General features: G+C 41.0%; 1 protein-coding gene across 2 annotated transcripts; it reads right to left on the bottom strand.

The window, feature by feature from the left end:
* Window positions 1-49,680: 49,680 nt before the first annotated feature.
* Window positions 49,681-141,419, bottom strand: LOC122808684. 2 transcript variants are annotated; one of them, XM_044079664.1, is made up of 7 exons: window positions 141,149-141,418; window positions 121,224-121,507; window positions 116,334-116,426; window positions 105,261-105,390; window positions 82,353-82,549; window positions 63,598-63,684; window positions 49,681-51,552 (listed from the first exon to the last, which is right to left on the bottom strand). In XM_044079664.1, exons 1-7 carry the CDS (start codon window positions 141,300-141,302, stop codon window positions 51,223-51,225), a joined length of 1,275 nt encoding a protein of 424 aa, XP_043935599.1. In that variant the 5' UTR covers window positions 141,303-141,418; the 3' UTR covers window positions 49,681-51,222. The 2 variants fall into 2 exon arrangements, with proteins under 2 accessions (XP_043935599.1, XP_043935600.1); XM_044079665.1 differs by lacking the exon at window positions 63,598-63,684 and having other exon boundaries at window positions 141,149-141,419.
* Between the last annotated feature and the right edge of the window lie 2,760 nt (window positions 141,420-144,179).

Genomic DNA, 144,179 nt, shown 5'->3' with positions numbered 1-144,179 from the left:
TTGCCTAGGTGAGTGACATTGTTGAGTTTTTAGAATGTATTATTTGAGTTTTATCCTAAACGTGTCATTCCTGAGCTAAATTTCTTCCACCGTGTCTTCTGAACACTTTTTTCCTTGTAAATCTTGATAAACTTCACATTTTAAGCATATTAAGGTATCTCGATAAACTCACAACAACACACTTCCTGATCTTCTGTTGAAAACACTGGAGATATATATTTATTCAGTATAAAAAATGTAATCATCTTTAACCTATATTTTTAAACATAAATGGTTCCTTCAGCATCTGCCCCAAAGTGAGAAAAGTATTCCATAACCTGTTACTGTTTATTTACAGCAGGTTTGCATGTACTACAGTATTTCTGTAATCCCTTGGTCCACATCCTTAGAGGTGAGATATACAGACAAACTCTTCCTCATTCTGCTTTGTGCACCCAGAGGGATAATTAGATCTTAAAGGAGACCAATAGCAGAATGTTGAAGACACCCCAAGCCCCATCCTCACTGCTAAATTCACATTCAGGCACCAAGTTCTGTGCCATTCTGAGATGAATAACAAATCAAAAGCCATACATGGGAGCAGACCGGTCAATGGCCTGCATGTTCCCACTGCCTTTAAAACAGAAGTAATCAGTGAAAAAATATCCCCTCAGTGAGGTGATATATCGAACAGAAGGAGGGTTATATGGTCAGGCTAATGAGGGAACTTCTCTGGCCATTTTATAGGTACTCGGTAATGGTAGTGCATGTGTGTGTGTGTGTGTGTGTGTGTGTGTGTGTGTGTGTGTGTGTGTGTGTGTGTGTGTGTGTGTGTGTGTGTGTGTGTGTGTGTGTGTGTGTGTGTGTGTGTGTGTGTGTGTGTGTGTGTGTGTGTGTGTGTGTGTGTGTGTGTGTGTGTGTGTGTGTGTGTGTATGTGTCTGTGTGTGTCTGTGTATGTCTGTGTTTGTGTGTGCGCATGTTGGGGGTGCCTAGCTAAGTGTATATGTGAAGTGTACTGTGGTTTGTATGCTTTCTGCATGATACTCTGTGCTATATACACCTCAGCTTTGTGTTCCACTGGTGTGTGTGTGTGTGTGTGTGTGTGTGTGTGTGTGTGTGTGTGTGTGTGTGTGTGTGTGTGTGTGTGTGTGTGTGTGTGTGTGTGTGTGTGTGTGTGTGTGTGTGTGTGTGTTATAGAGGTGACTAGCCAAGCTTATACATGAGGTGTGCTGTAGTTTGTATGTTTTTCTGTGTGATACTCTGTTCTGTAAATGGCTTTTCTTTGTGTTCCCTGCACTGTGTGCCTTGACTTCAGAGAAGTTGATGCCAAAAAGGAGAGACCCCAGCAGCAATTCCTGTGGCACTCCACAAGTGACTGGTCTCTTTGTGGAGGTAAATTCCCCTATCCTAACTTCTTATGTCCTTTTATTGAACTGGCTATCCATCAGGTGACACACAGGTTTATGACTAATTTTGTAAGTTTATCTACAGTGCCTGAGTGAGGTATTGTATCAAATGCCTTAGCTAGGTCAAGATAGGCAGAGTGCACTGTTTTGCTCTTGTCCATAGTTTTAGTGACCTTCTAAAAGAACCCCACCATGTTAAATAGGCATGATCTGTTTTGGGCAAACCAAACTAGTTAGGGTCCAGTGTCTGTAGATTTCCTATGTCATTGTTCATCTGATCCATGATAATTCTTTCCATGACTTTATATGAGATTAGTCAGTCTTATGGGTCTGTAGTTCCACGGGTATGTGGAAGGTGGAGGGATAAATATTGCAGTCTTCCATTCATTAGGCATGAAGCCTATCATGGGACAATAGTTAAATAGAGATTCTCGCAGGCCTGAGAGGTCGTTTTTGATACTACACAGGAGGCATCCTTTGATATTATCAGGGCCTACTGAAGCAGTGTTCTTGGCCTTAGAGAGCGCAGTGAGAACCTGCTCCTTAGTGATAGTTGGTGAAGAAGTAATGGGGATATTTCCTGAGGGGTGACTGTGGGTTATAGGGGGTAAATTTGAAAATAAACTTATTGAGTAACAGGTTTTCTATATGCTCTGGCTCCGTACAGATGGCTCCATTCACCGCTGTGGACAAAAATGAAGAAAGTCATATGATTGTCCTTAGCCATGGAGGCCATTTTTATCTCAAATTTGGCTTTGCAGGACTTGATTAGTCCCCTGAGTTTCTTGTTCAGGCTGTTTTTACCTTGCAGGGCAATACTTCTCTTGGTTTTAGACATGTTTTTCTTTATTTTGTTATACAACCTATTTATACTGGAATTCAACTGGTGTGGTTTATTTTTGGAGATAGTCCTATGTTTATTTCAGGCAGGAGCAGCTGTCTCTATGCAGCAATTTACATGATTGTACAGGGTTTAAGAGAACAATTCCACATAGGCAGCTGTGTACTCAGGCTTGTTGCTTATTAGGAGGTAGTTAGCCTTTGAATAGTTTTAAATGTTTGGATGTTAGCCTGGTTCCTGGGCTTAATATTTCCTTTAAATGAGACAGCTTTGTGGTCTGAGCTGATCAATGAGGACTTTACATTAGGGGTACATCTTTCCCTCATGTTTGTGAAAATGAAACCAAGAATACTTGCACTGCCTATGGGCATACAGACTAGCTGTTCGATGGTGTTAGTGTTAATAAAGTCCAGGAATCTCTAGGTCTTCATGTTTGAGGTAATGTATTATTCCTAGTTAGTGATGGAATAGATAAAGTAATCCATTAATATTGTCTGTAGTACTTCCAAGTACATGGTATGGGCTTCCTCAATCATGTAGAGGGACCTATAGCTTGCAAGGATATTATATTGGACCTTGCTTGTGGTAAGTTGCATGAGAAGAAGCTCAAGTGTGTCATACTGTTCGACCAGCCCTGAGGTGTGTCCATGTTTGAGACACCTCCACCATTAGACCCTACCTGTGCAGTAGCTGGTTTAAATGTGTAGAAGGCAGTATAGCTTTGTACTGCCAGGGTGCCCTATGTGGCTTTAATCCAAGTCACAGTAACTGCACAGATGTCTATATTCTCCAGGATGTGGTGAGTTTGCAGGGAGTAGAATTTCTTGTTTGGATGACTGGCATTGAGCACTAACACCTTTAGATTATTCTGAGTTGGTTTAGCTACGTTGGTAGGTCTGTCAGTTTGGTACTGCCTAAAAATGAACGATGGGGTGGACAATGTTTTAGCCAATATTCAAAAACTTAGTGGGGGCAGGTCAAGATCATCCCTCTCAAAGCAGTGTGGGCTGTCTACCATATCCTCCCAGGAAGACAAATATTGTACCCGCTTGGAGAGACACCAAAACCTAAGTCAATTATTAAAGTCAATTATCCTTTGCTAGTCCTGCTGTATTATCCTTAGAGAAGGTAGAATGCTACTCAATGCTAGGCTGGGAAGCATAGTCTGAGATCTCTACTATGCCTCTGTTCATACAGTCCAAGTAGGTATATCTCCAGTCATTCGCACCCACACAAACTATAATGGAGTCATACTGGTATATGTACAATGAGTGGAGTGTATCAATGATCCTGTAAATCCTGGCCCCTGACATGCAGCAGACCTGGTATGTGGAACATCTATGAAAAAGTTATTCTGGAAATGCAGAGCGTAGTCTCTACAATCTACTTCCTGTGGACTGTCCTTCCCCCTGTCCTTCCTGTAAAGAATGGCACCTTTCATATGTCCCTGATCTGATCTTTTGTGCCAGTATTATGTTACCCTGTTTCCTTAGGTGTCAGGTGAGAATATTTCCATTTCCTCCAGCCTCTGGTCATATTTCTTTCCCTCTGATCACTTTTCTCTGGATTCTTCCAGCAGCCTGATAACTTTATCCTATATATGGCTTCCAAAATTGTACACAACACTCAAGGAACAGTCTGACCAAGGCCCTGTAGAGTGGAAGTATTGCTTCTTTGCTTCAGGATTCTTGTCCCATGAGGATACACCACAGCATATGGGCTGCTGTTTCCACTGTCCTCTCACTCTGCTGCTGGTGGTCCTGTCCAAGTATGATCACCACCCCCCAGACCCCATGCTACCATCAGTTTCACTTTTACCAGCTGATGCTTTCCCATGTTGATCTTAACCTAAGATTGATAATTTGCTTTTGTTTTCATTGAACCTCAACTGCCACCTATCTGGTCACTTATTCAGCCCCTCCTAAACTTTTGGTAGTCTTCCCCATTTTTTACCTCTGTACCTATCTTTTGGCCATCAGCAAAGACATTTATCCTGTTCTTTATTCCCCTAGATATGTATGATACCAAGACATTGAATAATACCAGGGCAGAGAAACTGTAGTACTCCATTAGTCAACTTTTCTAATTCCTGATGTTGTCCCATGTCACCACAACAGTTTGTGTCCTGCTATTGAACCATGCAGCTATCCAGTGTCTCAGTCTTGAGCCTACCCTTAATCTTGCTATTTCTTAATATTAAGTCCTCTGGTATGGAAGTGAGTCAATGGCCTTAGCGAATTTCATATAGACTGTCAGCTTCTAACTCCCTCAAAAAATCTGATCAGGTTTGATCCAGCTACTTCTAGCCGTGAACTCATGTCGGTTACTGCCCTGCAGCTCATTGTTTTCTAGGAATGCTGCCAGCTTTCTTCTCGGGATTCTCTCCACAACTTTCCATATCACTTTGTTAGAATAGCAGACCTATAATTTCTTGATTTTTTTTTCTGCTCCTCCTTATATAAGGGCACCATGTTGGCTGAACCTCTGCATTAGGCAGTGATCTGTTTAAGGTCTACATCAGGGGTCTGCCACATACTGGCTAGACTTCTGTGGATTCTGAGAAGTATCCCATCTGACCCCTGTGTGTTATCCTCCCTCAGAGTGATCAGTTTCTGCTATATATACTTCCTGGCAGTTTGTGCAGAGGATTAAAGTACTTCTAACGAACTGTTTCCTGTGGTCCAAGGTTTGATTTTCTTAGTCTTCATTGCCTAAGTCTGTGACTCTAACCAAATAATTTAACTGACAGTGCTCCTGGGCTGAATCTGAAATGGCCCATGGAGATTTGTATTCTATCCCAGTAAACAAATACAAATAAAAGTTACTAGGCTTACAGTCTAGGAGACCATTGAGAAGCCTAGCTCAAATTAATTCCCAGTTCCCCTCAGGTTCTGTCTGCTTAAGTGACTTCCTCAAGTGGACTAATGGCTAAGGAAATCAATCCCCATAAAACAGCAACTATAACTCACAGCCTTAGCCCTCTGTACCAACTACCAGTTTTATTATTCGTGTTACTTTATTCTATTTTATACAGGGCATTTCAGCGTTTTCCAAACTTCTGGATTGTCGAATAGCACTCTATCCCTTATTTAAAATGGCATACCTAAGCATGTTTACTTGCAGTATTCATTGCTTTTTGTTCCACAAATTTATCTTCCCTATGACACAACATGAGATGAAGCTATCACAAAACCAAGGTCAAATAATTTGGTTTACAGCAAAGCCAAAGTAAAATGAATCTCCACCAAAGTATCTTGCTGTATCTATAATCCTGGTAGGTCTTATCTATCACAACAGAAAGTTAGAAAATGGTGTGCTTAGTTGTGAAAAACAAGCCAGGGTTCCTCAGGGACAAAATAAAGGATATTCTGTATGGTAGGATATAAAAGACCTCTGCACAGTAATATTTATTGAAATGAGTTGTATAGATTTTGTAGCATCAGGATGCACTACATTACATTTGTTTGGCCTGCAGTAGACAGCAGAGAAAGACAGACATTAAAATGTTTTCCTATGTGCAGGTGTTGTTTTATCTCTGAACTGTGTGAAAGTGAAACTTACAGTACCAAAAGAAGTTTTCATACAGCTATATCTGATGGTTGCACTAGAAAACCTCCGTATCAAGACCTATTTTTACATGCCTTATTTGCAGTTGTTCATTTCTGAATGAAACTTACATCAGCAAACTGCTTCAGTTCTGCAGTAGAGTCAGACATTTGTATTTTGACACCAACTTTATCCCAGTCAAGCTTGTAAAAGGAGGGGAACGTTATCCTGGCAAGTAACAGGTGTAAGAAGTTAAAACTACAGTCCATAATTATACTAGATTGGACTCTGCCTGATGTTGTCCAGATTTGTGCAGGCAATGTACACAGCAAGATGACGTTTGTCAAAACATTTGTTTTGCACAGTCAACATAAAGCTTTTTTTTTCCAATTTTGCAAAAAAATTTTTTTTCTGCAAAAGACTGTTTCTGAGTCTAGCACATTCTAATATGAGACGTCTCACATTTCATTTTCTTCCAGACTAAAACTAATACTGTTTTTCCCAAAGGATGTGATTGTTGGAAACATTTGTCAACCAAATTAATATTACGGATCATATCATGATGACAAATTTAAAATGTGGGTCTTACTGTAAATGTAAAAGAACAAAACTGGCCTTACTCCAAGACTTTGTATTAGAGTATTTGTATTAGAGTCATAGCCGGCCTTAGGCATAGGTCAACTAGGTGGCCACCTGGGACATTGCTCTTGTAGGGGTGCTTTTCCAGTAATTTGGATGGTGTAGGTAGACCAGGATGGGGGCATACGGTGGTGTTGGGGGGCGATGTGGAGACATTTTGCCTAGGGCACCAGTTGACCAAAGGCCGGACCTGATTAGAGTATTTGATAACTGTATGCTAAGACTCACAGCTTTTCTTTATCTTCTTAGCTCTAGACGAGTCTGACTTAAGTAAAGTGTTTTGTTTTGTTTTTTTTTATCTAACTATTACTAGCCAGACACAGGTAAAGGTCATAGGTTCATAGGTGTGTACTAGGCTAATGGCCCAGGAGCCTTTACAAAACTAGCTCATAGAAGTGCCCTGGCATTGTGCCGCCCAACATTAGTGCCCAGTGCCTCTATCAAGTAGAGCCACTGGAGTGATCCCCGGGGTGAACTTTCTATTTCCCATCCATCTTGAAAAGGGCCAGTGAGGTGCTCTGCTTGACATGTATGGGAAGTCTATTCCACAGCATGGGCAGTCTCTGGGTTATGAACCTGTCCCTCCAGCATGTTCTGTTGATTGTGGTAATGAGGTTGAGGTATCTGGAGCGTGTGGTGCGGAGGAATTAGGATTTCTTTATATGTAGCATTTCTAACAGAGCTGGGTCAGACATGGCTTTGTAAGTCAAGCAGAGATTGCCTCTTAGTGGACGATATGAGACAGAGAATAGGTGGAGCTTTTTGAATCTGTCCACGTAGGACATGTGCTTAAGGCCTAAGATCCTCTTTGTGAGGTACTTTTGTGGCCGTTCCAGCTATTGCATGTGTCTAGTGAGGTATATGCTAAATGGGACATTATACTCAATGATTGGCCTAATGAGGGAAGAGTAGAGAGAGATGATGACCTCTTTCTTCCTGGATGCAAAACCCTTGGTAATGAGATGTGCCACATAGAAGGACCTTCTGACCACAGTGGCAATGTGGTGGTCGAAGGAGAGGTTGCTGTCAACCTGTGTCCCCAGATCTCTTATAATGCCTTCAGTGTTCAGTGGGCTCCCATCAATGTGGTAATTAGTGGGAACTGAGTTCTTCCCAAAGGGGATGGTGACACATTTTTTGCCATTAAGCTTAAGGCCATGGTTTCGACACCAGTCATTGGTCTCAGTGAGGCCTTTCTGTAGGATGTCTACATCACTTGAGGAGTTAATAATGGCTCCCAGCTTGCAGTTCTCTGCAAACATGGTCAGCCAGAGTCCCTCCGTGTTGGCCTGGACTTCTGAGAAGTAGATGCCAAATAGGAGAAGAACCAGGACCAATCCCTGTGGGATTCCACTCGTGAGTGGTTGGCAGTCTGACTTGGAGTCCGCTACTTTCACACTGTGGGTTCTATCTGTGAGCCAATGTGCAACCCACCTAGTGATACAGGGGTTGATGCCTAGTTTGGTGAGTAACTCCTGAGGGGGGAATGGTATCAAAGGCCTTGACCAGATTGAGGTAGGCTGTATGAACTGCCTTGCCCTCATCCACAGCTCTGGTGACTGACTCAAAAAAGTCAACCAGGTTGAGTAGACATGATCTACCTTTCACAAAACCAAATTGCGTGGGCTCTAGAGTTTGGAGATTCCCTATATCCTTGTTAATTAGGTCCATGATGATGCACTCCATAGCCTTACATATCAGACTCATCAGGCTAATGGGACTCGCAGGGTCTGTAGTCACTCCCCCTTTATGCAGAGGGATGACTGTAGCAGTGCACCATTCAGTAGGGACAAAGCCTGAGGTGAGTCTGTGATTGAACAGGGCATACAAATGTGGTGCCAGTTCACTTTGTAGTTCATGTAGAAATAAAATATCTCTACAAGATAGATGCCAATGTCATTGCTTTTTAAAAATCAAGCTCTCTATCAGCCCCATGGTGTTGAATGCAAAATCTTGACTGTGACTCAGACATCCTGAAATCGACAAAACACTCCAGGAGCATGTGGGGAAGATAAGAGAGAGCAGCATAGTTGTCTGGTCCAATGGACTGGTGACACCTGCTGGCAGGACCCATACATTACATCAACATGTGAGTCAATGAAGTGTTCTTATCTAAGCCAGACTGATAACTTAGTAAACCTCAATGTACATGTGGAAACACACATGCACTTACAAAGGAACATATATAAAGACATTACAAGTTCTCCCTTTGGACACCATGCACATTAAACACAAGGGGATGAAGTCAAGAAATTATAAATATGAATGACTGCCTTCCAGTACCTGACTTGTACCCACCTCCATTGCCTTTGTGAAAAAGCCGGTTGATAAAAGTAATTTTCATTTTTCTTGTGATGATGTGTAATGGCAGCACCAGGTGGCAGGATGGGAGAAAACATTGAATTCATAAGGTGCAGGGTCTGGCTTGACTGTCACTGTTCGGGAGGACTAAACATTATTTAAAAACAACCGAACTCTGAAAGTCTCAATAAAATGTGAGCCGTGTTTTCCATAAATAGATTTGTTTGAAAATACACACACACACATGTGTGTGTGTGTGTGTGTGTGTGTGTGTGTGTGTGTGTGTGTGTGTGTGTGTGTGTGTGTATGTTAATGTTTTTTATTTTTACTAGGAATGAAATAATATATTATATACTTGTATATTCCCACAACTCAGAACTTGTACATTTTATATCAGTTTTAATGCATTACATTAATAGGTGCATACTTAGACCTTAAGATGGCAGATCCCATTTTTTTTAACATCCTTCTTTTGTCACTTCTCCTTCATTTATTTATTTAACATTTGTTTACTGGGAAAGTCCAACTTGGAACATAGCCAATTTTCAGCGGAGGCCCAGGGAGAAATGCTCCAGATGCATGTCTTTGAATTGTCTTGCATGTCTTATGATTCATAACCAGCATCATTCATGTTATAATATTTTATATAGCTAGATCATGTTATATTTGTTTCACAAGACATTTCCATCCTTTTGTAAATAGCATTTATCATAGGATCATAGGAACATAGGAGGTTACTGGGCTAATGGCCCTGGGTCCCTCACAAGCCTAGCCAAGAGTTTATTCCCAAAAGGAAACCTCAGTCAGCACCTGTCACCCCTGTCAATGAGGGACACAGGTGGAACACCTGGGACAAATTAGTGTTTTCCCAGCCACTCATCAATGATGCGCTTGAAGAGTGTCAGCAAGGTACTCTGATTGACGTGTATGGGGAGACTGGGCAGCCTCTGGGAGACAGACATGTCTCTCCAGCAGGTTTTGTTGATGTTGCATATTAGATTCAGGTCTTTTGAGTGGGTAATGCGTGAGGAGTTAGACTTATGGATATGGAGAATCTCTAGTACGGCAGGGTCCAAGACTGTCTTGTAGGCAAGACAAAGATCACCTCTGAGCAATCTATATGATACCGAGTAGAGTGATAGTGATTTGAGCCTGTCTGCACAGGACAGGTTTTGGAGGCCATGGATTCTCTTTGTGAGGTATTTCTGTGTCCTTTCCAGTTGGTGCAGATGTTTGGAGAGGTACATACCAAACAGGGCATTATAATCAATTATTGGTCTAATGAGGGAGGATTATAGAAAGGTAATAACCTCCTTTTTCCTTGATGCAATCCCTTTACTTATGAGATAAACCAATTAAAAGGCTTTTTTGACCACTGCTGCTATATGATTATCAAATGTGAGATTGTTATCAACCTGAGTACTCAGGTCTCTTACCACAGGTTGTGTGCTTAGGGGGTTGCCGTTGATGTGGTAATCAGTAGGGGCCATGTTTTTGCCAAATGGTATCATGATACATTTTTTTGTATTCAGCTTGAGGTCATGACTTTGGCACCAGTTAGTTGCTGTGAGACCCTCTTGCAGTAAGTTAACATAATTTGGGGAGTCAATGACAGCACCCAACTTACAGTAGTCTGCAAACTTGGTCAGCCACAGGTCTTTTGTCTTTGCCTGGGCCTCTGAGAAGTAGATGCCAAACAGTAGAGGTCCCAGGACAGATCCCTGCGGAACTCCACTAGTGACAGGTCTGCTATCGGAGGTGGAGGTGCCTATTTTGACCTTAAGGGTCCTGTCCATGAGCCAGTTGGCCACCCACCTGATGACATAGGGATTTATGCCAAGTTGTGTTATCTTCTCGAAGATGCCTGAATAGGGGATTGTATCAAAGGCCTTGGCCAGGTCAAGGTAAGCTGTATGTACTGACTTTCTCTCATCCAGCTTCTAAACAATAAAGTTGATTTTCTTAGTATAAAATCCTACCTCATACACTTCCTCCACCTTACTAAAAGGATGGCAAAATTACAACACTTCAGTGTTTGATGTTGCATATCTCTTCCAATGTTCCTACTGATTTTTTCATAATTACTTGGTATTTCTACAATCCTAAAACATATGCAACATTCCTAGCTCCACTTAACCACACCTCCAGCATCTGCCATTGTTCTCTTGTGGTCAAACCTCCAGCATCTCCCTGTGTCATCTCCCGATCACACCTCCTACATCTCACTGTTCCTCTCCTGACCACACCTCCAACATCTCCCTGTTTTGACTTTTGGTCATACCTTTAGCATCTCTTTGTGCCCACCACTGCTTATACAAGTACAGTAGCTAGGGTGGAATGAAGGGGGCAGTCACCCTACTAGGAAAGTGTTACAGCCATGATCATCTGATCCTAATCACTCTTCGGTGCATACTGACAACTAGATGCCAGTATTGCATTTGCAGCAAAACTGAAGCACTGTGACACTCTCTATGTGGTATGAATGGTAGAGCCTGTGTGAAACACAGCAAGCAGTTTGCTAGAGTTTAAAGTAAAGAAAGAGCTTTTTTTTACTTGCTCTTTCAGTGCCGAGAATATTTTTTTTTCTTAATTATGGAAGAGCTTTTCTTTGAAGGGGCACTAGATTGAGGATGGCACCAGGTGCAAATACAGCTAATTACACCTCAGGGTCATACTTCCAATATCTCCTCCTGGCCACACCTCCAGCATCTCCCTGTAACCCTCCTGATCACAACTCCAACATCTCTCTGTGCTGTCTGCTGGTCACACCTCCAACACTACCATGACCCTTCTGTGTATCAGCTTCATCTCTTTGCCTCAGACCATCACAACAGGACTTAATTAATTCTTCCTATACCTGCTTCATTTCTTCACTTGTCTGTTGCAATCTCTCAGTGTTTAGCCTACTTGGGCAACAATCCCTTAAAGTCTCCTTTTGAGTTCAACTCCAAAATGTCCTTGCATATATCTCCAATGTATCCTGCATTCATCATCTGCCAGTTATCTGTTGAGGTTTCGCTTTATGTTGTATTCCATTTCAGTTTTATTTACAGGCCTATCCCTTTTGTTCCTTCACTAATGACAAATGTGGGTTGTTTTTTCAGCAGCCATTCCACAGGCTCCAGATTGAATTTCATTTTTACGAAACCTAACTGCTTAGCGTTCCCATTGTCCTCTTCATTTAGTCTTCTTGATATGCCTCACACACCTTATCCAGGTTTTCTTCCAGACCTTTAGTAAGAAATATCTCGTTCTGCCTGGATCTTCCTTATACTCATATCTCCTTTTCAGGAGATATGTCTACAAACTTTCCTGCCCTTTTATGAATCTTTGTTAATCTAGCAAATGCAGGCATTGCTATGCATAAAATAACTGAGAAATACTCTTGCAATTTTACATTTTAGAACAACACAAAGGCACTGCCGAGTACCAGTTAAAAAGAGAGTGGCAAGTCTCAATACAAGGCTTATTAAAATAAAACAAAAATCACATAAAATGCGTAAACTTTCTCACCGTGTTTTTCATCCTACAATCACAGACTTCATCACATGAACAACATAAGTGAACAAATACCAACATAAATACCCCTCCCTCCAACAGATAACCCATTGGTCAACCAATCAGATTACAAAATTAATTAGACAAATAATTGAAATGCTAAAACATAAATTTTGTTAAAATCATCAACATGTTGAATAAAATTTACTAGGAAGTGTGTGTTGTATCTAAAACGTACAAACCCCTTCAGTACAGAACAGCAGGTAGCCACCGTACAGAGAAAAATAATGGATGTGTAACTAATCTCCCCAAACTGTAATATATTGTAAAAAACTACCTATAAATCTTAAAATGCCAGTGCAATAATAATCATAAAAAGATAAAAAAAATAAATAACACTTGAATTGTTAACTATATGAATATATAAACACCTATTTTTATGTTTAGGATCTGTTCACTTGTGTTGTTCATCTGATGAAGTCCGTGACTGTAGGACAAAAAACGCAGTGAGATAGTTAAAGCGTTTTATGCATTTTTTTGTTTTACTTCAATAAGCTTTGTATTAAGATTGGGTGCTCTATTTTTTCCTGGCACTCAGCAGAGGCTTTATGTTGTTCTTCATTGGTTGCTGCAGCTTCACTGTCGTGCTTTCTGGGCACTGTGGTTTTCCTGTTCATGGTTATTAATTTTGCATTTTAATTGTTTAATGATGGATAGCTGTGGCATAACTTTAAATGTCATTGTTCTTGGAGTTCTCTGAGTCTTGATTGATACAAAGCTGAAAAGCTGTGTTTAACCACACACAGGACATCTGGACATATGATTAAATTAGACAAATAATCGGTACAAGTACCAGCTCCTTAGTTGGGTGGTCAAGATCTTCTCCTCTTGAACATTTTTATTATTCATCTTCATACCTCCACAAAACAAGCAACCCTTATCCAATATGCCGATGACTATACTTTAATCTGCTCCTCTAACAATCTCACCTGTCTGCAAAATATAACTCGAGATGCTTTCAATTCCATAGAGTCCTGGCTCACCAACAACTGTCTCCTACTCAATCTGAAAAAAGCAAACTTCTTCTATCCTTACCCAAACAATTCCCCCTGACAACTCTAACTTTACTATTACTTCTCTGAACAATACTACAATTGATGTTGTTTCACACACTAAGCTGTTAGGAGTAAAATTTGATAATCTTAAATATGACCTGCACATCAATAACAACATAAAAAAGGCAAATCAAAAACTGGGCATGTTATATATGGTTAAAGAATTCATCAATAACTCCACTAAAATAACTCTAGCCACCACTTATCTCTTACCATCCCTTCTATACGATCCCCTATTCTAACTAACTTTCACCCTTTTCTTAAAGATAAACTAAGTCAATGCTATAACAAAACAACTAAATTTTCCACTGGTCAGTCCCCCTAGTCTCATCAATGTTCTGCTCTCAGAACCCTTAATTGGCTTGAACCACCCCACCTACTGACCTTTAATCAACTAATGTTAACTCACAAAATGCTGTACAACTCTCTTTTTCACAAACAACCTCTGAAAGACCAGCACTGGCAGAATTGTCACATTTTGGAATATTAATGGGGGGGGGTCATTGTATAATGAGAGATAATCTATGCCTGGCGTACAAGGTATCCTTCTATCCGACTCTGATGGACCTTTTGCACAACCACAAAATTAATAGCATCAGAATTACATGATCTCATCAAGAGTGTGTCAGTTTAACTTATGATTAGGCAGCTTATAACCCTATTACTTGCAATGTTTTTTCTCCTGCATTTTTTTAGCTGTTGCCTCCTGTACTGTGTTCTCACTCATTCTTTTTCCCATATTCTTCACAAGTTCATCCATTTTATTTCTAGCTTGCCTTTCAAGAAATAGCATGTGTGCTGAGGACTGGTGCTAGCCTGCTACGTTTGCCCTCACGTCACTCAGACTTACTTTGTTCCCTTACCCTGCTCCCATTCCCAACCACCCTCCTTCATTACATTTATACATTCTGACCACTCCCACCACTTCACGTAGGCAAATCAGCACTCAGCAACAATAAAACAACTTTCAGCCACTCCCACTTATCTCCTCAACACATATTCTACAATGCCTGCATCTAACACAACAGTGTGTAACCAAATGCATATTAGGCCTAACTATCATTACTCATAATCCCCATTCTTCCTTCTTACTACCAAAGAAGTTATCTTACACACTATCACTAACTAACACCACCATAAACATCTCAAAACACCCACCTTAGTTTCACTATACAAACTCAGTTTAATTTCACTTAACTATGACCCTATTTAACATCTCATCATCCTTAACCCTTACACTGCTTGTACATATCACCTCATACTACCACAGTAATCCCATGCCACCACCTCATCACGCCACTACTAACACTAACATTACTGATGCAACACCTTTAAACCACCACATTTACTCCTCCATCTTTCACATAGCTCTTTTTCACCATATCTATTCACCCCATTGCCAACACACCAAACTAAAAAAGCATTCATAACATATTATTTATGTATTACTAACATCTTCCACACCATAGTGTGAATCGCCTCCAAACTAGCATTTTTGTGGAGATGTCCACCCAAACCCTGGCCCTAACAACTACATCAACCACTCAACAATGTAAAACTCAACTCACACCCTTGTGCACCTTCCCAAAACAACCCATGACCTGCTTCTCCTTAACATAAACATTAGAAGCATCACAAACAAGTTCTCAGAACTACATGCACACCTTTTCCTTTACTTCCCTGATATTGCTGTGTTCACAGAAACATGGCTAAAACCTAATACAACAAACTACGAAATAATTCCTCCTGGCTATAACTTACTGTGTAAAGATAAAGCTAACAAAAAAGGTGGAGGTGTTGCTATTTTATTTAAGGACCAATTAAACATTGAAACAGTGGACCTTCCATTACCTACATTAGCAGCATCAGAAGGCGTAATTACTAAACTACATCTGAATACCAAAAAAAAGCCATAAACCTAATTGGCTGCTACCTTCCACCAGGTAACAATATAGATACTATAGAAAATCTGCTTCACTGGGCCTCTAACTCACTACCCCAAGAAACCATTATGCGAGAAGATTTCAATATTGATTGGCTAACCTGCAACTCCTCCAGCCCTACAAACGTCATCAACCTTCATGGGTTTCACAACTTATCCAATCCCCAACTAGAATCGATAAAACAAAAAGAGAATCAATATTTGATTGGACATTGCCAAATAGACCAGACAAAATTAGTATCTCAGGCTGTCTCCCAGACAGCCTGAGTGACCACATACCAACCTATAGGTGCATGGTGGTCTAGTATGTCAAGGAATGTTGAGTTAAAGTAGGATACAACATCATCTAGATTAAGTGTTTTCAAGGGGTGCCAGTTGCAACTTGCTAGAGCAGCAATAAAATTGTTGGGATTAAAGGATTTTTTATGATGTATTTGTTGATAAGTGGTGGATTTTGCAAGATAGGTTTGACTTCTGATTAGATAGGTTCATAGGTTCATATGTAGGTACTATGCTATCGGCCCTGGGGCCTATACAAGCCCAGCCAAAAAGGTAACCTGGCGTTTGCCACCCAAGAAAATTATTTTCCTGTGCCACTGTCGAGCAGAGCCACAGAGGTGATCCCCGGGGTGAATTTCCTATTACCCATCCAATCATTAAGATTTTTCTTGAAGAGTGCTAATGAGGAGCTTTGTTTGATATAGATAGGTAGTTTATTCCAAAGTATGGGAAGTCTCTGGGACAGGAATCTATCCCTCTGGCATGTTCTGTTTATTGTGGTGACAAGGTTTAGGTCCTTAGAGTGTGTAGCTCGAAGGGACTGGGATTTCTTTAAGTGGAGCATGTCCAACAGCTCTGGGTTTGACATAGCTTTGTATGTTAGGCAGAGATCACCTCTGAGTAGGCGATATGCAATGGAGTAAAGCTGGAGTTTTTTGAGACAGTCTGCATAGGGCATCTCTTTGAGGCTGGTAATCCTCTTTGTGAGGTATTTCTGGGGCCTTTCCAGTTGTTGTAGATGTCTTGTGAGGTACATACCAAAAGGGGCATTGCACTCTATAATGGGTCTAATGAGTGATGAGTAGAGGGGAACAATGACCTCTTTTTTTCTGGATGAGAAACCTTTTGTGATGAGGTGTGCCATGTAGAAGGATTTCCTGACTACTGTGGTGATGTGATTATCAAAGGAGAGACACCTGTGTCCCAAGGTCTCTTATCACACTTTCAGTGTTAAGTATACTACCGCCTATGTTGTAGTTCATGGGACAGAGTTTTTACCAAAGGGGATGACAATGCACTTTTTGGCATTGAGCTTGAGGCCATGGCTTTGACACGAGGCATCTGTCTCAGTGAGGCCCTTTTGTAGGATGTTCACATTGTTAGGAGTTTTGATTATGGCTCCTAGTTTGCAGTCATCTGCGAACTTCGTTAGCCAAAGACCTTCTGTGTTAGCCTGTACTTCAGAGAAGTAGATACCAAACAAGAGAGGACTGAACCCTGTGGTACTCCACTTGTCACTGGTCCGAAGTCGGTTTTGGAGTCTGCTACTTTCAAAGAGTGGGTTCTGTCAGTGAGTCAGTTGGCAACCCATCTTGTGACATAGGGATTTATACCTAGTTTAGTGAGTTTATCTATAATTCCAGAGTGCCAGAGTGGGGGATGGTGTCAAAAGCCTTGGCAAGATCTAGATAGGCTGTGTGAACCACCTTACCCTTGTCTAAGACTTTAGTGACTGCTTCAAAGAAGTCTATCGGGTTTAGGAGACATGATCTTCCTTTTACAAACCCGAACTTGATGGGGTCCAGCGTTTGGAGATTGCCAATATCTTTGGTAATAAGTTCCATGATGATACGTTCCATGGTCTTGCAGACCAGGCTCGTCAGGCTAATGGGGTGGTAGTTCCCGGGGTCCATGGTGGCTCCTCCCTTGTGGAGTGGGATAACCATTGCTGTGCACCATTCAGCAGGCACAAAGCCTGAGGTGAGGCTATGATTGAACATGGTACTTAGGTGGGGTGCCAGTTCGTTCTGTAGTCCATATAGAATGCAGCCTGGGATGTTGTCTGGTCCCATGGATGCTGTGTTCTTGGCTTTGGAGAGTGTGGTTTTTACCTGTGCAGCCATGATTACAGGAACTTTGCATTCTTCCGGTATAGAGATGGGCTCTTTAGGGGGTGAGAGGGGGTAAAGTTAGTACTGAACCTATCTGCCAGGATGTTGGCAATATCAATGGGGTCTGTATATTTAGTGCCATTGTGCTGTAACTTAGAGCAGATCTGAGTGTTGCCATTGAGATTCTTGACATAGCTATAGAATGCTTTGTGGTTGTCTTTAGAATCAGTGGCAATTTTGTTTTCGGAACTAGCTTTGGAGGATTTTATCAGGGATCACAGCTTCTTACTGAGGCTGACCAGGGAGCTCCTCCACTCGTAGGATTTTACTCTCTTTTGCAACAATTTCTTCCTTCTGTTGTACAGTTTGTTTATGGCAGGGGACCCCCAGATTGGCTTCCTTTTTTTGGAGAATAGCGTCTTGGTTCTGTTTGGGATAGCACGATCCATGTACTCATGTAAGTGCTTATAAAGTGCAATTGTGTAGGATTCAGTAGTTGTAACTGTATTGTCCATCTGCATGGGTGTCATGAAGTTCACCACTTCTGTCTTAAGAAGCATGAAGTTGGCTTTGGAGAAATTTTTTACCATGGTTTCCTTAATGGGGGGTGGGGGCAGGATGTGGATATTGAGGGTAATTAGCTTATGGTCTGATCGGACTAATGAGGCATTGACTTCAGGTGTGGAACACCAGTCACTCATGCTGGTAATGACTAGATCTAGGATATTGTTGCCCCTGGTAGGGGTGTGGATAAGTTCATCCAGGGCATTGGAGTTTATGAATTCCAGAAAGCGTTGAGTTAAGGAGTTGGTACATGAGTAGTTTTCCCAGTTAATGGTGGGGTAGTTGAAATTGACCATTATATTTTCCAGTACATCAAGAAAAGAGGAGTGGGAATCCTGGGGCATGGTGGGTGATCTGTAGCAAGCTACAATTTGGATTGCAGTTTTGCCCAGAGTTAGTTGCACTTGGATAACCTTGGCTGCAGTATGCTGAGCAACTAGCCTGGAGGTGTGGATATCCTTAATAAATATGGACACACCTCCACCTTTGGTGTTCCGGTCCAGGTTACATGGCCGAAAAGTGTGGTATGAGTTATAACCTGGTAGTGCAGGGGTACTCTCTGGAGCCTGGAACCAGCTCTCAGTCACTGCACAGATATCAATGTTCTCCATATTAAGGAGTGCCTCGAGTGAGTGCATTTTGAGATTTATACTTCTAGCCTTGAGTAGCATCACCCTCAGTTTTTGCTTGCCTGTTCCTGTTACGGTGGTGAATTTGTCATTTGAACCTTGCCTGAAAAAGGCACTATAGGGTGGCAAGAACCTTAGCCAGTATCCGGAATCCCAGGGGTGACAGGTGCAGGTCATCTTTGGCAAAGCATCGTGGTCTGTCGACCATGTCATCCCAGGACCACATACCATCCCAGAATTAAAGCTAACTATGCCCCTGGTTATCCAATGAGAATAGATACTACATAACAGGGGCAAAGCCTAGGTTAACTGGAAGAAAACAGGTACTCCTACTGACAAACAAAAATATCTTGAGCTTAGAAGTAAGGCAAAGAAAATGATTAAAGGAGACAAAACAAGCTACTACCACAACATTAAAAATAGATATCAAACCAATCCTAAAAAAATTCTGTGCAACCATCAACAAAGTACTTCACCCAGGCAAAGCTGACACCCCTGCCCCTGCGACCACTGACAGCTCACCAAACATAGCAACCCAGTTCAACAAGTTCTTTACAGATTCCATCCTAACTCTAGCTAACTCTCAAAAGCCTTCTACTACTATTAAGTCACCCAAAAATAATACTACTGAACAGACCTTTTTGCTGCAACCTGTCCCCACCTCCACTATTAAAAATATGCTTAATAAACAAAAATCAACAACTTGCTCTGTAGACAGACTACCAGCTGAATTCTTAAAGATTGCTGCCAATGCAATTGCATATCCTGTAACAATTCTTATTAATTGCTCTATAGCTGAAAACCTAGTTCCTCACCTCTGGAAAATTTCCTACATCACTCAACTCCACAAAGGAGGCAACTCCAAAGAACTAACCAACTACCGACCAATCGCCACACTCTCCCCCTCTCCAAAATCCTTGAAAGGTGTGTACACACAGAAATCATGACATTCTTGAACTCTCATAATCTACTCACAAATGCACAACATGGTTTTAGACCTTCACATAGCACTTCTACAGCCCTTATGTCTTTGACATAGACAGTCAACAAACACTGGAACAATGTAAAACATGTCTCACCTACATTCTTAGACCTTTCCAAGGCCTTTGACATGGGTAATCATGATAATCTCATCAACACTCTCTCAGAATTAAATCTAGGCTCACCCATCATTTCCTGGTTTACAAATTACCTAACAGGCGGCAGGCAGTCAGATGGCACCAGGACCTCACCCCATTACTACCAGTCTCACTAGGAGTCCCACAGGATTCCATTCTTGGAACACTGCTGTTTTCTATTTGCACTAATAACCTTCACACTGCCACACTTCATGCTTCTGTCATCCACACTAATCTGTGCTTTTTCATCCCCCCAAGCACTGCTACAACAAACACAGTCCTCTTTTCTTATTGTTGAAAGATGGCTCTCTGAATCACAATTAATATTAAATTCCAATAAAACTCATCTTCTTATCTTTCCACCCACACAGCATTCTACTCATAACATTATATTTAACATCACCTCAAGTAATAACACAGTCATATCTCCTGTCAATCACACCAAACTGCTAGGGGGAGTAATCTACAGCACCATGCAATATCACAGCAAGAGGTTCTCCCTTTTGATTCTTGGCTGGAGCGCCTTCTGTGTGGAGTCTGCATGTCCTCCCCACGGTCGAGTGACGTTTAAAGACATGTAGGTAGGTGTGTGCATGAATGGGTGTGCCTTCTTTAAAGGTTGGGGGTCGGGCTGGAAACTCAGCACTGTACTCCACTGCCAATCATTAGCGGACCAGAGTTCCGCTGTGGCGACCCCTAAAAGCCAAAAGACATCCATCCATAATTCCAATACCATAAAGTGCATAAAAACATTTGCCATGCTATACAGAAACAAACAGTTCCTAACTGACTCTACCAGAGCCACTATTGCATGCACACATCCCATCTCCACTCTCTTGTATGCCTCACCAATTTTCACCAACCTCAAGAAATCTGACCTTTCCAAGCTGCAAGCATATTATAATAAAATTGCCAAATTTGCAACCAATACTTCTCACAGAATACACCACTGAACTCCCCTTAAAACACTTGGCTGGCTGGAACTCCCCCATCTCATTCTTTGCAATCATCCTATACTAACCCACAAACTACTTCACTGCCCTGAAAAAAAAACCTGCACTACAAATCATACTACACCCAACCACCAAAACTAGAGTCCTATGCTCCAATCAAAAACTCCTATTAGATGTGATCAAAGTTAATAATTTTTCAGGCATATCCCTCTATAGCAAGACTATTGGCAAACATTGGAACAACCTTCCCCCCAACATCTTAGCCACAACTTCCATTGCTTGCTTCAAAAAGGACTTGGAATCCCACTTACAGCAATCATGGCTCTGTAACTGCGACAACCATGACTAATCTTTTATACTTCCAACTGCTCTGTTACCAACTCCCTCTCAGCCAGCACTTTACTACTCCCACTAATGTATCTCTTCCCTTCTCTCTCCTGCTTTTATTAACCTCTCATCCTACCTTCCTATGCCAACTTGTATTACATCCTTAAAATCCACCTACTGCAATCTTGGCTCTGTACTTGTGACAACCCTGATTAATTTTTTATATTACCTATAACTACCCCCACTAATTTACCCTTTCTCTTCTCTCTTCTACTTTCAATAACCTGTTACCCCACCTTTTATGTCAATTTACATAAGCTTTAGCATTAGCTTTGAGATCCTGTGAATCTGAACGGTGTACCAAAGATGTATCTAATCACAATTTAGAACATATATAAGCTGTTATAAGCCAGAAATTAAATACTTCACATAAATGAATATAGCTTTTATGCTATTAATAGTATCATATTACTGTGAAGTGTTACTATGTATATCAAAATGTCTCATGTAGTCAAAACTGTCAGCTGTAAAAGCTATATTATGAATTAGGAGCTATTCTTCATGGGCCTCCACTGAAAAGGACCAGTGTCCAGTCAAACTTTCCCAGCAAACAAATGTAAATAAATATATATATATAAATGAATACATACATACATACATACATACATAAAGACCATCTCAAGGATTACTGGCTATGCTCATCCTTTTTCTCTTTCACAAGACTAATTCTAACACAAATGACCCTTTCCATTACCACTACTTTCCCACATTTTTCTCACTCAGCACAACAGTGAAGGCCCAATTATAAATAACAGATATATATATATATATATATATATATATATATATATATATATATATAGTGCATGGAGAGTGCTGATTTCACACTGATAGTCAGAAAACGACAAACCAGTTAAGAACCAGAATGCCGAGCAACCCGACCTTAACAAATGTTAAGTACCCCCTGCTTATGCTGTTAAGGTCAGGTCCCATGCTAGGCACTAAAATCTGCCTGCGCTGACTAACAAATGACAGCGGCAGAACAAAACATTTGTTTCTGCCTGCCGTCCAGACCCTTAACATGTCCCTAACTTCCTGTAAAGAAAAAAACTTAAAGGAGTTAATAACAGAATGTGTGTTTGCCTGTATACTCTGCAGAACGAGAATGCTGAAACTCAAATGTATGCCATTATTTAGTGACTTCATGCCTCAGTGGTTTGTCTGAAAACCACATATTTTATGTCAACCCACAAATGTGAAGCAATGATCTGGCCATTCTATGGAAATCTAGACAGTTGAGAGGTATGAAAGATGAGTGTAAATTTAAAGGACTACATTCCATAACCCCCCTGACAGTGCTCTTTAAGTGTTCTATAGGTTTGAAAGTTGGGGAAATACTTAGCTATTTTTCTCCCTTTAACTAGCAGTACAGGGAGCAGATAAAGTTCCATGCACTACAAATTATGATCATCTCACCTATCATAACCCCTTATTATGTGATCTCGACATAGATGCCAAGATTCACCTTGAGACAGAAATTTCTTGGCATTCATGCCTCAAACACAAAATAAATGTTTTGTGTAGTGTTAGCCTCTTGTATGCCTACAACCTCTATTTTCTAAAGGGTGTATTATCCAAATGCAACCTGAAAAACTTTAAATCCCACTTTCATATGGTTACTCCTATGTTTATTCATACACATATATTCCATTTCAACATAATATTGTGATTATACCAGTGTGAATACATACTTTTACTCAATATGCTTTATGTAATGTGAACCAATTCAATATTCTACTGTGTAACATTATCTAATACTGTGCTGTCAAAGACAAAAGTAATGTTTAATTTGCTGGTGTTAATTTATGTTGTATCTTCTGTTGTATTTTACCAATGTAACTTTTCTCCCAGGGCCTGCGTGACACCCCACCACTGGACTGGTAATCAAGGATCCTCAATCCTCACCACTGGCACCAGTGGGAGATATACATTGGGGGATGGTAAAGTCACACAAAGTATTTCCAGATGCAGCTCTCTGCATCAAGTGCAATTTCCCTTAAGAGTGCACAGAGACCACAGTCAGTCTGGGGCTGGTTTCTCCCTCTTTCTTCAGATCCCCAATAATACTCCCCACTGGCACAGCTGTAGAGTTGAGATCTCAGCTGAGTGACCAAGCCAAGACCTCTAGCACCCTCTCTATCCCACCAGTGCTTCATGTCCCTGCCCATGTAGCTGACACACACACACACACACACATTCTTTGAAGCTTGAATTACATGCACGCACGCACACACACACACACACACATGGAAAAGGCTGGCACAGGTTTATTAGCTATGTCCCTTTCTGCCCAGACTATAAGGTAGTTTTCACTTACACCAGAATCCTTTATCAGCTGCTTTAAGACCCTTAACAAAGGGTGTCCAATCTTACTGTGTAATGTTACTGTTAATATAAAAGGTAGTTTGACCAACAGCAAGGCTATTAGGAGTGGCCCGCAGTGTCACCAAATAAATATGCAAGTGCTCTCAGAACTTAAATGTCTCTAGACAGATCAGCCACAATGAAAGGTTTAAATATGTTTAATAATAAATAATAAAAGACCAAGAAAATACTCAGTATATAATTACAGTGACACCAGAGTTCAAAATCATTTAAACCCACATTTCCCTGTTATATTACCGAGTACTTGTAACGTTCTTTGTCACATTCATTTTATCAGTCGTTGAAGTAGATGACGGAGAGCAGTACTAGGCAGCTAACACAACTGTTGTGTTAAAGGACCGTTAAGCCTAATAGTAAACACACCTAGGAACAAGTGTTCAGAACAGACGTGCACATATATATAGGCCTGCTTTGTAGTAGGATGTTGCTGCAAACCATTTCTCTGTTGAAAAGCTCATAACTCTAGTACATGTGCAAGTGTTTTTACCTATGAGAGACAGCACTCATGTCCCTGTGTTAACTGAAAATCTTAAGGTTTGTGACATGAGAAAGGCATTTTTTACAGTAGTACTATGAGCCTTCTGCTGGTATACACTGTCTTGATAGACGTATGACTATTAGCCACATCAGAAACATTCTGTATGGGCAAGCGGGAAGACAGAAGGCAGTAGGGGCTGCCTGTGTCAGTCATTATCTAAGTGCTAATAGCACTGTTTTTCTTGTCTAGAAAGCAATGGCTAAGGATGAGAGAAAGAAGAACAGTGGCTTTGCTGAGCAAGTCCTAAAGAAAACCAAGTTTTTGGCATTAGAGAATGATGCATTACTCCTTCTATTTTTATGGACAATATGTTGCTGACTGTGCCTTTTGGGACAATGTTTAAAAAGAACTTGTGAACCTAAATGATGTAGGTGGCCAGAACCATGCATATGAAATGGTCTATAGCAGGGCTGCTGACATTACATGTGCTGTGGAAAGAAATTTGTCCAGCTGTATGAAAATGAAGATTAACATGAGCTAGGTCATTGATTGAGCCACCTCTGACTGAGATGAAGAAGTTTCTGGAACCTGTCAGGAGCAGTGACACTTCCTCATGGTCCCACAGTGTGGTGCTGAACATTGGAGATGAGCTTCATCATTCACCAGTAATATCCACTGTAGGTGCCCCAGGCATGTAGCAGTATTCCTGTATTACAGTATACCTAATTATCATCTGCCCTGTACATACTGGTAAAATTAATAAAGCTGTCTTCTTTGGAATATGCTGGAAATTTGCATAGTCAAAATGCATGTCAACTTGCATGGTATTGTATACAAAAATAACTACTACTGCATCTGAACTTGAGATATACTTCTGGTGCTGAGATTATAGTTACACAAGGGGTTTAATCTTTGTTGTGTTCCCGTGTGATTGACTATATAACGCCACATCTTGGGAACTACCTCTGTATGATGTTGGAGAATATTAATCCTCTGATGTAGTCAGGGAGCACTGCTTGTGTATTATACATGAGGAATTTGACCACTGGATCTATATAAACCATGAATACAGCCTCAGAGCCTGTGGACACTGGGAATGCACACCATGCAAGGAGGACAGGTTAGTTGGGATACTCACAATCAAGGAAGTGTGGTACCCTCAAAAGAATAATTGTCAACATATGCCACAAGCTCCATAAGGCAGAGGGGGTGCACTTGTGGAGGGGTGGATACTGGTGTTCATTGGAAAGATGGTTACTGCTGTCCTCCTGAAGTAGCTGTGTTAATGACTGTAAACAAAAATATATGCAGGTATATCAAGCAGGCATAGTTTAGTGCTACCACATCCATTTCAAAGTTCATATGGCTGATGCAAGTTGAGTGAAATAACCTCCAGGAGTGCATGTCCTATAGACTGAGCCACATACTAGCCCATGCAATATCCTCTAATGTTCACTTGCCATGCATCAAGCACAGTCCATGAAACCGATCTGTGATTACCTCCATGAATGAAGTCTGTCGTGGCCATGAATGGCCTAGATCATGGCCACGCAGCACTATCACTTCCACATCTACATTTGTTGTAGAGATGACTATCATGAGGAGAGGACATCCGTGGGTTCATGGCATTAGTGGCAGCAGCATGTTTGGTAACAGATGCAGACCAGAGTACCACAGCATGCAGACATCTAGAAAGGGCCATGGAACAACCAATGCACCTCCTGGCAGAGGTGGCTCTTATGGAAGAGGGTTGTGGACAAGATGCCCAGCCTTCTACCTTGCATGCCTTGGACCTGTCCAGCTAATATAGCTGCAGTGCTGCTACTATTGCTGAGTCCTTGTCCTGGCACACACACTCCTACCACCACAGCCCCCAATGCTGCACACACTCAGATATCCAGTGACACCAGCCTTTTTCAAAGTCTTTTATAATAATGCCACCCCAACAACCCTCCCCCATCACAGCACTACATACAGGTAAAGTCTTTCTTTTCATTGTCCTCAGCATTCACACATTTCGCAGTGAAAAGACAGTCTCATCTGTTATCCCACCCCTCCTGTGCAAATAATGTTAACTGAGTCCTGCCCTTTGTACATAGTTACTTGGGTTGCCTATGTCTGATGCACAGTGTGGCCAGCCTATGCATGGGTAAACACATTCTGCTGGGTTTGCATTCATCAGTTTTACTTTGGTGCATATGTTTTGCTATAGGCCAAAGTTATGTGAAAGCTGTTGCCTCAATGCTGGTGTCATGGCATACTGCCCCCACCTCAATCTAGAATTTTAAATATTGTGTAACATTGTACATATTCCAGATAACTTTGCAGAAGTGCCAGGATTGTACTGTAGTACACTGGCAGATCCATCCAGACAGAAAAAGCATGCCTTCAACAGCACAAACACACAAACTTCACAATGACTCTAGTTTGTGATAGGGCTATGTTGTATCCCTAGTCTGCTTCATTCTGTGGATTTCTGATAATAGTAATCCACCAGGGTTCCACAGCATATCTGACAATGCCAATAAGATGCCCCTGGGGGAGGTTTTCCTTAGCAAACCATTGGTACTGGTCACATGTATGCCATATGTGGGAGTTTTGATAACTGCTTGGATGGCCTGCTAACATTATAAATGATACCCTGAGCATTTCATACCACATGGCAGTTAACTGAATGATAAACTTTGCAGTTCATGTACCTTGTTTTTCTTTATGTCAGTGTGGGTGCAGTATATTGCTCCCAGTACCTCAAGGAAATGAGTTATATCATAGAAGTCCTGCACGGTGCTGCCTTTCTTTGCTTTGATGCATGGAAGCCACATATCCTCCCATACATGCTGCAGTATGTCATTAAGGAACTGATTGAGAATTCTCTGGGCAGGTGCTTGAGATACCATTACTGTGTCCCCTGTTGGTCACTGAAAAATTCCAGTACAATCCCACACAAACTTTATTAGCAACTGAGATAGGTACTTCATGAATCTCTATAGGTGAGATAGACATATGTCCACTAGGAATTTCATGGAATCCCTGTAGACATGGTACCAGTCCACAAGGTTAATGTCATGGTGTCCATGCAGCATTAAGTGTGGCTGGATGACACAGTGCCTCTGTTAGTGATGACATGCACCACTATGGCTTACAGTGGTAATTAAAGCTTCTTACAGATATATATATATATATATATATATATAAACTAATGTTTTGGCAACTTCTAAAATGTTTCTGTTGTTCATGTGCATGAACACAGGGATTTAGCTGCTTGCATTAAACACTGGTGTTAGAACACTATGTCACTGTCTTCACACATTTCTGAATCACTTCACCAACTTGATTTATCTCATTTGCATATATGACACTACTCATTTACTAATTTGCTCATTAACATTTATTTATATAGCCATCAGCATATACAGTGCCAGCTCTGTTGCTCAGCATGCAATGCATGTAGTGGGTGCATCTCTCAATCACACTTACCTTGCAGGTGGCCACTCAAGCAAAATCGTTTACCAGGATGCAGCTAAGTTTCTGAATCACACCCTCAGTCTTAATGCAAAGCATAAAATGTTTCCTACAGGCAGCTATTCTTCCGGGTTCTACAAGGGTCATTGTGCAGTGGGATCACCCCAAACCCTACCACTAGAATGAGAAAGTAGAGAGGTTGCTGCTACCCACTTGCTCCAACCATTCTTGCCCTGATTATTTATCGTAGGACCCATCTAGTCTGATGAGTTTGAAGACGCAAATCATTTAAAGGGTCGCATCCTTTATCCTCACTCCACCCACTTCTGTTTTGAAAACTCCAAGAAGGCAACCAGTGAAGCTTGAAACTAGTGTTAATTTATTGGGAGATTTTGTGTGATTTTTTTATGAGGTAATGAAAGAATTTAATCTGGCAAAAGATGGTCCACTAAGGAGAAAGACTAGTTGTTTAGAACTGACAGATTTAACTTCTCAATAGTAGATATTTAACTGTTGTGTTCTATTTAAAAAACATGACAGCATCTTCATTTAGCAAAGAGGCAATCTCAATGTATCAAGGTTAATGTCATGTTGTACTCTTCCATGTAGCAAGAGTACAACTTCTTTTGAGCATAAATTATTGACTATTATGTCACTGAGGCACAGTCTCACTAACTGGTTTGTAACTGATGTGTAAATAACTGTTGTCTATGTAATTAATAAAGTGGAGCTTTTCTCCCCGGGCCTCCGCTGAAAATGGACCTCGTCCAGTTGGACCATCCCAGTTAACAAATGTAAAATAAATAAAGAGAAAAGGAGATTGCAATACATGAATGGGTTATTCTGAAAAATGCTGGGGAGTTGCAGAAAAGGTTGTCTATAAATAAATAAATAAAAATAAAAACGGTGGATTTCTGATCACTTATAAGTGCTTACAAGTGCTTACCAAATGTGGGAAATAGCATTCTACTTCCTGCTACATGGAAGCTTCTGAGCTTCTGGAAGAAAGATGGGTGCAAAACAGTTTTGATCTCTACAGGCACCTGTAATGTGGAAGGCTTTTGAGGAATAGCAGGTGACACTGATAAGGTGTTAAAGGGGCTCCAATGAGAAAATTTTACTCATAAATGTAAATCACAATGTCACCCATCACATGACAGCAGTTACTGTAATATATTCATCCCAAAAGTTATAATACACACAAAAACTAGAATCTACTTTTAGGTACAACCTCCATCAACTTGTCACAACCTTTTCAAAGACTAGAAAAATGATACAGTGTGCTACATTTGCAGTATTCCACCATCACCTTTATGAGTTCTTTTTTTGGAATGTAAATCATGTTTGACTATCCAGGGATCAGTTATGGTCCATGCAAGGAGGAGGAGGACCACTGAATCCACTAATGTTGGGCCTGGAAGTCTTAAGAATCTAGAGACAAGATCATCCTGAAATGATTGTTTCTACTTCACAGCCCAAGAAAAAGCCTTGGAATCATGTTCTTTGGAATCTTTTTAAACTTAGGATGGATGTATTCTCCAATGGTGTAGGGATGGCTATCATTGTGCAACAGAAGATAGAGACATGCGCATAAGGTTGCCACCCATCCCATTATCAGAGGGACACTCATGGATTGAGCTACCTTATCCCACTGCATGGTGTTGAAAGCAGTGGGACTTGAAATGTCTCACTTTCCAATCACACTGAATCACTGTGGAAAAGCTGCATTACTTACGGCTTTTCTATTGCAATTCAGTTACATCATTGCCGCTCGTCCTTTAACATTGATGACAAGCAGGTGAGGGGGTTTGGTTAGATGCTTTAATACATAGAAACACATCAGGATGGATAGCAGTATCTTAAAGTACAAATGAACTAGTTAACAGAAAGACCTTACATACATACATACTTACATCTCAACGGCAAACTACAAAATGGTAGTCTAGCTTGCACGTGCTTAGTATTTATACACTTGTGCAAGCCCTCAGATAGCTTCTTAAAGGCATATACACACATATTGATCTACAATCACCAACCCAGACCTGCAGGCCAAACTATTTCCTGTTAGGTCCGGGTGCAATTAGCTGCAATTTAAAATGGGGTGGAGATTGGGTCAGGAAGAGCCCTACAAAGAATGCGGCTGTAGAGTGGTTTGTTATTAGCACTTCTACAGCCGCTAACCAAAGACTGAGATTTGTCTTTTTGTTTCCTCCCTAGCCAGTCTATCCAGCCAGCCAGTCAGTCGGCCATCTATCTATCCAGTCAGTCAGCCATCTATTTATCCAGTCAGTCAGCCATCTATTTATCCAGACAGTCAGCCATCCTGTGTAGCCAGCCATCTATCCAACCATCCATTTATCAATCCAACCAGCCATCTATCTAGCTAGACAGCCAGCCAACCATCTATCCAGCCAGCCATCTATCTATCCAGCCAGATAGCTATCCATCTGGCCAGCTATCCATCTATCCATCCAGTCAGGTATCTATCCAGCCAGTCAGCCATCTATCCATCCAGCCAGCCATCTATCCATCCAGCCAGCTATCTATCCATCCAACCAGACAGACACAGATCCAGCCTGCAAGACATCTATCCAGCCACAAAGCCAGCCATCTATCCAGCCAGCCAGCCAGCCAGAGTCAGCTAGCCACAGAGCCAGCCCTCTATCCAGCCAAAGTCAGCTATCCACAGAGATAGCCATCTATGCAGTTAGCCACTCCAGCAGCCAGCTAGCCACTCCAGCAGCCAGCTAACTAGCTAGCCACTCCAGCAGCCAGCTAACTAGCTAGCCACTCCAGCAGCCAGCCACTCCAGCAGCCAGCCAGCTAGTCACTCCAGCAGTCAGCCAGCTACCCACTCCAGCAGCCAGCTAGCCACTCCATTAGCCAGCCATTCACTCCAGCAGCCAGCCAGCCAGCTAGCCACTCCAGCAGCTAGCCAGCCATCCAGCCACTCCAGCAGACAGACAGCCACTCCAGCAACCAGCCAAACCAACAGCCAGACAGCTAGCCACTCTAGCAGCCTGCCAAACAGCTGGCCACTCCAGCAGCCAGCCAGCCAGCTAGCCCCTCCAGCAGCCATTCAGCCAGCTAGCTAGCCACTCCAGCAGACAGCCAGCCCAGCAAAGACTGTGATTGTAGCAGTAAGTACAAACAGTATTTTATGGCTCTAGTATATATATATATATATATATATATATATATATATATATATATGGATCTACTTTTTTTGTCGAAATTTCATTACTTCAAAAAAGAAAAGTAGATGTCCACTTCAGTGAAAGTGCACTTCAACAAAAGTGCACTTTCGCTGATGTCTAGTCACTGTATTGGCTAACTACAAAAAAAACACACAAAAAAATCTTTTTCAGGGGGAAAGCCCCCCTGCACCCCCATGTGGGGGGCAAATGCACCAATTCCAAGACTGCAGTACAGCGAGGAAAAGGGAATATTCCCATTCCACGCTGTATTGTGATCTCCACACTCAGTTTTCAAAGTTTCAGTATTTCGAACAAGTGGTCTTGCACAAGTGGGTTTCAAAGTACCGAAACTTCGACCAACCAAAGTAGACCCATATATATATATATATATATATACATATATAAAATTTAATCTATATTTTTGTGGCAAGTGGTCTTGCACAAGTGGTTTTCGAAGTACTGAAACTTCGACCAACCAAAGTAGACCCATATATATATATATATAATTTAATCTATATTTTTGTGGCTGTTTTAGAATGATTTAAAAGCAGTAGTTTTTTAAAGGTTAAAATGTGTGCATAGATTTTTTTTTTTATTTCGGGTAGGGGCAATCTTCATTGGTAAATGTTGTGTACTTGATATATTTCTAATGTTATTGTAGCTGTTTTAGGGTACTTTGCTTTTACAGATAGAAATCTTTGGGACAGTTTGCACTTTTTGGATGGAAATGCTTGCAATTTATTTTTTTAAATGCTGTCTTCAAGAAGTTAAGATGTACTGCTTTGGGCATTTTTATAGTGGTTGTTTAGTGATGACTTCCAAGAACTGTTTTAAAAATGAAAATGTGTGTATAGTAGTTTTGGGAACATGTTCATAGGTAAACGTAGTACATCTGGTGTTCGACTAGGTACCATGGCTGTTTCTGGATTGTTTGCTTTTTTTAAGTGAAAATGTCTGTATTTTATTTTTAATGTTGTCTTTAATACGTTTAAAGTGTACTGCTTTGAGAATAGTGTGAATATGGTCATGCTGCTGTTGGGCCTGTCCTTTATTGAATCATTGTGCTCGGTAAATTAGTGCTATAGGTTTGTTTCTGTCAGAATAATCATGGTTAGTGTAATATGTACAATTTAAGAGCTTTTTTTTTTGCATGTCTAAATAAATATAACTGTCTATTTAATATGAGTAATGTTTTTTTGTAAAGTTTACTTACTATTACACTATACAACTGAGTAATGTGTGTGTTTTTGCAATAATGCTTCACTTTTACTGTTAAAGGTGCATAATTTAAATAGTTTATGAGATTTCAGCATGCTGTAATAACGTCACACTGTTGTAGCCATAACCGCATCTCCTTCAATACTCCTGTGGTGATGTCATGGTAGAGGGTGTGGCCAGTGTAATGTTGGCCACATCCCCATGTCCCACTATGACCCGCTTAAAAGGTGGCAACCCTACATGAGTAGCAAGTGTGTAAAACAGTTCTTAAGTATTCTGGACTATACATTTAGCAAAACTGCATTGAATGTAGAAATAAATATGAAATGCTGTATAGATCCACTAGCAGAAAACATGAAAATACTGAAACGCAGAGGTAATATAATCTTTTTTATTGGACCAGCATAGGTGTTCCAGTGTTTTCATGTGCACTGAATGTATCATTGTAACTGCCAGACTGTCCTACTACTCTGATTTTTATATGTGATACTTTCTATATAGAATATTACCTTCTCATGAAGGGGATGGAGGATGCCTTTCCCTTATCAGTACAGCGTAATAAGTAGTCCTTATCTCACCTCACCTCATCCCTGGGTCACCAGCATTGTGATAGAAACACTGTGTAGTATTCTACCAGCCTAGCTTCAACAACATTTAAATGTCAGATCTTGCTAGCTTCACAGGGTAACATGGGGTCATTTTGACCCAAACTTTTCTTGAACTGGTCCTAACATTTGTGACTTTACAGCTACATTTGCAAACTTGATAAATTGGATGGCCCATGGACCACTGAGCCATGTCAGGTAACCACACCAAGGATAAATATAATAAGTAATTTAATCTAGCCTATTAGCTGGAAGTTGTTTGGAAAATGTAAAGACATCAACTTGTCCAGAAAAAAATCTACTCAGATATGAGGAAAATATGTTATCTTCATAGAGACAATATCCATAAGTTAGAGCTGAACTTTTGACGTGCGAGACAGAAATCTTACTACTGTCTTTCATGCACTGATCAAAATAAATGTGGAACCTAGTACAATAAAATGTATTTTATGAAATGACTGCTTCTACTTCCAATCACAGCAATAACGTTTCAGTGAATACGGTGAACTGAAGTTATACACTCGGGCTGAATAAAAATTGTAAATGCAGTACAGATGCAAGAAGTTTATTTTTCAGAATGGTGGTCCGCACTTTCTAGCTATTCTAGGGAATCAGAAGTGCAGAATGACAAAATGAGTAGGAGACGTTTAAACCTGAAGAGCTATGCAAGGTGTGGGTCATATTACCTGCTAATCTTTGTCCCACTCTGCTGGGGTAAAATGCTGGTCAACTCATCTCCGAATCTAATGGTTCAAGTGCAGGGTTTTGTTCAATGAATTAATGAAAAATGAAATTCATATTACTTCACCAAGATCTGGCAAATTTATACTTTGTTATTTTAAAATGGTGGTACTTGTTAGGGTCTCATCCTTCACATGGGTGTAGAAGTTCACATGGGTGTAGAAGTAACCCCCTACACTAAAATAGTTTACATTTGTAAAGCCTTATTTTTTACTAACTGCAGTTTGTTCAGACAGTCATGACGAACAGGCTTGGACAGGCAGGTAGTGCCAAGACAACAAATACACTGTTACGATTACCTCATAGAAACCCTACAGACAGCTGTTTCTGTCTTTCTTTAGCAAGGATACATGGTCAGCCTCGGGTTAACTGGTGCTCTAGGCAAAAGGGCTCGACAGCACCACCGCACACTACCTGGTGCCCCAGTTCTGATCTACCTACACCATCCAGATTACTTCATTTTTCTCGCAGCTCTTCTTACTCTTCAGGTTTTCCTGTTTTCATTCAACACATTTTAAAGAAACCATTTCTTTACTACAAAAAATAAACAAATACTGCCAGAGTGGCACCCTAGGCAGCCGCCTAACTGGCCTATGCCTAAGGCTGGCTATGCAAGGACACATGTATGATTTTAGGCAATCCACTTGCTAACGAGTTACCAGCTCAGCCAAAGTCTGTGGTCATCTGCAGTGACCAACTAAATGCAATGTCCTAACATTCTGATGGGCAGTCATACAGAGTTTAAAAAATCATCAGTGAAATTATATACAAAATGAGGTAAAACCTGAAATATAGCGTGTTGTATCGATGGATCCTCCCCCATCTCAGGCATTTCAGTTTATTTTATTTAACATTTGTTAACCGGGAAAGTCGGACTTGGAACGAAGCCAATTTTTAGCGGAGGCCCAGGGAGAAACACTCTAGATGCATGTCTTTAGTCACCACTACAAAAATGCAGTGTAGGTGACTATGTAGCACAAATGCCCCAGGAAATGGTTTATACACCAGGTGGCGTAGCACCTGCAGTGTAGTAGGGGCTGGGACCATTTCAGGGTAACTGGTTTGAGGCTGTGGAAGAGAGCAAAATGCAAACTTAGTACAGCACACAGCGTTCAGATTTGAATCACTTATGCAAATTGACAGTGTTTGCTAACAACCCTATATATTCCCTGTGGTGATCTTTGAAACACAAGTCCATTAGTGGAGTTTGAAAACACTTTGTTCCTGCGTAATTGTATAAAATGTAGCAAGTGTACAGATAGTGCCTCTTTACATTTCACTGGTGTAAAGTGACAAATAAGATAATATTTTGTTAACCTGGTAGGCCCACTAGACACATATTCCTTTTTCAGGGGGTGACTCAGGAACAATGCCTGGTTAAGTGACTTGCTCAAGGTCCTATAGTAGGGAAATGTGGGCTGAGGGAATCAAACCCTGTACCACAGGAACTACACCTCACAGTCTTAACCATCCTGTACCAGTTGCCAGAGACAGCTATGACAAAATCCATATTAGCAAATCTACAAAGTTCCATTTCTTGTGTATCTAGTTAGCAGTGTGGTATCTCATTGGTTAAGGTTTTAGCATCCAGCTCAGCCCTGGTCTATGTGCAATGAGCGTGTATGCTCTTCCTGTCTGCATGCAATCTTACAGCAGCTACACTGGTTTTCTCTTACCTCCTAAAAGCAAGCATGGTCGATAGGCTCTAAGCTGATTATATACATCTAATTAGATATATCTATGCTGAATGTACCCTTATGGCTTATTTCATTATAGGAATGGATCTGCAATGCATCAGTTTACTTACCCAGCTAATGAATTAGATTAATGCACTTTTAAGGAAAGAATAATTTGTTCTTTTAAGACTGCTTGACTACAAAAGCTATAATTTACCCTGAGGTGATTAGATTAATTATTTTAGGAATTTAGAGCATTGTGTGACTCCCCTACATGAAGGGATGAGGGCTGGTACAAACTACCAGCAAAGCAATGTTTCCTTACTGCTCATTCATTTGGCTGGATTCAATAGAATACATTCAGGAACAAAGCTACAATTAAGCAATCCAGTTCAAGCAACCCATATTGACAAACGATATCTTCACACATTTTTAAATATTCATTTCTCTCCTTACAGGTCCCATTTTGATGTGCCAAAACACAGAGTGAAAAGAGGCAATTGATTGCTTTTCAAGGCCCCATAACAAGGCTGCTCAGTGATCTGCTCTTGGGGTAAATGTTACTAGTAATGTTCTTTTTTACATCATTCTTGAAGTAGCCACAACTCTATTCTGCCAAAAGATTGTACATCTGATCAGTCTACAAAACCCTAGGCTCTTCTCACACCCAGTATCCCCTCCCTTAGTATACAGGGACATACAGGTTTAAAAAAAATAAAACGGAACCTTGTTGTTGTTTATTACTGTTTAGCAGACTCCTCTCAATCAGCTCAGGGTTTTTTGAGATTGATGCTTAGCTTCAGCTACAAAACTGGGCAAATAACTTTCTCCAATGTGGAATCTTTTTTTCCATCTTTCAGGAAAGGTACATGTTTGTGTGGTAGGCAGATTCCCTTCAAAGACACCCATTCCTCTTTCACTTTTGTTTAAGGTATCAGCACAAATATAGGTCCTGTTAAACTGGCCTTTCATTTACTCCCAAAACCTTAATGACTAGGCAAAAATCTTTAAAGTAATTTCTAGAGTATAAGTCATGTAATACCATGGCTACTAACTCTCCTTTGGCTGACCTTCCCAGATGAAAAAGGCATTGAAAGATTCATCTGAGAAATTACAGACATTACTTTCTGTTCTGCAGTCTGGCCCCGATGTCTCTGCTGAGGTGTTTTTGCAGTCCCTGGACCATCAGTTCATTTTTCCTAATCCCTCTAGTCTGTCCCCTCAGGAAGCATCTATGGCTCAGGATTTAAGCATGCCCCATTCAGATTGTATATTAGGTTTCAGTTGAGAAGAGAGAGCATAGGATCATAAACAGTGAGAGGTGTTTACCATGTAATGATGAGTGAGGCCATGAAAGGATCTTTGGTGGAGGTTAGACACCCCTCCTAAGACCTTAGGGCTAGGGCAAAAAACCTATAGAAATAGGGCTCAAAAGACAAAACATTTGTTACATTCATCTACCCCCTTTACCCAGAAAACTTCTCAAGAAGATTGGTAGAATTTTGCCTATTTAAGGCAATCCAGTGTCTTCAGCCTTCACTTCCAGTTTCTACACCATTTAATTGTTTGTAGTGCTGTTTTAGCTGCCTATCTGTATAAAAAAAAATTCTAAGCTTGTTTCCTGCTTTTTCTGTAACTAGTCTAGTCCAGATACAGATTTGCTGTATCCAGGATTGTTTGTAAGCTTCTGAGCCCCCCAAGCCTTTCTGGGTTAGAAGGAAGCCTTCTAGCTTATCAGTGGGAGTGTAAGCACTAGGTAGCCTATCTACCATAAAAGGAGTGGTTTCTCACCCAGAAATTGTAGTTATTGGCCATTTGGACAGTTTTTCCATCTCTTTCAACTTTTCAGGTTTAAAAGGCCACGTTTGAGCTGGTTTCCCACTTTTCCTGTAACTAATCTAGTCCAGATACAGATTTGCTGTATCCAAGACTGTTTGCAAGCTTCTGAGCCCCCCCCACCAACGTCTTTCTGTATTAGAGGGAAGCATTCTAGCTTATCAGTGGGAGTGGTAAGCATTAGGAAGCCTATCTACCACAGGAGGAGTGGTTTCTGGCCCAGAAATTGTAGTTTATTGGCCGTTTGGGCAGTTTTTCCATATCTCTCAACTTTCTGGTTTAAAAGCCCACATTTGCGCTTGTTCCCCACCTTTCCTATAACTAGTCTAGTCCAGATACAGACTTGCTGTATCCAGGACTGTTAGTAAGCATCTGAGAGGTGCCAAAGTCTGCTCTTCAATTTTTCCCTTAAATCTACTAGTTCTCTCCTCTCCTGCACTTTTACTAGCTTATTAGTCAAGTACTTTACCAGACTTCTTGTAGCAATTATTGTAGCACACAAAAGTGCTACCAGCACTAAACGTTCTACAAGGAAACAGATCCAGTACTTTTTGGCATGTCTAAAGGTCAGTTCCCTGTGCTTTCTCTTATTAACCTGGTGAACTTGGGTATCCTGAGGCAATGTAGCAACTGTGTTATGTACACAGACAACCCTCTCCTCTTACCTCCCAACACTCAGACTTGCGAGAGATGCAATTATATATCCAAATTGGAAGCCATGCACTCTCCAGCAAAGACCGGAATAGCCGGTAAAGAGAAGGTCAACACTTGCACCACACCACATGGAACATAAAAACACAAACCACACACACACTTTCGTGGAGGCTGTCAAAAATATGCCCAAACAGCAGAGACCTCCAAGGCAGAAATCCACTTGACCACAACACAACACTAATCACAAGACATATATCTCTCCTAAACAGTGTGCCACTCAACCAAAGCCCCCAAGGCAAAACAGCATGCCCAACACACTTGCCATAGGTGACTCAGTAGCGAGGTACACTGATGTCCCACTCACTAGGTTGAATTGAATAAGGAGAAAGTAACAGTCAGCTGCCTGTCAGGTGCTAGGATCCACCACATAACACATGCACTCAGATCCCTCAACAACAGGTGCAAATATGACTCTGTCATTGTACATGTGGGTGTGAATGACCAGAGATGTACCGCCCTGGACTACATGAAGAGAGACATGGAGGAGCTCTAGGATTATGTAGCCAAGGTGAGTATGACCCTAGCCCTGAGCAGCATCTAATCAATCATCACCCAGAATGATACCACAGTACAAGCAGAAAATTATTGATTTCAACAATTTGCTAAGTTTCTGGTGTCATTCTAAGGGGATCCAGTATCTGTCTGCCTGGGAAGACACGATTGACAGACCTCGATGTTTTGCCAGAGATGACCTGCATCTGTCAACCCTGGGCATCTTGATACTGGCCAAGTCTCTTGCCACCCCTATAATGCCTTTTTTAGGCGGTGCTCCAAAGACCAAATTACCACCGTAACAACTACAGACAAATGCAATCTGAGGGTCATGCTGTTCAACACTAGAAGTCTAAATCTTGCTGTAAGCACTCCTTAAAATGGAGTGCATCGACAATTGTGCTGTAACAGAGACCTGGTTCAAGGCAGCAGAAAGTACCCCTACACTATCAGGCTATAACTCTTTCCACACCTTTTGGCCCCAGAACTTGGAACGAAGCTCCAAAGGCGGTGGTGTTTCCATATTCATAAAGGATGTGCACGCCTCCAGACTGGCAGTCCAACATAATGCATCAGACACACTTCAGGTGCAGCTAACATTGGGTTAGACAGTGATTCAGGTTGTAGCCTGCTATAGGTCCCCAAGCATGCCCCAAGACTCACACTCCATGTTCCTAAGCACCCTGGAGAATATTAGGGTCCAACCCAACACACTCATACTAGGCGACTTCAACTACCTCTTCATTAATTGGGAAAACTACTCATGTACCAATACACTTGCCCAATGTTTCCTAGAATTCATTAATTCCAATTCTCTGGACCAGCTCATTCTTACCCCCACTAGAGGTAGCAATATCTTTGACCTGGTCATTACTAACATGGGTGACCATTGCTCTACACCAATAGTCAGCTCGTCCCCGGTTAGATCCGACCACAAACTAATCACCTTGGAAATCCACATCCCTTCCACCCCCCCGCAAAGGTAACCACCATGAAAAACTTCTCCAAAGCTAATTTTGGGCTCCTAAAAACAGAAGTGGCTAACTTCACAGCCCCCATGCAAATGGCAAATAGTTGCATGACCATACACCAATGCACTGTACAAACACATACACAAATGCATGGATCTCGCCACACCCACTAGAACCAAGATGCTCTCCTCCAAAAAAAGGAAGCCAATCTGGTGGTCCCCTGCCATAAACAAACTCTACAACAGAAGGAGGAAACTAATGCGGAATAAGGTGAAGTCCCAAGACTGGAAAAACTCCCTTATCAGCCTTAACATAAAGTAGAGATCCCTCATCAAATCTTCTAAAGCTAGCTATGAAAACAGAATTGCAGCAGATAGTAGAGACAATGACAAGGCCTTCTATAGTTATGTAAAGAATCTCCACGGCAATACCAAGATTTGCTCTGAGCTACTGCACAATGGTACCTCCTATACTGAGCCAACAGATATTGCCAATATACTGGCCGACAGATTTAGTGCCAACTTTACCCCCCCCCCCCCAAAGGGCCAATCACAATAACAGTAGACTGCCAGGCACCCAGTATTACTGCTGCACAGGTTAAAACAGCATGGTCCAAGGCCAAGAATACAGCTTCTATGGGACTTGACAATATCCCTGGCTGTGTTCTACATGAACTACAGAGCGAACAGACACCTCACCTGTGTGCCGTGTTCAATCACAGCCTCACCTCAGGCTTTGTCCCTACTGAATGGTGCACTGCTACCATCATCCCTCTCTACAAAGGAGGAGCAGCTACAGATCCTGGGAACTATCGCCTCAAGTCTGATATGCAAAGCTATGGAACGTATCATCGTGGACCTAGTAAACAAGGATATAGGGAATCTGCAAACTCTGGATCCCACACAGTTTGGTTTTGTGAGGAGTACATCATGCCTGCTCAACTTAGTCGACTTCATTCACCAGAGCTGTGGATGAAGGCAAGGTGGTTCACTCAGCCTACCTTGATCTGGCCAAGGCCTTTGATACCATTCCCCACTCAGGAATCATAGAAAAAAACTCACTAAACTAGGCATCAACCCCTATATCATTAGGTAGGTTGCAAACTGGCTCACAGATAGAACCCACAGTGTGAAAGTAGCTGACTCCAAGTCAGTCTGCAGACTAGTCACGAGTGGAGTCCCACAGGTTTTGGTCCTGGGTCCTCTCCTGTTTGGTATCTACTTCTCTGAAGTCCAGGCCAACAAGAAGGGACTCTGGCTGACAAAGTTTGCAGATGATTGCAAGTTGGGAGTCATTAACTCCCCATGTGATGTTGACATCCTACAAAATGGCCTCACTGAGACCAATGACTAGTGTCAGAACCATGGCCTTAAGCTCAATGCCAAAATATGTGTAGTCATCCCCTTTGGGAAAAACCCAGTTCCCATGAATTACCACATTGATGGCAGTCTACTGCACACAGAAGGCATTACAAGAGATCTGGGAACACAGGTTGACAATCTCTCTTTTGATCACCATCTTCTATGTGGCACATCTCATTACTAAGGGTTTTGCATCCAGAAAGAAAGAGGTCATTGCCTCCCTCTACTCTTCTCTCATTAGGCCAATCATGGAGTACAATGCCCTATTTGGCAAGTACCTCACTAGACACCTGCAATAACTGAAGAGGCCACAAAGTACCTCACAAAGAGGATCATAGGCATTAAACACTTCTCCTATATGGACAGACTCAAAAAAACTCCCAACTATTCTGTCTCATATCGCCTACTTAGAGGCGATCTCTGCTGGACTTGCAAAGCCACGTCTGACCCAGCTCTATTAGAAATGTTACATCTAAAGAAATCGCACTCCCTCCGCACCACATGTTCCAGAGACCTCAACACCACAATCAACAGAACGTACTGGAGGGACAGGTTCATAACCCAGAGACTGCCTATGCTATGGGATAGACTTCCCATACATGCCAAGCAGAACACCTTGCTGACCCTCTTCAAGAGAAATCTTGATGAGTGGATGGGAAATAGAAAATTTAGCTCAGGGATAACTCCAGTGGCTCTTGGGTACCAAGGTCAGGTGGCACAATGCGAGGTTAATCCTACAGCTAGGCTGGCAAAGGCCCCAGGGCCTTCAACCTAGTACACTCCTATGAACCTATAATAGAAAGGGAAACACCTCTTACTTGGATGTTGTTTCTCAATCAGATATCGAGGGAAAGGACTACCCCCTAATTATCTTCCTGTATTCCTTGCGAGTCTGAATAAAAAAAAATATGCTGTCCTTGGTCTACAGGAAATTTATTTTGAGAGTACAATTTCAAAAATGAAGGAATATTTTGGATGCGAGGGTACACTAAGTGATACCAAGTGTGCTTATGATGCAGTAGATGCTGTGTCCAGTGCTGTTGTAGCTGGCACTTCAATGCATAGAATTGCATGGATAAGACTATATAGTTTTCCTGATGATGTTAAAGCAAAGACGTTAAATGCCTCAGCTTTTTTTTTTTTTGGCAGGTCTTCAACAGAAGTATTAAAAAAACTGGGAGGATGGAGAAGTTGATGGAAGCAGTCAAAACACCTGTCTCTTATTCCTAGATATCAAAGGAATCATCCCTCCTCTTCTGCTATTTTAATTTTTTGAAAGCCTTTTAAAGCCCGACAGCAATATGGCAATAAATGGCAAGGAGATTCTAAAAGGAAAGGAGATGGACTTAAGGATCCACCTTTAAAAGAAAGCCCCATGACCACCTATGCCTCTTCGCCCATTCCATCCCCCCTCCTCATTTCAGGCATCCTTCCTAAATTAGTGTCTCTCTCTCCACTGTCTTCATTCAAATATCTGGGTTCTAAAAAGAGTGAGGCATAGTTACAGACTTCAGTGGGCATCCCTTCCACCTCAATCAGGGATCCCTCACCTTCTAAAAAAATCAAATACATTTCCCCCCATGTTCTGTCAGATTTGAGGTCACAGGATGTAATAGAAATATTGACCCCATCTCAAATGGGCAACTGTTTCTATTCCAAAAATATTTGGGAGGTGCAATGGCACAGCAAGAGGTTCTCTGGTTTGATTCGTGGCTGGGGTTCCTTCTGTGCAAAGTTTACATGTCCTCTGGATTCACATGGGTTTCTCTTCTGCATACCCCGGTCTCCTCCCATATTCCAAAGGCATACATTTGGAGAATTCTCCCTGTGCATCTGCTGAAAATAGGCTCGGTCCTAGTCGCTTTCCTGGTCAACAAATGTTAAATAAATAATGCTTTTGGTTCCAGAAAGGAAGGCACATGGTAACCAGTTTTGGACCTTTCAAAGCTAATTTCTTTTAGTTCCAAAATTGAAAATGCTCACTTAATAAGCTCTTTGTCTCCTCCTTTCTTTCCCCATAGCTTGCCTAGTTAACCTTTGACTTAAACATTGCCTATTTGCACATCCTAATACACAAAATGCACAGGTAGTTCCTAAAAATTTCTTGAAGCAAAACACTTGTATCTCAAGACAAAAATGTTTTGAATTTTTTCACATATGCAAAAGACCTTGAAAGAATAATGAAACAATAAATTCACCAAATAAATAATATAACGGAATATCATATTCCCAGTAAGCACAAATCATCTTAGAAAAAATAAAGAAATGTATACTATTAAACCTTATTAAATGTATTGCATAAAATACAATTAATGGATAAAAATTAAGTTAAATCAGGCTGTTTGGCAGACTCAAGAAACTGCTGCCAATACAGTCTCTTAGTTAATAAAATTTTGCAGTCACCTCAAATGTTATAATACAGAAACTTTCTAAAGTAAAAAAGGTAAACATCAATATTAAAACCTACACTCTTGTGCTTAGTCAAAGCATTACTAAAACCTAATGGCATATTAGTGTTGATAGATCCTGGTTTTTAATTTATTCAAGGTCTTGCGTGCATAAAAAACTTGGATATGAAGTATATACAACTAAAGTACATCTGTGGTACTGCAGTTAAGTAGGTAAATTATATATTTAAAAGCCTTTTGTATATGTGGAGTGCTTAATTAAATACATGCTCTTCCTGGTTTATTAGTTTTTGGCTGTGTTGGGATATGTGCATTTTAAAAAATCCTTGACTTGGGATTGCACTTTCCATTTGACATTTGGTCTTTCCACTGCTCCAAGAGCTTTCAGGAAGTGACTGGCCCCTGTCATAACTTTTTAGACTTCAAACCATCCATATATGGATAACTGCCACATAGCTACATCATTCCAAGGGGCGGTCATGGTGGTGCAGCAGTTAGTGTTGCTGCCTCACAGCAAGAGGTTCTCCAGTTCAATTCTCAGCTGGGGTGCCTTCTGTGTGGAGTCTGCATGTTCTCCCTGTAGTCGTGTGGGTTTCCTCCCACATCCCAAAGACATGCAGTAGGTGGATTGGACACTCTAAATTGGCCCTAGGTGTGAGTGTGTGCATGTGTGAGGCTTCTGTGGAAGGTTGGGCATTGGACTGGCAACTCTACACTGTAAAACTCCTCTGCCAGTCATGAGCAGACAGATGATCCGCTGTGGCGACCCCAAACTGGAAAAAGCTAAAAGAAGCAGCAGCTCTGTCATTCCAAGACAACTTTGCTGCTGTTCAGTTCACCATAAATATTTTCAGTAGTTTGGGTTTGAAGATAAATTAGAAAAAAATAGTTTAATACTCTGACAAGTTTGTGTTTTAGGGTGCATGCTTGACAACTAACCATTGGATATCTTCCTCCAGACAATGTGTCTTCCTATCAAGCTAAGCATGCCCAGTGTAAGAGTTTCAGAATCCTGGGCTTTGTGGTTTCCTCCATCCTAATGGTTCCATTTACCAGACTACACAATGAAAATACAATAATTTCTCAAATCAGTTTGGATCCAGCATCTTTGTCCATAATCTTACCAGATTTCAGTGCTTAGTTTCATTGAGAACTCCTATGGTGGGCCATTGAGGTCTTATTAAATCTAGCCTTCTCATTTCTCCCCTCTTTCTGCTGTCACTACAGCAGTTTCAGACTTTTGCACTGGGGGAAGTACCCAAAGGTATCATTTTTTGATTTTACCTTCAGTTGGTTGACTAACATGAATGTTGACATCCTGAAGGTAAAGCATTCTATGCTTAAAATAGAAGTCACAACGTCCTAGTATGCATCCACTGAAAAAGAACCTTTGTGTATTAAAACGTTAAAATATTGTTTTTTTGCAGGATGACAACCCCTGTGTCCTCATACCCCCAACTGATTTTATATATACCAACTCAGCACAATCAAAAGAAAATATTCCCCAACCTGGGACTGTCAATCTCACAGCAGGTTTGGTATAAAGCGGCAATATGCAACCATACTGCAGTAGATTAAACAGATGTCGACCAAACCAATGGAACCCCAAGTTGTGAGCATTTCTGGAGCAAGCATATAAATATCAAGGATGCATTGATCTAGAACAGCTAAGTCAGCTGTAGAACTCTGGACGCTTGTTGGCGATAACACCATAGTGCTGCAGTATATCAACAAAGAGAGTGAAAAAGTCATATCCTTTGTGCAGAATAGTTATGATCATCTGGGAACCGGCAATGCAGAACAACCTCAGTCTGCAGACCACATACATTCTGCCATAGCAGAGCATAATAGTAGAGACTGAGCAGATACAGGAAAGATCCTCATGAGTGGATGCTACATCCAGTAGTCTGACAGGACACTGTCCTTCTTGGGAACTCTCTCCAAGAAGATCCGTTTGCCTCCTTTAGCAGAAAGCTAAATCAGCTCTGTTCCAGGACATCTTCACAAAAGGAGTGGAAAATGGATGCATTTTCCCCATAGATGGGAACGTTCCTCCATGCCACCACCACCACCCCCCCCCCAAAAGCCCACATTCTTCTAAACATCAATATGGACTTGACAAAGATGCTTCTGGTAACTTCTTTTTGGCCCAGACAGAAGTGGTTTTTCTCACACAGGGCAAGGGAGCCTTATTCTACCCCAGCATTCAAAATCTCCACCTAACAGTTTTAATAAAATTTTGATCCCATTTAGACAGTTTTTCCACAGAACATATAGCAAGTATTAAAGGAGGCCAAGAAACCTACTGCTTGAAAAATCATATATAGCAAAATGGAAAAAATATCATCTAGCTGGTGCTGTAAAGAACCATCCAAAGTTAGGGCTTCTCTGGTTCTTCAATATCTGTGCAAATTAGTTAATTTTGCTTGTATGCTATTGCAATTCCTTTTCTTTGTCTCAAGATAAAGAAATGTTGAAAGGGGTTTTGCATACTAGCCTCCCTAGAAAAGAAGGGGTACCTCTTTAGGATCTCAGTTTTGTTCTGCAGAAGTTTACTCTCTCCTGAACCTGCAGACAGCGGTTCTTTAAAAAATGTTTTATCATGGACAACTGCTATGCTTATTAGTCAGACTACATTAAGACGGGTATTTAAAATTACAGAACCTTATGTCTGTTTATCCTTTTTTGATTTTCCTCAAGGACAGACCATCTCTGTCAAAGTTTGAGCGTGCTGTTTGACTCACTTCATAAGGAGCTTCAAGTTTCATCCTTCCCTTTGGCCAATAAAGCTCAGAGTTTCACACTCAAGACACTCCTCATACCTGCATATACTCTTTTCTAAGGGTGGGTGGGGCTCGAGGAAGGAGTCACAAGCTTTGTTGACAGTGATCTGAACATCTACAGTTATAAGTTATACACAACAGTATTTTTCCATAGTATCTATAAAATAATGTCTCCGTTCTGTGCTGATGCTGGTCATACACTCCTGGGTCTCACTCCTTATGTAGAAATGTCTACAGAGCTTTTGTCTTACTCTGTTAAAGGCATTTCTCTCAACAGCCCCCACACACATTTTGCATATTGCTGCATTATACCAAACCTGCTGTGCAACCAGCAACTGTAACATATGCAATGTGATGTCTGGACAGAGTGAATCTGCTCATTCTGATATAGCACTCTTGTTAAATTATTTAATTCCAGCTGTTTTGTTAAACAGGTCATTTGTAGCTAAATAGGTTTTGCTCAACTACTCTTCTCAGAACAAGGAGATGGATTAAATGACCACTACCAGTCTCTCCAAAGCAGACAGCCAATGCTGGATTAGGGATCTTCTGGGCTAAGACCTGAAGAGTACAATGAAACTATTTATTTGGTGCAACAATATGCTGCCCGATTATATATTTATTTTTTTAACATTTGTAGTGCATAAATGGACTGGATGTTAGTGTGCGTGGGAGTTTACACAATAGGATAGCTGTAACATTGCAAGCACATTTATGAGCCCAAAACCTACTGTAACTGCTTTACAACAAATCATGCAGAAATGAAACTGGCATAACACTGGATCAGTTGCTAATTTTCTTAGAGCTTCTTAGGCCACACTTCAAACCTAGCCTGTGGTCACTATTTGTGCAGTGTTTACAGACCTTGCAGGATCTGCGTAGAATTTCTTTACTCATTTTTTTCTTCAACCTTCAAAGGTACTCCAACTAAAAGTCTTATATATTTAAAGTCAGTACTATAGCTAGGGTGCAGCAAAAGGGGCAATTGCCACAGATACAAGGTATTGGGGGGATGATCAGGAGATTCCAATCAGTAGTGTAGTAGCATTTCTGAATGCGGATACAGAAATGAGTTTTGATACGGATAGTCTCGTCAGGACTGCAGTACTGAAATGCTTCATTGCTTCCTGTGTAGTATATAAATTGCTGCAAAACATGCAGCAGAAGTCTTGTTTTTGTGTGTGCCTGCTCCTCAACAGCTGCCCCCACCCATTCCTTACATTCTTTGGCCATTCATGAACAAAAGCTTTGTCACCTTAAAACAGAGACACACACACAGATACACAAAATCCACTTCATCCCTTGCTGTTGTCAGCACAGGTGTAACGTGGATGCATCCATAGCTTTTAATAGCTTCACCACTGCCCATGTATGGGATTGCATCCATTAAAAGCAGTGAACACCTTCCTATTATAGCCCTGCACTGATATCAGCAAGGATAAGTGAAGTGTGGCTAATGTCAATATACTCAAGAAGTGATTTTACCAAGGATTTTAATTTTTAAAAAGAACATGGAGTTTGGATGGGGAAGAGAGAAGAACCTAGTAAAATGTTTTGGGCAATGTAATGAGTTTGTAGATTTTAAAAATCCCATTTAGAGAACTTTGAAAGCAATGTTACGGGTGCAAATGGTAGAGAAATTATTCTTTTGAGCTGGAGTGTGGATCCGAATGGTCTAGGCATAGTAAGGACTACATTTAATGCTATTAAAGTAATTACCACAGAGATGGCCGCTGCGGTGCAGTGGTTAGTGTGGTCGCCTCACAGCAAGAGGTTCTCCCGTTCGATTCTCGGCTGGAGCACCTTCTGTGTAGTCTACATGTCCGCCCCACAGTCAGTGATGTTAGAGAGAAGCTGGTAGGTGCGAGCGTGAATGGGTGTGCCTTCTTCGAAGGTTTGGGCATCAGGCTGGCAACTCGGCACCGTAAAAATCCACTGCCAATCATTAGTGGACCAGAGTTCCACTGTGGCGACCCCTAACCGGGAAAAGCCAAAAAAGACTTATTTTAATGGAAGTATTAAATATTAAAAAAAAAGGAGATAAAAGACCAGATGCGAGAGCTTTAGGAAAGAGAAGGAGCAAATTTCATATAAATAAATGAAATGTGCGAATAATGCATGCAGAATACTGCTGAGGAGGAAGAGGAGTGAAACTTAAGGGAAGGCAGGAATTTAATTTACATCAAGTCTGAATGAATGAAAATCCTTAGAAAGGAAATGTGTATCTATAATGAATGACAATAACAATGGACATGCTTAATAAGGTTTGTTGTATGCGAATTCATGTTGCAACTTAAAAAATGGGATAATTTAATGAAATGTTCAAAAAACATGAATGTATATTTGGAAGGATATGGCAGAAAAAGTATTATGGTATTTTATGCACCACATGCAAAAGCTTAGTCCCAAACTTGTCAAGTACATTTTAATTTACATTTATTTTCTGCACCTTGGGCAATGACTGAAAATGTCCACAAACAAGTTTGCTTACCCAATTAACAAATAATTGAAACCTCCACAGAAAAATAAAGACAGAAGTAGAGAATTCCTTAGTATGATGATAGGGGATGTGCCATTATGTGCAATGTTTTTGAAAGGATGCAAACCCCAGTGGCCCTCCAGAAAAAAAAAATACAAGAATAAATAATTGTATGCACAATCTGATGTGTACAAATCATTGCTGCAGTATTAGGTTGCGATACAGTTGTGAATGTATCATATCAGTAATGTACTAGTAGTACACGACTGCACACGTAAAAGGTAAAATCACGTGTATGATAGAGGAGTTAAAATACAGTAGAGGCGAACAGTGACCCACAAATATCTTGGGTGAGCTTTATTTTTATTTAGAGTTCCAAAGCAATTCTCCGCTGCATAGGATGAGTCACAGCACGTGGCCAACACAACATCCATGCATTCCGTGTCTGGAATGTTTCCTGTTGTGATGAGTACCTGTCAAATAGTGAACTGCACACAGGTAATGATAGCAGCAGATTCTGTTCTGTATGCAAGTATGGCTAACAGAAGACGTGGCTTTACATTGAGTTACTCTGCACCTTTCAAATCCCAACTCAGACATAAAATTTGTGTTAACTTGGAGACTACCAAAGTAAAGGTGCAAGGTTTCCTGCAGAAACACTTAGCAAGTCTTGTGATTTTTCTTTGACAGGTTTATTTTGATAGGTCAGACAAAAAGCTATGGACCTGTGCGACAGTTATGATAGCCAGGGCCAGGAATTCTAAAATGTGACATTTTCATGGGCTGTTTCATCAACCACCCTCATTTTTGTGCAAACCGGCAGCGTGTCATGCTTTTGCAAAGTACAAGCTTTGCCGAGTGTACTGGTTATTGTATGAAGGAAGTACCAGTAACAATCCATTGGAGACAAACTCTCCTTAAACAGTACCAAATTATGCAGTTTTTGTTTCAAAATGTTTTTTTCTCATACTATTTTTGTTAAAGATAGGTACTGGATTTTTTTCTTGGATCCAAAAACTCTTGCATCGACATGATGAAAAAGATCGAATCCACTCTTGCCTTGACATGATGAAAAGACCGAACCCACAATGTCTCACTATCTACATTAATGTAATGTCTCACTGCCTACATTAAATGTAAATGCTACTGCAGTTCTGTGCTACATACAGTACATCAGCATGAGATTACTTCTTAGAAACATGTCAGTAAATCTTGTTGGTGGAACACCTTACACTGAAAATTAGAATGTGAAAATATAATACTTAAACTACAATGCAGGCAAGAAAATAGTTTTTCTAAAGTCATTTTTTGCTTACCCAGAATGTTTGCAGTTGTATATAATCATTGTCTAATACCTACCATCACATAATTATAGAGAAAAATATGGGAAAATCTGAGCAAACCATGAAACTTAAAAAAAATCCACAGATCTTATTTTACAAAATCACTTGCAGCCCTATTTTGCAAAATTACTTGCAGCCTTAGCATCATGAATACAACTGGAAATTAAATTAATTTTAATAAAACAATGATGCTTCAGAACGGGAGAAGCATTAAGAACATCTGCTTAATCTGCTTTTACATTTCAATATTATCCAAGATGCTGATGGTGAGCTGCTTATTCTGAACTCCCAGTAGCAAAACCCATTTGAACTTTGTTCTGACATCCATGTACATGGTCCCAAATGCACTGCAAAGTGACAAGGTGGACATTTTGCACCAGTAATTATTCTGAATGCTCCGATCATATGGAGTCAGGGAACACAAGGTAAGATTTGCCTCAGTAACAAGCAATGATAGATTAAGGAATGCTTGCATACAAAAGGGAGTATTGATAGAGAATGTCATCTTTGTGGGAACATTTATTCATGGAATATCAAAATTATTAATGCAGATCAAAATACATAATCATCTAAAACAACATACAAAGTAGGGCAGTCAAGCTCCTGTTTTCATCTGCTTTCTTTTGTCAGCATAAAACTTTACAATCCTACAATAACCACCAACATTCACAAATAGTTACAATATCATACATCATTTTCCATATCTCCTGGAAAAGGCCACCATTTTGTTTTCAAAAAGCCTAGCAAGCTTGAGACTTAGTTTCACAATGTATGGAAGTCATGTTGCTAAACAAATGTATTGCACTCTCAAGTACTACGAAGATGCCACTGGCGAGATTTTCAAATGTATACCAGATGGGTCTAGCTATTACAGTTTTTAACAAAAGCACGGTGTTGCCAGTACTTTGGTTACCAAGGGCATTACCATGGCCATCTAGAATACCCACTACAATCACAGAATAAAAATGAAGGCCTTCTGTCTATACTGTGCCATTGTAGTACAGTACAAACTGATTAACCAAATATCATACGAAACCCTTATATGTCTATGTGTTAGGAGACGCTAAGATAGCTCTGTGTTTTGTGCTGCCACTGTCTCTTAGTTAAAGGTTCAGGATGCTGTCCAAACTTACTCTGCAAGTTAAGCTCATATCCATCAAGGTCTTCCCTAGGCACTGTTTTCCCCAGCTTACCAGAATGCATTTTTGCCAGCTTACCAAAAAAGTTCTTTAGGAAGCTGACTGGCTAAAATAAAGTTCATTGTTTCTATTTTTAAAGTTAGGTTGGTCTTAAATGGGGCTACTTCTAGGCATTAAAATGAAATAATGATAGCAATAAATAAGAAGCGATCATTACCAGCATTGTAAAACCAAATATGATGGTGCACTTCTTTGAAGTAATGTTATGCATAGTCCTATGGTCAGTGGTACTTAGATGAGCTTCTGTAATTTTGGTTAGAAATGTCACAAAGTAGTAATGATTTATCTGGTATAAAAATCAAAGTACAGATCAGCGATTATGGAATAATCATGATATAAACTAAGAACACATATACCTCATCGGACCCAGGAATCATTGTCATTATCGCTGGCATTCTTATACAAGTATATATCAATATAAATGTTTTTATTTTTAAATGTTTGACTGAATAATTATTTAACAATTTTATAGAATCAAAGATTCATCTGGGTTGTCTGTTCTCCTTGTAACATAGAAAATCTTCATTATGATATTTTATCAGTCAGACTGTATATTCCAAACTGGAGTTAATTAATCCTATTGTGAGGCACTTGACATCCCCCCCCCCCATCTATGAACCAGCATCTTACATGCCAGCAGCCCAGTCCACAAATATATACATACTAAAAAGACATGAAACATGTAGTGAGCCCTGGTGAGGGATGATGGATCCTGAAGTAAAACCAAGGGGATAATCTTGTCAAATGTAATACTAACATTGTATGTGCATTCAAAGCTGTAAATATAACAAAACTAACAAATCGACAAGTAAAGCATGCAGTAATTAAAGAAAAGAATCATCCCCTAAAATGAAAAATGGTCCATCAAATGCCCTCCATCATTGTAGGGATGAACTGATGAAGGCTGGAGGTAGGCCACAGACTTCTGCTCATGATAAATGCTGAAATGGTAAAGAGCAAAGTCATCATTTTCTCCAAGGAGCTGGGTTTTGCAGGCGGTGTTCACCTCTGCTTGGTATACTTTGCAGTCCAGTTCTGCCATGCAGTGACCCGGAATGTCTTGGGGTGTGGGCTCATTGTCCCTTAGCACTTGTGTTCTGGGAGTATAAGCCGGCTGACTTGTTCCATCAGACAGAGTCATATTTTCAAAGAAGATAGGCAAAGTCTGGAAAGCCTACGTGCACCAAAAGAAAAAAAAAATAAATTGAAATGTTACTTATCATGATTGTTTTTTTGCATTGTTTTTTTTTTACTAAAACAACAAGACTTTGCTGTACAATTGCTAAACACATATATACACCATCTCTCCCTCTTTTTTCCTTTACATCCATTCATGCTTACAAAGTCACAACTGACTCCTTTGGCTACCTTGTGAATGGCGACCATTTGTTTTACTTATTTTATTCTGAATTTGTTAACCAGGGTAAAGCACCGATTGCATTGGACGCTTTTTGGTCTCACAGAGTTAACTAGATAAAGTGGAAATGCAAGTAGATTGCCAGGCCTTTCTTCCATACTGCATGCAGACACACACACACAACCACAGGCAGGCAGGCAGACACACACAACCACAGCCAGGCAGGCAGACACACATGCACAACCACAGGCAGGCAGGCAGACACACACGCACAACCACATACACAAAACCACAGGCAGGCGGGCAGACACACACAACCACAGGCAGGCGGGCAGACACACACCCAAAACCACAGGCAGGCAGACAAACACAGCCACAGGCAGACTCACACAGCCAAAAGCAGGCAGACACACAACCACACACAGCCACAGGCAGGCGGGCAGACACACACACAGCCACAGGCAGGCGGGCAGACACACACACAGCCACAGGCAGGCGGGCAGACACACACACAGCCACAGGCAGGCAGACAGGCACACAACCACAGGCAGGCAGACACACACACAATCACAGGCAGGCAGACACACACACAATCACAGGCAGGCAGGCACACACACACACACAATCACAGGCAGGCAGGCACACACACAATCACAGGCAGGCAGACACACACACAATCACAGGCAGGCAGACACACACACAATCACAGGCAGGCAGACACACACACAACCACACACACACACCCACAGGCAGGCAGACACAACCACAAGCAGGCAGACACACACACAACCACAGGCAGGCAGGCAGACACACAACCACAGGCACACACACACACACACACACACACACACACACAGTCCGGCAGGCAGACACAAGCAGACAGACTCATGCACATGGGCAGGCAGATACAAGCAGGCAAACACAAGGCAGGCACACAGGCAGGCAGGCAAGCAGACACACACAGGCAAGCAGATGTTACCAAATGACCTACCAGGTCTTTGGAATGCAGAAGGAAACTGGAGCACAGTTACTACCTCTTGGCATCTTTTCCATTACACCAAAGTACATTTATTACACCCTAAGCTCCCCACACCCCACCTAATGTCCACCAAAGGTGCTGGTAGAGAAAGGGTACCACCACTGCACTCTGGCTTCTTACCAACTCCACCCTTAACAGTGATCAAGGAAAGCCACCTATACTGTTTATTTAGAGCTTACAAAAGCCTTTAGACAGGGCCTAGCATAGGGATGCCAGAGCCTATTTCAGGGTCGTCAAGGCATTTGTTTCCATGACTGACTACTGCTTTGCCATTAGCAGTGTCTTTCATAGAACTTACAGTAAGATTTGATAAAACCCTTCCTGTTTTATATCAGTGCTGCATTGTCTGTCCTTGAACCCCTCTAAATCACTGTTTTACAAACCTAATTCCAGTATGTTCAATATATGCAAATCTAAGGAGCCTCTTCAGAGGCTTTAAAACAGTTTGTACCCAATTAGTAGTTGATCAAAAACCCTCTTACCAAACCATTTGTCAGTACTGGTTTTAATGGACTCTGAAGAATCTACCTTTTTTTACTTTTGAGTAGCATATTACCCAATCAACCCGCTCTGCTATAAAAGCCTTTCAGAATCAGGAATACTTTATTGATCCCACAGGAAATTGCTCATTACAACTTCACAGGCAAACCAACCACATATGTTACATAATTCGATAAGACTCCATTAGATAGGATCCCATCCAATCAGTGCCTTTGTATTGGAATACGTTCCTGCTTGTTTCTGGTGCCCAGGGTGTGATTTAGAAGTTTGATATCCAAAGTAGCTCCCATACCTAGAACATGTTTGCATTAATAAATTAAAATTAGATCTCCCACCAACAAATCCAGATAAAGGATGCAACCTCTAGAGCTAGGACTTAATTCAAGGATCTAACTTTAAAAACATTTGTTTGCAAAAGAGTTTCTCTTTCCCCATCTCTTAATTTGAGTAGCTGCAGGATACAACACAGTACTCTAACAGGCTGATGATAGCTATGAACGGCTATATTAACACTTTCACCTCTACTTAATAGTGGACGCAGAATATCCTGAATGACTGAGAATCAGCCTCTAATAAAATGATGGCATGCTGGCTTCAAACTTAAATAACTACTGCAAGATCCAGTCCCTAGCGGAATGGATTTTATCTAGGAATAGAGCACAGGGTTAACGGGGATTGTTTTCTTCAAAAATAATTTTTTGTTTTTGTTGCATTAAATACTATGTTCAAGATGGACATTCAGGTGCTCTTGCAATCTTACCTGGTCAGACGGTTTAGTTACAATTGTCCCCACTCTTGTCTCATCAGCAAACTTACTGGTCCAGATCTCTCTGGAAAAAGGAAAGTCTACTATAAATAGTAAAAGGCAGGCATAGTAGTAGGGCAGCACAGTGGTGCAGCGGTTAACGTTGTCGCCTCACAGCAAGAGGTTCTCCAGTTCGATTCTCGGCTGGGGTGCCTTCTGTGTGGAGTTTGCATGTTCTCCCTGTGTTCGCGTGGGTTTCCTCCCACATTCCAAAGACATGCATCTGGAGCATTTCTCCCCGGGCCTCCACTGAAAACAGGCTCTGTGGAACCTAGTTGGACATTCCCGGTCAACAAATGATAAATAAATAAATAAATTAAAAGCTCAGAAGTGAACTCTTTGGCATCCCCAATAACCATTAACTTCCATATCACCAGTTCATCTGTTTACCATCTGCCTCTCCAGTCCATGGACTATTTCAATATGTGGCAGAGAGGAATGCCCTTGCCAGGTCTAAGTAGATACTGTAGCGTCTAATGGTCCAATACTCCCCATGCATGCTTATAAACGTTTATCAAATTAATTTGTTAAACATGGCCAGACTTTAGTAAAACCATATAGATATTTTACAGCATGCCAGTGAAAATCTGTCACAGAGTACAATGCTACCAAGTTATAGCACATGCTTCACTTCACTAAAGTGATCTTAATTGGTAAATGCATTGATGAAGCCAGAAGCAACTCAATCGATACAAAAATGTAACACTTTTTGGTTTGCAAATAAAGTAAAAACGGAGTCAAGTTCTTTACATGCAGTACCTTCAGCTCTGCACAGTAGAGGAGCATAATGAGCCATTACAGTATCCCTCTACACCATAGGACTACCGATAGCCCTAGGTCATTTAATGTTTTCCAGGCTTCCTTCTCAATCACTCACATTATGCTCATACACCATAGGACTGCCGATAGCCCCATGTCATTTAATTTTTTCTAGGCTTCCTTCTCACTCACATTATGCTCATACTGTCAATGATGTCCTACCCCTGGCTACTGCTGCATCTAGGTGTCCTTCACTGTCCATTACATTTTACACCAGGTAGTGGACATTATATCCAGGAGTTTAGTCTTCATCTGCTTATTAATCCCTTGATGGTTTTTGCGCATCCTTCCATATTAGTGGGAATAAATCCTTCTCATTTCTCCTTAGTTGCCTTACTCTTACTGCTTCCTTTGTTTTTTTGCTATATCCACATCTACCCATGAGTCCTTGCAGCAGGGGTGGATAGAATTGTTCACTTTAGTATTCTCTCTCGTATACTTTCATTCTGACAGGACTGCACGATCTCAGAAGCCCATGCAGAATCTCACCCAGCCATGCCATGCTTATTGGGTGACACCAGATTTACGATTTACATTATAGTTAAGGCTGATAGACTTGGATTAATAGCGAATATAACACGTTACATTACACAGATTATGAATTAATACACTTGACTATTGCAAGCAGCAGTCTGCATCAAGACTGGGCTGCCCAGTGTTTCCTCAGTGCTTAGTCCATTGGAAATGATTTGGTCAGTTGTGTTGGATGGAAAAGAGTAGCTACCCAAGACGGCTGTGTACTGCTTTGTGGAGTTTCTCCCTTCTTCATTGTTGTGTGAAAATGTCATTGGTATATAAAAGTTCATGGGCTTTGGGTGTGCAGGGCTGCTTGCTCTCCCTGTAAAGCTCACCTCTTAATCCATGCCATTGAAGCATGGTTTATTTTAACATTATGATGAAGAGTTAGAGATGTTACAATGCATTTGCTAGCAGACCATAATATATGGAGAGGATTCCTGCATTAAAACATACTCTAAACGGGACACTCAAGTTAAGTAAACCTACTAATTTGCTCACTGTACAGCCCTAAAATGGAATAAATACACTTTTCTTTCATGTATCTGTGTACCTGATTACAATAGCTACTGTACAAGGCTATCAATTTACAAGCCTACTGTGACAAGCCTATTACAGTATATTATTCATCTAACAGAGAATTACATTTTGTATCATTGACTTGGAAAGTAAAGTAGGATTTATAAAGAGAAATGACATATGATAACAGGCATGCGAGGATGGTTGGATAATTCTAACATGCATGCAAGCATTGCAGTGCATAACCTCATAGTAAATAAATGCATTGAGCCACATCCAGGCTTCTGTTGCTATTTATTAGGCAATAGTAGTGTCACAGTATAGACACAACAAATCACAGCAATGTTATGGGTAGAAGTTTCAGGGCTACTCAGAAGAATGAAAAAAATATATGTTATTTGGCACCCCAAGCAGTCTCCTGCTCTGGCACCCCCTCAGTTCTGAGAACAAAAAATTGCTTCTGCTCTAAAACTGTAGCAAACTGCTCAACCGGCTATCTGCTGATGAAGTTGAAATGCCTAAGACAGGTGATGGGGTAAGATATGAAAACATCACAGCAGAAGCCCAAGTAGCACCCATTACAGAGAAGTTCAAGGTGATCAGACTATGGTGGTACAATCACATGTGCAGGAAAGAAGCTGACTTGGTAATACAGATTTGGAGGGAGTGAAGATAGAGAATTATGCTAAAAGTAATACCCAACCACTTTTGGATTATTTTTGGACATAAACAAAAGAGTAGAAATTCATAAAACTATCCTTCCTTGCCATCTAGTTTTATCTGCCTCAGTGTTTTTACTACCCAGGTTTATTTTTTGCTGCCAGACATGTACCCAACCTGGGAGGGATGACAATGTTCCTAAACGTCAGTTTCATGTGGAGCAATCACTCCTCCATTTCTTGGAGGAATTTAATGACCTCCATTAAAGTGAGAGGCTTGCACTGCCAAAGCTTAACTATGTCAAAACTGCAAATATGGCTCAGTATATCCATGACCGAAGTAACAGATTACATTTGAGCATATCCTAAACTGATAGTAATCTTCAGATTTCCCAAAATTTGGTCTACATGGACAGGAGTAGATAATTTCAAGATAGTTAAGATTATTGATCAATGTGGAATCAGAGCCCTCTCAGATGGATAGAATTTTGCTTAACAATGCTTATAAAGTTTGAGCAGTTTTTTCCATCTCTTTCAACTTTCTGGTTTGAAAGCTGCACTTGTGCCTTTCCAATAACTAGCCTAGTTTGGTTACAGACTTGCTGTATCCAGGATTGCTAGTAAGCTTCTGAGCCTCCCAAGCCTTTCTGTGTTGGAGGGAAGCCTTCTAGCTTATCAGTGGGAGTGGTAAGCACTAAATAGCCTGTCTACCACAAGAGGAGTGGTTCTTGGCCTAGAAATTGTAGTTTATTGACCATTTGGACAGTTTGTCCATCTCTTTCAACTTTCTGGTTTAAAAGACCACATCTGCGCTAGTTTCCCATCTTTCCTGTAACAAACCTACTGGGAAGCATTAGAAAGCCTTAAACTGATACAAGCCTTCTAGCCTAGAAGAGAGACTTTGGAATCAGTTTTCTGTACTTTCTTGCTGTACTTAACTGTTTTCCGCCTAAACGCCGATTTTCCAACATTTATTGTGATATAAAAGCTTGTTTTCTTTCACATATTGCACTTACGACTGCCTGCACTTTTAAAGTCAGTTTTTGTTTAAATAATTTAACTGTTGTAGGCTACACAATAAAGTGTGATGGCCTTTTCTGATCGTTTGTAGTCATTTAAAGCTGTTTTAAGTGTATTTTTTACTGTTTTGGCCTCATCTTTTCAAAAAAACACTCTCTCACCTTTCTAAGCTAGTATAGTCCAGTTTTCAGGCTAGAGCTGAATTCACAGCTGTGTTACAAGTTTCTGAGTTGCCCATACCTTACTTTGATAGAAGGAAGTTTCTCTGTTCACCTGTGAGAGAGGGGAGCTTTGAGCAGCCTATCTGTCCCTGGAGAATTGGTTCCAGCCCAGAAGTTAGTAGTTTATTGGCCATTAAACTCTCTCTCTCTCATTTCCCTGCTATAAAAACAGCATTTGCACAGTTTTGCATGCCAGGCAGTGCCAGTTAGCTAGGGTTAAATTACTCCTGGCTCCACCAAGTCTTATCTTCAGTTTTTCCCTTGAAAGTAGTCTAACTCTCAATCTAAGCACTCAAAAAAAGCATCCTACAGCCCAGCACTTGCTCAGACCTAATAGCAAGCACTAATATACCCTGACAGTTGATTGCCCAGCAGGGCAAGGCTCTTTATTTACCCCTCACCAACCAAACGACTAAGCAGCTCACCCTACTATTCAGGCATGACCAAAGTCAATTTCAGGTGTACTCTTCAGTCCAGCTGGTGAATCTGGATATCCTGAGGCAATGTTTCACCTGCCTCATGTACACAGACAACCCTCTCCTCCTACTTCAAAACACACTAACATATGCAAGAGATGCAATTATACAGCCAAACTGGAGGCTAAGCAGTCTCCACCAAAGACTGGAACAGACAGTCAAGAGGAGAAGGTTAATACTTACATCACACCTCCAGCCACACATAGACCTACTAAATCAGCAATGGCAAAAAATACACAAATACACAAAATCATACTCTGAGGCTCTAAATAAAAACCTGCAAAAGCATCAGAGACCACCAAAGCAGACACCCAAACAACCTGCACCTCCGGTCACAAACCAGACAACACAAAACACAAAATCAGTGTGCCTCACAATCACAGCCTTAAGGCGAAATGACAAACCTTACACACTAGTAATATAGTCAGGTACACTGACTCACTAGGCTGGACAAACGGAAGGTTACTGTTAGCTGCCTATCGGGAGCCAGAATCCACCACATAAGCACTCTGGTCATTCCAGAACAAGTACAAATATGACTGTCATTGTTCATGTTGGTGAGAGTGACCTGAGACATACCTTCCTGGACTACATGAAAAAAAGAGACATGGAAGAGCTCTCTGATCATGTAGCCCAGGCTGGTATGACCCTGACCCTGAGTTGCATCCTGCCCTCACCAAGAATAATACCTCAGTATAAAGAAAAAAATGATCAATTTCAACAACTGGCTAAGCTTCTGGTGTCAAAGGGGATCCAGTGTCTGTCAGCCTGAGACGATATGCTTGGCAAGCCGCATTGCTTCGCAAGAGACAGCTTGCACCCGTCACCCCTAGGCTTTTGAATACTGGCCAAGGCTCTTGCTACCCCCATAGTGACCATTTTTAACCCACCTCCGTAAACAGCACAATTATGCTACTCAACGCCAGGAGTTTAAATCTCAAAATGCACGTGCTTGAAACACTCCTCAGTATGGAGAACATAGACATCTGTACAGTAACTGAAACCTGGCTCAAGGCTCCAGAGAGCACCCCAGCACTACTGGACTACAACTCATACCACACGTTTCTGCCACAGAACACGGACTGAAACACAAAAGTAGGGGGTGTATCAATATTAAATCAAGGATACCTACATCTCCAGGTTAGTGGCGCAGCACGATATCTCCGAGATCATCTGTGTGCAACTAACATTGGGCAAATCTGCAATTCACATTGATCAGATCACCCTCCATGACCCAGGACCACCACTCCACCTTTCTGGAGACACTGTCCTACCAAACACTCCGATATTTGGTGACTTCAATTACCCTACCATTAACTGGGAAAACTACTCTGTTACAAACTCCTATGACCAGCGCTTCCTGGAATTCATCAGCTCAAATGCCCTGGATCAGCTGGTAAACTCCCCCTACCAGAGGTGAAAACCTATTGGAGCTAGTCATCACCAACATGGGAGACATGTTCCACACCGGAGGTCACCAGTCACTGGTTAGATCAGACCATAAACTAATCACTGTGGGTGGCCACACCCCACCACCACCACCCCCAACTAAGGAAAACACAGTAAAAAACTTTTCTAAAGCAAACTTCACCTTACTTAAGACAGAGGCGGCAAGTTTCACAGCCCCCACGCTAAAGGATAATGCCAGCAAGATGTAGAAACCTTTACAAATGCACTTTATGAGCACCTACAAGGATGCATGGATCATGCCATCCCTAGCAAAGAGCACCTACAAGGATGCATGGATTGTGCCATCCCTAGCAAAACCAAGACTCACTCCTCTAGAAGGAAACCAGTCTTGGTGGACTCCTGCCATAAACTGGCTATACAATAGAAGGAGGAAACTAGTTCAGAAAAAAAAGCAAATCCCAAGAAGAAAAGACATCCCCGATCAGTATCAGTAAGAAACTAAAGGTCCCTCATAAAATCATCCAATGTTAACCATAGCTAAAGGCTTTGTGGTTAAGAATCTAAGTGGCAACTCACAGATATGCACTGAACTAGTGCAAAATAGCACAAAATATACTGAACCTACTGATATTGCCAACATCCTGGCAGATTCACCACCCTCTCACCCCCAAAAGGGCCCACAACAATACCAGAAAGTGTAGTGTCCCAGAAATTACAGATGCACAGGTGAAAATAGCCCTTTCAAAAGCCAAAAACACACGGTCAGTGGGGCCATATGGTATCCCAGGCTGCGTCTTGCACGAACTACAAAACTAACCCCCCACCTAAACATGCTGTTCAACCTCAGCCTCTCCACAGGCTGCGTGCCATAGAATGGTGCACAGCAATGGGGCCACAACTAACCCTGGTAACCGCCCCATAAGCCTTGGCTATGAAGTGCATAATCATGGAACTATTAACAAAGACATTGGGAACCTCCAAACACTTGACCCAACCCAGTTTGGCTTTGTTAAGGGCAGATCATGCCTACTAAAATTTGGTTGACTTCGAGACAGTCATCAAGGCCATAGACGAGGGAAAGGTGGTTCACACAGCCTACCTTGACCTCGCCAAGGCTTTCAACACCATTCCCCACTCTGGTATTACAGAAAAAAAAAATCACCAGCCTGAACATAAACCCCTACATCACGAGATGGGTTGCCAACTGGCTTACAGACAGTATTTATGGTAGGAATAGCAGGCGCCAGGTCCAACTCTAAACCAGTCACAAGTGGTGTCCCGCAAGGCTCAGTATCCTGGGACCCCTACTGTTTGGCATATACTTCTCAGAAGTACAGGCAAACACAGGAGGACTATGGCTAACCAAGTTCACCGATGACTGCAAACTGGGAGCCATAACTGACTCTCCGGCTGACATGGACATCCTCCAAAAAGGCCTTACTGAGACGGACACCTGGTGTCAAAGTCATGGCCTCAAGCCAAATGCCAAAAAATGCATAGTCATCCCATTTGGGAAAAATGAAATACCACGAATTACCACATAGGTGGCAGCCACCTTAATACAGAAGAGGTAATAAGAAATTTGGGAACCCGGGTACATAGTAATCTCTCCTTTGACAATCATATTGCCAAAGTAGTTAGGAAATCCTTCTATGTGGCCCATCTAATTACTAAAGGATTTGCATCTTGAAATAAAGAAGTTATAGTGCCCCTCTACTAGTCACTAATCAGACCCATCAGAGTACAATGCCCCATTTGAGACCTCACAAGACACTTCCAACAGCTGGAAAGACCACAAAAGTACCTCACCAAGAGGATTACTGGCCTCAAAACATATGTCCTATGCAGCCGAACTGAAAAAAACTCTGGCTGTAATCAGTGCCATATCGTTTAATCAGAGGTGATCTCTGTGAATTACAAAGCCATGTCCAACTCAGAATTGCTGGACATGCTCCACCTAAAGAAATCCAAGTCACTGCGAGCCACACACTCTAGTGAGCTAAACCTTGCCACAACAATAAATAGAACATGCTGGTGGGATAGATTCCTGTCAGAGACTCCCCATGCTTTGTAACAAAATTTTGTAACAAAATTTCAAACTAGATTAGGCAGAGCCCTTCACTAACACTTCAAGAGAAACCTTGATGAGTGGATGGGCAACAGAAAATACACCCCTGGGATCACTTGATTGCCTCTGCTTGACAGATGATCAGTTAATTAATCAATCAATGGGGCAGCAAAAGCCAACACACTCTGGCTAGGCTTATAAATGCCCTTGGGAGATAACTTGGTACCTACCTATGAACCTAGAAGGTTAATAATAATCTTATCTTGTGATAAGAGTATATTAGTAACTCATTTGATTTATGCTCAGATTTGTACATGAATGGTCATCTCCGTCTGAACATTAGGATTTTGATGGTGGCAATATCTTCAACTAAAGAATATTAGGTGGACTTTGTGTAGCAAGAACATCTCCCTTACAAATCTGCTAATCTTTGAACTAGATATGCCCAGCTCCGTGAAGCACCCAGTCAGTCATAGGTTACAAAGCTACATATGTTTAAGATAAGGTTTTTAATGAAAACAGGTGTGAGAAGGAATAAATCTTAGGCACATATATTAGTAGGGAAAAGTGCCATAAGATATGTTGTCTCAGAAGGGAATAGAAGGTCACACCAAGTATAGTTTTTAAATATTTTTAATTATTTTTGGCAATTCTTGTGATCAAGAGGGTGGACAATTGGAGGGCTTAGCAAAAGAGAGCATATTATTTGCACAGCCTTTGGTCATGCTCCAATAGCCACTGTATATTGGTTAGGGTAATTACAGCAGTGCATTGGCAGTCAAAATCATTACTCCCTCCCCCAAAAGAAATTACGGTTGCTGGGCATTTACAATGGGGAAAGTCCTATTAGTAGTTCAGTAATATACTAGTTGGTAATATTATCAAATGCAGTTTCAACACTAATTTTGCACTTGAAATTTAATCTCAGTGGATATTACAAGGGATTTGTACTGTTATGTGAAGTGATAACCTCATATACGTGGTTGTCTAGCAGGATGAGCTTGGATCAAGCCTCTTGTTCATTTGAAACAATCTTTAAACCTGTATGCCAGGTTTTACAATGGCATTATGTCAGTTCATATTACATTCAAGTAAGACCCATCTATGCTATGGTTGCTACATGGTTCTTTGTACAATTGCTCTGCTTATTCAGTATTCATAATAAATAAATAAAAATAAAAAAACCTCATGTGCTGCTATTCCACTTTGTTTAGCAACTTCAATCATCTTCTTTCGGCTTTTGCCGGTTAGGGGTCACCACAGCAGATCACCTGTCCGCTCATGATTGGTAGTGGAGTTTTACAGTGTTGAGTTGCCAGCCCAGCGCCCAACCTTCCACAGAAGGCACATACACGCATGTGCTCAAGCCTAGGGCCAATTTAAAGGGTCCAGTCCACCTACAGCATGTCTTTGGGATGTGGGAGGAAACCGGAGCACCCAGGAGGAAACCCACATGACCACAGGGAGGACATGCAGACTCCACACAGAAGGCACCCCAGCCGAGAATCGAACTGGAGAACCTCTTGCTGTGAGATGGCAACGCTAATCGCTGCACCACTGTGGCTGCCCATAGCAACTTCAATCATCACTACGTTAAATTTATGGAAATGATTCATCATGTACACTGCAGTGCCAGACATATAAATTTACTGGGAAAAAGGACAAGAAAAGAATAAAATATTAATTATTATTAACCAATTAGCCTCTTCAATGCTGACAAATAGATGCATTCAGATACTGAATGAGTAGAAAAAAAGTGTCAACAATGAATAGAATTAGTTCAAATCCATTTAGTCCAGAAAGACTTGCCTGATTCGATGTATTCACCATTTCCATAGGTTGGCACATATGCTCTGCCTCCAGATTTTGCTGGCGATTTTGAAACCAGAGCCTCACCTAAAAGGAACACATTTTTATAACTAATGAAGGTTAAACAGCATCTACAGTATAAACTGAAGATACAAAAGGAAACGATTCAGTATTAGCTCGGATAAAAAATAAGTGAAATTAGCAAGAACAAGTCAATGAAAACTACAATACAAGTTAGCAAGAACCTTTAAACGTTGTTACTTCAGGGTGCATATGACTAGGCACCTTGTAGCTCCCATGACCACTTTCCTAGTTATTATCCCCATGTTCCTAGATCTGCTGTCAAGAATAGGAGAAGCCATTCATATGACCCAAGTTGTGTTAAGTTGCCTTGCTTTTCTGAGAGGCTCACACAGTTAGAAGGTCTGCATCCAGTTGGGAATTCTTTTAAAAAGAAAAATAAAACAGACAGCCACTCTGGTCTACCCTCAATAACAAACTTAACTAAGGTTAGTACTTTTTCTAAAGTCTTTCTGCTTAAACTGTTTAATTCAGCCATACTGTGTCAACAGCACCAAACTCCCCAGCCCTTAAATAAGGCTCCTAATGCTAAAAGTTCCAAATTGTACTGATAAACTTGCTGTATGCGTTTAAAAAACAGAACATAGATTAGAATTTAAAGCAAGTACTGTATACTGCTCATTTGGGTAAAGGCACCTTTTAGGCTGTCCCCCACAGTAATTTGGCTCCTTCCATATTGTTAAAGTTAGCTAGTTTGCCCCCAGTATCTTCTTTCTTACACCTAACATACCCTGGACACAGTAATTTCACACTGCGCTCCCTCACATAGCCCTGACAATTATACCCTGAAGCTATAAAATTAACCTGCAAGTGTATAAAATACAGCTTAAACATAATCCATAAATTGGTGCAAAGAAACAAATTAAAAATGCAGCCAAACATACAGCCATACATACCAAAAGCCTAAGGAAATACTTGAGTCCGTGTTTGCCCCTCTCTGCATCAGCGCCTCATACATCACTGAACAGCCCTCCCCCTTAACCCATTTCCTTCTCTTCCATTCTTCCACACCCCAAACCCCCCCAACAAAATGCAAAAAAAAAAAATATTTATATATATATATATATATATATATATATATATATATATATATATATATATATAAAAACTTGACCGTGGTATTCACTACCCACATGGTCAAACAGCCACCCACGACTTCACACAAACACTTTACCATTCCCAGCACACTGAATCTACCATTCCCAGCACACTGAATGTACCACCCTCAACAAAATATCACCCCTGTAAAGCCACAAAACATAATCCTAAAAAGACAGAGACTATATAAAACTTATAAACAAACTCCTAAAGCTTAGAGTATCCTGTCACTATAACCTTATAACACATGGGGACATCCATCCCAACCCTGGCCCACCCACACAAAATAACCTTCACTCCCCTACCACAACTCCCAAAGTCAATCTGCCCCTTTCTACTCCCACTAGTCCCCTCCTAGAATTTCACCTAAATATTAGAAGTATTAACAATAAGATTGCCAACCTACACACCCTCCTAGCAATGTGTGTGTGTGCGTGTTACAGAAACCTGGCTAAAACCTAGTACTACTGAGGAGATACTACCTCCAGGATATAATATTCACCGGTTAGACTGTACTACAAGGAAGGAGGTGGGATAGCAGTCTTTACAAAAATATGCTAATAGAGACACCATTCAACCACCCCAATTCAATAATGCAGAACTCGTAACCAAACTACAGATTAACCAGAACAAATGCTTGAACATTGTCTGTGCTTACATTCTGCCAGTCAACAACTTAAATACCCTAGAGGATATCCTATACTGGTTATCCACTACCTATCCCCAAGAAAACAGTTCTTGGTGACTTCAATATCAACTGGCACCCCTGCTCCTCTGAATCCCCCCACCCCTATAAACTTATCTGGGTTTTAAAACAGACCATAACCTCTCCCACTAGGATAAACAAACCGACCAACAGGGCAAGTTATCCTATTCTGGATCCTAGTTAACAACAAACCCCAACTGTACACAGCTGGCACTCTCCCAGATTACCTTAGTGACCATTTACTAACCTATATCATAAAACATAAGGCAGGAAACCCTCACCAGACCAAATATAAACACTTAGAAACAGGAAAAACTTGACACTGCTATATTCCTAAATGAACTAAAAGCAGTTGACTGGTCAAAACTAAAAAAGCTATTAGCAGATGCTATAGCTCACTAACACAAAATTTCTAAGTATCCATGGATTCCCAATACAATAAAATCTAGATCACAGCACCATGGCGTAGAAAAGATACCAAATCTAAAAATCAAAACTAGAAACAGAATCTGGGGCAACTGGAGAACTAAATATCGGAATGATACAAAAAAATCTATTTTATTAGATAAAAAAAAGACTTCTACCAAAATCTTCTACAAAAACACCAAAATCTCCTACAAAAACACCAAAACAACCCTGAAAAGTTCTGGGCAGGCTTAAAATAAACTACTTCATCCAGGTCATTCTACTACCCCAACCCCAGCTAACCACACCCATAGTTCCCCAGAGACCATACCTGGCGCTTATAACTTTCACTGAAATAATCCAGTCCCTAGCAAATCAACTAGTAATGTCTTTCGGCTTTTCCCTGTTAGGGGTCGCCACAGCGGAACTCTGGTCCGCTAATGATTGGCAGTGGATTTTTATGGTGCCGAGTTGCCAGCCTGACACTCAACCTTCAAAGAAGGTACACCGATTCATGCACGCACCTACCTGCACATCTTTAATGTCACTTGACCACGGGGAGGACATGCAGACTCCACACAGAAGGCACTCCAGCTGAGAATCAAATGGTAGAACCTCTTGCTGTGAGGTGACTACACTAACCACTGCACCACTGCGGCCAGCTAAAACCTCACAAAAACTTAAACCACACCTCTAATCTACTCACTAATCACCCCCAATTTAGCTTCCAACTGATATCCACTAGTTTTATCAAAACATTTATAAAACTAAAACCTACCACCCTCTCTGCTGCCCTCCTCCCTGCAGAGGACTTACAAACAGCTGCAGATGCCATTGAATATCCCATATCTATCCTTATCAACAGAACCTTACATGAAAAGCGCTATCCCCTCCCTCTAGGAAATATCCCACATCATCCCACTCCATAAAGGTGGTAGCTCCTCAGACATGTCCAACTATAGACTCACTGCCATTCTTTCCCCACTAGCCAAAATGGAGAAATGTGTACACAAGCAACTAATGCAATACCTTACACAGAATAACTTGCTATCCAACTCCCAGCATGGTTTCAGGCCATACCACAGCACTACCTCAGCCCTCCTTTCCAAATACCATAAACCAAAACCGGAATGACAATAGGCTATTCTCTGCCCCCTTTCTTGACCTATCAAAAGCCTTTGACATGGTCAACCATGAACTTCTCATTCTCTCCCTAAAATCTATTTCCCTCAATAAGCATGCAGTCCAGTGGTTCCAGTCCTACCTGACTGGTAGACAACAGGTGGTACTATGACAAGGCAAACTCTCCAGCCAGCTACCTCTCACACTTTGTGTCCCTCAAGGCTCCATACTAGGTTCACTTCTCTTCTCAAGGCTCCATACTAGGCTCTATATTTTTATCAACAACCTTACCACTGCTATCCCTAAAGCTACCTGTATTCAATGTGCAGATTAACACTATTGAGAACTGGCTCGCCAACCAAAGCCTACTGCTGAACCAAATAAAACAACTTCTACTCTTCAGCCCCACTAGTAGATATGCCACACTTTCATTCTTTGTCCCATCTAACAATGGTACCACCATCTCCCCAGATCAACACATCAAACTTGGTTATCATAGACCATCTCAAAATTTGACCTACAGGTCAACAAAACCATACAGACCATCAATAAGAAGCTTGGATCACTGTATAGAAACAACTTAACCCCACTGGCTAGGACTAAAATTGCGCAGTCACACCTACTATCTACTCTTTTATATGCCTCGCCTGTACTCTCAAACAGCAACAAATCCAAACTAGGTAAGCTTTCCCATAGCTATAATCATATTGCCAGATTCGCCACTGTCTCCACCTATAGAACCCACCATTGCTCGCCTGTACTTTTCAAACAGCAACAAATCCAAACTAGGTAAGCTTTCCCATAGCTATAATCATATTGCCAGATTTGCCACTGTCTCCACCTATAGAACCCACCACTGCCAGAACCTGAAACAACTAGAGTGGCTAGAACTGCCCAACTTAATTCAATCAGTTCAGCGCACAAAATTCTGTACCACTCTGAGGATACCCCCTCGCTTATAAATATTAAGCCATATAGGAACCAGAGATCCCTACGGTCAGCCAACCTACTGGTCCAAACCCACAAAGCTAATAACCCTGCTGATGAATCCCCATTTTCCAACTTTGTTGGCAAAACCTGGAATTCGTTGCCAAACTATATAACCCTACAATCCTCCAAAAGTCTCTTCAAAAAAACAGCATCTCAAAGTGAACTGGCTTTGCCCATGTAACAACCCTGATTAAGTTATAAACTGAAAGCATAATCCATACATATAACATGCAACTACATCACAAAGCTCTATATCCAATCTGACATCTCTTGCTTTTAATTGGTGTTTGTCCACGAGAATTGTGAGTCCCTATTTAGGGAGCACCACTAAGTCATTGTACATAAATCAATTTGTTTTATTTTCTAATCTTATCCAACTTCAGTGTGTAATCTATGTAAGTTTGTCTATTTGGAGATTTTCTCCCCGGGCCTCCGCTGAAGATGGACATGTATGCAGTTGGACAATCCTGGCAAACAAATGTAAAATAAACTATACAGAGACATGACATGCTCTCATTCAATCATGTTTCAAGCAGACAGGAAACCCTGTCTGGCTCAGTTAATTTTCAAGGGAATATCCTCAAGAGCCCAAGAAATCCTCCAACTACTATATTCTTCTATTTTCATACACACAACTGAATATAATGCCCCTTTTGGTGTGTACATATTCAGGTATATTACTCGTTTAAAAAGGCATCCGAGACTTCTAACCAAGAACAATAACTGTCTTAAATCCTTTCTAGGTTCATAGTTAAATACTAGGGTAGCTGCCTTTGTGGGCCATTTAAGCCAAGCCAATTTCACTTTGTGTTTGAAATAACCTACATTTGTTCTTATCCAGCCCATGCTCAATAATTATGTATTACATCAACGACAATATATACATTACACCGATGACAATAACTGGGATCATACTACAGATAATTTGAAGGGAGCTATGCATGGGATAAATCATTTAGCTTTAAAGATACAAGACAATTATCAAAACTTTTTTTCATACTCAATACCTTACTGAGTCGAGAGAGACCCTATCCTATCTGACCTCTTAATTCTACATTAAAGTCTACACCAACAAATAAAGAAGATGCTCTGAAAGGACAGATTCTAAGAAAACAGATTTCCAGCTGCAGAATAAGTTGCCATTCGAGATCAAACAGCTACCTTTACAGAAAGTCTTGATTGGGTGGGTAGACAAATTTATACCAGGGTTATCATATATAGCTCTGCTCAATTTGGGAGGAGAGCAGTATTAAGTGCTCAAAAACGGTGGCAACAACTTCACTGTATCCACTTAAATGAGAATGACACTAAATATCTTATGGTTTCTGTGATCACTCAACTATTGTTGCTGCTGTTTCCAAGTACATGGTCATTAAAAATGTTTAGAGAGAGAGCTTATGAAAATCTGCCCAATGCTGTTTAATAATAATAATTTGTGAAGGGCCGATATGGTCTCCTGAACCTGATTGACTTCTTCGAATCAGTCTCCAGAGCTGTGGACTGAGGGTAAGGCGGTCCACACAGCCTATCCGGACCTCACCAAGGCCTTCACCACCATCCCCCACTCTGGAATCATAGATAATCATAGATAAACTTAATAAGCCATGCCCCCATAAGACGTTCCCTAACTAGAGCCAAGCAATCCCCATGGCTACAAAAAAAATGAAGTCTGAAATAAAATACAGGGATAAAGCATGGGACAACTGGTGCAAAACCAAAACCCCCTCTACAAGGCAAAAATTCCTAGAACTACGCAATAGAACCAAAAAGCTTATAAAGCAGGACAAAATCCAATACTACCAGTCTGCCCTTACCTCCTCCCAACATAACCCCAAACAATTCTGGGCCTCAAACTCCATCCTCCACCCAGGTAAAGTAAGTACACCCACTCCTAACTTAACTCACTCCTCCGAAAATATTGCTTCCTCTTTCACTTCACACAAACCGTACTGTCACTAGCTAGGCAATACAACCTCCCCCCCCCCATAGACCCACACCATCAACTAGAACTAAATATCCCAACTAGCTTCTCTTTCTCTCCTGTTCCTACCTCCAAAATAAAACTACTAACTAAACTTAAAACCACCAGATTAGCAGCAGACAACCTCCCAGGTGAACACATTCAACTTGCAGTTGACGCTCTAGCCTACCCCGAACAGATCTCTGTCAGAAAGTAATGTTCCTACACTATGGAAAATCTCAATTCCCCTACACAAAGGAGGCCCCTCCACAGACCTAACCAATTACCGCCCCATAGCTATTCTCTCGCCACTCTCCAAAATACTAGAGAGATGCATTCATTCTCAAGTCTCAGATCACCTCCTTGCTAACAACCTCCTCTCCAACACACAACACGGTTTCTGACCTAACCATAGCACCACCACCGCCTTACTCTCTTTCTCTAACACTATCCTACAAAATAAAAATGCAGGTTCTCTCTCCTCAGCTACCTTCCTAGACCTCTCTAAAGCTTTTGACATGGTCCCACACAAACTCCGCCTCTCAATAACCTATCCTTCTCTCAACCAGTCATTAACTGGTTTCAGAGTTACCTATCTGACCGCCAACAAGCAGTTTGTTTGGCAGTACAACCTATCCCCCCCAACTATCAGTCTCAATAGGAGTTCCTCAAGGGTCCATCCTGGGACCCCTACTCTTCTCTATTTTCACCAATAATCTAGCCTCAGCCACAACACATGGCACACTCCTACAATATGCAGATGACTCAACCATCATCTGCACAGCCCACTCCCTCACAGAACTGCAAAAAGTCACACATGAAGCATTTTCTTCTATTGAAACTTGGTTATCCGATGCCAAACTAATACTCAACCCAAACAAAACAAAATGACTAATCTTCCAACCCACCAAACTTACCCTAGACAGCTCTTACTTTAACATCACAGCAAAAGACACCACCATCCATCCTACAGAACACACCAAATTACTAGGAGTAGAAATAGATAAAAGTACAGTTGTGGACACCTACCATAAATGTAGATGTTAGAGTGTCTTCACTGTTGCAGTCATGACTGTAGGGTTCTCCCCTGCTGGCAGGCAGCCCTCGGTCGGCCAGAATCCCAATGTCTGGGTCCAGCGTCGGCTGTTCAGCCATGCTCCCTGACATCAGAGCGCCAGGAGTACAAAGCTGACAGCCGACGCCATCTTCTCCAGTTTTTCTTGCCCCAGATGTCAGGAGTCCCAAAATGAAAAAGGTCCCAAAACCTTTGCAAATACACCTCAGAAGAATGGTGAAAAGTAAAAATAAGAGGGGACAGGAGGGAGGGAAACCCAGACTGCAACAGTGAAGACACTCTAACATCTACATTTATGGTAGGTGTACACAACTGTACTATGTTCATCGTGTCTCACTGTTGCAGTCATGACTGTAGGGTAGAATCCCAAAGCTGAAAGAAAGGGAGGTGGTCATAAAGAAGAAGGGGCGGCTAAAAGGCCCTGCAAGACTGCAGAGGCAAAGCCTGCCCTAGACTTAGAGTAGAGAGGTAGATTGTAGTGCTTAGAAAAAGTATGCACTGAACTCCAAGTTGCAGCTTCCAAAATGTCTTTGCTAGGAACTCCCCTGAGGAAGGCCACAGAAGTGGCAGCAGCTCTGGTGGAATGAGTCTGTATACTGCCTGGGATTTGCTTTCCATGGTGTGAATAACAAAATCTGATTCCATGAGCAATCCATTTAGAAATGGTCTGTTTTGAAATGGCTTTACCTTGGGAACTTGAAGCATAAGAAACAAACAATTGTTCTGATTTTCTGATGTCTTTGGTTCTGTACAGGTAAAAATGTAGTTGTCTGTGTACATCAAGGAATGTAAGATCCTTTCCCCTTTATTTTGAGGAGTGGGGAAAAAGGTTGGCAAGTGGATAGTTTGATTTGGAAACCACCTTAGGCATGAAGGTAGGATTAGTCCTCAAAGATACCCTGTCTTGAGGTTCCACAGCCATAAGAACTTGTAACTCTGAAACTCTCCTGGCAGAGGTTAGGGCTAACAAGATTGCTGTTTTCCAAGATAAAAACTTGATGTCAGAAGAGGCAGCAGGCTCAGAAGGAGGCAAGGTTAGTTTTTCCAGAACATAGTTGAGATCCCAAGCAGGAATGGGAGGAGATCTAGGAGGTCTTAAGTTCTTAGCTCCTCTGAGAAACGGTCTCATGAGCTGGTGGGAAAAGATGGGAGGGTCTGTATTATAATGAGCAGAAATAGCAGAGGCATGTATCTTAATGGAAGAGAAAGACAGACCCTTATGTAAGAGATCTGTCAAGTAAAGTAAAATTAAGGTAATGTTAGGAAGAAGAGGATCAGAATCCTGAGCCTGCATCCAGGAACAAAATCTTTTCCATTTTCCTGCATAAGATTTTCTAGTGCTAGGACGTCTGGCTTCTAAAATGACATCCATAACCTGCTTGGGTAGGAAAGAAGAAATCAAAGGCCCTGGATTAACCAGGCCGCCAGGCTGAGAGTTCTGACATGAGAGTGTAGAACCTGACCCTGATGTTGGGACAGAAGGTTCAGAGACTGAGGTAAAACCCAAGGGGGCTCCAGACATAGTTTTTTAGAGTAGGATACCAAAACTGCCGAGGCCAGTTTGGAGCCAGCAAGATTATCATCTTGGGCTTGTCCTGTTTTATCTTCAATAAGACCCGTGGAAGAGGAAGAGGCGGAAAGGCATATCCCGAGGTTCCTCCAACTGAATGACAGGGCATTCACTTTCCAAGCTTCTCTGTGGAAAGTCCTGGTGCAAAAATTCTGCAGTTGATGATTGAGATGGGATGCAAAGAGGTCTATGCGAGGAAATCCCCAGACTGCTGTTATCCTGAATATTTTGGAGTCCAGCATCCACTCGTGTGGATCCGAAAGGTTTCTGCTCAGACTGTCTGCCAGGAAGTTTTGTTTCCCTGGTAGAAACAAAGCTTGAAGATCCAGATTGCAAGCTAGAGCTGTGTTCCATAGATCCATGGTTAGTCTGCAAAGGGGGTAGGAATGAGATCCCCCTTGCTTGTTTATGTACCACATAACTGTGGTGTTGTCTGTCCGTATTAGTAGTTGTCCTGGTTGTAAAAGATTCCTGAAGGCCAATAGAGCTTTCTGAATGGCTAACATTTCCTTCAAATTGATATGCAGGTGCTTCTGATCCTTGTCCAAAGGCCCTGCAGACAGTTGCCCTGAAACCGGGCTTGCCAAGCATAATCCGAGGCATCCGTGGTTAGAATCTTTGTTTAGAGCACATGCCCTGGACCACCAGAGAAATTCCTTTTGAAGGCAAGGAAGGACGGAGATCAGTATGTCTAAACTGTGGCAATGCTGAGACCATACACTTTTTAGGTACCACTGTATTTTCCTCATGTGTAGTCTTGCATATGGTACGAGAAGGATGCAGGAGGCCATGTAACCCAAAGCCTGCAGGAATTTCCTTGCAGATAGCCAAGGAAGTTGCCGAGGTTTTGAAAGTTGAAGCCAGCTGTAATTGTTTTTCGGATGTCAGAAATGCCATCTGGGTTGTGGTGTTTAGAAGAGCATGAAAATAAAACTCCGCGTGATCAGACTACAATCTTCTTTAATAACAAAAATAAAATTCAGTAGATTCAGCGCTATCGTCTGCTGCAGGCAGACTTCATCAGAATGTTTAGAAGAGCACCCAGAAAAGTTATCTGTTGTGATGGTGTCAAATTGGACTTTGTTTACAGAGAATCCCAGGAACTTGAGGAGGTTCTGTACAAATTCTAGATGCTGGAGTAAGACATCCTTGCTGTCTGCCTGAATTAGACAATCGTCCAGATAAGGGTATATTTGAATTCCCTTGAGTCTGCAGTAAGCTACTACTGGAGCCAGGCATTTGGTGAAGACCCTGGGCGCAGTAGACAATCCAAAGGGCAGCGCAGAGAATTGAAAGTGCCTCAATCCGGCTAAGAACCTGAGGTATTTTCTGCGATCCTGCCTGATGGGAAATGTGTAAATATGCCTCCTTTAAATCCAAACTTACCATCCATGCATTTTTGGACAGCATTGGAAGTAGCTGCTGTAGAGTAAGCATCTTGAATTTTGGAATCTCTAGAAAGGTGTTGAAGACCGACAGATCCAGAATGGGTCTCCATGAGTTTTGCTTCCTTGAGACTAGAAAGAGCCTTGAATAAAATACTTTTCCCCTCTCTGAAAGAGGAACCAGTTCTATGGCATTCATAGCCAAAAGAGCTTCCACCTGGTTTAAGGCCTCCATCCATTGATGTTTTGGAAGGTCTGGCCATCCGCTTGGCCTTTGCAAGGTATGAAAATGGAATTTGTAACCTCTTAAAACCACATCCAAAACCCATTTGTCTTGGGTTATTAGAGTCCAATTTTGATAAAAGAGAGTTTTCCTCCGAGAGGGGCTTCCAGGGAAGAAATTCCTGTAGCCCCACAGAGGGACTCATTGAGTTTGTTTCCTTTGAGATGATTGTGACCTGTCCTCTCCTCCCCTAGGGGTGAAAGCAGTCCACTGTCTTGGTCTATAAGCAGCTTGTGATTGAGGCCTCCCCCTGGAACGTCTATATCTACCCCTCTGAGGCCTGTCTGAAGTGGGAAAGGACCAATTTTTCGAAGGCCAATTCCTGCTAAATCTAGGAGGCTGTACTTGTAAGAAATCTTTAACCGTTTGCATTGATTTCACCTTATCCTCCATCTTTTTAATCACCTCTTCAGCTTTTGATCCAAACAAAACATTAGGCTGAACAGGAGCATCCAATAATTTTGCCTTTACCTGTTCAGGTAAATTTTGTTCCTTTAGCCATGCATGCCTCCTAATGACTGTGCCAGAGGCCGCAGCCCTACAAGAAGCCTCCAAGGCATCAAATCCACAGTGTAAACCATGCTTCCCAACCTGTTCAGTGGCATGCAATAAATCATGTAATTCCTTATCCTCTGCACAGGCAAAAATGGAAGTAAGCTTTTGTTTTAAGACAGACAATAGAAATTGCTGGTATTTAAACATATGAAACTGACAGTTTAAAGCCCTAATGGACAAAGTAGCAGAAGTGTACACTTTTTTGCTCCATCTTTCTAAGAATCGGGAATCCTTTTCAGTAGGAGTAGGATTTTTGGCAGAAGTGGCCTTAGCTCCCTTAGGACCCTGGGAAATGGTTTCAGGGTCAGCAGAAGGGTTCTTGTACAAAAACTGATGGGAATCAGGAACCCTGTAATATCTATCAGGTTTCACAGGAGCAGGAGGAAAAGAGTCAGGGGTTAAGTTAGCCTCCGAAAAGGGCATCATCCACAATATCCAAAACAGGAGGGGATAGCCAGGGGTCTATGTTGGGGAAGAAGAAGAAATTCCCTCAGCCTTTTCTTGGATTCCGAATACTCCTGTCCTTCCCAGTGGAAATGTTCCCTCATTTAATGCAAAGTTTCCCCAAAAGAGAAATCCTCAGGGGGAGAAGCTGAAGGAATGGATTCTTCAGCATCAAAATCCTCATAAGGAGGGAAAGAATATTCCTGATCAGAAAAAGACACTGAGGAAACAGAAGCCTGATCAGAGGAATCATAAGAAATATCCTGCCTTGGCCTTTTGTCTGGAGGGGGATGAGAACCCCTAATCATAGTAATCAAATCCTCCGCCATCTTGAGTAACTGCTTCTGTGACTTGGGAGCCGGTTCGGTTCAGAAGAAGCCTGTGTAGAAGTCTTTGATTTTGAAGGAGTCTTTGCCTTTGGCCTTGCCTTTATTAGTAGCTGAGTAGGCCTGAAAACCCCTTCGGAAGCCGGTACCTGCACAGTGGCTCCGGACCCATCTGAAGGAGCATTGTCCGAAGGTCCTGCAACAGAAATATTTAAAGGCCTGGTTGGCTCCTCATGAGAGTCCTTTTCGGCCATCGGTTCTGAAATGGCTGACGACAGGGGCTGCAAAAGCACCTCACTGACGACGGCTGAACCTGAAGCTGGCTCCACTTGTGCATCATCAGATTTGGACCTCGGAGGCCTGTCTTTATCCTTGCGATGTTTATGAACTCCGGTAGCCGGGACCATATCCGATGACATTTTGTAGTTAAAGCGCCTACCGAAGTAATGAAAAGCAAAATCGTACCTTCGCTTAATTGTACGTTGATTGAATCTAGCACAAAACCGACAACTAGCTACATCGTGGTCAGGGCCCAAGCAAGGAATACAGTAAGAATGAAAATCCTTGTGAGGTATTTGCTTCCCACATGACAATTAACTTTTTCTGACATCGGAGTGGAGCAAGAAAAAAAAGATTCCCCAACGGGGTACTTTAGCTTTGAGTGGAGAAGAAAGTCTTCAGACCGAAGTATATCAGTAAAATTAGTCAGGAGTCCGCCGACCGGAAAATGCGAACTGCTATCACCGCACGGCAAGAAGACTGGAGAAGATGGCGTCAGCCGTCAGCTTTGTACTCCTGGCGCTCTGACGTCAGGGAGCATGGCTGAACAGCAGACGCCGTACCCAGACTTTGGGATTCTGGCCGACCGAGGGCTGCCTGCTGGCAGGGGAGAGCCCTACAGTCATGACTGCAACAGTGAAACACGATGAACATCTGAACTTTAACATTCACATTTCCATGACCATTAAAAAAGTGCACAAAAAACTAGCATTGTATAGAAATCAGCAACTACTTACCAAAGCAGCTAAAATTTCATTAGCAAATTCTCAACTTATCTCTACCCTACTCTATGCCTCTCCAGTATTTACTAACCTTAGACAATGTGATCTAAATAAGCTCAAAACCTGCTACAATCGCAAAATTCGCCACAGGGGCTTCCTACCGTACTCACCACTGTCTCTCACTAGCAGAACTGGACTGGCTAGAGCTCCCCCACCTCCTTCAATGGTACCAACTCACACTTGCCCACAAACTAATTAATAAAATCAACCACTAAAAGTCCCATCCCTCCAGAATCTACTCCAACCCTACATAACCATGAGCCATTAAGATCCAGCCACAAAAAACGCCTACAGGTCACAAGAGCCATTAACTCTGCTGGAGAAGCTTTATTCTCCTGCACTATAGCCAAACTCTGGAACTCCCTCCCATCTTCAATTACCTCTGTAACTTCTTGCACCCACTTTAAATCCTTAGTAAAATCACACTTCAAAACTTGCCAGATATGCCCTTGCAACCTGCCCCCTCTAATACCATCCACTCCTCCCACCCACTACCTCTCTCAGCCCCTATCAACAACCTACTCTTAGCAAGCTTGGCTACTAATGTTCCCAGCTACCTACCACATAATACTAACTTCTTTTAGCAACAACTGCTAATGGCTGTTATGTACCTCAAAAACAGTTTGTATCAATTTTTCACTGATGAATCTCAGCTACATTTTAACCAGGTTTAGTATGTCACCATATTTTAAAATTGTACTATGCTCTACAGCTGTTTTACATATGTTTTCTTCTTGTCTTGCGTCCTTAACTGGACTAATGTCTATATTTAAATGCTATGTTTTTTAACTGTATAATGCAAATACTTAATGTGGTGCTTTTCTCCCCGGGCCTCCGCTGAAAACGGACCTGTGTCCAGTCGGACTCTCCCGGTTAACAAATGTAAATAAATAAATAAATAAAAGCTGGACACAAATCCCTACGTCACTCGATGGGTTGCCAACTGGCTTACTGACAGAACCCAGACTGTAAAATCAAACTCCAAACCCAGCTCCAGACAAGAGACATGTGGAGTACCTCAGGGTTCAGTCCTGGGACCACTCTTGTTTGTCATCTACTTCTCTAAAGTACAGGCCAACACTAAAGGATTCTGGCTAACAAAGTTCACAGATGCAAACTGGGAGCCATTACTGAATCCCCAAATGATGTGGATATTGTACAAAAGGGCCTTACAGAAAAGCTTAATGCCAAGAAATGTATAGTTATCCCCTTTGGAAAAAAACATGCACCCATGAATTACCACATAGGTGGCAGTACATTAAATATCGAAAGTGTGATGAGAGACTTGGTGAGACCACTGTCCACCTGTGTCCCTTTCAATAACCACATCGCCACAACAGTCAGGAAATCCTTCTATGTGGCACACCTCATCACCAAGGGCTTTTCATCCAGAAAAAAAGAGGAGGTCATTGTTCCACTGTACTCATCCCTCATTAGATCCATTATAGAGTATAATGCCCCATTTGGTATGTACCTCACAAGACATCTGCAACAGCTGGAAAGGCCACAGAAATACCTCACCAAAAGAATCACAGGCCTAAAGCAGATGCCATATGCTGACAGTCTAAAAAAACTCCAGCTATACTCTGTGGCATATCATCTACTCAAGAGGTGATCTCTGCTCAACATACAAGGCCATGTCAAACCTTGAGCTGTTGGACATGCTCCACTTAAAGAAATCCCAATCCCTCAGAGCCACACGCTTAAGGGATCTAAACCTTGTTGTCACAATGAACAAAACATGCTGGAGGGATAGGTTCCCGACCCAGAGCCTCTCCATGCATGTCAAGCAGAGCGCCTCCTTGGCCCTCTTCAAAAGGAACCTTGACTGGATGGGAGATAGGAAATTCACCCCGGGGATCATGTCAGTCACCCTGCTAGACAGGGGTCCAGAGAAGTAAATTTTGTGGGAAGAAATATCCAGGGAATTGTTATGGCTAGGCTTGTATAGGCCCTAGGGCCGATAGCCTAACATATACAAGCTTATGAACCTATAACATTTTATATACAAGTCGACATCTGCTTGGTTGACATGCTTTGGCCAATAGGTGCACCAAATTAACAATCCGCAGGTAGGGGCATATACTCTTTCCTTGTGAGTGTACAGCCTTGGAGTTGGTATATAAAATTAGCTAGGGATGAGAGGGGAGCAGCTCCCCACAGACAGTGCATGGACGCTTGCCCTCCCACCTACACAGACACTTGCTTTTTGTTTTTCATGCTCTCATTGATGCTTTAGACACTGATATTTTGCCACTCAATGCAGAACATTATATCCATTGTCTATACAAGGTATTGTTATCTAGTGATACAAAAGTGATGTATAAACACAGAAGGCGGCTATAGGTTGTAAATTAGCACAGTGTTGAATATGTACTTATCAATGGAAAAGAACTGGAGTAAGAAAAAAACTCGTTTTAACAGTCATGTGACACTTCAAAATTTAAAACAAAATGGTCACGTACCCCTTTTTAAAACATTCATATTTATGGAAATCCGACAGCTGCTTTCACAGACAACGGATTAGCGGGCACCAGAACATCGACATGCGGAAGACCGACGCTACGGATCAAAACGCCGACGCCAAGGATAGTGACTTGGAAAAAGGCTGTGTGAGTATGCGGGTGACGGATTAGGTGCATAAGGTAAGTGTGGATATTGATGGTCTGTGGGGATAGGGGTGGGTTTAGTGATTTAGGGTCAGTGCGCGGGTTAGGTAAATGTGCAGTAGTGATTGTGTTTGGGTTAGAGGCGGGTTAAGTGGGTTAGGGCGCGGGTTAGGTAAGTGTGCGGTAGTAGTATATTTTGGGTTAGGGGTTAAGTGAGTTAGGGTTAGAGGCCGGGTTAGCTGAGTGTGCGATAGTGATGGACCTTAGGGTAAGGGTTTGGGTTAGGGTTGTAGATAGTTGTGTATGTGAGGTTTAGTGTGGGTTTGTGAGGATTTTGGTGTGCTTGTGTTCTGTGTGTGGTTTTTGGACAGGGATGTGTTTTGTTAGTTGATTGTTGTTATTGTGGTGTGTGCAGCGTATGAGGTTTCGTGTTTGTGGACCATCGGTTATTTGAAATTATATATATATATATATATATATATATATATATATATATATATATATATATATATATATATATATATATATATATATAGGCCTAGCTTCTCTAGTAACACCCTTGAGGGGCTAAGTTAATTTTGGAATTAGTCATTATACAATAAATGCTGATTGCTATTAAAAATGCGCATGCTGATTGACAGACTAACTAGCGTGCTAAGTCAAGCATATACCAACAGAAAAAAGAGTCTGGCCACTGAAGAATCACTGAGCAGCCAGACTTTTCTATTGCCATATTGGACAAATCAATAATATGTGAAAAATCAGCTACGTCCTGCAAAACTAAAACAGAAACGTACTTTATTTCGTCCTATTTTTGCACTGTCTGTAAATATATATTTTTAACACAAACAAACAAGCAGCAATTTTGCACTGTCTGCGTAAAGGTCTATTTTTTTTTTTTTTTTTTTTTTAACACAAACAAGCAGAAAACAGAAATTGTGTTTTCTTCATCACTTCTCCTGCACTGATGCACTGTGCAAGCATGGGAACGTAAATCCCATACAGATGTGCAGCGCATCTGTATAGCAAAGACAACGTAGAAGACGACACAAGCACCCTTATACAAATGCATTATTTAAGGAAGGGAAGAGATTTCTTTCTTAAATAATGCAACTGTAAGATAGCAACAATCTACAACTGTTTATGGGTACATCAGGATTGGATTTATCCAATGGTTAGCTTTGTTTAATCACTCGGGCTTCACCCTTGTGATCAAATAACACACATTGGGTAAATCCCGATACACCCATAAAAAGTCATGGATTACTTAAACTGCATTAATGTCGTTAGCATGATAAATTCTACTAACCAACAGCTCTTCAAATTTATGACCAGTGGAAAACTTTACGTACTAGCCAGTAGTTAAAGAAAAGGACAGACCCTAGAGGAAACCACACAGACACAAGAACTACTAAACCTTTGATGAATGTCATAGAATAGAATTCATGGTCATGCGTATAATGAACAAAGCTAAATGACTAAACCACGGTCATTCTGGATTTAGGATTTATATAGAAAGTAAAGAGAAGACCTCTGCAGACAATTCCTCACACTGGCTCTGCAGGAACTTCAAGGCTAGGAGGTAGCAATCTTCATTTTCACCATTTACCTTCCAGTGAATAACTGTGAATCCATAACAGGCTATTAATAGGTAGATGTGAAGCTATAAGCGAGGATATCATGATGCGCAGTTTCACAACCTTTACAGAAGTCAAGACTCAGTTTTACAGTACAGTGTCTAGATGTATCCACCCCCCACCATCAAAGGGCATACCGAGTATCAGGATGAAGTGTGCATAAAATGGAGAAGTTACTGCCTGTGAATCATCCTGTCCCATACTTTGCTAAGACCACCAAGAAGGGCAATGGTCCAGTAGCCAGTTTGGAAGTCTGTAGGTTAGAATGGTTATGGCCTCCTTCCAACGTTTAACAGTTCTTTCATTTAGGCTTCTGTTCACTAGTTCTTTGACTTAGAGAGGAGTTAACAGTAACACATTAGCCTTTAGCTATAATAAGTTAGCAGCCTGACTTCCAGTTAACAAAATGATTTCAGAAGACACTGTAGCAGAAGGGGGGCATTGGCTACGATAGGTGATTGACCAAATCCTAGTTCAGCAAGTGCTGGCTCACCAAACAGAGTTCACAGAACTGGCAGTTTACTGAAAAACACACCTACAACCCTCTAATATAATCAAAGTCCCCTGTTACTGCTTCACATACCTCGGAGCGGTCCCTGATTTTGCCTCATTATTGTTACCTTGTCTCTTGTATACTCTTATTCAGGTAAATCAATACTTAGTAAAGCCAGACATTAGTATTTCTCACACACCTTTTTTTTTAAAAAGAAAATACATGCCAATGCAAAACTTGCTCTTCTAAGTGAATTGGAGTAATATGTAAAAATTAGCCCTGTTTTTTTTTGGCCTTTGTCCTCATGATTATTTTTGGCTTGGTCGTTGATTCTTAAGCAGTGAAGTTGAAAGCTGTGCTACATTATTGAAAATCAAATAGCACATTTGTAGAAAAATATGGATGTTGAGCTGCACTTCCAGTGCTGTGCACCATCATACTGTCAATTATCATTACTTTTGCTATGCACATTCGTGCACCATCATACTGTCATTTAATTATAGTTATGTGTGCTATACACATCCTAGCAGATTTTTAGGACTGCATTTTAAATAGCATCTACAAAATGTTGAATAAAAAGGTTAACAATTTAGCTGTACGATGGGAAAAGATCAACAAGCTTAAGTGTATTTTGTATTTGTATTAGAAATACTAGCCAGAATTCTGTGATGAGCTGTGCATTTTTACGTTAGAAAAAGAAACGGGCTATATTTAGCCAACGCCATAACCAAACAGCTCAAACCAATACATTTTCTTACAAAGTGAATAAGTCAGATCTGTAGTCTTCCATCATGGCCTAGTTCTGTCCCTTCTACAGGACAAACATTATAATCCTTTCCATCTCCACACAATGTCCGCAAACTGAAGATTAGCACACAACTTTGTGTGTATAACCATGCAAGGTTTGTTTTTTCCCTGTAAAACTTACATAAAATAGCATATATGAGGCACCTACCGTTTCAAAATCCAGACCAAGCCTGTTTGCAAAGGTGTTCATTTGGAAGGGCGTAACAGGTCCTTGACTGTGGAAGCATCTCTCTAAAGCTTGATCCTGGTCTACAGTAAGTGTCGGTGCTGTGATTTGGGGCATGTAGACCATGGACTCTTCAGTGCAGTTTTCATTTTGCAGCAAGGGGTGGACTTCTGGGTTCCCTGTATACAGACCAGAAACATAACCAACATTGACAGAATCAAACTCTCCATGCCATCCTCTGCTTTTACAGTCATACCCATCATTAAACTTGTAAAGGCAAACAGAGTAACAGCATTCCTAACACAAATCCCTCCATGTGCCAGAGAAAACAAAGACGGTAACAGCATTCCTAACACAAATCCCTTCCTTTTCTCTCTTTCTGCATGTATGGCCACATTATTGGAAAAAAACTAGGCAAGAGATCACAGAGAACATATACACTTTTTAAATAGGTATAAAAGCTCTTGCCATCCTTTTTGAACTATTAATAGCGCTTACCTTCCAAATCGTGCACAGCCATACGTGATAGCCTTGGGATAAATTTGTGTCTAGTCGTCCAAAGACTTGCCTCAAAGGTTGATGACAGTAGTACCTTATTTGACTTGTAGTGGCAATATATTTCATGGGCAGTGAAATGCACAGAATTTGAAAACTATCCCTCAAGCAACACTTGTTTAGTTTTGTTAGTGTAGATTTAGCTCCTTCATTTAGTTTTGTTAGTGTAGATTTAGCTCCTTCATGGGTATATGTAGAGACCTTGTTTTGGAAAGAAACGGGTCAAATAAGCTTGGGGTTTTCCTGACTCAATCAAAAAAAAAGATAGACAGAAGCCCACAAGCTACAGAGTAGAAAGTTGAACGATTTATTGCTCAAAAAACAAAAATTAATGTCACCTCAGAGAAGCCAGTAAGCTGCTAATTATAAGCAGATTTTTGTAAGTCTCTGTTAGAAATCTTTTGGGCATTTCCACCTGAGCAATAAGCTTGGGTTTACACATACCAGGAGGCATTTTATTCAATGATGAGTCTGATAGAGAAGACTAGTTGCACTAGGACTTCCTTTGATCTTGAGGATATCTTTTTTTTGGAAATTAACTGTCCCAGAAAGGATTTCCTACCATGGTGGACACTTTATGATCAACTGATGGTGGACACTTGATGATCAACTGACAGCTCTCCTCAAAAGTATGCCAGTCTCTTATTACACTCTGTCTGAAGAAGGGCACCATTTATAATACGAGGCGGCAAGAATTTTTTGCTGAATATTATGCTGTAGTTTTCATTTAGCTTGAGATAATTGGAACATATACAGCATGCTAAAAATTAAGACCATGCTAAAGCTGTATGCTGTATATGTTCGAATTAAGACCATGCTAAAACTGTAACAGTGTGTTTACCTTGCAGACATCAACAATCAGCCACAATTCTAGGACACTGGCTTGGATATCTGATATAAATGCTGAGCAGGATAGGGCCAAACACTGAACCCTGTGCTATTCCAGGAGTTAAAATTTTAAACAGTCTACAAACAATTTGGTAACCATTCAGCAAGCCAACAGGCAACAAAGTTTTATGCTCTCATTTTGCAATATCATCATATGGGATAGTGTCAAAAGTCTTGGCTAAGATAATCAGTGTGCATATAGTGTAACAGCTCTCAGAATTTGAAACTCATGCTTCATTGGTAACTTATAACTAAAATCAAGACTTCTTATAACCTCAAACTCAATCTAATAATCATCTTCCTATTGCCCTACTATCTTATATTTAACTCATGCCTCATAAGGTAACTGACAGATTTCTTTTTCACCCTGTCCTTTTTATACTATTCTAATACAACTACCTTTCAACTCAAATCTCACTGGACACGGTCAACTAATGTAATAAGCCTACCAATGGCATGCGTTTTACTGGAGCTTAAACTCTACAGATGGCATGGGTTTTACTGGAGCTTAAACCCAACCGATGGCATGCATTTTACTGGAGCTTAAACTCTACAGATGGCATGCATTTACAGATGGCATGGGTTTTACTGGAGCTTAAACCCTACCAATGGCATGCATTTTACTGGAGTAACACTACCAATGGCATGCATTTTACTGGAGCTTAAACCCTATCAAAGGCATGCATTTTACTGGAGCTTAAATCCTAATAATGGCATACGTTTTACTGGAGCTTAAATCCTACCAATGGCATACGTTTTACTGGAGCTTAATTTCACAATTATTCATTTCCTATAGTTTTATACTGTAATTCTGATAAGGTCAGGGTATTAGGTTGGGGTATTATATATCTAAATACAAACTGTAATATAACTTCCATGCAAAATTGTATAAGAAATGCAATCCTGACTATATAATTTTGCTGGGGGGTTTCTCCCCAGACCTACACTGAAAAGTGACTTTCAGACCTCAGTCAACAAAGAGAAAATAACTAAAATTAAAAAAATACGCAGGTTTACAACATAAGACGTGTCACTCACGAAATCAAACTGATTGGAATCTAAGTTGCCATTGCCCAACTTCAGTTCTGTTATGGGATGTTCCAGGACTATGCATAAAAGGCTGGGGAGGTTGGCCACAAAAATATTTCAGTCTTACTTGCTGGTTTCTCTTTCTGTCTCGTATATTGGAAAATTAGTTTGGTGTTCCGGATGTGGAGACAGAACCCAGAGTCAATGGCAAGTGTGCTGCCTACACAGTCACGGACAAAGGCAAATATACTACCTATTGAGTTTCTGACACTGCAATCCAAAGCACCTGGTCTGAGAACAGAACCCACAGCCTTCTGGTCATCCACCAGCAAATGTTAATATTGAGCCACTGGCTATAAATACTTTCAACCATTAAGAAGCAAGAAAAAAAAAAACATTCATAGCCTCAACAAAGAGATGCATTTCTGGATTATTTTTATTTATATTATTATTTTTATTTATATTATTATTATTTTTATTTATATTATTATTATTTTTATTTTTATTATTATTATTATTATTACTATTATTATTCAACAAAAAATAACATATTAAGGGAAAAGAAAATGGAATAATGGATACTTGGTCTCTACTTAAAGTTGCTGTCATTATTTGCAATCCATTGCAGAAAAGAGTCCAAGCACGTGAGATAGCAAATCAGGAGGAGCAGGAGGTATGAGGTTTGTGGTGGTTTCTTTTTCATTATTTCTCTGCAAGAATGAGCTAAGAAGGTCTTTCAGCATTAAGGGTCACTCCTCAGTGGGTGCCCAAGCAAATCTACACATAATGCTACTATGTACCCAGAGATGCATGAAATGGTTAGCGAACTAGACCCAAGAACAACCCTTGTAGAATGCCAAAGTAAAAGGGGAAGTGATAGAAAAGATGCAATTAGAGCAAATCAAGGCTGTTGATGTTGCTACTGGACAGAGTCAGAATTGGAAATCATCAAGACCATTGGTGTTGCTAATGGACAGAGTCCCTTAATGGGTTTATTTGTACATGAAGCTCGTCTGATAAGACAAAAAGTGGCGGTCATGATGCTATCACCAAGATTAAAACCATGCGGCCGACTTTTGAAGGAGGTAGTTAGAGATGTTCCCCAAAGCAGTGCTGGATCACAGCTTGGATCAGCTTGGCACTATGGCCAAAAGAAAGCAAGGGTGAATAACATTGAAGCAAAGCTGACTTGCTTAGGAAAAGAGATTATGCACTTCTATATTTATGAGAAATTACCAATGTAAAAACAACATTTAAAATGGGGAGGGTTGGGCAGTAGCTGTATCAAAGAAAGAGTAAATTCCATTAGCTTCAGGTCTACCAGGAGATTTGATGTTTCCTGAGAAGGTAGACGGCTACCTTAGATTGATGCCAGAAAAGCTTGCGCTATGATTTGAGCATATCTACCAGAGAAGCATAAAGAGTTGTTAATAAGAGCTAGAAACAGTTATAAGTGACAGTTAAAAAAAATAAAAAATCTGATCGACATTACAGTGAAACGCTGATCTTGGGAAATTATCTGTAGGGAAAGATATTCAGACTTTTCAATTGTATTCAAGTGTGAAGTACAAAGCTGTCAGAATAGTTTCTATCAACTGAGAGAACAAATGCTCGAGAGGATATCTAAACCACATCTGAGCTTATATTTTATCATCTATACAGGCTTTTACTCCAAGTATTCCAAAATTATCAGAGTGATACAAGCATGGGTAATATTAAAGTGCATATTCCCAACAAAGACACCCAATGTTCTCTTTTATGACAATGGTCCACAACAAACATCAATTCAGCAGATTATGCAGACTGTGAACTGAAACATAAAATATGGTAGTGTCCCTAATGTAAAATGTGCTAGTGTCCCTGACGTCCATCACAGACAGCATGCCCCTTTTTCTTGTACAGCTGATTTGAAGGACCCTAATAGCGCCCCTAAATAATGGCCCATCTTAGATGATACTCACCTTTGGTGAAAAAGGAAAGAAATGATCATTGTATGACAAGAGTTCATAGGTCTTTACTAGGCTAATGACCACAAGGGCCTTTTTAAGGATAGTCATGCATCTCAAATCTCTGACAAGTTCTGTTACCCTTGATGACGAGCCTGGGAGATGAACCATTTACAGGTTACCCATGTCCAGGTGTCAAACCAGGGATTACATTCTGGTTTCCCACCCAATTGTCCAAGTTGCACTTGAATTGGGTTAGGAAGGAATTCTGCTTCACATGGATGGGGAGCCCGTTTCATAGATGGGGTAGTCTCTGCAATATATACTGACCTCTCCAGCAGGTCCTATTTATATCACAGGCGAGGTCTTTAGAATGGGTAATTCTGGTGCAGTTTGTTTTGTGGATATGCAGGTGGTCCAGAGTGGGGTCTGAATGTCATGTATGCCAGGTGTAGATCCCCCCCTCAAAAGCCTGTAAGAATACAGGGATAGGGCCTGACTGCCTTAACACCCTGTACTCTTTTACTGAGGAACCTCTGTGGATGCACCAATTGTTGGATATGCCTGGTTAGGTACATACCAAAGCCATTGCACTCCATGATAGAATTCGGAACAATAACTTCCTTGGACTTGGATGCCATATCTTGGTTTATAAGTTGCACACCACCACTGTAGACATGATCAAAGGCTAGATTACTATTTGTGTATGTGTGTGTGTCCCTAAGTTCCCGAGTACTGGGTCACATCTAAGGGGTGTGTTGTCAATATGATAGTTACCAGGGATGGATGACTTCCCAAAGTATACCATTATGCATTTCTTGGCATTTAGTTTAGTCCACGGCTCTGGCACCAGTTGTTCGTCTGTATCAGCCCCTCCTGTAGAACATTTGTGTCAGTGGGAGATTCAATGACAGCTCCTAATTTGCAATAATCTGCAAATTTAGTCAGAGACCATGACCATTGGCATTGACTTCTGAGAAGTAAATGCCAAAAAGGAGCGGTCCAAGGACTGATCCCTGACGGACTCCACTTGTGATTGGCCTCTTTGTAGAGGTTGACTCCCCAATTCTAACTTCCTGGGACTTGTCTGTGAGCCAGTTGGCTATCCGCTGGGTGGCATATGGGTTTGTACTTAACCTCTTGATGTCAACAATGCCCAAGTGGGGTATTGTGTCAAATGCCTTGGTCAGGTCAAAGTAGGCAGTATGAATGATTTTGCCCTTATCCATTGCTTTGGTGACCTTTTCAAAGAAATCCACCCAGCTGAGTAGGCATGATCAGCCCTTGATGAATCCAAACTGGGTTGGGTCCAGTGTCTGGAAATTTACTATAGCTCTATTGATCATCTCCATGATAATTCTTTCCATGGCTTTACATACAAGACTAGTGAGACACATGTAGTTTCCAGTGTCTGTAGATGGCCCACCTTTGTGCAGAGGGATGACTGTTGCCTTTCTCCATCCATGAGGCACAAAGGCTGTTTGGAGGTTACAGTTAAATAATAATTCCAGAGGCCCCGATAGGTCATGTTTCATGCTATTTAGAAGGCATCATGGGAAACTGGCTGGGTCCATTAATGTAGTGTTATTGGTCTTAGAGAAAGCATTAAGGACCTGATCCCTAGTGATAGTGGGGGGAGGGGAAGTTATATTTGATATTTCCTGAGGAAAAGGATGAGGGGGAAAAGAGGAGTAAAGTTGGAGCCGAATTCATCAGCAAGGAGGTTTGCTACATCTTCTGGTTCAGTATAGGTGGCTCCATTTACAATGAGCTCTGCAAACAATTGTGTATTGCCTTTGAGATTGCAGACCTAGCTAAAGAATGCCTTGTGGTTAAAACTTCTCATATTTGTCTTTGGTAGACTTTCCTCAAGAGTTGTTAGCTTAACGAGAGAGTGGTTTTATCCTGCTGGGTGCTGCACCTCATAATGTTTACCATGATTTTCTTCCTCTGTTATACAGATTATTGATTTTGTGATTTCTCCAGGGGGAATAGTTTTGAGTTAGTTTTATACTTCTTCCTGAAGGGTACAGCTATCTTTATGCAGCTATTAACGTGCTTGTACAGGGTTTCTGTGTATAGTTCTGCATAGGCAGAAGTGTTCTTAGAATTTAAGGGGACTTGAAATTTTTCCAGGTTCTCACTTATAGCAAGAGGTTAGCCTTAGAATAGTTCCTGAATATTACAGGTTTGGCAGGGGGTCCAGGTTTTGTTTTTACTTCAAAAGGAGACCATTTTGTGGTCTGATCGTACCAGGGAAGGCATTACAGTAGGGGATGTGCAGATGTCTCCCATATTAATGGGGACCAGATCCAGTATGATTGCACCCCTGGTTGCTGTATTGATTACCTGGTCCAGGTAGTTTGCATTTACAAAATCCAGGAATCTCTGTGCATGTATGTTTGGTGTCATACGATTCCCAGTTAATAGTGGTGTAATTAAAGTCACCCATGAATATGGTGTTGGGTTGGATGGTTGGTGTTTCTAATAAGTTTAGATACATGGCATGGGTTTCCTGGGTCATATAGGGGAACATATAGCTTACAAGGAAGTGGCATTGGATTTTACCTATGGCAATTTGAACAGGATGCATTTTCCCGTTTGTCCAGCCTTGAAGTATATTTTTGATATAAATGGAGACACCTCCACCTTTGGTCCCTGCCTGTGAAAGAGCTGGACCAAGTGTGTGGAAGGCATCATAACCTTGCACTGTTAGTGTGCTCTCCATGGCTTTAAACCATGTCTCAGTGATCACACAGATCAGATGGGAATAAACTGACCCCTAAACTCATCTGTCAAGGTTCTTTTATAGCTATTCATGTACCACATAGTATATGTGGTATACAAGTTCACACTCAAGCAGACCATCAGGATTCATAATGTGTGAAGTGAGACGAAAGTGTTCTACAATATCTGCTGCCTCATATCTCTTTATAAAATCAAACAGTCTCCATGGATTAAAACAACCATTAACATTGCAGTTCTGTTCCTTTAGAAGCAACATTTATAGAAAATGTGTATTTTTTGAATGTTATTAACAATAGTGGTTGTTCTTCCTGCTGTGAAGAGTTCTGGCCTGGCTTAAAAATTATGGTATTTAGAGTGGAACCACAAAAATCAGGCATCTGTGCACCTCCCCAAGAACAATAAAGGCCAAAAACTAGGAAATAGAATTCCTTTAAATTTTACAAAAGCTAGGGAAATGTGCATCCATTAAGAAAATTTTGTTAAGTGAGACGCACAATGGCTTATTTCCTTCTGTTCTTATAGGGAGGACAAACCATGAACTGGGACTTGCACTAGTGTATTTATTTCCAACTAAAAATATCTATTCCAATGTTCACCTGATGGCATTACTCTCCTGTTAGTATTTTTTGTTGTTTAATTGTATAATCAAGTTCAGATCCTCACAACCTCAAGTATTTTATAATACGGACCTGTCCATTAACATGTACTACTTTAAAGTTCTTGTAAAATCTTAATCAATATTTGAGGAATGCTATTGATCCGTCTTAGCCTCCATCACTCCCTCCTTTGTCTTCAATCTTTCCCGTCATCACATTACGTGGCAAAAGCATTTGAATTTCACTTTTACTATCACACCTTCCAGTGAACATTATGGTACTAGTACTGACTAATTTGATCTTTGTCCATTTTTGGTTCCCCCAGCTAACCTTAAGCTGCTCCAAATGCCACTCATCTGGTCTACCAAACCCACCTACCCCCCCCCCATTCCCATGTCCATTTTCAGGGCCAGTGAGAAGATTCAGGCAACCAGAGTTTGAATCATACTGAGGGAGTGGTTTCCCCTTTACAAGCTTTGCAATCATTCCCTTGACAACCCATAGATGGGGCATGCAGTGAGTGGCTCATTGGTCCAGGGGTAGGATTCTCACTTAAGAGGTCCTGCATCGATATCCTGGAATAATCATTTGGTGGCTGTTGGACAGGACAGTTGGCATAATAGTTAAGGTGGTTACCTTACAGACACAAAGTGGAGTTTGATTCTCACATGGGGTAATTGGCTAGGCTTAAAATGGCCCACAAGGGCAGTTAGGATAACCAAGTCCATATCCAAAAAGAAGACACTGGCAAGCAGGAGTCCCTCGAGGCTCTATGCTGGGCCCACTCATTTTTGGCACCTACTTGTCAAGGCCAACATCTGGGGCCTCTGGATGACCAAGTTTGCAGATGATTGCAAGCTATGTGCATTCACAGGATCCCCTAAGATACAAATATCCTTTAAGTAGGGCTGAAATAGCTGGTATTGGAACCATGGTCTGAAACTCATTACCAGGAAATGCACATAATAGTATCCTTTGGGAAGCTGGCCACCTCTGGAAACTATATCATTGATAACTCAGATAACCAAGATTAGTCAGGGAATTGGGGACACCTGTAGACAGTGATCTAGCATTTGACCATTATGTGTCTACAGTAGTAAGGAAATCATTCTAGGTTGCTCAACTTATAAGCAAGGGTATGGCATCTATATCCAAGAAGTCCACTGTATTCAGCTCTTATTAGAACCAATCATAGAGTACAATGCCCCCCCCTGTGTTATGTAGCTGACCAGGCACATGCAACAATTGGAACATGCTTAGAGGTTTTCAATAAAAAGGATTCAGGGTGTAAACAAACTCCTACATGGACCGGCTCAAAGCCCAATCCAAAGTGTTTAGGATGATCTATATCGGACATACAGTCATTCTTGGATCCTGTTTTGATGGCTCTTGTATAGCCACAAAACAAATAGTATTAAAGATACTTGATCCAACGACTTGCTTGCGACATAAATAGGACCCATGTGTCCCATCCATGTGAAGCAGAACCCTTCTCTAAACCAAAGTGCAGTTTGGACCAGTGGATAAGGAAATCAGAAATTTAAAACTAATGTGCCACCTATGTCCTTAAAAGGACAGAGGTAGCCTGCAAATGGTTGACAACCCAAATTGTAGCCAGCATATACCCATAAATGTAATCTTAAGGGCCATAAACATAATGTATATTTGGAATGAATGGCTAGGCTTAAAAAGGCCTTTATGTTCATTGGCCTAGTATATACTTGCCTATAGGTTCATAGGTAGGTACTAGCCTATTGTCCCTAGGGTCTATACAAGCCTAGCCAAAAGGTACCCTGGCTTTCACCACCCAAGAAAATTATTTTCCTGTGCCACTGTTGAGCAGAGCCACAGAAGTGATCCCCAGGGCAAATTTCCCATCTCCTATCCAGTCATCAAGATCTTTCTTGGAGTGCTAATGAGGAGCTTTGTTTGATATAGATAGGTAGTTTGTTCCAGAGTATGGGAACTCTCTGGGACAGGAATCTATCCCTCCAGCATGTTCTGTTTATTGTGGTGACAAGGTTTAGGTCCCTAAAGCGTGTAGCTGGTAGGGATTGGAATTTCTTTAAGTGGAGCATGTCTAAAAGCTCTGGGTTTGACATAGCTGTGTGTGCTAGGCAGAGATCGCCTGTGAGTAGGTGATATGCGATGGGAGTAAAGCTGCAGTTTTTTTGAGACCGTCTACATAGGGCATCTGTCGGTAAGCCTCTTTGTGAGGTATTTCTGCGGCCTTTCCAGTTTTTGTAGATGGTCTTGTGAGGTACATACCAAAAGGGGCATTGCACTCTATAATGGGTCTAATGAGTGACTAGTAGAGAGAACAAGGACGTCTTTTTCCTGGATGAGAAACCTTTTGTGATGAGGTGTGCAACAAGGATTTCCTGACTACTGTGGCGATGTGATTATCAAAAGGAGAGACTACTGTCCACCTGTGTCCCAAAGTCTCTTATCACACTTTCGGTGTTAAGTAGACTACTGCCTATGTGGTAGTTTATGGGTACAGAGTTTTTACCAAAAGGGATGACAATGCACTTTTTGGCATTGAGCTTGAGGCCATGGCTTTGACACCAGGCATCTGTCTCAGTGAGGCCCTTTTGTAGGATGCCCACATTGTTAGAGTTTCGATTATGGCTCCTAGTTTGCAGTCATCTGTGAACTTCATTAGCCAAAGACCTTCTGTGTAACAGGAGAGGACACAGGACTGAACCTTGTGGTACTCCACTTGTCACTGGACTGAAGTTGGATTTGGAGTCTGCTACTTTCACAGTGTGGGTTCTGTCAGTGTGCCAGTTGGCAACCCATCTTGTGACATAGGGATTTATACCTACCCTCATCTACAGCTTTGGTGACTGCTTCAAAGAAGTCTATCAGGTTTAGGAGACATGATCTGCCTTTTACACCGAACTAGGTGGGGTCCTGAGTTTGGAGATTACCAATGTCATTGTTTATAAGTTCCATGATGATACATTCCATAGCCTTGCAGACCAGGCTCATTAGGCTAATGGGGTGGTAGTTTCCAGGGTCTGTGGTGGCTCCCCCTTTGTGGAGTGGGATAACCATCGCTGTGCACCATTCAGTGGGCACATAGCCTGAGGTGAGGCTATGCTTGAATATGGTACTTAGGTGCCAGTTTGTGTTCTGTAGTTCATGTAGAACAAAGCCTGGGACATTGTCAGGTCCCATGGATGCTGTGTTCTTGGCTTTGGAGAATGTGTTTTTTACCTGTGCAGCCATGATTACAGGAACTTTGCATTCTTCTGGTGTAGAGATGGGCCCTTTAGGGGATGCCAGTTAGCACTGAACCTATCTGCCAGGATGTTGGCAATATCAGTTGGTTCTGTATATTTAGTGCCATTGTGCTGCAACTCAGAGCAGATCTCAGTGTTGCCATTGAGATTCTTGACCTAGCTATAGAATGCTTTGCTTTGTGGTTGTCTTTAGAGTCAGTGGCGATTTTGTTTTCTTAACTAGCTTTGGGAGGATTTTAGGAGGGATCTCAGCTTCTTACTGAAGCTGACTAGGGAGTTTCTCCAATCATGGGATTTTACTCTTTTTTGCAACAGTTTCTTTCTTCTGTTGTAGAGTTTATGGCAGGGGACCACCAGATTGACTTCCTTTTTTTGGAAGATAGCATCCTGGTTCTGTTAGGGATTGCACAATCCATGCACTCATGTAAGTGCTTATAAAGTGCATTTGTGTAGGATTCAGCAGTCATACCTCTATTGTCCATCAGCATGGGTGTCATGAAGTTTTCCACTTCTGTCTTAAGAGTGAAGTTTGCTTTGGAGACATTTTTTATTGTGGTTTCCCTAATGGGGGGGTAGGGAGGGATGTGGATGTCATGGGGATTAGCTTGTGGTCGGATCTGACCAACGAGGAATTGACCTCTGGTGTGGAGCACCGGTTGCCCATGTTGGTAACAACCAGGTCTAAGATATTGCTGCCCCCAGTGGGGATGTGGATAAGTTGATCCAAGGCATTGGCATTTATGAATTCCAGAAAACATTGAGCACAAGAATTGGTACATGTAGTAGTTTTCCCAGTTAATTGTGTGGGGTAGTTGAAAATCGCCCATTATTAGGGTGTTGAACCTGAATATTTTCCAGTGTATCAAGAAATGAGGAGTGGAGATCCTGGGGCATGGTGGGGGATCTGTAGCAAGCTAAAATTTGGATTGCGGTCTTGTCCAGAGTTAGTTGCACTTGGATAATCTCGGATGCATTATGCTGAGCAACTAGCCTGGAGGTGTGGATATCCTTAAATGAATATGGGCATGCCTCCACCTTTAGTGTTGGTGCAGGTTAGGTGGCCGAAAGGTGTGGTATGAATTATAGCCTGGTAATGCAGCGGTACTCTCTGGAGCCTTGAACCAGGTCTCTGTCACTGCACAGATGTCAATGTTCTCCATTTTAAGGAGTGCCTCGAGTGAGTGCATTTTGAGGTTTAGACTTCTAGCATCGAGTAGCAATACCCTCAGATTCTTCTTGCTTGTACCTGTTATGGTGGTGAATTTGTCATTTGAACCTTGCCTAAAAAAGGCACTATGGGGTGGCTAGAGCCTTAGCCAGTATCTGGAATCCTAGGGGCAACAGGTGCAGGCCATCTCTGGCAAAGCATCATGGTTTATCGATCATGTCATCCCAGGCAGACAGATACTGGATCCCCTTAGAATGACACCAGAAGCTTAGCTAATTGTTTAAGTCAATCATTTTGTCTTTGTACTGTGGTATAAATTCTGGGTGATGGCAGGATGCTACTCAGGGCTAGGGTCATACCTGCCTGGGCTACAAGATTGGACAGCTCCTCCATGTCCCTTTTCATGTACATCTCAGGTCATTCATTCACACCAACATGGACAATGGCAGAGTCATATTTGTACTTGTTGTGGAGTGACCTGAATGCATGCATTATGTGGTAGATCCTGGCACCCGACAGGCAGCTGACAGTAACTATAGAGTCACCTATGACCAGAGTGTTGAGTACGTTGTTATGTCTTATGGGCTGTGGTCAAGTGGCACACTGAGTTTGTGGGCGGTGTGTCATTTGGGTTGTGTTAGGGGTGGAGGTTGCTTGTGTTTCTGCTTTGGAGGTCCCTGTTGCTTGGGCAAGTTTGCTTTGGAGGTCCCTGTTGCTTGGGCAGGTTATGAGCATTAGCCCTGCAGATTTCCACATCTCTATAAGGAATTGATGTGGATAGGACTGCCCTGCCTCTCTCTACAGGAGATATAAAGCGATATGCCCTCAGTCTCCACCAGGGAATTTAACCAGCATACATTCTTCCTGAAGGAGCTGCACTCCCTCCTCCCTCAAGATGAGCTCTTTGGTCCACTCTGACTGTGCTATCATGTGCCAAAGATGCTGTTTGAACTTGGGATGTCTGTGCCATAAGAGATTTATTCAGCAATACCATCAGTGCAGGCACCAATTGGACCTTCTTGCAGCCCATAGAATTTTCGAGTTTTCCCCCAAACCATAGCTTAACGCAGTGATATTTTGATATACAGGCTTAATTATAACCTACGTTTTACAGCCATATGTTAGCATGGGAAACAATACCTTTAACTATAACATTCTTGGTTGACCTGTCTTTCCTCCTTAAAACCCCATACAGAATTGCATTAGCTTTCCTTCCAAAAGGCAGGTGTCTTAATTTCAGGACTGCAAAAAGACAGTAAAATCAACGAAGCACTGATCTAGTATCCCAACCCACAGCCTCAACTGTCTATAGGACAAAGTAAAAGATTAAGAATATGGATAACTTCAGAATGTTGGATCCTTGCCACAACTTAGAAAAACTTAGCAAAAAATAAACAAACTCCTCTTTCCAAAGGGAAAAAAAAAAATTTAAGGAGGTCTTTATTCAATGAGCATTCTTATCTGATACTTGGCTGCAATCATCATCTTCTGAAATCTTTGAGGACAGGAAAAAAATATCACTCCTTCCACGTATTCAGTTTTTTCACCTTCATCAGCAGGCTGTATCACTGCTGTGGTTATTTCACCTGGACACTAATTCTATAATCTGATTTATACATCGTAGGATTTGACATTGTCTATTTATCATATAAATCAAGTAGGGTAAAAATATGCAGATTTGTTGCCCTTTTCCAATTTTGAAACCAGTATTCCTTCTGTTGTGTTTTTGCTGCGAGATGAATTCCCCATTTCTCTAAAGAATGTGCCAATATTTGTCGTGATCTGCAAAAGTCAAAGCAGATTTAAGTACCTTTCTAGTCTCTCGTCTTTGTTATCCAAATAATGTTGGCTAGTTTATCTCTGGTGCCTTTGCCTGCTCTAAACATGTTTGCACATCAGGCAGCTCTCAGTCCATATATTGCTGCAGCCTAGCTTACAAGACCATGACTATTACCTTTATACATGTTAAACGGGTACCATTGTGCAAATGGCATTTTTGATGTTCTCAGTATTTTTTTTTAGCATTGCCCTTTTTAGGGGACTAGAATATAAAAAAGTGAACTTTTCCAACCCCAACAGCCACTATTGTGTTTTCCAAAATTGCTGACAAATTCCAAGCAACACTATCATTTTGCAGGATTTTAAAAATTCAGATGGAATTCCATCACTTCCTGCAGACTTGTCATTAGTAAGGCTTTGTAGAAATTTAACTTCACACTTCAGGATGTCTTGCCCTAGATCAGAGAACATACCATTGGATGGGTCAAGTGACTGTGACTTGTATATAGTCCTATATAAATTCCTGCCATCTCTTCTTAACAACTTCTGCTGTCGATAGGTCCTTCCCATTTTTTTATTTGAAAATTTCACCGATCTTCGAAGAGCTCATGTCTTTCCATTCTATTATCTTCTTCCAGTTCTTTGCACTGCCCATTTAAATATACCATCTTTTCTCTTCTTGCCATTCTTTGAAACTCTGCATTCACTGACATTATGTCCTTCTCTCAACAGTCTTTTGGTTTCCTCCTTTCCTCTTCCAATTCTAGAGCCTCCATTGACAGCCATTTTGACTTCTGTCTCTTCTGCTGCATAGCTTCATAGGTTACTAGGCTAATGGCCTTAGAGCCTTTACAATCCTAGCCATGTTATACTCATGTTCCCTAACTAACCTTGGTTAGATGGTCATTATTCACATAGCAAGTCTATGATCAGCACTGACTACCCCTGTCCAGGAGGCATATAGGTGCCACCCCAGGGGTGATTTTATGGTCTCCCATCCAGTTGTCTAGGTTGCACTTAAATATGGCCATTGAGGAGCTCTGCTTCATGCAAACTGGGAGTTTATTCCAGAGGATCAGCAATCTCCGAGATAAATCTCTCTCTCCAGCATGTTCTGGTAATTGCTAGGCATAGAGACAATTAAGGAGCTTAGCCCACATTTTTAATTGTTTGACTAAGTGACTTCCAGGGGTCACACTGCAGGCAAATGAATGTAGAAAGATGCAAACCCTGTACTCTGGGTGGAGGAAGTAACTCATTAGCAAGTTTGGTCCTCTGCACTAACTTGATCACACATTTTGTTTTCATTAGAAAATATTATTTTTCAGACTGTTTTATTGTTTTGTCCCTCTGGCAAGTATACAGTTTCGACTAGATAACACAATTTGCATTATGTTAGTCTCTCACATTTCCTTAAATATATATACTAACCTACTGCAAATTAATGCATTTTCAAAGGAACTACAACTGATTCAAATTTTTAGTTAATATAGTTAATAGCTTTCCTCAGAGAACTCTGCCTACTTAGTACTCCCAAGTCCAATCAATACAACTTCAACCAAATGCCAAACAAGAGAGACAGGCTTTCTTTTCCAGCCATTGCCTCTGATTTTAAGCATTTTATCATTGAAATTATATTCTCTCCTTTGCATTAAACTTTTAAAACTGAAAGGACACTTGTGTTATTCAATATATTTTAATCTGCCTTGAACTGTGGTATTTTGTTTGCTATGTGCAGTTTGCTTTGAACTTCTTAGCACATCCTATTTTACGATAACATCTGTTACCTTAACTTTATCTTTCACAACATGTAAGATATCATAACTGTTATTGTTTATGCCATACAAATATAGAATTCCACTTTCTTCTAAATTTTGAAATACTTTAGCATTGTGCTCTTCATAATGTATTTTGCTCACTTTTTTGCATTGTGTTCTGTGTCATGTGTTGACGTATTGCATTATTTGTCACACGTTAATTGCATTTATATTTCAATGTACCTGCATAGTTTGTATGTACATAATGACTGTGTACAAGTTAAGTTACCTTTTACCATCACCTCCTCCAATAATACTGAAATAGAAGTTGTAACCAACACCAAACGAAGCTCCCGTACTCATCAACTTGCATTCCACCTCACTGTCCTCATTAGACCAGTGTTAAAACAAAATAGCCAAATTCATCTCAAGCCACAGCTACTGAACTCACCACTGGATATCTCCAAAACAACTTCAGTGGCTTGAGCTAAGATACTCCCTAACTCATTCACAATTAATGACCACCCACAAATTCCTATACCTCACTGAAAATTGTCCAAGCCTAAGCACCATGCTCCAGCAGTATAACCCTAAGAGATCAAAACAAGCTGTTACTAACTGCAAGCAAGTTGTGAACTCCGCTGGAGACTCGCTGTACTTTTTCCTATAATGCAAAAATTTGGAACTCTATACCCAAAGCTCTTAGACAAACTGAAAATGCTAAATCATTCTAGAATCAGCTAAAGCAATATCTATCGGATACATGGCTATGCTCGTACTGTACTCCTGGCTAAGTCCTTACCCTAACTCTACCTACAACTTCTTACAACTCATTCATGCCCTTTTCTCTACCCTGCTCTAATCCCCCTTTATCAGACTCTACCTAACTCTCCTTATCAGCTCTGCCAGTTCTAAGCTTGTTTCCCACCTTTTCTGTAACTAGTCTAGTCCAGATACAGATTTGTATAAGTTTGAACCCATCCCCGACCTTTTTGTGTTTGAGGGAAGCCTTATAGCTTATCAGTGGGAGTAGTAAGCACTAGGAAGCCTATCTACCACAAGAGGAGTAGTTTCTGGTCCATAAATTGTAGTTTATTGGCTGCTTGGGCAGTTTTTCCATCCCTTTCAACTTTCTGGTTTAAAAGCCTGTGTTTGCATACCGCGCAATAGCGCTCAGCTGAGGTAAACTATTACCAGTGCAAAAAGTCTGCTCTTCAATTTTTCCATTAAAACATGCTTGTTTTTACTTCTTGCACTTCAATTAGCTTAATCGGCTAGCACTTGGCTTTTGTAGCATTTATTGTAGCACACTTGTTCCTACTCAGTAACAGCACCAGTACTTATTATGACCACCTCTCCTGGTTTGATTGTAGGGCAATTTCCTGTGCCATCTACTGCTAACCTGGTGCACTTGGGCATTCTGAGACAGTGTGGCAACTGTCTAATGTACACAGACAACCCACTCCTCTTACCAAGACTCATACATGCGAGTGATGCACTAACTGGAAGCATTGCACGCTCCAACCAAGACCAGACTAGAAGCATTGCACGCTCCAACCAAGACCAGACTAGCTGGTCAAGAGAAGGTCAACACCTGCAATCAACTACATAGAAGACATAACCCTCCAAAAACACCAACCATCACAACCCACCATACACCCACCTTTGTGGAGGCACTCAAAAAAAATTTATCGAAACGAGACAGAAACACACTCTACCAACACAACACCAACCCCAGAACACATAGCTCACCACCACAGTGTGCCCCTCAAACTAAGCCTTAAGGCAAAACCCTTTGCTAATGTATTATCATAGGAGACTCTGTTGTGAGGCACACCGATGTCCCACTCACTAGGTTGAGCAAGGTGAAGGTCACAGTCAGTTGTATCAGGTGCCAGGATCCACCATATAAAAACACATGCACTCAGGTCACTCCACAAGTGCAAATACTTAGGCATTGTCCATGTGGGTGTGAATGACCGAGACGTACCTCCCTAGACTACATGAAAAGAAATGTGATGGAACGCTCAGATTATGTGATCCAGGCAGGTATGACCCTAGCCCTGAGAACTATTCTACCATACCACAGTGAGAGCAGAAAATGCTAGACTTCAACAATTGGCTAAGTTTCTGGTGTCATTCTAAGGGATCCAGTATCTGTTTACCTGGGATAACATTATCGACGGACCTCGATGCTTTGCCAGAGATGGCCTGCATCTGTCATCCCTGGGATTCCAGGTACTGGCCAAGGCTCTTGCCACCCCTATAGTGCCCTTTTTAGGCAGTGTTCCAAAGACCAGAATTCCACCATAACAGCTATAAATGCAATCTGAGGGTCATGCTGCTCAATGCTAGAAGTCTAAATCTCAAGATGCACTTGCTTAAAGCTCTGCTCAAAATGGAGAATGTTGACATCTGTGCTGTAATGGTGACCTGGTTTAAAGAGGCAGAAAGAACCCCTGCACTCACTCATTCCACACCTTTCATTCTCGGAATATGGCCAGAAGCTCCAAAGGCAGTGGTGTCTTCATATTCTTAAAGGATGCGCACACCTCTAGACTGGTAGCCCAGCATAATGCATCTGAGATACTTCAAGCTAAGATGGCGATACAAGTCAAAGCCTGCTACAGAAGCCCAAACATGTCCCTAGACTCTCATTCTAAGTTCCTAAGCACCCTGGAATCTATCAAGGTCCAACCCAATACTCGCATACTGGGTGACTTAACTACCCTTCCATCAACTGGCAAACTATAAGTACCAATGTACAGGCCCAACGCTTTCTGGAATTTATCATCATTTCAAATGCCCTAGACCAGCTCTTTCTGACCCCCATTAGAGAAAGCAACATCCTCAACCTGGTTATCATCAACATGGGAGACCATTGCTCCACACCTATAGTCAATTCCTCACTGGGTAAATCCAACCACAAACTGATCACCATGGAAATCACGGTCTCACCTGCACCCCCCGCTAAGTTGACCACCCAGAAAAACTTCTCCAAAGCTAACTTTGGGGTCCTAAAAATAGACTTTTCGGCACTCATGCCAATGGAAAATAGCTGCATGATTGCCGAATCTTACACCAGTGCACTGTACGAGCACGTACACAAGTGCATGGACCTTGCCATATCAAAAGCTCTCCTCCAAAAAAAGGAAGTCAATCTGGTGGTCCCCAGCCATCAAACTCTATAGCAGAACCAAGTCACAAGACTGGAAAACCTCCTTTATCAGTCTCAATAAAAAGCCGAGATCCCTTCTCAAATCCTCCAAAGCCAGTTATGAATGCAGAATTGCAGCTGACAACAAAAACAACCACAAAGCCTTCTTTAGCTATATCAAAAACCTCTAAGGCAATACCCAGATTTGCTCTGAGCTATTGCACATGGCACCTCCTATACAAAGCCAACAGATATAGCCAACATATGACAGATTCAGTGCCAGCTTTACCCCCCCCCCAGGGCCCTATCACAATACCAGAAGAAAGCCTGATACCAATCATTTCTGAAGCACAGGTGAAAGCTGCATTGTCCAAAGCCAAGAATACAGCATCCATGGAAACTAATAACATCTCTGGCTGCATCCTCCATGAGCTACAAAACAAACTGGCACCACATCTGTGTGCCCTGTTCAATTACAGCCTTACCTCAGGCTATGTCCCTAATGAATGGCACACTGCTACAGTCATCCCACTCCATCTTGACCCCATGCAGTTTGGCCTTGTCAAGGGGAAATCTGCCTGCTGAACATGGTTGACTTTGAGGCCTGAGTCCCACAGGGATCGGTCCTGAGCCCTCTCCTGTTTGGTATCTACTTCTCAGAAGCCCAGGCCAACACACAAGGACTCTGGTTGACCAAGTTCACTGATGAATGCCAGCTAGGAGTCATCAACTCCAAGTGATGCAGACGCCCTACAAAAGGGCCTCTCTGAGCCAATGACTGGTGTTAGAACCATGGCCTGAAGCTTAATGCCAAAAAATGCGTTATCCCCTTTGGAAAAAACTAGTTCCCATGAATTACCATGTTGATGGGAGCCCACTGAATACTGAAGGGGCCATAAGAGATCTGGGCACCCAGGTCAACAGCCACCTCACCTTTGACCAGCACACATTGCCACTGTGGTCAGAAAGTCCTTCTACACGGTACATCTTATAACCAAAGGATTCACATACAGGAATAGAGAGGTCATCATTTCTCTCTACTCATCCCTCATTAGACCAATCATTGTATATAATTCCCCATTTGGCATGTACCTGACTAACACCTATAACAGCTGCTGGGGCCACAAAAGTACCTCACAAAAAGTATCCTAGGCCTTAAACACATGTCCTACATGGACAGACTCAAGAAACTTCAGCTGTTCTCAGTCTCTTATTGTCTACTTAGAGGTGATCTCTGCTTGACTTACAAAGCCAGCCCTACTTGAAATGTTACACTTAAGGAACTCCCAGTCCCCTCATGCCACACACTCCAAGAGATCACAACCTCATTACCACAATTAACAGAACATGTTGGAGGGACAGGTTCATCTCCCAAAGACTGCCCATACTCTGGAATAAGCTTCCCATTCATATCAAACAAAGCAGTAACAAAGTTCACCCCAGGATCACTCCAGTTGCCCTGCTGGATAGGGACACTGAACTAACACTGGGTGACACGGTGCGTGGGCAAATTTTTTGGGGCTAGGCTTGTAAAGGCTCCAGGGCCATTAGCCTTTTACACACCTATGAAATATATCTTGGAAAAGATACTGCACATTGTATATCTAATCAATTATCTAATCAATTTTGTAAATAATTTTTCACTACTATGAATGTTTGTCTTTCGGCTTTTCCCGGTTAGGGGTCACCAGAGCGGAACTCCGGTCCGCTAATGATTGGCAGTTGGATTTTATGGTGTCAAGTTGCCAGCCCGATGCCCACCCTTTAACGAAGGCATGCCCATTCAACAATTTTTCACTACTATGAATACTTTAAATTATTTGAATGTTTCTGTAGCATACGGTCTTAAAAACCTGCATGTTGTCTGACTTGTAACTACTGTGGAGCTTTTCTCCCCAGGCCTCAACTGAAAATGGGCATTTGTTTGCCTTGTCAGACTATTCTGGTAACAAATAAATAAGGCCTTTGAATAAGGGTCGTTATTATAAACTTGAAGGTACACGTATGTGTCGAGCATCTACTTCAGCGAACGGCCACATCATTGATTTCTTTCCAAGAGGGAAAGAAATTGGTAGACCCAACTACGCACAAAAGAAAAAGAATATAACACTATTAAGTGGGGGACTTCGCCCCCTCACACCCCAACTGAATATACTAACTCGGAGATCACAGTACGGTGGAGAAAAGGGCAGATCTAAAACAATGGCAACCAATTTCTTTCCCTTGGAAAGAAATCGAGGATATGGCCGTTCACTGAAGTGGACACTTGACACGTGTCGGTGAAAAGGTTGTCGACATTCTGTACCTTCGAGTATAAAATATAGACCCATTGAATAATGTGCGACTGAAAAGGGCCTTCAACGTCCAGTGAAATGTAAAAACAAATTTGTCTGCCAAGATGTTTTTTTTTTCTGTTCTCCCTGTTAAAGCCTTCAGCATTTCTTATACCAGTCCAAGTATCCAGTAAAGAAGCAAATAACTAATCTTGAAAACTCTCTCAACAATGCCATTGACATCATTACTTTAAAAGTCTGCAGTTTAATACCTGCATCTTGAGCTTACTATGAATACTTTAGGTAAATTAACAAATGGTTATTCCAATAACCTAAAATGTATCCCTTTCTGTGTTACAGACAACCCTTTCTAAGGTTATACATTTTCTATTACATTATATTCCAATATTCCATCTCCGGTATTACATACCTATGCACCTCAATGCCACATGTAACTGTTTTATGAATGGTTTTCATTATACTCCGCTCAGGGATAATAGATAACACAGTGTGGCTGTTGATGAAAACTACATTCACTCAAATCAGAACTTTCCTAAAAAAAAATGTGCATCTGTGCAGTGCAAATCACCCCCCTCAACACATAAAAAGTGTACTATACACAATGTACCCCCAACAATATTGTAATCAGCTCTATCTCACTGTAAGATGCGGGCAAAGGGAAATACCTCACAGTGTATTAACAGGAATCTGAAGTTTGGATAGTTTGCCAGAAAAGCACATTTTGCTATGTCTCTGAAGGTTGTGTGTGAATACTGCCAGCTGCTGAATGAACATGGCAGGAAGCTAAGCTCACAATGCAGCATCTGGAAGATCTACTTTGTGACCAGCAACTATAATGGGTAGAAGAGACAGAAGAGACCACATTTGTTTATTTAGCTATCAGAGGTAGGTGGTCCCAAGAATCATAATCTGGATTTTTGATGTGAGCAGCACTTGTAATCTTTATAACAGTGGCTTCTGTCTTTTATTACACTGCTCTGTAGTGAAGACCATTGCTAGGATTAAATTATTCTAGTTGCCAAAGCATATGATAGTCAATGGCTGGACAGCTATAAACCATTGTAACTTGGCCTACAAGAACTTATAGAAAATATCCTACACAACTAGTTTCGAAAGGACCTAAACAAATGGTGCAACATGATCTGACCAAGACTTTTAGAACAGCTATCAAGTAATTAGTCTAAAATTCATAGACTCCATTTCTTCATCTGAAAACATTATTAACTTCATTTCAACAGTCCCTTATGTACAAGTCTACAGAGTATAAGAACTGCAGTTACTTTTTATTTCTGCAGTAAATAGATTTTTGCTCTCTGTATTCAGTCTCCCATAAAGTTCCCTTTGAAAGCTGTCAGTGGCTTAAATAGCACACCTCCTTTGATTCTGGAAGATTCGAAGAGTATGGATTCCTTTTCAGGAGTTAGGACTTCAATATAGCATACAGAGGTGCTAGTCAGCCATCCTTTAGATGAGATGTAATGGAATTGTCCATCTGTCTGAGTTATTGATGAGAGTAGGGGGAACAATAAAAATATATATATATTATTCTTATGGTAGCTCCACGTAAACAGACCATAACCTATTCAGCAAAAACAAAAAGAAACATATGGAAACAAACATACACAAACCAAAAATATTATTCCCAGATTACTGTCTCTTTTCTACTAAGCACCACAAATGTATACACATCTACACATCTGTTACTGAGACATATATAAAGCTCACCTGTTGTACCTTGGAACCACTGAAAAGGGGCCATCAGGTAATCTCCATTGTAACTGTAATTGGAGTACTCCTCTGGTATCTGTCTTCTCCAGGCATTATTGTTACCACAGATGGGGACCGTTTGGAAAATCTGTGTAAGAAAGCAGATCAAATAAACAGAGCGCTGAAGATAAAGGGAAGTAAAAATGATTATTCAAGGCAAGCGAGAAGTAATTTTGTTGATTCGAACTGAAACAGCTGATGTAGAGCTGCTAGAAGTCTATAAAGTGATCTTGAATATAATACAGCATCATGTTTTGCGATTTGTTTGTGATTTAAATCCTGAAACAAAAACAGCTTTTACTACCCGGTGGTTTTACAGGGAAGAACAAGAACTGGGTGGAGCCACCATATTGTGACTCTTAATTTTAGGTGGTAGTCAGACAACTGCACTGCACTTTGTATCATTCGTGACTGAAACTTCACAATCAGGAATATAGAGGAAGCTTCACCTATTCTGGGGCTTAGAGTGGGACTAAACAAGATGGAAACACCGAGGATACATTGCAACTCCCAAAAGGCATGAGGTCATATCTGGGGTAAGATCAGTAGAGGAGATAGGTACCATAAACATGCAGCTAGCTCATTAGCATCTAAAGATAAATGCCCAGATAATTAAAAAGGGGATGCAAGATAATACATACATTATACCTCTCATCCTTGAAGTACAATAAATCTGGACAAGGCCAAAAAAAATGGTGGACAAAGGCTCAAAATCTGGGACAGAAATGTATGTTATTGTTTGGTAACTTTAATCCTCAATGGTTTGTCGGAAAACCAAAACTTTTATGAAGAACAGACCAAAAAATATGAGGCAAAAATCTGGACAGTTGAGAGCTTTGTCTTACGTAGACAGAGGCACTGCAGTCAACTCATGCCTGGGGTAACATGTGACAAAAAAATGCCAAAGAGGCTGAAAAGTAAGGTATACAATATAATGGTGCAGCCAGTAGTACTGTATGGTACTGAAATGTGGTCAGTGAAGGTAGAGCAGAAGAAGAAACTTGAGTGATGGAGAGAAGTGTCAAAGGGAGGTAGACGATGCACAGTGCGGGACAGCTGAAGAAATGAGGGCATCAAAGCAGAAGCAAAAGTATCAATGTTTGTAGAGAAGGTCAAGGACTACAGATTACTGCGGTTCAGTCATACATTCAGGAAAGTAGAAGACAACCTGGTAAATCTCCCTCTCCTTTTCTTCTACTAGCTTTACTATCATCACTTTATAAGTGCTAGCTCTCTAATATTCCTTCTCCTCCTTTAGGTGCATTTCTTTTTACTGAAAGTATATTTTTTACTGATGTACTCTCTCTTTTGTACTCTCTCTTTTTATTCTGTATATTTCTCTCTCTCATACTCTCCTTATATATCCTTCCTATAAAATAATGTGAAATAAGTTTAATTTTTATTTTTTGTGTGAGAATGATGAATCCTATTATGTTATGCTAATATTAAATCCTGTGATGTCTTCCTGTATATTTGCATATTCCCACCTCCTTTTTACCACGCTCATTTTTTGTATATTATGTAACTGTGTTTATCTCTATGTGGAGCTTTTCTCCCCGGGCCTCTACTGAAAATGGAAATATATCCAGTTAGACTAGCCCGGTTAACAAATGTAAAATAAATAAAATAAATAAATAAATGTTTGGGACAGACAAGAAGGAAGATGAGGATGCAAAGCAAAGGAGATGGATGGATTGCATGAAAGAAGACATGTGACAGTCATACATGACTGTCACAGGTAGGAGAATGACCATGGATCAAGAGAAATGGTGACAGCTGATGCAACACTCCAACCCCCATGCAAATGATTTACTACAAATTATACAGACTATTTAAAATTTGCCTTTACTCTGTAATAAGCAGGTCATTGGTTATTTACATCGGAATAGTACTTTTGCTAATATTAAAATGCATATTAAATAAATGAAACTTTCACGTCCATAGAATCATGATTTTAATTTCTGGAATTATCAATGTAGCTACCTTGTTTCTTCAGTGGTCTTCAATATTTGGAGAACTTACAGGACTATTTACACTGGACATTTGATATCGCCTCTGTTACAGTTCTTGCTGGACAACAGCTACAGTGTTATACTGTATTTGATTTTGATAAATCAAGGACTCATACATACTGATCCAATAAGATACTAAAGGGCAACACCAAACTAGAGGAGTTATCTGGGTCTATATTATATGAACAAAGTTTAACTTTGAATACCATATAATCGACACCAAGTTATAAAACTTCGAATAGTTAAAAAAAAAAAAAGTAACCCAATGTGTTAAAGCAGGGGGCAAGCCCCCCTGTGCCTATGTGGGGGGTCTTCCCTTTACCGCAATATAGTGCGGTCTCGGAGTTGTTATATTTAAAGAGCGGGGGGTACAGGTGGTGCAGGGGGGCTTGCCCCCCTGCCTACAACCCTTAGTTTAGGGTTCATTCTTTTATTTTCACTATTCGAAGTTTTATAACTTTGACCATATGGTGTTGATCATATGATATTCGAAGTTATAAAGCTTTGTTCATATAATATAGACCAGAGTGTTCTCTCAGTACCTGTTAACTATTACAATTTTCAGTCTATTTCCTTGTGATGGGACTGGTTACAAACACCTGGTTATAAACACTTCCTGAAGTTTGATTAATTTCTTGCTACAGTTATCTTTCACATGGCCAACACGGTATCTCAGTTCAGCCACTTACTCTACTACTTAACTTCAGGATATGGACTTTAAGACTTTGATGTTATTACTTTGTATCAAACACGTAAATCCCCTCATTATTAGTTTCTTCTTAGACCACAATGCGCCATCTGTTATTAGTGAATTATGCGGTTCACCTACAATGCGCGATTCTGTTTTCAGCCCACTTATCTCAGCACCTATTGCCTTTACATAGTGACTCACAGGCTTACGAACAACAAATGGCAAATAACAGTAAAGTTCATTCTAGGTCCACATTAATTCCTGAATCCAAGTGCTACTATTTCATCCTAGTCTTCTTTAAGAAAAAAGTAAATGTTAAATACCTTTAGGCGCATTTCCCCGGTGACAGTGACATACAGAAATGTGACATTGTGCCATTGTGTGCTTCTGAGCTCAACCCCTTGTAATGACTACACAGAAGTTCTGGATCCAAAGTGTTGAAATTCTGGATAAAAACCTTGCAGTTCTCAAATAAAATAAACTATGCAGTGAGAGAATTCAAAATGTCTGCAGATGGCCATTTTCCACTTTGAATCATCCTTCTGCTATTCAAAGCATGAACTCTTCAAAATACATGCTTCAGTTATGCAGACATATTTCTTCAGTTCTCTGTACTTCTATGAGACCTCAACTACTTCATGTGTCCTATCTGGATGTAAATATGACAAACATTGAATCTGCCATCAGATCTAAGGTCATCAAGTATCATCTAGAAGAAATGTAGGTCACACAGCTTTCTGTAATTAGCACATTAGCTTTAAAGTCATACATCCAGTAAGTTATACCCACCATGTGCCATGAAATTAATCAGGGAAATGTGCAAGGATATGCCGCACTTGGCTCAAGAATGGTTCATCAAATCTGTCAAAATATGACAGACGAGGATCAAGAAAAAAAAACGTGCATCGAAGGTGGGCATGCTTTTGCAACACATAGAAAAACCGTATTATCTGGAATTTGAACCAAAGCCTCTCAGAAAATCTTTAGTATTAACCACACTACTAAACTAATTTCATAACCAAGTGGCTGCACAAATAACCCTGTATTACAAACAGAAAGGAGTGTGGTATGTATATTTGATGCACATAATACAAGTATGTCTGAAAAAAGAAAACATTAAATACTTCACACATTGAACACAGACCTTATGAAAATTGTTCTGCAATGTTTCTGGTTGTGCCAACTAATACAACAGCATTCTGAAGGGCCTGGCTTTACTTTCCAACTGAAAAACATACCAGTTTCTCAGCTGTGTGTTCATAGGTTCCTAGGTGTGTACTAGGCCAATGGCCCTGGAGCTTATAAAAGCCTAGCCGAAGATTCCCTGGCATCATGCTGCCCAAAGTTAGTTCCCAGTGCCCCTATTAAGCAGGACCACTGAAGTGATCCCCGGAGTGAACTTCCTATTGCCCATCCACTAGTCAAGATTTCTCTTAAAGCGGGCCAGTGAAATGCATTGCTTGACGTGAATGGGAAGTTTGTTCCAGAGTATGGGATGTCTCTGGGTTAGGAACCTGTCCCTCCAGCATGTTCTGTTTATTGTGGCAATGAGATTTAGGTCCCTGGAACGTGTGGCATGGAGGGATTGGGATTTCTTTAGATGTAGCATATCTAGCAGCTCTGGGTCAGACATAGCTTTGCAGGTCAAGCAGAGATCACCTCTAAGTAGGTGAAAAGAGAGAGTATAGCTGGAGTTTCTTTTTTAGTCTGTCCGTATAGGGCATGTGTCTGAGGACAAAGATCCTCTTAGTGAGGTATTTTTGTGGCCTTTCCCGTTATTGTAGGTGTCTAGTGAGGTACACCAAATGAGGCACTGTATCCTATAATAGGTCCAATGAGGGACGAGTAGAGAGGGATTATGACCTCTTTCTTCCTGGATGAGAAACCTTTTAAAATGAGATGTGCCACATAGGACTTTTGACTACAGTGGCAACGTGGTTATCAAAGGAGAGGTTGCTGTCAACCTGTGTCCCCAGGTCTCTTATATCACACCTTTAGTGTTTACCGGACTACCACCTATGTGGTAGTTCAAGGACACTGAATTTTTCCCAAAGGGAATGACAATGCACTTTTTGGCATTGAGCTTAAGGCCATGGTTCTGGCACCAGTCATTGGTGTCAGTGGGGCCTTTTTGTAGAATGCCTACATCAGTTAGAGAATCAATAATGGCTCCCAGTTTGCAATCATCTGCGAACTTGGTCAGCCAGATCCCTTGTGTTGGCTTGAACTTCAGAGAAGTAGATGCCAAACAGGAGATTACCTAAGACTGCTCCCTGTGGAGCACCACTTGTAACTGGTCAGTATTTAGATTTGGAGTCCGCTACTTTCACAGTGGGGGGTTCTATCAGTGAGTCAGTTGACAACCCATCTTATGATATAGGGGGTTTATGCCTCATTTAAGGAGTCTATTATTCTTGAGTGAGGGATGGTGTTGAAGGCCTTGGCAAGATGTAGGCAAGCTGTGTGAACTACCGTGCCCTCATCCACAGCTATGGTGTCAGACTCAAATAAGTCTATTAGGTTGGGCAGGCAGGCATGATCTACCTTTCACAAACCCAGACTGCATGGGGTCCAGAGCTTGGAGATTCCCCATGTCCTTATTTATAAGGTCCATGATGATGTGCTCCATAGCCTTACATATCAGACTTGTCAGGCTAATGGGGCTGTAGTTTCTCTCCCCTTTGTGGAGTGGGATGACCATAGTAGTGCATCATTCATAAGAAACAAAGCCTGAAATGAGGCTGTGAGAACAGGGTACTCAGGTGTGGTGCCAGTTCACTTTGTAATTCATGTAGAACACAGCCAGAGATATTATCAGGTCCCATGGAAGCTGTATTTTTGGCTTTGGACAGAGAGTTTTTTACCTGTGTAGCCATGATAATAGGGACTTTGCATTCCTCTGGTATTGTGATAGGCCTTTTAGGGGGTGAAAGGGGGTAAATGAACCTGTCAGCCAACATGTTGGCAATATCAGTTGGTTCTGTATATGTATTGCCATTGTACTGTAACTCAGAGCAGATCTGAGTATTGCCATGTAGATTCTTGACAGAACTATAGAATGCCTTGTGGTTGTCTTTAGAATCTGCAGCAATTTTGTTTTCATAGCTAGCTTTAGAGGATTTGATGATGGATCAAGTTTTTTGCTGAAGCTGACAAGGGAGTTTTTCCAGTCTTGGGACATCACCCTCTTCTGCAACAGTTCTCTCTCTGTTGTAGAGTTTTTATGGTGGGGAACCACCAGATTGGCTTCCTTTTTTTGGAGGAGAGCGTCTTGGTTCTGTTTGGTATGGCCCATCCATGCACTTGTGTATGTCCTTATACTGTGCATTGGTGTATGATTCAGTCATGCACCTATCTTCCATTTGCATGGGTGTCATGAAGTTAGCCACCTCTGTTTTTAGAACTCCAAAATTCATAAAATATTCACGGAAAAGTGCATGCATTTCTAAGGTCTTAAGAATGATTTTGGCCACTCCATGGAGGTACTGGAAATATAGCCATGAAATATCAGATTAACAACCAGCAATGAAGAAATGAACAAATAGCTTCAGTCTGTCCAATTCTTGCAACAAATGAACTACTTACAAAAAATGGGGGAACTGATTTATCCAAAGGGTGTGGACTGCCAGGAAATGTTGTACTGCATTTGATTACTCTGATAAGTCAAGGGCACGCACTGAATCAATGGGGTACTTCATAGAATAAGGCCAAAGCAAAATATATGACTGAATGTGAGACTTCAGCTCTCTTCTTCAAGATAAGGGTACTGGTGTTCCCCTACACCTCATACAGTTTAAACTGGATGACCTGCATCAAGCAAATCTCAGCAAAGATGACCTCACTGGTTGTTATCTTCTATAGTAAAGCATCAGTAGTGCGATTTCCAAGTGTGTTCCAGCATGGACTTATTTCATGAAGCAAATGTTTCCCTTGTAATTCTGCAACAGTGTGTTCTTCCAAGTTTAACCTCATCATGATGTACATCAATGACTAGTGGAACCATTTGCTGGACTACAGAGGTGGGAGACTCATGCACAGACATACACAGAGGTGGGAGACCAGTGGTTAGCCCTAAGCATAAATGGATACAGTAATTTCCCACATTCAGCAAATTTCTGAGAGGAGGATTCAAAGGATTCAAAACCAGTATGTCCAAGGGAGAAGTATATATATATATATATATATATATATATATATATATATATATATATATATATAATATATTTGGAATATATTGTACAGACTATGAAGAAAAAGTTGGAGCATAAACCAAGAGGTTTCATCACACCTCCTCCTGGGATAACAAACCATCCAAAAAACATTCATGCTCTTCATAGGTAGGTACTAGGCTATTGGCCCTAGGGCCTATATAAGCTTAGTCAAAAAAATGTACCCTGGCTTTCGCTACCCAAGAAAATTATTTTCCTGTGCCCCTGTCGAGCAGAGCCACAGAAGTGATCCCCGGGGTGAACTTCCCATTTCCCATCCAATCATCAAGATTTTTCCATTTCCCATCCAATCATCAAGATTTTTCTTGAAGAGTGCTAATGAGGAGCTCTGTTTGATATAGATAGGTAGCCTGTTCCAGAGTATGAGAAGTCTCTGGGACAGAAATCTATTCCTCCAGCATGTTCTATTTATTGTGGTGACAAGGTTTAGGTCCCTTGAGCATGTAGCTCAGAGGGATTGGGATTTCTTTAAGTGGAGCATGTCCAACAGCTCTGGGTTTGACATAGCTTTGTATGTTAGGCAGAGATCGCCCCTGAGTAGGCGATATGCAACGGAGTAAAGCTGTAGTTTTTTGAGACGGTCTGCGTAGGGCATCTGTTTTGAGGCCAGTAATCCTCTTTGTGAGGTATTTCTGTGATCTTTCCAGTTGTAGATGTCTTGTGAGGTACATACCAAAAGGGGCATTGTACTCTATAATGGGTCTAATGAGTGATGAGTAGAGGGGAAGAATGACCTCTTTTATTTCTGGATGAGAATCCTTTTGTGATGAGATGAGCCACGTAGAAGGATTTCCTGACCACTGTGGCGATGTGATTATCAAAGGATAGACTACTGCCCACCTGTGTCCCAAGGCCTCATCACATTTTCGGCATTAGACTACCAGCGCTGTGGTAGTTCATGGGTACAGAGTTTTTACCAAAGGGGATGACCATATACTTTTTGGCATTGAGCTTCAGGCCATGGCTTTGACACCAGGTGTCTCAGTGAAGCCCTTTTGTAGTTTGTCCACATCGTTAGGAGTTTTGATTATGGCACCTAGTTTGCAGTCATCTGCGAACTTTGTTAGCCAAAGACCTTCTGTGTTAGAAGTAGATACCAAACAGGAGAGGACACAGGACTGAACCCTGTGGTACTCCATTTGTCACCAGTCTGAAGTCGGATTTGGAATCCGCTACTTTCACAGTGTGGGTTCTGTCCATGAGCCAGTTGGCAAACCATCTTGTGACATAGGGATTTATATTTAATGAGCTTATTTATAATTCAAGAGTGGGGAATGGTGTTGAAAGCCTTGGCAAGATCTAGATAAGCTATGTGAACCATTTTACCCTCATCTATGGCTTTGGTGACTGCTTCAAAGAAGTCAATCAGGTTTAGGAGACATGATCTGCCTTTTACAAATCCAAACTGGGTAGGGTCCAGAGTTTAGAGATTACCAATGCCTTTGTTTAGGAGTTCCATGATATGTTCCATGGCCTTGCAGACCAGGCTCGTCAGGCAAATGGGGCGGTAGTTCCCAGGGTCCATCGTGGCTCCACCTTTGTGGAGTGGGATAACCGTCATGGTGCGCCATTCAGTGGGTACATGGATATTGTCAGGTCCCATGGATGCTCTGTTCTTGGCTTTGGAGAGTGTTTTTTACTTGTGCAGCCCTGATTATAGGAACTTTGCATTCTTCCAGTATAGAGATGGGCTCTCTAGGGGGTGAGAGGGGGGTAAAGTTAGCACCGAACCTATCTGCTAGGATGTTGGCAATATCAGTTGGTTCTGTATATTTAGCACCATTGTGCTGTAACTCAGAGCAGATCTGAGTGTTACCACTGAGATTCTTGACATAGCTATAGAATGCTTTGTGCTTGTCTTTAGAGTTGGTGGCAATTTTGTTTTCGTAACTAGCTTTTGGAGGATTTTATGAGGGATCTCAGCTTCTTATGAGGTTGACCAGGGAGTTCCTCCAGTCATGGGATTTTACTCTTTTGCAACAGTTTCTTTCTTCTGTTGTAGAGTTTATGGCAGAGGACCACCAGATTGGCTTCCTTTTTTTGGAGGATAACATCTTGGTTCTAATAGGGATAGCATGATCCATGCACTCGTGTAAGTGCTTATAAAGTGCATTTGGGTAGGATTCAGCAGTCATACCTCTATTGTCCATCTGCATGGGTGTCGTGAAGTTTGCCACCAAGTGTGAAGTTGGCTTTGGAGAAGTTTTTTACGATGATTTCCCTAATTGGGGGTGGGGGTGGGATGTGGATGTCTAGGCTATTAGCTTGAGGTCGATCTGACCAACGAGGAATTGACCTCTGGTGTGGAACACTGGTTTCCCATGTTGGCAATGACCAGGTCTAGGATATTGCTCTTCAGCTAGAATCACAGGTATGCAGATGTTGTGTAGCACAGTGGGCATTGCTTTCTGGTCAAGTTGTTCTAGAAGCATGCAGAAAATCTCCTAACCCCAGCTAGATGGCAGCCATGATCCAGGACTCCCATCTTCCTTTTCTCAGTGTCCAAAGAAACCAGGGTTTTTGAGAAACAAATTGGCCAACTGAGGAGAAAAGCTGGATATATGTGGTCTGGTTAGAACGTGATTAGTTGTTCTTTATTTTTATTCTTGTCCATGGTGCCACTAAACATTTAGCCAGTACCAATGCTTCCCATTCATTCTCTATCACTGAGGCAAGAGCCGTGTGTGGTGTGGCAGTCATCTAGGCAGCTGTCAGTGGGGTTTTTCCGGACTTAAACCCTTCACCAATGGCTGACATGAGAGAACGTGTTACAGACATGAGAGAACGTGTTACATATTTCCTTTTAGGTGTGCACTTTCCTATCCATACCCAATGAAGGTCATTACATAGAAAGAACGTGACAGAGCTAAGCACACATTAGCCAGTAGTGCTGCATGCAGTACACATCTGTCTCCAGGAGGTGTCAGTGTTTCAACAGGACATACTATCAGCCTACCACCAGGATGGAAAAGTCAGTGCTGGTTATTTACTCCCACCCTCTCCTGCAAGGCCTCTCCAATGTCCAAGCTTCTATTTGTGGTTCACCCCTAATACAGAGTGTTAATTATAGAATCAGTTCTTCTTTGCACCTCAGTACAATGACAGAAAGTGTTATACATTAAAAGGTAATTTATTCAATAGTTGGAGAAAAGACCCAACACTGAAAAGTCCAGCAAAGGTGGTGGTGGGTTTGTGTATGGGCACCAGAAGACTGGGATCTGAGTGAATAGGATGAAGAAGAAAATGTAATTTGATAGCTGGCTGTGGAGATGGAATTTGCTTTAGTGAAGGTTATTCCCAATTGCATCTAGCTACTACAAAGCTATATAACAGGGAGGTTATAGGTTGTCTTAAGGGGTATAGTGCTGGTTAAGAGGATCACAAGAGAATGATCAACTTATGAGGAGTTCTTAGAAGTAAAAAAAAATGGAAGCTACTAAGGGCTGTTATGTGAAGGGTATAGTTATCTTAAACATTGACATGTTTATTGCTTAGAATATTGTGCCTTAGAAGTAAGTAAACATGTTAATTTATAGACATATCAGAAGCATTTACTCAGTCTTTAACATAAATGAAATAGGTCACAAGCATCAACTATGTTCTGGTACATATTACATGACTTGGCATCAGAAAATTAATTTGCAAGTAATAAATTAGGACTCCATCCATCCATAATTCCATTAATCCATCCACTACCCTGTTTCTGATCTTTTTTGCACACGGGGTTGGGGTGGCACTTACACAGTGACTGTCATCTAGAGTCAATAGAGTCAAGGTTCACAAGAAACAATGTCTGAAATGTAATAATCATAGATGAGGTGAACCTGTTGGATAATGCAATGATTTGTAGAATATAGTCCATCTACTGTAAAGTAATTTGAGATGAGACCTTTGCGATCTCTCTTCTCTAGAATTCAGTGCACAATAGTAATCTATAGATGGATTGGGGTGATGCAAATAAATCATGGAATGACCAAAATCATATGATTTACCTTACTTTTCTGTACGACTGCCAGATGACTGTGAAATGAAAAAGTAATGAGCTGATAAACTGGTAAGTAGGGGCCATAAGACTGAATAGTTTACAACAGTTTGTTACCTGAAGGGAGTCGCTCTCTTTTTCCAGAGACCATTTACGGGCCTGCTGTTCCTTCTTCAATTTTGTTCTCCGATTCTGAAACCAGGTTTTTACCTTTGAAAGAAGCAGAATTAGAACTAGTTGATAAATGACAAAATAAACTCTAAAAAAAGTGGGGTTATTTTTCTACACACTTATTAATTGGGTAGGTGGGCTGGTCAGTCCAAAGATCTTTTTCAGCCATAGTCAGCGTTACAAGCAGATGCAAACACTACAGGAAATGATTATACTAGATGGTTCTATTACACACATCATGCAAACATCACCTCTAAGTGAGCATATTCAGAGAGACATATGTACAAGCAAGACAGCAAAAAGGTTAGTTTGTGGTGTGGCATTTGAAACCGTTATTAAAGCATTACAATGCATACTCTCCAAGGCAGGCCAGAAAATTTGCTGGAATCTGTGGGCTTTACTGTGGTAAGCTTGGCTGAAGAAAATAAGTGCATTAAGCCAGAAGTTCCCAGAATCTGCTTAGTTTTTCAGACAGATTTAACCTAGGAGGAGCTCGGAGGCCATTGTTTAATTTGAAAAATACCTAACTCTGCATAGACTGCCCAGAAATTACAAAAAATAAATAAATAAATAAAAAAGAAAAAGAAAGTTTGAAGAACTTTTACTGACACTGTTCCCTGTGTTCATAGAAATGTTAGTGGTCTCCCAGCAGTATTGGTACCTAACCCAAGAATGTGCCATGAATTCCAACTACCATATATACATGACAGACAAGAGCAAGTATCTGCCTAAGACTAATTGCCAGGTTTGAAAAAAAAAAAAAAATAAATAACTAAATTTAAAATTTACTCATTTCTTAAATATGCAAAAGTCTAAACATTATTAATCAGTAGTTACAAAAGTATACAACTTTGTATAAAATTACCCTTTTTCTAGAATTTGTATTAAGGCGAGTCATTCAGTGCATGTAAAAATGTAGTTTTTCCTTTAAAGACTTTCAAATACTAGATTGTACTTTTTCTTTCCCTGTTTTGAATAACTTTCCATCTATAGCCTTGGAAATGTGCTCAGAGCACAAAAGTACATTAGCATAATTATTTTGTACAAAGATTGTGTGTATCAGAAGACATACATTAGGGCCACTAAAGGGTAAAACATGTGAGTGAGTATTAAGTCATGGAGAAATCACCTCACCGATCAAATACCTGAAACAAAATACCAAAATTACAAACTTCAATCATCTTTTGTAGGGAGCCCCTTGCACCCCCATGTGGGGGACAAGACCTCACATCCCTGGAAATTATTCACACCAACACCATGGATGCACAAATATGAAGAATAAAGCAATCAGTGCTGAAGCACATCAAAGCCAAAGTGAAAGTGATTTTCTATGGAAAACCATCATCAGGGGGTTTGTGACCCAGGCTCTTGACTCTGAGGAAATATGAACTTGGCAACATGTAGAAAAAAATAATTTTATACAGGATATGTAGGCTTGTTCAGGTCTTGAAAATGAAAAGGCTCCATCAAAAAAGAAAGGGTATTTATTGCTCATGCATGTATGCAAAAGTAGGGTCTATATTATATCATCGAACGCTTAAAAAAGCGAATGCTGATTGATCGATCTACTTAGTGAAAGCTTAACTGTCAGATCAGCGATTTTTTTCCCAGGGGAGAAAAAATAAATAAATAAATATTCGCTGATCCAAAACACATACACACAACACAAGCACACCAAACAAACATAAATCCACACACATACACCTAAAATCTGATACCTAACCCTACACTATGCACACACCACTAACTACCCACTTACCTTAACCCAAACCCTAAGGTCCGTCACTATCGCACACTCACCTTACTCGCTCCCTAACCCTAACTCACTTAAATCTGCCCTAACCCTCATGTCCACTCAATCGCACACACACCTAACCCGAGCCCTAACCCTAACTCACCTAAATCACACTAACACTCACATACACACAATCGCACACTTACCTGAATCCGACCAGTAACTTTCCACCATAACACTGAAAATACTGAAGCAACAGAAATGGACAACCAAATTCTTTCCCTAGGAAAAAATTCGAGTTTCTGCTGCTTCGATATTTTGCAGTTTCGCAAAAATAAGTTTGATCAATCAGCGTTCGCTTTTTTAAGCATTCGAGGATATAATATAGACCCTAAAAGTAAAGGTGTAGATGGTACCTAGCCTTGAAATAAAATATAATTCAAGTAAGACCTTGAATGAACCGATGTTGGACAGGTTTTTCATTTGGCTTTCAAATGCACTTTGCTGATGGACTGTGGACACTGTTTGACCATGCTTAAACTGGACAAATGTGCAGATTAGCAACTCAAACAAGTTTACACAATATATGTAAAGCAAGGTTGTGAGTCTGAGATGATTCTCTTCACATTAGGGATCCTAGCTTGCTCTGCTCAACATATCTGCTACGTGCAGCTCCTTGAGATTATTCTTCTGTAGATTAAATAGAATCATCTGCAATATAGGAGATGCCTTGTACAAAGACATTCTAAATATACATCAGTTGTCTTTTAGCACAGACATATAATGGAATTTCTCACATCCATAAATTATTGTTAACATTCGTCTCCAGTTCAATATCTATAAAACTTTTCACTTGCAGACAACTAATCTGTACTCTTGTAGGAGCACAGTTGCTATGCCATTTGTACTGGCATCTATTTGCAACAGAACTGTCCTGTTCACATCATATTATTCTAATTCTGGGGCATTTTGGTCTAGCGTTTTGAAGATTCTGAAACTCCTTCTTGGTCATAGTTCCATTCCTACATTGCTCTAACAATACTAGTAGAGATTTAGATCTCATATATATTGGGTATAATCTTTGCAATTTACTGCACCATTCCTGGAAACATCTGTAAAGCTTTCTTGTTTTCTGGCCTTGAAATATGCATACCTGTTCTAGGCTTTTCCTTTATCAGGTAAACACACTGATGACCAAGTAGGACCCATATATTTCAGCCTTGTACCACTATGTGCTCTTATCTATCTTGAAAGTGTGCGGTATTAATAAATTTAGCAGCTGCATTAGTCTGTCATGTTATTCTTGTACAGGATAACACACTAAGACATCAGCTATATTTACAGCATCCTCTAAGCCTTCAATTACCTGTGCAACAGATTTTTGGAACACTTTTGGTGCTCATGAAATCCCAAGTGGTAATCTGTTTGTAAAGCCTTTGGAGTGGAGGAGAAATAGTAAGTCAAATGGGATTGGGTATTTCATGGTTCAAAGTATGAGACAAAGGTCACTTTACAGCAACCTGTAGGCTGCAGAGTACAAGAAGAGTCACGCAAACCTAAGCAGCTATGAACCAAGAAATCTGTTTATTTTAGACTGCACTTGGGCATATCTCTATGCTCACAACATAAACATAGATCTCTATGCTCACAACAAAAACATAGAAAAAATATATTTCCTGTCACAATATCCTAGCCATTACAAAATGCTATAGTAACAGGTCAAGCTTCATCCATCCATTCACATTTTCACCATATGCACATGGGTTAAGTCAAGCTTGGCAACATCTTAAAGAGTGTATAGTTCAACAACTAGGGTCCCCAAAGAAAACTTCACTGTTTGTTATGAATCTGTGGATGAACACCTCTAGTTTAGAGAACAAAAACATTGCTCATGAGTAAGAATGAGTTTGAGAACTTCCAAAAGCCATCATCTTTTTTTGTATTTATACTCCTCTCATTTATCGTGTCCATCACATGTGAGGAAGATGTTCATTTAATCTACTGCAACTTGCATGTGACAAAACACATGTAATTCAGCTCATTCTACATATAGCCAAAATATTGTTGTTATGCCTTACTATTAACATCCATCTGCTGCTCATCTGTTTTGCTGTACTGGTTACCAATGTCACCTCATTGGCTGCTCTTCACCCGAACAAGTCAGTAAACATATAACACTGAATACAAAATGTAAAGCCTATATGGTCTTCTCTTACTAATGAAGTATCATTTGCTACCATAGTACAATATTTGTAGTAAGTGCTAGTTAACTCAGATTGATTGTCTCTACCAAGTGACTCCCTGCAGGAGCAAAACAAATTGCATGAATGCCTGGCAAGTACAGAAGGGTAATTTAGTATGAGGTTGTTCGACTGGCACTTCCTATATATATGGAATAAATAAATTACACATGTTTATACTGAAATGTTGATAGAAAGATGAGGGCATGCAAAGGCATTGCCAAGCATACTCTATGCACATCACATCATATGTTAAGATGTGTAAGAATTTAATTTAAAATAAATCGTCATGTATACTATTATATTTATTTATTTTCCTCAGAATGCTTGATTAACTATTGCCCCCGCAATGTACTATCATAGGTGTTATCTTGAGATGTGAAAATATATGCTGTACAGAAACTTACACTGTCCAGAGTGGGAGGCATTTTTTCTGGAAGTCATGTACAATTCCAAAAATTAGAGCTATGCTCCATAAGATCTACATTTATTACTCTGTCTGGAAAAAGTTGTGTATATGGAGACAGAGCCATCCCCGGTGATACTGTGCCTAAATAAAAACAGCACTAGTATTTTATTAGCAGCTCCTGTAAATGACAGAAGTACTTAGTTCAACTTTACCGATTTCCATTTTTTTTTTTGTTCCATCTTGATCCGCTTCTGATGAAGACAAATTTAAGTAACAGAGAAAATGATTTGGGCTATGCATTGGGCCCTCACTTGATTCACACGTTTGAGAAAATACAAGGCTGATCAAAAGTAGAACAAACAAAATTGCAAGGTAACTAGAGAACATCAGAATGCTATTTAAAGCCTTCTTCCACTAAGGATCTTAAGAATGAACACAGAGGAAATGCCTACCGTTTTGTAATCCAGATTCTGCATCTTGGCAATTTTCTGTATTTGGCAAGAGTTCAGATATTGACGATCTTGGAAATGTTTTTCTAAAGCTTGACGCTGTTCTACTGTAAAAAATGTTCTGATTCTGGTCTTTCGAGGTTTGATTGTTTCTTTGTATTTCTCATATACGTGGGTACAATGGGGCTGACTTTCACATGTCATAGCCACGGCACTTTCATTGTCACCAGCATGGCTAAAATCCAAGTGGAGCATGTTGTCTCCTTTGGTCTGTAGATCATCATACTCTGCAGAGAAAAAAAATGCATCTAAAACCAGAGCTACAACACTTCTGATTCACACATCTCTGTCTTCTGTGCTATCTGTACAAATCACTAAAATTCTAACACCACTTATCTCACGTGTAAGGGACAAAATGCTGCACTCTTATTCTTCATAAAGTGCAGAAATCTGCCCTGCTGCTGAAGCAGATACTCATAGTACAAACAGCAAACAAACCATAAATCCTAACAAAAAGTTGATTAGGGGGCTGGCAGAAATTGGACTACACATGCTCTTTAAACACAAGAATGAGAGATAAGGAGATCAGACTCCCTGACAAGAGTCTTGGAAAAGCATATTGTGTATCCCCTGCTTGGCATTCTTCATATCCATGTAATGTAGAATCTGCAAAAACTGAACCATTATGGTCCAGCTTTGAATGAGAGGATGAACAGCTGACCCCTTCCAAGAACAAAAAGGGTATCACTGAAGATTTTAATGCAAGGGATCTTCTGCACATCAGTAGAGATGTTGGAAGTAATGCTGCCGCATCCTTCTGTGTAACCTGTCACATAAAGCCTCTGAGGACTTTTGAACATTTGACCTAGTAACCAAACAAAGCTCTAGCAAGCCATCAAAACTCTAACGCAACAGAGGAGCTTTGGCAGGTTCACTAGCACCTTCACTGGGGTAAGAAAAAGTTGCCTTAACAGAGTTGATTCTAATAAACATTTTTTTTGTGTGTGTGTGTGTGTGTGTGTGTGTGTGTGTGTGTACGAACATAGACTTGTCTGTGGCAATTTTTCTCCTTAGATTCTCTGATCCTAACAAACTCATTAAGTGGCTCAGTAGCTGTTCCAGTAATAGAGCAGATATGAGAAAATTTCCAAGGGAGGCATAAATGTAAGTGCCGGACAGACTGAAGCAACAACAGCTGGTGTTAGAAGACAGGTAGGCACAACTGCCATAACAATAGGGAGAACTGCAAAGTGAAGTGCTGTTCCCTTCATGTCAGTTTTGAAAAGCTGGTGATATACAACACTTGTGAGCAAGGGTCTAGTGATATACAACACTTGTGAGCAAGGGACTGTGTTCCGCACCTAGAAAACAATGGCTCCTATTCTGTTGACTATACACATATCCAGAACTCTAGTGGAATAATTGTTTTTAATATTTATGATGATGGTCTTATGGGACGCTGGCTCATCTGGCACCCTACAGGTCACAAAGGTCTTCTCACGTTTGGCAAACAATGCTAACCTGCTCTGAAAACCAAGCTGAGAAATTCTCCTGGTTTCAGAAATGAATTTTTGTTTTGCACTTCTGCTCTGTCAGCATCTCATAATCCCACACCCCACACCTTACACCCAAGGCAGATGCCCATTGTGCCCCCACCCTAGTCGTCCAAGGTGTTTCTTGGCTAAAAACTCAGTCTCATAATCCCTTCTCATCTCTTTATCAACCACAAATGAAAACTATGCCATTTGCTTCCAGGAAACTAATTAGCCATGAACACCCCTACCTTATGCATTAGGTGAGAGATGTTTAAGGACCCCCCCCCCAAAAAAAAAGGCCTTCTACTCCAAACCTTAGCAAACTGCTTACTACTAGAAATGTAGTAAGTGGCTTGCTAAAGTTAAATCACCACAAACTAGCCGTTTCAGTGCTTCGATCATAAATGCAGCATCACCGCCCTCTTCTGAAGCTGCAATATCCTGGCAGCTTCATAAAACAATTCCAGCATTGCATCATCAGCACCTGCCAAGCTGCACTCACTAATAGCTTGCATCCAGGGAATATGGCCATTTCACCCTCCCCTGGTTATGTCTGATGTACCAGCAGTGTCCATTCTATTTTCCTTGAAATGGATTTTATGGCAGTTTTGCATGGGCATAACCAGTTTTCAGAAGGCCACGGAAAATGTTTATTTCATAAAAATAAAGCAAAGCTATTTTATGAAGGTCATCCCATTTCTCTACCCTCATATATGATATATCTGCACTATTATATTTAACTGTCACAAGTTTACATTTGCCATACCCTTTACATGTCAGTCTGCTATTTCCTTATTATTCAATAAGCCTATTCTCTGGTGAACTCACACTAGGAAATACGGCACAAACCCACAACCCTAGCAGGAGTCAAATCCATTACCCAGACTGTGCAACATTTATTTGTACATTCCTCTACTAATGTTATGCTTTCATAATTTCTTAATACCATAATTACAAAGCTTGTCTAGCAAACTCAACCCACATATGAACCTTACAGGGCAAAACTCCTACTTACAGTCTCACAACAAACATATTCCAATGCAGTGGAAAAGAGACAAACTATTCCTATTCTCTACCTAAAATCACAATAAGATTGCTATATCATATTACACTGCTACAGCCCTTCACAAGATACTGAAATAGCAATGCTCATCTGAAATACAATTATATTAAGAGTTGATGGGATTGAACTGAATCCTGTACCTCAGAACACTCATTCCCCCAAAGACATACATAACAAATATGTGCCCCTGTACCTCAGAACACTCATTCCCCCAAAGACATACATAACAAATATGTGCCTTTTGGTTGTATGGCCACAAGACACCTGGGCTGCTCTGCAGGCACAAACAACATCAGGTGACTCTTGTTTGTCCCTAGAGACTTCAGAGTAGATTCCGTTCACCGATGATGGGCCATGATCCTAATATGAGCTTTTTTTCAGGAAAAAATAACCAGTAAATCCCGATGTTAGACTGCCTGAGAATTGTTGTTCAGCTTGCTTTATTGGGTGTTCTGTGCCTAGAATCGGTTTCAATTTTCAATATATCTTGATGTAGAAGAAATCAATGTTGTTGGTTGCCTTTTGGCTTACCCCGGTAAGGGGTCGCCACAGTGGAACTCCGGTCCGCTAATGATCGGCAGTAGATTTTTTATGAAACGCAGAGGTGCCAGCTCGACGCTCAACCTTTCAACGAAGGCATGCCCATTTACGTATGCATGTCTTTCAAATGCTACCCAACCATGAGGAGGACATACAGACTCCACACAGAAAGCACTCAAGCCCAGTCGAGAATTGAACGAGCGAACTTCTTGCTGTGAGGCAACAATGCTACCGCCGTACCACCACGGCTTACGTAGAAGAAATCAATGTAATGACCAGAAATTACATCTAAAAATCCTGGGTATATTTCATGAAAACAATTTCTTTTTTTTTTTTTTAAATCCAAAAATCAGTGTCCCTGGACGTTATTTATTGGGTCTGACACCAGTGTAAACCTTTCGTAAAAATAAATTACATAATGCAATGTTGCTAATGCTCAAACTTCTCTTTAGTGTAAAGGCTGAACTTCACATAGCAATTGTATACATATATTCATACATTGTTACTAGGCCAATGCCCCTGGAGGGGGGCTTGCTAAACCTGGCCAAGTTTTCCCGAAAGAATAATAATGCCCAACTCTTTCTTTTATCTCTAGGACAAATGACACGGTTTACTATACTAAGTTTGTATTATGTCTTTGTATACAATTTATCTTGTCGCATTATTATAGGTTCATATTAGGCTATCTGCCCTAGGGCATTTATAAGCCTAGCCAGAATGTGTTTGGCTTTCGCCACCCATTTTAAATTTATTTTGCTATGCCCTTTTTCGAGGTTAGTATACTGTGCCTCTGTCTAACAGTGACACAGAAGTGATACCCGGGGTAAACCTACGATCGCCCATCCACTCATCAAGATTCCTCTTGAAGAGAGTCAATGAGGGAATCTGCCTAACCTGGACTGGGATTTTATTCCAGAGTGAAGGGAGCCTCTGGGTTATGAATCTGTCCCTCCAGCATGTCCTATTTATTTCAGTGCTGAGGTTAAAGTCTCGAGCCAGAGCTCGATGGGATTTGGATGTTCTGAGGTGCAGCATGTCCATTAATTCCGGGTTGAACATGGCTTTATACGTCAGGCACAGATCGCCTCTGAACAGGCGGTATGCCACTGAGTAGAGCTGGAGTTTCTTTAACCGGGCAGCATATGGCATCTGTTTGAGCCCTTTGATCCTCTTGGTGAGGTACTTTTGGGGTCTTTCCAGTTGCTGCAGGTGTCTGGTAAGGTACATCCCAAAAGGGGCATTGTAAAGAGGCACGATGACCTCCCCTGATCTATAAAATGTTTTTCTAACCACTTTGGCCACGTGGGTGTCAAATGAGAGATCGTTATCAACTTGGGTCCCCAGGTCCCCAATTACTTCTTCTGTACTTAATGGATTACCACCTATGTGGTAATTTGTGGGCACTTTGTTTTTGCCAAAGGGGATGACTATACACTTTTTGGCATTTAGCTTGAGGCCATGGCTCTGGCACCAGTTGTCTGTTTCTGTGAGGCCCTTTTGGAGGATGCTTGTGTCGGCTGGAGAGTCGATTATGGTGCCCAGTTTGCAGTCATCTGCAAACTTGGTCAGCCACAGTCCTTCCGTGTTGGCCTGTACCTCCGAGAAATATATACCGAACAAGAGAGGTCCCAGGACGGAGCCTTGTGGGACACCACTTGTAACTAGTTTGGAGTCTGACATGGCTCCAGCAATACTAACCATGTGGGTTCTGTCCTTGAGCCAGTTTGCAATCCATCTAGTGACATAGGGGTTTACATTTAAGCTGGTGAGCTTATCTATAATGCCAGAGTTGGGTATTGTATCAAAGGCTTTAGCGAGGTCCAGGTAGGCTGTGTGGACCACCTTCCCCTCGTCAATCGCCTTGGTGACTGTTTCAAAGAAATCAACCAGGATCTGCCCTTAAAGCCAAACTGGGTAGGATCCAGTGACTGTAGGTCCCCAATATCTTTATTTATGAGGTCCATGATGATCCTTTCCATAGCTTTGCAGACTAAGCTAGTCAGGCTTATAGGGTGATAGTTTCCAGGATCCGTTGAGGTCCCAGGACGGAGCCTTGTGGGACACCACTTGTAACTAGTTTGGAGTCTGACATGGCTCCAGCAATACTAACCATGTGGGTTCTGTCCTTGAGCCAGTTTGCAATCCATCTAGTGACATAGGGGTTTACATTTAAGCTGGTGAGCTTATCTATAATGCCCGAGTTGGGTATTGTATCAAAGGCTTTAGCGAGGTCCAGGTAGGCTGTGTGGACCACCTTCCCCTCGTCAATCGCCTTGGTTACTGTTTCAAAGAAATCAACCAGGTTTAAAAGGCAGGATCTGCCCTTAAAGCTGAACTGGGTAGGATCCAGTGACTGTAGGTCCCCAATATCTTTATGAGGTCCATGATGATCCTTTCCATAGCTTTGCAGACTAAGCTAGTCAGGCTTATAGGGTGATAGTTTCCAGGATCCGTTGAGGCACCACCTTTATGGAGAGGGACCACTGTTGCTGTACGCCACTCTTTGGGCACATATCCTGTAGTAAGGCTGAGATTGAACAGTAGTTTTATGTTTGGGTTTAACTCTTCTTGGAGTTCATGTAGGACGCAGCCCGGGACACCGTCTGGTCCAATTGATGCTGTGTTTTTTGCTTTGGAGAGGGCGGCTCTTACCTGAGCATCTGAAATGTCAGGGGGGCAGCACTCTGCTGGGATAGATATTTGCCCTTTTGGTGGGAGATGAAGTTTGCACTGAACCTGTCAGCTAGGATGTTGGCAATGTCTGTGGGTTCAGTGTATTTTTTGTCATTTTGGACTAATTCTGAGCATATCTGGGAATTACCACCCAGGTTCCTAACATAACTAAAGAAAGCCTTGTGATTATCCTTAGTGTCCTGTGCAATTTTTCTCTCAAAGCTGGCCTTAGACAATTTATGAGTGCCCGTAGTTTTTTGCTAATACTGATCAGTGTTGCCTTACCTTTTTGGGATTTTGCTCTATCATTTAGTAGCTTCCTCCTTCTATTGTATAGTTTGTTTATGGCTGGGGTCCACCAGACAGGACGTCTGCCTTTGGAGGATTGGGTCTTGGTTTTATTCAGGATCGCATGATCCATGCATTCCTGAAGGTGTTCATAGAATGCGTTTATAAAGGATTCTGCGGTCTGGGCCGTATTTTCCACAGGCCCGGGGGCTTTGAAGGATTCCACCTCGGTTTTGAGAAGTGTGAAATTTGCTTTAGAGAAGTTTTTCACTGTGGTTTTCTAGGCAGGGGGTGGGGTCGGGATGTGAATATCCAGTGAGATTAGTTTATGGTCTGATCTTACCAGTGAGGGATACACTTCTGGTCTGGAGCATAGAGTCCCCATGTTGGTGATGATCAGGTCCAGTATGTTTTCCCCTCTTGTGGGAGTGGTAACAAGTTGTTCCATAGCATTTGAGTTGATAAATTCTAGAAACCTTTGGGCTAGGTTAATTCTCTGTCTGCAGCGGTCATGTATATATTGTAAAGAAATGCAATGAACTATTATGTACCTACATTTCATTAAATTTATATATGAATTAGCTGTCATGTTAGTTGTTGGGAGCTTTTCTCCCCAGGCCTCTGCTGAAAATGGACCTAGATCAAGTCGGACTAGCCTGGTCAACAAATGTAAAATAAATGTAATTAGGATACTGAGGACCAGGCAATCCTCTGTACATAAGGGACATGGGTGCCAGGCTCATTGCAAATCTACTTCCCATCCACTGGTCTAGGTTACACAAACTGCGTAACAAATGAACTTAGCTTCACATGGATGGGACATTTCTCCTCCCTCAACCTTAATGCTCACATCTGGGGATGTAACCAGTCTGGAGCAATGCCATAATACTAATATACTAAATTTAGTTTCATCTTACAATCTTATCCAAGTGGTTTCTGAATGAACAAGATTTTGTTGTACTTGAAAATTCCACTTTAGATAGCATACTAAACATCCCAGATAAAAAGTGCACTGGATACAGATTCTTTTCAAGGAAATAAGTGACCGCAATCCTACAATTTGTTGTGGATCACTCAGGCACATGAAATCGTTGGGTCAAATTACACATATAAGATCCATCTCAGAATCCTCAAAAAGTTTACAGTTTATAGACTGGAGTTCTGTCTATGAATGCTTGAACCAAAAGACTGTACTTCCATGGTTTTATTATCCCATACCATCAATGTAAGACAGGCTACAGCCAAGCTTATGTGGCAAGAAAGCTGCCCCCAGAGCCTCTGACAAACATAATACATATCTGGACTTCTGAAAAACAGCAAGGCTCAACACCAATGGTGCTAAAGCCAAGTGCCTTTAAGACATGCAAGTCAAGGGGACCCTTCTAATTTGGGCTACCAATCAAAAGTACCCTGGACATATTCTGGATGAAAAGACTTTTCCTTTAATTTTATGTTAAAACGGAAAACTAAAAGTACTATCACAGCTTGTAAAAATTGCGTAGTTTTAACTTTCTCTGTGAAGACTATAGGTAGCAAAACTTTCCCCAAAATAGACATCTAGCACCATACTCAAGGAATTATTGATGAATAAAAGAACAATACTTACCCATCCACCAGAACCACACCCATTGCTTTTCAGCAGTGCTTCACCTACCCCTGCAACTCCCCTAATATTCTCCATTCCCTAAAGTAATACAAGTCAAAGGTACAACACAGAAGTGCATAGGTTCCATCCTACAACATTACATCTTGGCGCTCAGCTTCTTTGTAAACTCTAACATACACTTACGACTTTGTACTTCCTCATTATCCCACTTGCTAAAGTCCCTTCAGTAGGCAGACTTTTACTGCCCCACTGCTTATGTTTTTGCCCTAAATATAGCACAAACCAGATGCGTAATACAGGATACCAGTACTCGGACTGGTTCTAGATTTTCACCTCCTTAATCCAATAGCATGGGAATTGTTTTTAGTTTCTCCCATGGGGCTATGCAGTGGTTCAAGGACTACCACAGTAACAAATCCCTCATCAAAATGTAACTAGGCATCTAAACAAAAACAGAAATGTCAACAGAAGTGATCATGAAGGATCTGTGCTGGGCCCTCTCCCATGATACAGAGGTCACAAATGCCAACAAAAGCCTTAATACCCTCACCACATTCATTTAGGATTATTTTAGCCAATAAGGAATTGGGTTACTTTAACAAACAGATACAGACAAAACTATTATAATAAAGCTGGCATATCTAAACGGTTCAAAATCACCCAACCTGTAACAATCGCAGTCAAGGGGACCGCTCTTCTTTGGGTCACCAATCAACAGATACAGACAAAATTATAATAAAGCTGACATATTTAAATGATTCAAAATCACCCAGTCTGTAGCAATCACAGTCAAGGGGACTGCTCTTGGGTCACCAATCAAAAACATCCCAGACTTATTCTGGATCAAAATATTTTCCTTTAATTTCATGTTGAAATTGAAAGTAACGGCACAGTTGAAATTTGTTTTTATAAAATCAACCCATGGCATTACTTTCTGCAGAGACAAGGTGTGGGACAGCTATAATCGAACATGGCACCCCAATTACAGCAAGCTTTAGTCTCTACACAATAAGAGAATTATTCAGACCACTGAAAAGGTAGGTAAATGGTTACCATTCACAACCAAACATCCATCCTACTTTGCTCTCTCAGCACTCAAATTAATGAAAGGCATTCTCTAGCACTTATAAATGCAATTATTCTTACAGGCCAGTCAAAGGATTTATATTAGGAGGATACCAGTGGTGGCTCCAGGTTCCCCTTATAGATACAGCACAATATGGACACAGTAGCTAGTTAGAGGGATATGTGAAGGCTAAAAAAAAACAGTACTCAGAACTGGGCTCTATTGTACCCTCCCTGCTTCTCACTAACCCCCCCCCCCCAGTTACACCACACAATGCCCTTATCCAGAGTTTCCACCTCATCCTAGCTTCCCCAGAGCATTCAAGTTACTTTTTTTCAACCATTTTCTCCCATTTTGTCTTAATCTTCAACTTGTTCCTGCAACCTTTCAGCACACTAAAACCAATTACTACAGCAATGTAAAAACTGGAGGAAAAAAAATGTATTAAACTTCAGATCTGGGCCTGGGGACATAGCAGCCTCCAAAATCCTTGTGTTTTAGAAGTTGTTCTGAGTTGCTTTAGGTAACATTATTAAGCAAGTAGTACATAATAAAAAACTAAAAGAGACATTCTTAGTATACATAGAATGCATATCAAAGGATCAAATGCATCCACTAAAATGCACTTAATAATCCTATAAATATTTAGTCAAAAGAAATATTTCTTAGATCCTGTCTTAGGGCTGCTAATTCTCCACTTTAATGTATAAACATCTAGATGGCTTAAAGTCAATTGTTCTTCTTTCTACCTAGATGGGCAAGTAGCACTTTGTATATATAAGTTTATTAGTTGTATATTATCTGACTATATGTATTATGCATCACCAGTTATTGTTCCTAGCTTTATCATTGACATTTGTCTTTATTGGTGGTGATACTCTGATATAGGAGAATGAAAATTAATAAAAGTGTTTGAACAAAAAAATATATATATATATTTCTTTAGAACCATTTCTTGATCAATACTGCTACCATGTGGTAATAAAATGTATTACAGACAAAAAATGTATTGCAGCCAAAAGAAAAATAAATAAAAAACAGCAAATATAAATAATTACCTGTTCTGCAAAGAAGCAAATGCAAAGCTGTTAACTTAATACTAATGTTTCATTGAGGCTAGGCATTCTGTCAGCCTGAAATCTTAGATGTCACTGCATCGCATCTCTTGTTTTTTCCTAACAAGTTATCAGCACCCATAACTAAGTGCACCAAAAAAAGCTTCTTACAAAAAAATGACAGTATCGGAATGTCTGTGAATGGTTTGCATCAGATAATGTGTTTATATTATCAGATTAAAGTGTTTAATGTTAGCAAAAAACAACTTTATAAAGTATTTTTATTTACTTACACTGATGTGCTAAATTGGGATGTCCATCGGCTGTAAAAAAAAAAACAGCCCTGTGTGTGATGTTAATTCTAGCAGGACTGACCATGTGAACAAGCCTTTTTCAGTGATTCAATAAGGATGCTATAACAGAAATAATAAATAGTAAGAAATTAATATATACGGGCTTGTAAATATGTAAATAATGATTTTTAAGTTGTGTTAAATAAAGGCGCAGTGGTGCAGAGGTAGCTTTGTCACCTCACAGCAAGAGGTTTTCCGGTTTGCTTCTCAGCTTGAGTGTCTCCTGTGCAGAGTCTGCATGTCCTCCCAGTGTTCGTGTGGGTTTCCACTGGGTGCTCCTGTTTCCTCCCACGTTTCAAAGACATGTCTGGAGCATTCTCCCCAGGGCTGAAAATTGGCTTTGTTCCAAAAAGGACCACTACCTTTTTTTGATGGGTGCCATGGGGCATTTTACATCCATCTGAGCTACCACCAACTCAAGCAGATAGGGCCTTGGCTTAATGTCTCATCTAAAGGACAGCACATTCAGGAGTGCAGCACCTCTGTAATAATGTGTCGTCAATCCAACCACCTAGAGTTGGAATAGAAAACGCAGTCCTTTGATCTTTCATCACCAAGGGAGAGAGTGTGCTAAACATTGCACCACTGGCACAAAAATATAACTTTGCTGTCACCCTCATTGATGAAAGCGAAGGGTTAAAGGTCCCCACCCCAGATATGCAAGTAGTTTGTGAAGGAGCATAAATAATGCTTTTCACACACTCAAATGTATTGGGCTTCATATTTTACTGCGTTTGTAGCTTAAACTTAAAATACATTACAAAACTGTATAAAGTATTAGAGGCATACTTCTTATCTAAACCAGATATGCTAGTACTCATTTGGAGATCTGAAGTCCTTTTGACCTTCCATATGTCTGCTGTCCCTCAACAGCTACATTCTTGTTCCATTGTCAGCATGTATAAAAACACCTAGATATACAACATGTGGAACGTCATGGTCAGAGATGTCATTCACGGAGGGAGATATTAACATTTACAGCTTATTGTATATTAAGATCTATTAGAGTTCGTGTATGACACACGTTTTTCCTGTGCATCTCTGTGGCAAACAGCCGTACCCCCCTGGCATGACAGCTGCATAACTAGGCGCACCCTATATCTTTGGAATAAACTTCAGCATGTCAAACAAAATAGGACTTTATTTACTTCCAGAAACAGACTTGTCGCCAATAGAGTCATTGATTCATACTTTGAAAATATTCTCCTCTAGATATTTGCAAATCAGACTTGAAACAGCACTCACCTTTCACATCCACCTAGATAAAACTAAAAAAAAAAAGTATCTTATTTTGAGCCAGAAGGGTCACTCTTTCTATACTGCGCAGCCAGAGCCTTTGTTCACAGCTTGTATATGGCCTACTCTTTACTGTTGTCCCAGAAAAGAATAAAAATACCATTCTCTTTCAGGGAAGAACACATTTAACCATAACGAAAGCCAAATGGCTTCCAGTTAAACACAGACAGACCTCTTGCTAGCGTCTCAGATATTTGAACTTCTACAATTACATTCCTTTACTCCTTTAGCAGAACTTTCCCCAAGAATACTATCCTAAAGTCTCAAAAGTCAAGACCACAACAGACATTTCCTAAAATCCCATGCATCCGAAAGTCGCTGCACCAGGCACAGCTTCTCTACTCTAGACCCCAGACTCTGGAAATGTCTTCCACCTCAAGTCAGAGAAGTTACCTTTTATCAAAAGTTCTTGATCCATTTGAAATCCCACCTTTTATATCAAAATAAAAAAGTCACCATAAATCTGTATTCCTTGACATAACGTAATTCGCCTAAGTAATAACATTCGCCTAAAGTAATAACATGTCTTGATAAACATCATCCATCTGCCACCAAATTGTTATTAAACCTTTTCTATCACCTCCTTTACCACTCTGCCTTCACTTCACTAAGAACACTATCCCCAAGGCCATGGAACATATTATCATGTAACTTATAAACAAAGATATTGGCAACCTTCAAACACTGGACCCCACCCAGTTAGGGTTTGTGAAGGGCCGATCTTGTCTCCTGAACCTGATTGACTTCTTCAAATCAGTCTCCAGAGCCGTGGATGAGGGTAAGGCAGTCCACACAGCCTATCCGGACCTTGCCAAGGCCTTTGACACCATCCAGCCGTGGAGGAGGGTAAGGCAGTCCACACAGCCTATCTGGTCCTTGCCAAGGCCTTTGACACCATCCCCCACTCTGGAATCATAGATAAACTTATGAAGCTGGGCATTCATCCCTACATCACTCGATGGGTTGCCACCTGGCTTACTGACAGAACCCACACTGTAAAAGTAGCGGACTCCAAATCCAGCTCCAGACAAGTGGAGTACCTCAGGGTTCAGTCCTGGGACTGCTCTTGTTTGGCATCTACTTCTCTGAAGTACAGGCCAACACTAAGGGACTCTGGCTAACAACGTTCACAGAGGACTGCAAACTGGGAGCCATTACTGAATCCCCAAATTATGTGGATACTCTACAAAAGGGCCTTACAGAAGCAGATGTTTGGTGCCGAAATGTATAGTTATCCCCTCTGGGAAAAAACATGTACCCATGAATTACCACATAGGTGGCAATACACTAAACACCGAAAGTGTGATAAGAGACTTAGGGACACAGGTGGATAGTGGTCTCACCTTCAATAACCACATCGCCACAACGGTCAGTAAATCCTTCTATGTGGCACACCTTATCATCAAGGGCTTTTCATCCAGAAAAAAAGGAGGTCATTGTCCCACTGTACTCATCCCTCATTAGACCCATTATAGAATACAACGCCCCATTTGGTATGTACCTCTCAAGACATCTGCAACAACTAGAAAGGCCGCAGAAATTCCTCACTAAAAGTATCACAGGCCTAAATCAGATGTCCTATGCTGACCACCTTAAAAACCTCCAGCTATACTCTGTCGCATACTGTCTACTCTTGAGGCGATCTCTGCTTAACATACAAGGCCATGTCAAACTCAGAGCTGTTGGACATGCTACACTTAAAGAAATCCCGATCCCTCAGAGCCACATGCTCCAGGGATCTAAATCTTGTCATCACAATAAACAAAACATGCTGGAGGGATAGGTTCCTGACCCAGAGACTCCCCAGACTCTGGAATAGACTGCCCATACATGTCAAGCAGAGCGCCTCCTTGGCGCTCTTCAAAAGGAACCTTGACTATTGGATGGGAGAAAAGAAATTCACCCCTGGGATCTCATCAGTTGCCCTGCTAGACAGGGGTCCAGGGAAGTAAATAGTGTGGGAAGAAATAGGCAGGGAATTATGGCCAGGCTTATATAGGCCCTAGGGCAGATAGCCTAGTATCAACCTATGAACCATTAATTCTTCCTCCAAATTTGTGGTTTTCTGGCAAATCCTTTAGGACTGAAGTCAGTCAATAATGACAGACATGAATGAGTTTCCAACTTCATAACCTTCAGAAAATGCATATCAAAACAAAACATGTTATTCTAGCAATTTGGCTTTGCCCAGATTTCTTGCACGGAGAGGTAGGTATACAACTATCTGTGCTGTGGGGGCATGACCACCAACTCTGGAATTACTGTTCAACTCTAGCCTCGAAACAGGCTTTGTGCCTCATGAATGGAGAAAGGCAACAATCATCCCTCTGCACAAAGGTGGGCCATTTACAGACCCTGGAAACTACAGACCCATAAGTCTCACTAGTATTATATGTAAAGTCATGGAAAGAGTTATCATGGAAATGATCACTAGAGATATAGTAAACCTCCAGACACTAGACTCAACCTAGTTTGGTTTCGTTAAGGGCAGATCATGCCTACTCAACCTGGTAGACTTCTTCAAGAAGGGAACCAAAACAATGGATGAGGGCAAAGTCATTCACACTGCCTACCTTGACCTGACCAAAGCATTTGACACAATACCCCACTTGGATATTGTTGACAAACTCAAGAGGTTAGGTACAACCCATATTTCAACCAGTGGATAGCCAACTGGGTCACAGATAGGACCCAGGAAGTTAGAATTGGGGAGTCCACCTCTACAAAGAGGCCAGTCACAAGTGGAGTCCCTCAGGGATCAGAACTTGGACTGCTCATTTTTGGCATTTACTTATCAAAAGTCAAGGCCAATGTCAGTGGTCCTTGGCTGACTAGGAGCCATCATTGAATCTCACACTGACACAATGTTCTCCAGGAGAAGTTAACACAGAAAAAAACAACTGGTGTCAGAGCCATGGACTAACAATAAATGCCAAGAAATGCATAATAGTATCCTTTGGGAAGTCATCCATCCCTGGTAACTTATCATATTGACAACACACCCCTTAGAGTTGACCCAGTAGTCAGGGACACACACACAGATAGTAATCATGTGTAGACAGTGGTGAGGACATTATTCTATGTTGTGCAACTTATAAACAAAGGTATGGCATACTAGTCCAAGAAAGTCATTGTTCCACTACGTTCATCAGACCTACCATAGAGTACAATGCCCCCTTTGGTATGCACCTAACCCGGTATAGACAAGTGGAACATCCACAGGAGGTTCCTCACTAAAAGAATACAGCAGTAAGTAATATGTCATATGCAGACTGCCTCAAGGCTCTATCCCTGTATTCCGTCTCCTACAGGCTTTTGAGGGGAGATCTATGCCTGGCATTGTCACTCCACTCTGATAGACCTCCTGCATATCCACAAAACAAACAGCACCAGTATTACCTGTTTTAAAGACTTAAACCTTGCCTGTGATATAAATAGGACCTGCTGGAGAGATATGTATGTATCCCAGAGACTACCCCCATCTATGGAACAGGCTCCCCACCCATGTGAAGTAGAGTTACTCCCTAATCCAATTCAAGTGCAACTTGGACTCGGGTACTAATACCTTTTCCCAACGGTACTTGGAATTCATAAATTTCAACGCCCTGGATCAACTAATCCATTGTCCCACCAGGGGCTCCAATATCCTAGACCTGCTCATTACCAACATGGGAGATAGATGCTCCACACCAGTGGTCACCCCCTCATTGGTTAGGTCTGACCATAAGCAAGTCACCCTTGACATCCACATCCCACCCCCCCAGTAAGGAAACCTCCGTAAAAAAACTTCTCCAAAACAAACTTCATGCTACTCAAGTCAGAAGCGACAAACGTCATGACACCCATGCAGATGGGAGCTGAAAGTTCGACTGCTGAATCCTACACTAAGGCACTGTACGAGCACATCCACTCTTACATGAATCATGCCATCCCAAATAGAACCAAGACGCTCTCCTCCAGAAAAAGGAAGCCAATACGGTGGTCCCCTGCCATAAACAAACTATACAACAGAAGAAAGAAACTGTTGCAGAAAAGAGAAAAATCCCAGGATGCAAAAAAACTCCCTTACCAACCTCAGTAAGAAGCTGAGATCCCTTATAAAATCCTCCAAAGCTAGTTACGAAAATAAAACTGCCAAAAATTCCAAAGACAACCACAAGGCATTCTATAGTTATGTCAAGAATCTAAATGGCAATACTCAGATATGCTCTGAGCTACAACAGAATGGCATTAAATATACTGATCCCAAGGATATTGCCAATATCCCGGCAGATCGATTTAGTGCAAACTTCACCCCCCTCTCACTCCCTAAAGGGCCCATTTCAATACCAAAAGATTGCCAAATTCCAGTAATCATGGCCACACAGGTAGAAACTGCACTCTCCAAAGCTAAGAAGACAGCATCCATGGGACCAGATGACATCCCAGGCTGTGTACTACATGAACTACAAAATGAACTGGTACCTCACCTAAGTGTCATGTTTAACCATAGCCTCACCTCATGCTTCGTGCCCACTGAGTGGCGCATAGCTACAGTTATCCCACTCCACAAGGGGGGGTATCCACCTTATATCCTGGGAACTACCATCCCATCAGTCTGACGAGCCTGATCTGCAAAGGCATGGAACGCATTATCATAGAACTTATAAACAAAGACATTGGCAACCTTCAAACACTGGACCCCACCCAGTTTGGGTTTATGAAGGGCCAATCTTCTCTCCTGAACCTGAATGACTTCTTTGAATCAGTCTCCAGAGCTGTGGACGAGGGTAAGGCAACCTCCATAAAAAAACTTCTCCAAAGCCAACTTCATGCTACTCAAGTCAGAAGCGACACAGCCTATCTGGACCTTGCCAAGGCCTTCGACACCATCCCCAGCTCTGGAATCATAGATAAACTTACTAAGCTGGGTATAAATCCTTACATCACTCGATGGGTTGCCAACTGGCTTACTGACAGAACCCACACTGTAAAAGTAGCAGACTCCAAATCCAGCTCCAGACAAGTGACAAGTGGAGTACCACAGGGATCAGTCCTGGGACCGCTTTTGTTTGGCATCTACTTCTCTGAAGTACAGGCCAACACTAAAGGACTCTGGCCAACAAAGTTTGCAGGTGACTGCAAACTGGGAGCCATTATTGAATCCCCAAATGATGTGGATATTCTACAAAAGGGCCTTACAGAAACAGATGCTTGGTGCATAATGCCAAGAAATGTATAGTTATCCCCTTGGGAAAAAACATGTACCCATGTATTGCCACATAGGTGGCAATATACTTAACACCAAAAGTGTGATGAGAGACTTAGGGACACAGGTGGACAGTGGTCTCACCTTCTATATCCACATCATCACAACAGTCAGGAAATCCTTCTATGTGGCACACTTCATCACTAAGGGCTTTTCATCCAGAAAAAAGGAGGTCATTGTCCCATTGTACTCATCCCTCATTAGACCCATTGTAGAGTACAATGCCCAGTTTGGTATGGACCTCACTGGAAAGGCCGCAGAAATACCTCACTAAAAGAATCACAGGCCTAAAGCAGATGCCCTATACTGACTGTCTAAAAAAAACTCCAGCTATACTCTGTGGCATATCGTCTACTCAGAGGTAATCTCTGCTCAACATACAAGGCCATGTCAAACCCTGAGCTGTTGGACATGTTCCACTTAGAGATCCCAATCCCTCAGAGCCGCAAGCTCCAGGGATCTAAACCTTGTCATCACAATGAACAAAACATGCAGGAGGGATAGGTTCCTGACCCAGAGACACCCCATACTCTGGAATAGACTGCCCATACATGTCAAGCAGAGCGCCTCCTTGGCGCTCTTCAAAAGGAACCTTGACAATTGGATGGGAGATAGGAAATTCACCCTGGGGATCACGTCAGTTGCCCTGCTAGACAGAGGTCCACGGAAATAAATATTGCAGGAAGAAATATCCAGGGAATTGTTATGGCTAGGCTTGTATAGGTCCTAGAGACTATAACCTAGCACCAACCTATGGGAAACTGGAAATTCATCCCTGGTTTGTCACTTGTGTCTCTAATGGCTAGGCTTGTATAGGTCCTAGGGATGATAAGCTAGTACCAACCTATGAACCTATGGGAAACCGGAAATTCATCCCTGGTTTGTCACCTGTGTCTCTAATGGACAGAGGTAACCTGTAAATGGTTAATCTCCCAGGCCCGTGCTTACACTTATCAAGGGTGTCAGAACTTCGTCTGAGATTTGGTATGCATGGCTAGGCTTAAAAAGGCCCTTGTGGTCATTAACCTAGTAAACACCCAAGAGTCCATGAAGTTTAGTGTGGGGGCATTCCTGCAAAAATACTATAAAAGCAGCACAATGAGTTTCTGGTATTAATTTCAATTCCAGTAGTGCAGTTACAATGAGGGATGTGTTTTATTTATTTCAAAGCATTAAATGGGTAAGAGAAATGATTTTCAGACTTTTTTCTGCCATGATCCAGGTCACAAGGACAAAAGGGCATTTTAACACACATAAGCAGTTTAAAGCAGCCAACCAGCCAGCATGTTTTGTGCAGGAATATCTGCAGAACCCCATAAAGGCATAGTGAAATGTGTAAACTCCACATGGTGAGCAGTAGCCAGGACTAAAGCTGTAGCTATGAGGCATAGATTTTAGCCACAGAGACATTGAGCAGAAGACCAGGACTGCACGTGAAGCTCTGAAGCAGAGATCTTAACCACAGAATCATCATTAGTCACCATTTTTTAATGAGAATTATTTTTTATAAATTTGTATTGACCAGATTAGCCCAAATATATGAAACCCATTTGCAAAAGGGACCAGTAAAGAAACTCTCCAGAAACATAAGCTAACAACACTACATAAATTAACTAAGCTATTAAATATGCCAGAAAAAGACAAAGTATTAAAGGAATGTGGGAGGTTGGCATAATGGTTAAGGTGTTTACCTTAGACACAAGGTACGAGGTTTGATTCTCACATGTGGTAATTGACTAGGCTTAAAATGGCCACAAGGGCAGTTAGCCTAGTACTAATCTATGAAACTATAATCCTCCCTGCACCCATGTTACACAGATTTAACAACTTTGCTAGGTCAGACTTAACAGGTTAAATATGCATCATAGAACATGTTTAAGCAATTTTCCTGTGCACTGAAAAAGTTCTGCCATGAAGAGGTGCAGTTAGGAAAGGTAGCAGTCATATTTTCTGAAGGCAATAAACTTGTCACAAGGGTAAATTTACTTATTACCTCTTTTTACTGGGATGGTTCGACTGGGCAGTCGGACCCATTTTCAACTGAGACCTGGGGGGAAAGCTCCACTAAACTTACACAAATTGCCAAAAATTTAGAGAGAAAAAAGAATTTCAGTTTCTTAACAGTAGAAATTGAGGTTTAGAATCATGCAATGGGCAATACAATTAAGACTAAAGTTGTTGCACAATAATAAAACAGGTTGCATTTGCAAACTTAATTTACATATGAGTGATGCAAAGCAGTGTATAGTTATAAATGTAGATAGGATTTATTTACAGAATAAGACAAAAGCACTCCTGAGTTAGGGGTGAGTCTCTCCTCAGCTTAAGCTATATTATTTAGAATAAATATGTGCAGTCTGTACAGGCTTCTTAATGAATTTTTACATTATCAGGATAATTGAAGTGGTCAGGTATAGGAAAGCATACCTGTCAACCATCCATGTTTTGTCATATTTTGGTGTGTTCCCCATGAAATCAGTTTTTTTTCCACTGAAACTGAGGGTTGAAGTCATTTAATAATCATAAACATTTACATCTCAAACTTCATATCTTTCAGAAAATGCATGCTAACACAGATCTTGTTCTAGCAGCTTTCTACGTTTATAACAGCAGTATTTAAAATCTGTTCCTGTTTTTGTGACCTTGTACCTCAATCATTTCAATGTTTGTCCAGATTTCTTGAGTTAAGAGGATGAGAGGTATGTAGGGAGGGTAACAGCAGTTTCAATATGGACAGCTTAGAGAATACAAATAAAAAAATGAAGGTTAAAGGTTCCTCTTTCACCAGTACAACTGACCATCCACCAGTACAACTGGCCATTCATCAGAAAGGTTACACAAGCATGCTGTATCTTTGAAATGTTCTTAGGTGATTACTAGACTAAGGACCCAGGACTACTGGGGGGGGGGGGTCTTTTTAGGCTTAGCCATGCTTCACATAGGTGAAAATTAAACACTGTACCCTGTAGCTGTAATGTAAACACTTTAATCATTAACCCCCAGAACCAATGTACATAACTTTATTTGAACTTTTTCTGTTCTTTGGTTGTCTGTAATAAGTTTGGTTCTACAGACTAATTTATTCAAAACACAACTGAAGTGCATTACATTAACTAACACATATAATCTGTTATTCTCACTGCTGCCTGTTTCTGCACTTTTTATATAACAATTTCAGATGTGCTGTACTGCTTAAGAAACTTACCTCTCGAATCCTGATTTATGGTAGAGTTCCACAAGTACCTGTTATTTTCCATACCATTCCTGTAGTAATCCAAAAAACTATAATCAAGCAGAGGCCCAACCGTGTTCTGATAAGAAGAGTAAGAAAATGGGAGAGATTTGCAGTAATCAGCCATACCTCGCCTAGCAGATACTAGTGAAGCTACAGAAACTGGTGTGTAAGAAAATGTTGTTAAAAAAAATAAACAAACTTTCCTCTTCCATTGGAAAACAGATTTATGTACCTGATGATATTCATTGTTCTCTTAAATAGCCTTTGATATGAACTGTGAAAGATGCAAATGAAGAAACCAATTTGGGTTGGAAGGTGTTAAACTGACTTCATTACCATTATAATTGTCTCATCAAAACACATGCCCATTCCTTTTTTTTATTTCTACTTGCACCAAAACATTTTTAAAGCAGCATTTTTTAACTGTAAAATGAAAGTCTGATTGCAATTCAACACTGCATATTACACTGATATCACACAATACATAAAAAATGAAGGAATAACTAAATAAATAAACACAAACCATTAAATGTGCAGCAGAGGTAACAAAAGACAGATTTTCCAGACTATATGGAAGAACACAAAACAAGGCAGATGTACAAACTCAGGATGACATGAAGAGCTAAGAGCAAATTTGACAAACTGAATGCTTAACATGAATAGAATAGTATGTTGTTACACAGTATCTGTTTCACCACATTTGCTAATCTGTTAGTAAACAATTTATACTAATGTACCAGCCTTCCGATGGCAGGCAGCAGGCCATAGTTATTATTGTGTCAGTTATATTATTATCTTGCTGAATATTTTGCTTTGTACATTTGTGTATTAGTATTTGTCACTCATATATTTAAGATGTTGCTACAATTAACTTTTTTAAAAAATACCTCAAGAATGAACACAAAATGACAGATTATTCAGGAGGGAAAACATGCTTTTAAGCAGGATTGAGCTCTCAGATGAGTGATAAAGGATAGCTAAAAAAAGAATATGTTTCATATTCATATAGGCACAGCTGGTATGTATATGTTTGTTTGTGGTGTTTTGTTTATATCTGTGCTTTTGTTTATTTAGGAAAGAGACTGTTTTAGCCAGTACCATGGAATTACAGTTACAACAATTTTACTATGTCACTAATGCTATTTTGTACTTAATGCATATCTCTTCATTATTTGTTCACTTCTAACCCAAAACATTGGAAGAATGACCATGCAAGAGCAACCCAAAATGTATAAAAATGTCTAAAATAATTTATTGTTGTTAGGTTAAGTGCTTTCATCCTCAAATGGACTTCATCAGAACAATACAAGCATTTTATCAGCCGTTTAAATACTAATTAATTAATTTAAAAATAGTCATGTGATCATATTCCTTAAACAGATAGTTCATAAATCCTTACTAATTCATAAAATAGTGAAGTGCATCATAAAATCTCAAACAATTTGTTACACATTAAGTAAAAGAAAGAGAGAGATAAAACTATTTTTCAAAGCTTAATAATATACTATATTATGGGAAGTGCTCGGGAGATTTTATTTATTCAGCAAACTATTTAAAGAAATGGCATCATTTAGTTCAGGTGGAGAGTTAGCGTTCAGTCTGATCTGCCATAGCAATTCCCTGAATTCAAGCTTATGTTCCTAAGGTCACTCCTTGGGTTAACAGGGACTTTCTGTAAAATAGTATTTGTTGTTACCACTGCGAGTTGATTTCTGTTTGAGAAGGGCATTGTTGGTATTGTAATTGCTGATGCCGTACTTACGTTTATAGATTCTTTTTTCAATGTTCTTTCAGTCTTGCCAACATAGAAAGAGTGTCAGGAATTATTTATTTTATTTATTTTACATTTGTTGACCGGGCTAGTCTGGCTGGATACATGTCCATTTTCAGCAGAGGCCCGAGGAGAAAAGCTCCACTATATACTAGTAAAAACATTCAAACAGGACAATAAAAGAAACAAAAGAAACAAAAATTATAAGAATGTAAAGAACAAATTCAATGTAGTGTAGTTACATTTACAGTAGCACGTTAAGTTAGGTAAACAAAACAAAGGAGAAATACAGAAGGGATCCATGATCCCATATTCTTTCATAATAACTATAAGAATCAAAAATATTTACAATATTAAGAATTATGATAAACAATTAGTGCCTGGGCACTAGTTCTAGGAAACAGAAATTGCACAGCAGGGATGATTAATAGGTTTAAAAACAAGGTGAGATGACATGTTGCAGTAATATATCTTATAAAAGGAGAAAGTGACCTTGTAGAGAAAAAAGAAAGTCCATTTGAGAGATAGGCGAGCTACAGAGGGTTAGTATTGAGAGAAGAAGGAGAAATAGTGAAGAGAAGTATAAAGAAAGTTAGATGGGAGGTCAGTCTGGATTCAAGCAAGGGCATAGCCAGTGGGATTTGAGATAGTGTCTTAGTTGTTTCCTGAAAAGTTGTGATGAGCCCAAAGTAGTCAATTCTGTGGGGAGTTTATTCCAGTATGGGCCAATAGTATTGGTGAACAAGGAGTCGCCTGCCTTATTGTGTGACTTGAGAGTGGCTACTAGCAGTTTGTTTGCAGAGCGAAGGGAAGAGAGATTCTTGTATGGGGCCACAATGTTATTGAGTATGGTTGTATTAGTAGGGTAATGGAGAATTTTATATGTGATGACTAATTGATGTAATAGAATAAGATGTTTAAGTTCAAGCCAATCAAGCATTTTGAGATTAACACAATGATGTGTGCGAAATGGGGAACCTGTAGCAAACCTAGCAATGCTGTGGTAGGCCGTGATAAGTTTCTGAAGGTTAGATTTAGAGAGGTTGATAAAAGTTGGGGAGGCGTATAGTAATGTGGAGATGAGATGAGTTTGGGCTAGGGACACTTTAGCAGTTGTTGTTAGAAAGGGCTTAAGTCTGTAGAGGGCTCCTATCTTTTTATTAACAGTTTTGATAGTAAGGTCAATATGGGTGTCAAAGTTCAGCTGATTATCTATTATTACACCTAGTA

Source organism: Protopterus annectens, chromosome 8.part0 (genome assembly GCF_019279795.1).
Source record: "Protopterus annectens isolate FY-2018-M chromosome 8.part0, PAN1.0, whole genome shotgun sequence".
Taxonomy (NCBI): domain Eukaryota; kingdom Metazoa; phylum Chordata; order Ceratodontiformes; family Protopteridae; genus Protopterus; species Protopterus annectens.
Note: the sequence above shows the minus strand (reverse complement) of the source record. Positions and strands in the feature narration are given on the sequence as shown.

Excerpts from the sequence above, each read along its gene's own strand:
- LOC122808684 (XM_044079664.1), bottom strand. The coding sequence starts at position 141,302 with ATGGCTGATTACTGCAAATCTCTCCCATTTTCTTACTCTTCTTATCAG. Across the intron at positions 116,427-121,223 it reads AGAATCTGGATTACAAAACG|GTAAAAACCTGGTTTCAGAA; the intron begins GTAGGCATTTCC and ends CTTCTTTCAAAG. Across the intron at positions 105,391-116,333 it reads AAGAGAGCGACTCCCTTCAG|ATTTTCCAAACGGTCCCCAT; the intron begins GTAACAAACTGT and ends TTTCTTACACAG.